The sequence below is a fragment of the Biomphalaria glabrata genome, chromosome 3 (genome assembly GCF_947242115.1).
Source record: "Biomphalaria glabrata chromosome 3, xgBioGlab47.1, whole genome shotgun sequence".
NCBI classification, from domain to species: Eukaryota; Metazoa; Mollusca; class Gastropoda; family Planorbidae; genus Biomphalaria; species Biomphalaria glabrata.
In genome coordinates this window covers 6408192-6512045 of record NC_074713.1, presented here as the reverse complement: position 1 = coordinate 6512045, position 103854 = coordinate 6408192, and the positions used below count along the sequence as shown (strand labels likewise).

Genomic DNA, 103854 nt, shown 5'->3' with positions numbered 1-103854 from the left:
ATATGTCAATAGGATGACCTCATATAAGAGATGGCCAAGATAGAGGAAAGTTGACTTAAACCTTGGTTTTTTGCAAGATGGTGCTTAAAAACTACTACAAAACTATTAGGCTATAGCATTTTCCCAAAGCAAAAACGTTTTAAAAAAATGCACTGGGATGCCTGTAGTTCTAAACTTGTGTTTAAAGATAAAAGAGTTGCAATGTCATTCATAAAGTGGTCTTGAGATAGTCTCTATTCAGGATACTGCTACAGCAGTGGTGTTAAGATGGTGGGTCCCCTCCTCAACTTTTGAGTATAAAAAAAATATAGTCATCTTGTATGCATCAGTACCGGTAAATTAAAATGTCTTTCCTAGCGAAGAGTTGGCGGCCGCTCTGTTACGTTGACCATTATTTCAGCTCACAAAAAAAGAAAAAAAAAAGACAGCCTTTGGCCTACGTTTGTTCCCCAAACGGGATACGTGCTCTGCCCAGGATAACAGTCGGACAGTGGCGTAGCTACCAATGTGCGGGTGGTGCGGACCGCACGGGGCACCAAAATTCCCCCAGTGTGTATTAATTTCCTATTTCCCTGAGCGTTTCAGTAAAAACGACTAATTGCATGGACACGAACAAACATAAACTATATTTTAAACATGAACTAACGATTTATCAACTAGTCATGTCGCTATATTGTTTCATCTCCTCCACTATTTCTTCAATACAATGTAAGCTATAGAACAGTTTGAATCTAATTTACTAGATTTATTTCGGACACACGGTACATGTTGTTACTACACTGATCGATGCTTTGTAATATAAAGAAGAAGAAGAAGATAGGCCAACCTTTTTTTACTTCATTGTTTAGTCCACTGGTTTAATCTAGATATAGAGTTTGCAAATATATTTCTAAACTCTAGCTCTAAACAATTGTCTTAGTTTATTCATTTCTTTATGATTCTTAATAGTTTAATTTTGGAAATAATTCTATTGTAATGTCAATTTTTAAAATAAGCCAACCTTTGTTTTCTACGAGTTTTTTTTTAACTAACTAGTTAATTGTAATATTGTAACGTAAACAAAATGATGAACAGCGCTCAAGACTGACTAGTCTGGCTGACACCTCAAAACCCTTTTAAGCTCTGACGGAGAAATTGGCATTTCTGGTTCTGTCCGGTCTGTGTGGTCTATAAGGCCCCATACCCAGATCTATCGGGGTCCCTCATTACCGACCCATCGGTATAGCAGAAAATGGCATCTGATGGGTAGGACTTTAGTGTAGCTGATGCCAAGTTTTGGAGTATGGCAGGTGTTAATCGCCTCTTGGTGGCTCCCTCTTGCCCTATAAGGGACATGTTTATTTGTGGGGCCGGCAATCTCCTCCACGGACGGCAAGTATTAATTCTTCTAATAGGAATTCTATCAGTGGAGAGCCCAGCTGATTTTGACAAATTGGCCACAATGTGGAGGAACGATCGCATTTTTATGCGGTTCCTCTCTCTCCACTGTTGCACTAAGATTGTGGTGGGTAGCCTAGAGTCGCCCCTTTTGTAGCGCTCGTAGGCCGTCTCCCTCCTTAAATGTAAAGGGGCCACGTTTGTTAAGATTTCATCATCTTCATTTAAATCCAAAGATGGATTCAATGAGTGGTGGAGGTTATCCCCGAAAATAGAAAAACATGAGACCAGCAGAGCTCACATTCAGTCATTGCTTGCTTGGAGGGAACTTGAAGTTCGCCTGAGAGTAGGAAACAATATGGACAACAAGGCCCAAGATTTGATTATACAAGAGACGAAAACCTGGAGAGTTAGTAAAATTACTATCAACGTACGATCCACTCTTGAGGGAGCATGTGCTTCGAACTAAGCTTTGTTCCAGACCGAATACATACATGTCTCCATAAATACAAAATGAATTTATTACAAGATTGGAGGATCACGCTAAAAAAACAAATCATACTGCAAGTAAAACAAGCCAAATATTTCTCTATTATTTTTGACAGTACACCTGACATCTTAAAGCTGGATCAAACTTCCCAAATTTTACGGTACGTTGTCATGGATAATGACGGGGTGCAGGTTCGTGAGTCTTTTATTGACTTCATCGACACAAAGGACAAGCATGCTGCTGGAATCGCTGAGATGATTCTAGAGAAACTGCGTTCGGATGGCTTAGACATAATGGACTGCAGGGGTCAAGGCTATGATAATGCTGCGGTCATGAAAGGTCAAAACTACGGTGTCCAAAAACGTATTCTAGAAGTCACTATTCATTGCGTGATCAAACTCTGGAGTCATTAACTAGCAGAGATGAAAATTCATCGACTAGATGAATTGATAGCAGGTTGATTATTGGTTGCTGTTCAGTCTTTTAATTTTCTCACCTATCTTGGATTTTGGGCTCCTGTATTAATGATGCGCAATTCTACCTTCAAAAACAAGGATTGTCTATTCGAGACTGCTCACTCAAACTAAAAACATTAGAGACATTTTTAAGTAGTAATCGAGAGGACATCCCTGAAGCCAGAAATTACCTTTGCCGAAAGCGTGTGTTCAGATCTGAGAATCAGTACAGAACCTCAAAAACGTATTGGCCATAAGAAAAAGATGCCTGGTGAGAAAAGTGACTACTCTGTACTTACAAAGAAGAGCTACGAAGGGAAATTTATTCTACCTTGGACAGGATTGTTCAAGAAATAATAACCCGATTCGAGCAACTTCATGATGTAGCAGATAGATATGAATTTTTGTCGCCTACCCAGCTATTAAATCCTCAGGTCGAAATCAATCTCGATAGTACTCCTAGCGACATTGATAAAAACAATTTCTGCTGGAGCGAAAGAGGCTTCAACAGTTTGTCACAGTTTCATCAGAAGCCTCCGAATTTCCAAAACAAAGACCTGTTGAGCTCTTGAATTTTATAAATAAATATCAGCTAGATGATTCAGTCCCGAATATCGTCCTAGCTATTAAATCCTCAGGTCAAAATCAATCTCGATAGTACTCCTAGCGACATTGATAAAAACAAATTTCTGCTGGAGCGAAAGAGGCTTAATGGCTTAACGGTTTGTCACAGTTTTATCAGAAGCCTCCGAATTTCCAAAACAAAGACCTGTTGAGCTTTTGAATTTTATAAAAAAAATACCATGATTCGCCTATTTTTGACTATTGCGGTAAGCATCGCTACATGCAAAGTTTTTGCAAACTTAAACTGATCAAGAATTATTTGCGATCAACGATGACTCACTAATTTGGCCATTTTGTACATTGAACAAGAGCTGGTGGAAAAAAATGGATTGCGATAAAATTATTGATACTTTTGCCAGCAAGAAAGCGCGTAAAATTCATTTGTAGTATGCTTATGTAAAAGTGATTTTTTTTTAATTAACAACATTTGATTTATGAATAAATATAATTTTGAACAGGTTTTGCAATGTTATTATTTAGTTAGTTTTTTTTTTTTTTGGGGGGGGGGGGGGGAGGGCATCAAGATGAGGTACCGCACCAGGCATCATATACTCTAGCTACGCCACTGCAGTCGGATCATAAGAAGTCCCTCTCTATAGGCCTACTGTCTATACCGGCGTTTGCAAGAACATCGCTGTTTGTAGTGCGTCTTGCCACCGTATGTCTATGATGGTGAAAGCGTCCGAGAAGTCTTAGTTGCTTTCTGTGTAGTAGGCCTACACATGGTCCATGTCTCAGATCCATATAGAAGGTTTTTGAATACAATAAATTTAGGTTTACATGATTATATATAGTTATTTTTTTATTTCGACTTTTAAAAGTAACAGACTTTATTTACAAAATTGAAATAAATTTCAATCTTTTTAATATGATTATTTTTCTCTCTTATGACATTGACCTGTATATATATATATAGAATCTAGTCATCTAGCAGCGCAGCTCCTACTTTTTTTTTTTTTTTAAATGAGGAGGCCCGGCCTAGAGTCTACTGGATCTAGTGATTTCAATCTATATCAGTGAGTATATCCTTTTGCAGGCCTTGTCAAATATAAACAGAGCCAATTTTTTAAAAAGTGAAATAATAGGAAACAACAGCGGGCATGGTTCAAGGCCTATTTATTAATAACTTATTAATTGTTGAAAAAAAAAATCGACCTAGATTGCCTAGATCTATTTTGTTTTGCTTGATTTATCTAATTTTTTGTTTTGGGAAACCCTGCGTTTGTGGGAAAATCCAAAAAAGATAACTGACAAACAAAACGAAACGGTTTAAAGTCCTTATAAATGTAACTACCCCGTGTTGTCGTTTCATTAACCATTGTAATCTTTGGGAATAACATTAGATTTCACTTGGTAGGCCCTACATTTCACTTTTTCAGCCTTTTAAAATAAGACACTCTAGATCTAGACATATTAAAAAAAGATCTATATGTATAACTTGTGAAAACATATAATATAGATTTCTGTCTTTTAGTGAATTTTAGTCAACCCAAACTACCTTCTATAGGCCTACTCACTAAACATTTTTCGTAAACATTGGGATGTGTTAAAAAAAAATATACATAGCCTATATATTTTCTAGAGCAAGACTATAAGTAGCTTCTTATATAAGGCACAGCTCATCGAATTCTCATTTAAGAAACGCGTCGCTTTTTTTGTTTATAATTCATTTGTTTTTATGTTTGGAGCTAAAAACGACGTTTTGGGACAGCGCATGTCCAATTTTAGATAAGTTCCTGTATTTTTGTTCCGCTTTTCCAAAGCAGATGGCAGTTTTATAGATTCTCGGTAACCAAGTATGTAAAGCTATTGTTTTACCCCCCCCCCCCGGGCAATTCATACCCATATAAGGGATGAAGGCTATATTATTAGCCTGTTTGATCGTAGGCTGATGGATATATCAAAATAAGCTTCCAAACATCTTTAGAAAGACATTCCAATCACATTCATAGTACTGTTAACTGTTAAATAAAATTAAAAAAGGAGGTGTTTCAACGAATAATAATGAATTTAACACGGTCATTCTCCTATAGTGCACAAGGCAAAATCGTAATAAGAAATATTATTGGGATTAATAAATATATGATTTTTTCAATGAATAAACGTGACCTAGATCGAGATATCTAGAATATATAATTTATGAATGAAAGAAAAAATGCGGGCTGCTAATTTGTAGCCAGAGACCATGCACTGCAGCGATCACGCCAGGCGAGCGCTGGCGGTGAGGAGAGCTAGGTATACACTAACGGTGTAGTGTCACAACCTAACAAACAGGCTGTGGAGGGAAGGGGGAGAGCGTCATGAAAAGAATTATAAGCATCTATGGAAGGGAGGGGAAGTAAAGGTGTAACAAAACGAACATCCAAATTATGAAAAGAAGAAGAGGGTCATTGGATGGGAATTAAAAGAAAGATCTCGAGAGAGAGAGAATACATGTAGGCCTAGCCTAGTTGAAAATATCATGTTTATTAAATTATAATAATTAATTTATAGATCTATAATTTATATAGATTTATTTCGGTCTGTTTCTACACATAGATTATATAGGTATAGGCATATAGGCCTATAAATAAATAAACGATATATATATATATAGAGAGAGAGAGAGAGAGAGAGACAGAGAGAGAGGCAATATACTATAAATACATATTGCAGAAGTGAATCTACTTCTTTTAATACAATCTAACTAATTTTTAATTAACATAGATATAATGTATTAGCAATAACATAATGGTGTTTCTTAACGGTGCTCAATGTGCGCTAAAGGAGAAAGCACAAAAACTGCGTTTAGTATAGGAGCATGAAGTGGCCTAATTTATTTTAAAATAAAATCTTGACTATGAGTGGTAATTCGGACCGATATTGGCACAATAAGGGTTATCCCTAATTAAACCCCAATGAAAATCTCAGTTACTAAACCATTGGGGCTAGTATGGGCTTGATTAGGGCGCGATTCTGGAAATCCCCAATGAATCCGGAAGTGGGTTTACCCATTCTGGGCCGATATTGGCACGATTAGGGTAGCCCGTATTGGTCCCTTATGGGAACCTAATGACGCCAATGTGCAAACGGTATGCGCGCCCATTAGGGCGCGATTTGGGCTATTTAGGGCTGCAAAGGGGGATAACCCTAATTAAAACTGATACTGGGCCGTAATGGGCATGTTTATAGGTATATGTGCCTTATATAAGAATCTACATATATATATATATATATATATATTATATATATATGTAGATAGCTACATATAGATCTATAGATTCTAGATCTATTAAAAAGAATATCTATCAGCTTTTTTAAATGTTCATATATACAAGCAGAGAAAAATGTGAAATAAAGTAGATCTAGATATTTAAGTAATTTGGCAGTGGTCCTACGTGTAAGCTACGTGTAGCCATATAGGCCTACACAGTGGCGTAGCTATAGGATTTGGGGGCACGGGAGGCTAAAATTAAATTGACCTCTTTAGGGGCCCCTGTGTTTTGACATGAAATATAATTTAGAAGCCCCTCTCAAGTGGGGCATCGGGGGGGGGGATTTTCAAATTTGGATCCCCCCTCCTCCCACCCTGGCTACGCCTCTGCGTGTAGGCCTACACAATCAATGCGTACATTGGAACATTCTTTTGTAATAATCTTATTAGATCCAGACATATATATAACTGTTTGTTTTGTAGATTCCTTTTAAATCTTGACTTTAAACTTTCTTTAAACTCCAACTTTAGCGGCCCCCGAAAGGGGGATATATATAGCCGCTTGAAGTTTTGTGTGGTGTTTGTCCGTCCGTTTAGATATTTAAAAAAAACTCGAAAGGATAATTGTAAATCTGATATTAAGATATTTTAGATCTTTTAAAGTTATTTAGGCAACCGTTACTTTTTTTCTTTTGTTTTGAAAATTAACTATGCAAGCAGTTTTTTTTTTCATATAAATACAATTATTCACTATTAATAGTAAAATACAGTAGATTATTTAATAAGGGGATGCTGAATGGTATATTTCTAATTTCTAACTCTTTTAAGTAACGTTGTAAATGTTTTTTTTTCTAAAATAGTGTTTTTTTTTTGTTTTTTAAATGTGTATTTTATATGATACAGAAATTACTTAAAAAAAAAAAAAAAAAAAAAAAAAAAAAAAAAAAAAAAAAAGAAGATGATTACGTCCTACGCGTCATGCATTTAGTCATGCATACATATTAACCAATGACCTAAATTCTGCCAAGTCACAGGTTTTCCTGACTAGCTCAGGCAACCCATTCCATTAAATACTAAGTAAAGTATTTTCTGTCATACAAGCTACCTCAATTTCAAATAAAATGTTAACCTATATGCTTGTTCTGTTGTCACAGATTAATAATAAATTACTGTAGACGTTTCTAATTAATAATGATAATAACGAGACTGTCTTTATCATGGTAGACATATATAACTAACTTTTATTTCCGTCCGCATAAAACATAAACAACAAACAATGACGTAATATCTTCTAATATTAGCACAATGCTCAAAAGAAAGAATGCACTTAGTATGTACATAAGTCGAATGTAATTTAAAACAACAATTAATAGACAATATCTCATAGTATGTAAATATAGGCCTTTATATTTGTAGCCTGTAATACTAACAATGGTGGCGTCACGGGGGGGGGGGGGCTACGGGCCGAAACGGGTGACACCCATCAGGGAGTGACAGGTTAAGAAAAAATACACCTTTGCAAATTCTGACAATGTTTTGAAAAAAAAAAAAGTGATTGTAGCTAGAAACCTAAACATGCTTATGTGTGAGATACGTCCTAGTTAATGCACTTCCTGTGACGTCTGCTTCCTTACGTCATAACGGACACGTTTCTTCATATAAGCGGACCTTCGGCCCATTACAGGACGTCTATCTAAACACGAAAATGGACTTAACAAAGATCAAGCCCACTGTCAGGGAGAGGTATGGCGAGAATGAATGTTACTTTGATATTTTGGTATGATTGTTATATCCCCTTGTTGTGAATGTGAACAGTCTTGCACGTGTGGTGAACTGAGTGATTAAGTCTTCGTTGAATGTGCGAGAGAATGTGTTAGTCAGTAAGGTCTTGCTCCCGGTCCAGGAAGTGGCAGGAAGGTTGGACGTTTACTTCCTGGACTGGTATTTATGCATTTATATATTTATAAGTTGATGGACTGGTGTTTTGTGTATTTCATAAGAGTGATATAATTAAGTGCTTTATTAAGTATTAAAGTATTATCGATATTCGTGAATATAAGGAGTTAGAGTTGATGTATATTAAGTGTTCGTATTTGAGTTAAGCAAGTATTGAATTATAATTGAGTAACCAAGAAAGTACCAAGCAAGTATTATTTAATATTCAAGAAACCCCTAGTGAGCCAAGTTAAGAAACACAACAAGACAAGAGACAAGCATAGCATAGCAGCAGAAGCATATATATATATATATATATATATATATATATATATATATATATATATATATATATATATATATATATATATATATATATATATATATATATAATTTAGAACCCATGACACCCACTAGAAGCTTTGTCTCCGCTGCATCAAATGCCTCTCACACTTTAATATCGAACCATCTCACGACATTTTAATGTAATTTAATTTGGCCTGCGATCTTCTTACTTGGAGAAATAGATCAAAGCAGACCCATAAGAATGACTTTCTTACGTTTTGAAATGCAGAGAGAAACTTTGGGACCCGGGGATACGCCCCTAAACCCATCTCACAAAGCTCCATCAGATTTCATTATGAATAAGAGAGCAGGAGATCTAGGTGGGCGTCACTCGTAAACTGTAAAGCCGTTTTTTTGTAAAGTCTAACAGTCTTTAAAGGCTAAAAAAAAAAAAAAAAAAGAAACCATGTTTCGATGAAGTGACGTCTAATTCTAATAAAAATGATTCAGAGAAAAAGATACAAAGAAATGTTAAAATAGAATCAACATCCATTTTAAAGGTGTGTGATTCGTAATTATCTCACTGTAATATGTTAAAAAGAAACTTTCGATACCTTTTTTTTTAATGTTTTTTAACGGGATATAGTTCAAGTCGGGGGAGGGGGGTGACTACCTGAGCTAACAGATCCTAGTGACGCCACTGATTAAAGGTACACTTACAACAAAAAGGAAAAAAAAAGTTTCTCAATTGAGACCTTGAAAGATTGGCCCTTTACAAAACAATTAGCTAAATTAGATAATCATTCATTATCATCAGTTAGGCCAGGTTTACATTGAACTATATTTTCATAACTATCGGTTCATTGAATAGCCTACATATAATTAAATGAATACGTAACAATGAAATAAGAAAAATAGTAATAAATCTCAGTCGGACTAACAAAACAATAGTAGATGGCTGCCTGGTCGTGTGGTTTGCGAGCTGGACTGTCGTTCAGATTTATCGATGGTTCCGGGTTCAAACCCTGCCCGGTCCCATCCCCCGTCGTCCTGGGAAGTAAACTATCTTCAACTCTGAAGGAACATCCGAAACATGTAAAACATTTTTACACTGGCAACACATTCGAAACTTTCTTTATTAATGGCGGAGATAAAGTGTTGTTACCTGTCGTTGACCTGTAGCACCAAACTGCTGGTAGAGAACTAAACCGTTGTAGGCGTAGTAGATCTTAACTTGTAAAACTTCAAATAACTTCATTGTGAACAATACTTAATACAACTTTGTTTATAGTACAGACAAAAAAGAAGTAAATGTAGGCTAGTAGTCTGTAGTAGGCGAATAATACATTTTGTTTTTAAATTTAATTCACTACAATAACGCAGCCAGCTTTCAGTCTCACGTTCTGGAGTTGTCTCCCCCTAACTAAGACCAAGTGACGACAATGCCACCAATGTTGCACCATTCACAGCCAATCGCTAACCTCTTCCCATCGTCACCACACAAACATACACACACACTCCATAACCTAGGGTTGTGGTCGTTGATAATTTGTAGCTCATGTTTTTTGTTTTTTTTTTTATTTCAAGCTGAAAATATTGAGGCCTATCTTTTTACTTGTTAGAGTGGTCCACTTCGGGGGGCAGATTTTGTATTTGTGTTTCTACACAAACTGTCTTTGCAGCGTTGTTTGTTTTATACTTGTTACTTGCAAGACAAGTGTGATACTAGACCAAGAAGTAAACAACACTATGTTCACCGCCAAAGTCTGTACGTTTGTGTGTAGTGGGGGGGGGGGGGGTAAATGTTTTTATAGCGATGGCCTCTCGCAACAATGTCTAAATATAACATCATGCCGTTTTGGTTGGAGCAGTCGCAAAATGCTAGGACTGTAACGTAGATGTGCTCAACATGTTGACACGTTTCAGATGCTAAGGATTTAGTCACGTGACCATCCACTTAAGAATGTCTTGATTGAGAGTGAATGTCTGATTTTAGATCAATTTGACGTGTGCTGTATGTCACTCTATTTTCAAATGTGAGTCTACAAGATTAATTACATGTTTTAAAAAAAAAGGGGGGGGGGAGGGTGAACCAATCAATAAACCAATCAATAAATCTTCAAACCCAATTCAAAATAAAGATTTGGATTTGAAGCCTATATATTTAATTTAGCTGGAACTGTTAAGGGCAAAAGCTCCAGAAATAAAGCAACATCATAAATAACTCCAAGTGTCTCTATACCCTATCTTTCCAATTTCTATTGGTTTAATTATAAACATGATGAAACTAGTCTAGATGTGAGATTAAAAATGTGTCATCTTGAATATGACCGCACCAATTTAAGACCTAGTGATTTACAGCGTTTTATAGGCCAAAGTAGGCTATCTTTTGGGGCAACAGTGCCTATATACAGAGCACACAATCACGCCAACTCCAGTTTCTGTTAAGCATCTACAGATAATTCAAACAGTTCTAAGCTATCATATTCAACCAATTGAGCTAGTAAAACATGTCACCTCTGGGCTACCAAAATTACACTACGCACTAAAATCTTATTTCCATACGTAATAAAAAAAAATACATTGACAAGAATTTTAATTCCAGGCGACATGTTGTGGAGCGTCAGTAGTATACTTTTGTATGATCCATCCAGGCATTCATATAATTTTTTATGGGATGATCCGTTGTCGTTTCGCGTCAGAAGGAGTAGGCTTATCTAGATAGGCCCTATATATATAACAATCACACTAGTATTAAACATTTTATTAGCTAGAAGCGATCTCCAAGTTCAATGAATTGTTTTAGAGGATTAATTATAATGCGTCTAATATCAAATGATCCTTATTATCCGTTTCTTTGACTCTTTAGAATTCTCAGGAGGTCGGAGAAGGATCTACCTATAAATCAAAATGGTGTTTAATCATCTTACACAACTAATATCAGTCTACTTGATATAGGCCTATATAGATCTATGTATATCAGTCAATCGTGTGCCAATAGACCCAGATCTATATGTTTCTCCTAGGTTTTTTTACTAGTTCAAATCTAAGTTTCTTAATTCGTGGAGTGCCGAAATATTGGGCAAGACACACACACACTTAATAAACAAAAAAAGGGGGGGGGTAAGAGGAGGCAAACAAATTTTTTTTTCTCCAAAGGACAAAAATCTATTTTATTTGCAGTAGACCCCGAATGCGATGGATAGATGATGTGGAAGCAGATCTGAAGCAGCTTGGGGTTAGGGCGTGGAGACGAGAAAGGCCCAGGAGAGATCTGAATGGAAGGATGTGTTAAAGCAGGCCAGAGCCCTCCATGGGCTGTATAGAGCGCCACTGGGATGGATGGATGGATGATTGTATTTGAACACAGACAAAGTAAGGGCATGTCTAACAAACTAATTAAACTTTTAGACATGTTTTCATCTTCGAATTATGCTATAACCTTTCAAATCGTTCTCACGAAAAGGTCCTTCAACCAAACCGACTGAAAACGTATTAGAATTCCCTTGCAGACGACACCTGTTAAGTCGGTGCACGTAATAGGCTCGTAGTAGGTCAAGTTTTCACAGCAATTTTTCTTTTAAAGTGCAACTGAAGTGGGCTAATTTTAATGTAAATGTTAACACACTGTTTCGTCTCAATCGTCGGTTAAGGTTATAGGCTACATATGAAGATAACAACAGCTACTGACCTTAATGACCTTATATATCGTACCTTCCAAGAGTGCGTAAGTAGACCCTATATGCAGATGTGTGATATTAAATTCAACCGGCTTTAGGTATTAAAATAATGAAATAACGGGAAGGGGAATGAAATGGCGTAATCAGAAAACTCTACGGTACAAAGAGAAGGAGGGAGGAGGGGGGAGTCAAGTGCTCAGACACTTAGTATATTTGTGTGTGTGTATCGTGACACGACAGTTAAAAGGATGGTGTTATGAGCAGGCTATTTTATCTACATTTATCATACTAAAAGTAGGCTATGTGTTTCAATAAGAACCTATAGGCCTTTGGATCAATTAGGCCTAATTATCCATTTATAAACCTACTCTTCATTGGGAACGTATTTTTTCGCGGAAAATTATACTAAGGCACTATTTCCATATAAATAGATACATATTGTAAGTAGATTTTTTTTATATTAGAGACAATAAAACTGACTATTATAAAGCTATAAGTTAAGTAGCATGTTTTATAATAGCCCTTGGACTTAAAAACTATTTATAGCGTCTCATAATCAAACAAGATCCCGTGAAGATGACATAGGCCTAATTGGCATAATGTGTTTTGCGGTAAAGGGCCTTATGTGTTGAATGAAAAATAATAGAGCATTTAATCAGGATCTAGAATCGAGTTTTAATTAATTATTGATTTACATTCATCACCCTTGACCCTTATATATATATATATATATATATATATATATATATATATATATATATATATATATATATATATATATATATATATATATATATATATAGGCCTACTTATGAAGTCCGTAGGCCTATATCTTGCGGTAATTTCCCCGGCTGCGGTTTTCCATTTCCTCGTTCAATATTTAATGGACCTCATTCACCAGTGGTAAACAAACAACATTGTGCCATGTGATTATCTATCTATTCTATACAAATTACGATATAATTTTTATCAACAATGGTTATCTCAACAGTTTTTTTTATCAATATTGTCACGTGACTGTTCGTTTTGGTGAATGAGGTCCATTACGTACGTACTGTGTTGCCATTCAATTGCTTGTGGTTGATTTAAAAACAAATAGGGATTGGTGATTCGGGTTGGTCGTTATACATTTATAAAAATCTTTTTTTTTATAAGTTTCATGTTTGTTGATATCTTTAATAGTAGATCTACTAAATCACCAGGACTACAAACAACATATATATATAAACATAGACATAGATATTCAGTGAAATATTCAATCAGTGATTACATAGATTTGTGCCTATCCGATAAATACTTGTGTAGAATAGGGCAGAGCCGCAAGCGCATATCTAAGCCTATATATAGGGCCTATAGAGAGAGAGCGCGATTTATAAATCTATGTTATGCTAATTGTTACTTAGGCCTAATAAGTAATCATTTTTTGTCCTAATCAGATGTGACTAGATCTACAAATAATGATTTCCGATAAAAAATGGTGACTAAAAACTTCACTGATCTGCTTTGCAGCGGGGAATTACTTTGGGTAAGGAGAGCTCTTTTGCAAGTAAATATAGATTAGGCCTGTATTTATAGTGTTAAGAAATAGAATAATGGTCAGCTACCTATAGAAGCTTTATCTTTGTTGGAAATTGATGTATCTTACCTTAGCTTATAAATTACAGATGGTCTTTTAAAGAAAAAAGATACTTAGGCCTAGGTCTAAATAATATCCATGTGTGAATATGGTTTTGCAACTCTTCTGTCACTGGTTTTCCTGGCTGTTCCAAGCAACCCATTCTATTCTATAATGGCATTAGGGAAGCAAGAGCACTTACAAGAATTCATATTCATAATAGAAATGCAGAAATCTGTGACTCCCATATAATGTTTCTTCTCTTTGTTAACTCTGTCAAACTTTCTTTACCTACACATGGGTGAGTCCTGTTTTACATAAAATTCAACCAGTGAAAACACCCGTGGTTATAAGATAGTACAAAAAATAGCTGGATTGGATGACTTAACAGAAAGTTAAATTCTCCCCATCTGTGTGTAACAAGCTATGGTAGCAAGTTAAAGTTGTGTTGACAATTTTATTATAAATCTGGAGAACAGATCAGCAGTTAAAAATTTTCATCGACTGCATGAAAAAACAAAAAAAAGAAATCATTCATTAAGTTGACTTATTTACCCATCTTGTGAAATACCCACAAACCATTTTTTTTTTAATGGAATTTCAAGATAGACCCACCTAGGGCCTACATAACATACTTTCAATTTTTCTAATAAATATATATATAGGTCTAGACAAAACATTTAAATCTAGAATTATTTAAACTTATATCCCACAGGATGAATCTTTAACATGGACAAACAACTCATGGCCACAGTTTACAGATTGCTTTCAAAAGACAGTCATAGCATGGATACCCTGTGGCTGGGTTTGGTTATCTGCCCCTTTCTATGCTTACCATTTGTTGTCTGATAAAAGAAAAGTTCAACCAATCAGGTTCCTGTTTTGTCTCAAAATAGTGAGTTTGCTATCTACAATTAGACTTTATTACATGCAATAATTTTAATAAATAAATCCTTTTTTGAAAAAAAAAAAGTGCTGCTTATAACCTAGGTAAATGTCTTTGAAAATGATATGTAGCTGTAAATTGCATTCATTCACTGTTAGAAGTTAAACCATACATTTCTAAACTTTTTTTTTTAGGGCTACATACCTGATTATGGCCTATTTAAATGTTTATTTTAAGCTATCAAACTGAAAAAGAGTAATTTTTTTATGATATACATCTAGCCATTCAAGATATTCAGAATCAGCTATAAGTTATACAACTTTTACCTGTTGTTATTACTGTTTATTATGCTAGTTCTTGAATTGTTTCAGACTATTATAATCCTATGGTATATTGTAAATTATAAAATGAATATTTTGATTTCAGTTTTTCATTTTAGCTTCAATTGGTGTACATATTGTTCATGCCTTTGAGTCATTCAGAGACAGGAAATCAATTGCTTCAATAACATCTCCTCTTATATGGATTGCTACAATGGTGAGGACATCTCCATAATGAGTAAAATGAATTGTGGGAAAACATTTTATTTAATTACCTCCGGGAGAAGGGTGTATCTGGGAAAAGGTTCCAGTGGTGGGCAGTCCTCAAACACTACTCACCTCAAGGTGGCATTTTAAATCAAATTCCTGGTTTGTAAAACTTTTTTTTTGTAAAATGTTTTACATGTTTGGGATTTTCCTTCAGAGCTGAAGATAATCTACTTCTTAGTTCAAACATCCCACACCACAATGTGGTATTTCAGCAAAAAAGGTATGAACCCAGGACCATTGAGACGGCTGATCGACAATCCAGGATACATGCCGCTTGCCATCCTTTGATAGGCAACCAAGTGATTTATTCCACACAGCCAATCAAAACGGATGTGAATACTGCAATCTGTTTTCTATGCATATTAAAGTATAATTCTATGATGGCCTTACATACATCACTGACATTTACTGACTTGCTATGGGAGTAAGAACAGAGTGTAATCTATGGCTCATTAAAAGTACTTATATATAATGATGAAAGTCACTTGAATGATATTGATCATGCTACAAAGAGTCCTGTGTTCTATGTTCTTATCTCTGTTGAATGTTCTCCATCCTGTCTATGTTCTCATCTCTGTTGAATGTTCTCCATCTTGTCTATGTTCTCATCTCTATTGATTGTTCTCCCCATCTTGTCTATGTTCTCATCTCTGTTAAATGTTCTCCATCTTGTCTATGTTCTCATCTCTGTTGAATGTTCCCCATCTTGTCTATGTTCTCATCTCTGTTGAATGTTCTCCATCTTGTCTATGTTCTCATCTCTGTTGAATGTTCTCCATCTTGTCTATGTTCTCATCTCTGTTGAATGTTCCCCATCTTGTCTATGTTCTCATCTCTGTTAAATGTTCTCCATCTTGTCTATGTTCTCATCTCTGTTGAATGTTCCCCATCTTGTCTATGTTCTCATCTCTGTAGAATGTTCTCCATCTTGTCTATGTTCTCATCTCTGTTGAATGTTCTCCATCTTGTCTATGTTCTCATCTCTGTTGAATGTTCCCCATCTTGTCTATGTTCTCATCTCTGTTGAATGTTCCCTATCTTGTCTGTGTTCTCATCTCTGTTGAATGTTCCCCATCTTGTCTATGTTCTCATCTCTGTTGAATGTTCCCCATCTTGTCTATGTTCTCATCTCTGTTGAATGTTCCCCATCTTGTCTATGTATCTTCTCTGTTGAATGTTCCTATGTTCTTATCTCTGTTGAATGTTCCCCATCTTGTCTATGTTCTCATCTCTGTTGAATGTTCCCCATCTTGTCTATGTTCTCATCTCTGTTGAATGTTCCCCATCTTGTCTATGTTTTCATCTCTGTTGAATGTTCCCCATCTTGTCTATGTTCTCATCTCTGTTGAATGTTCCCCATCTTGTCTATGTTCTCATCTCTGTTGAATGTTCCCCATCTTGTCTATGTTCTCTTCTCTGTTGAATGTTCCTATGTTCTCATCTCTGTTGAATGTTCCCCATCTTGTCTATGTTCTCATCTCTGTTGAATGTTCCCCATCTTGTCTATGTTCTCATCTCTGTTGAATGTTCCCCATCTTGTCTATGTTTTCATCTCTGTTGAATGTTCCCCATCTTGTCTATGTTCTCATCTCTGTTGAATGTTCCTCATCTTGTCTATGTTCTCATCTCTGTTGAAAGTTCCCCATCTTGTCTATTCTCATCTCTGTTGAATGTTCCCCATCTTGTCTATGTTCTCATCTCTGTTGAATGTTCCCCATCTTGTCTATGTTCTCATCTCTGTTGAATGTTCCCCATCTTGTCTATGTTCTCTTCTCTGTTGAATGTTCCCCATCTTGTCTATGTTCTCATCTCTGTTGAATGTTCCCCATCTTGTCTATGTTCTCATCTCTGTTGAATGTTCCCCATCTTGTCTATGTTTTCATCTCTGTTGAATGTTCCCCATCTTGTCTATGTTCTCATCTCTATTGAATGTTCCTCATCTTGTCTATGTTCTCATCTCTGTTAAATGTTCTCTATCTTGTCTATGTTCTCATCTCTGTTGAATGTTCCTCATCTTGTCTATGTTCTCATCTCTGTTAAATGTTCTCTATCTTGTCTATGTTCTCATCTCTGTTGAATGTTCCTCATCTTGTCTAAGAATCTGACCTGAATTCTTTTTTCTGTAAGTGGCTCCAAGGTATAAAAATTGTTCCCTATTAGGTTCACCACATGTGGCTTTACTACATGATCATTGAAGCTTACTTTTACACATTTACCTACCTCTTGTAGTGTAGGATTTTCTATTTTATACCTTTTTTTTATACTTTTCATATCATTATTAACGATAATATATTTTATGCATATAATTAATGTATTTGCATTATCTCTGTTTTTGTCTGTAAGTTTTTTTTTCCATTATTTTTTGGTTAGCTGTAAATTAAACTTTTATTGTATATAGTTAAAAAAATGTTTTCTTTGTTTCAGTTTCTACATTCCTATTTAGTTTATCTCGAGAGAACCAGGAAAAAAGTCAGATCACCGATTTCCTTTATATTTTGGATCCTGGTTACTATAGCTTCATCTATTTCCTTGCATACAACTTTAAACCTACAGGTAATGATGAATTAAAAATGTTCAACTATTAAAATCCTTTTCACTTGCTGATGGATTCTATCTTTACTGTACATAATCAATACTTAAAAAAAAAGAATTATTACTGCAGAAAAAAACAAGTGAATAGAGAAGTGTAGATATAACATTTATAAATTGTATCAACGACATAATGTACAACAATATATAGTCACAGTACATCTGGAAGGAAGGGCCAGTAAGTACTATTGTCTAACCTCCTATTCAAACAGTTTACATTGGTCCTATGGATAAAAAAAAATGAAATAGATGAACAAAAGAACTAATTTTTAGTAAATAGGCAACACATGCAAATATTACAGACATTTTACTAAAGGAAAAAGGAATATTAATAGATAATATACATTTTCTGATGTTTAAGCTATTTTCTATTTTGGTTATGAATAATTTTGCAAAGATAATGACAGCTGGAACTGATAAAATACCATCAGAACTTTTAAAACACTGCGGCTCACATATACCTTAATATTTTTTTACAATCTGCCAAATAATATGGGATGAAAAAACATGGCCAAAAGAATGGACCCAATCATTAATCATTCCACTGCCCAAGAAAAGAAACTTGAGACAATGCCAAAACTACAGAATGTTTAGTCTGCTCAGCCACCTGAACAAGATTATCATTAGAATAGTTCTCAACAGACTCAAGAAAAAAGCTGAGGAGGTCCATTCCGAAGAACAGGCAGGCTTCAGAGACTGGTAAATGAAAAAAAAGTCTTCAACACTAAAACAAATTGTTTCACAACTTAATAGACTTCAAAAAAAGCTTTTGACTGGGTTTGGCATGATGACATGTGACAAGTGATGAGGGAGTTCAACATTTTGATTTTATCAAATGCGAATAGCTCAGTACTTCTGAAAAATCCAAATAGAAAATCAGCTTCCCAGTAAAATTATAACTGTATTGTTTGCAAGTAGTCTCTGTATTTCTATATGGTTGTGAAAGTTGGACACTGAAAGATAAGGCTGAAAGAAGAATTTAAATTTTTTAGAGTAAATACTAGAGAAAAATTCTGGGCATCAGTTACCAGGAAAAGAAGATAAATGAGTTTGTACTTTTACATGTCAACACTCTTTCTGGCAAACAAAATTCTGAAAACTGTAAAGAGACAAAAGCTGAGCTGGTTTGGTCATACTGTAAGACATGACGACTATCAGAAGTCCTTCAAGGTACAGTAGAGAGAGCACGAAGAAAGGGTCATCTTAAGAAAATCTGGCTGGATAACATAAAGGAATGGACTGGTCTCTCTCTTGATATTCTGCTAAGAACAGCCGCTGACCAGGAAAAATGGAGAGACTTGGTTACACGAACTGTCACAGCACTGCTATTAGGAAAGTCAAGGAATAGATGAGAGAATGGACAGCTAATACTTAAGTGATGGGGCATTGTGGCTGATTGGTAAAACACTTAACACATGAACCAAAGTAGTCATAAATTGCAATGAATTCCTTTAAAAAAAATAAAAAATTAAACAGAGTTTAAATCCAGGTGAAGACTGGAATTTTCTAGCTTTCGGAATGTTTAATGTGACCCTGAGTCTACTGGACTCTATATTTTTACCTGATATACATTTAGGAAGTAAAAGCAGTTAGTCCATTTGTTTATCACATTACATCTTTGTTATGGGTACCTGTTAACCTTAGAAACAGATGAGCTTTACATCATCTGCTGCCATAGATCACAAGGCCTGAATGGTGTACCTTTACATGTTTTTTTTTCTTCAGACTATATTAAAGCAATTAAAAAAACTTTATTTCTATGGCAATCATTTTTACAAATTTATCTTAACAAAGAAAATGTAATGAAAATGCAGCATGTGTCCATATTTATTCTAAAATTTTATACAAGCTTAATAATTTAACCCATTAATTCCCATGTACAGAATTTAAAGTTGAATTAATTTGTAGATCAGTGCTAGCAAATGAGCAATTATTAATTTATAGATCAGTGCTAGCAAATGAGCAATTATTAATTTGTAGATCAGTGCTAGCAAATGAGCAATTATTAATTTTCTTTATGCCTGACAGTTATATCTTGCAGATGAGGCTACTCTACCTTTGGTCTGTATCAAGTTTGCAGTTTCAGTGCTGTCTGTCTTAGTACACTGTCTTCCAGACTATGTCAAGCAAAAAGACAAAGAGGCATAGTTCTTGTTTACCATTTTAATAATTAGTAGAAAATCTCAATGTTTTCATATCATTCTTTTGAAAGACTTAAAAAACAACACCAACAAACATTGTTAAAAGTTATCCATTGCAAAGGTTATTTCCTAAACATATGTAGCCTACATACCAAATCCTTTATGTTCATTAGAGATTATTATTATTTTTAATATCTTATATTTTCATCACTTCAAATAATACTCTTTATAACACACCATTCTTTTATAAATCCACAGTTCATTAGAGATTAAATTTTATTGGATTCAGGACATACAATTAAACAAAAAAAACAACTACATATTAGTTTATGTATAAGAGTGAAATATTATAATTCAAGTGATAATTAGACTGAATAAATTTTGATTACTAATAAAGTAAATGAAGATTTGAGTTCTAGTTTGATTAGATGCTCTCCCTTTAGTTCCATATGATTTTTCCTGGAAATATTACATTAAAAAAAAATTAAAGTAAACAACTTTTAGTTTATAAACATTCATTTCTGTTTTTCTTATAGGGGAAAAATCCAGAGTTATTTTCTTCTTTGATCACCTGGATTTTTCTTTTCTGGTTTGAATGGTGAGTATAAACAAAGAAGCGGTCAGTTTAATCTTATTAGGATGTGTGGATTGATATTGAACAAGTTGAACAATTGTCAACAGAGAGTTTTTTTAGTTTGCGTTTTCTTGATTATTTTTAATCACAAGAAACAATTTATTTGACAGTCTACCGTAACATGAACAAAAGTTCCTTATTGGATTTCTTTTTATAATAATTCTAGTTGATTGTGATAATTACCAAATTTGCCAAGGAAGTAATTATTTTTAAACAAGAATAATTCTTTTGTTACTTTTAAATGTATTTATGGTCCATATAGTGAATTTTCTTTTAGGTCTCTTCATTTTTATTTCAAAGGAGAGTAGGTCTTTATTTGTTTTTAATGTGTCTTAATTTTTAAAGCTTATAGTAAACCAAAAGCCAACCTTAAAAAAAAAAACAACTAATACTCACATTTTTTTTTAAAAATGTTTTTTAACAGGCTTGTTATAAAAGGATTTAAATCCAAATTAAGTGATGAAGATATTTTCAAGCTTCATCCTCAAGACAGAACCAAGAGAACAGTAAAGAAGTTTTTATACTACTGGGATAAAGAAGTAAATAAGAAAGTCAGGTGAGTTGGTTTGAAAAAAATGGTTTCAATGATTTAAAATAAGGTTCTTAAGATATATTGGAGGCATGGTGGCCAAGTGGTAAAGCGCTGGCTTCTGAATCGGAGGATCCCTTGTTCTAATCCTGGCATAGACTAGGATTTTTAATTTCAGGATCTTTAGGGCCTCTCTTGAGTCCACCCAGCTCTAATGGGTACCTGACATTAGTTGGGGAAAGGTAAAGGTGGTTGGTAGTTGTGCTGGCCACATGACACCTTTGTTAACCATGGACCACAGAAACAGATGACCTTTACATCATCTGCCCTATAGATTGCAAGGTTTGAAACGGGAGGTTTAAGATATATATGTATATGTAATGTAGTGCAATACTTAATGTGTAGAGAAATATTTTGAAATATACAATGTTTGCTTGACAGGAAGAAAGCAAAACAGAAATATACACTTGATGAAAACTGGGAGGCAGAGATTCCACTTTTGCCTTTGTCTTCCTCACACCCGCCTGCGCATGTGCAGCCATTGAATGGCGAGTTTAACAAAACTGTAAATGACCCTGGAGAGGCTGGACTTGACGAAGTGGAATCTAAGATGTCACATATTGATGCTAGAAAACATCACAGTAATGAGGAAGTATTACCACAAGTATCGCTGAATAAGATAATGGTGAAATGCTATTGGCGAGAAGCTATCTCAGCCCAATCTGGAATGATAATGCACATAGCATTCAACATTTGCAGCCCTCTTGTGTTAGGGTAAGAAACAATCTTTTACTACAGAAATTATTTGCTGTAGAATAAAATCTTTACTAAGGCATATGTTAACACAATCCTGCCTGGTTTAGAGTCAGTTTTCCTTATTTTTCTCTATCTTGTTGTAATTTTTTAATATAACAAAGTATTATTTTTTCTTTGGAACAGTTGGCTGATCAATTTTACAAGGAACACAGAAGAGCCTTCCTGGCATGGCTACATATATGCCGCTGCTTTCATTCTCCTAAGATTTCTCTATAATATATTTGTCAATATGTCTAAATGGTGTAATAATAGATTTGCTTCCAGAGTCCAGTGTACTGGTATGGCAACTATTTTTAGAAAGGTCAGATACTTGAATTACTACAAAGTTCTAAATATTATAAAAATTAATTCATTGATAATATTTCCTTTGTCATAATGGTAAAAATGTTTGTAATATGTTTGACTTGTTTTGAATGTTGCTTCAGATTTTGAAAATTACACCCCAAACCTCCTGTAGTCCCCAGCTGGCAATGTTTGAACCTGGAACAGTTTATAGCACATACTAGATGACTAGGCAGCCTTCTCAATTTTTAATCTTGGTTGAATTTTTAATTTAACTTATTTTGAAGGCCCTGATATAACTTACTTTGAAGTCTCTGATTTAACTTAGTTCGAGGGCCCTGATTGTTTTTTTTTTTTTTTTTTTTTTTTTTATCAATCAAAATCTTCCTAGTCTTTGATGTCACTTGAAAATTGTAGATACTTTACCAGAGTATTAAATTTTACACCTAATTGCTTGTTTCCTTTCAGTCACTGACAATGAGCAGTGAAGCACGGACATTATCCACAACTGGTGAAATCATTAATTTAATGTCTGTGGATGTTGGTCATATTGAGGCAATGTTGATTGGATCTTTTTGGTCTTGGGTGTCTGCTATTCTGCTTGTAGTGGGTGTTTATCTTCTATACACAATTATGGGCCTTGCACTGCTTTCAGGTTAGTTCATAGTTTATATCCGTTTTTTTATACATATATAGTGATAAAGTAGAATATATAAGCATATTACAGTGCACTTGGCAATATTTTAGTTGTCATTGGTTAGAATTAATTGAAAAAATCTGTGAAATGATTTAAAAGTGTATTAAAGTGTAAACTTATTGATATGTTTTCAATGTAAAACTTTGGCTGCATTTCTATCAATTTTTAAATGCATTGAAATCAAATTACATATGACAAGATTCAAAATATAGATGTTTTTCTTTTGTTGAAACCTAATTAAATCAAGTTCCATGTAAAGGACATAAATGTATTGAATTGTTTGGAATAAAAAGTGATTCTTTTCTTTCTAGATAGAAAGACTTAAATGTATATTCTACTTAGTGTATTCTACTTACATGTGTATTATACTTAAATGTATATTCCACTTAAATGTGTACTCTACTAAAATGTGTATTCTACATTATTTCTAGGCTTAGGCTTCATGTTCTTATTATTTACTATGAACATTTTGTCCTCACGGAAGATGAGTTCCTATCAGGAAATCATTATGACTATCAAAGATGAAAGATTAAAAGTCATGAATGAAATTCTAAATGGAATGAAGGTAGAATTATATGTAGTCTATATTAACTCTTTCTCTCCGAAGTGACGATACCAGCGTTGATTCCATCAGAATGTGGTAAATAATTATGGAGAGAAAGAGTTAAATGTACAATTTTACAGATATAGTTATTTTTTTTTTTTAAAGATAAATTATTACATTAATTAAAAAATTATAAAGATTATCAAAATCTGATACGTAACCTGCCAGGCATTCAAATCTATTCTATAAAAAATGATAATGCTTAAGAAAATATTTAAAAATATAACTTATAAAGAAATGAAACAAAAACTTTTACCATCTTTCATACCTCCCCAACCCATGCCTTGCATTTCTTTCACCCGTCTGCTCAAAATTAAAATGACATATTTAAAAAAAAACTCAAATTTTCTAGTAATTGAAAGCAAAAGACTTAAAGTTGAGCTCTGGTACATTTCTATCTTCACTTTTGAATTAGTATCTAGATTCATTGAGAATGCCATATTATATATTTAACTATGTTTAAGGTCATCAAGTTGCATGGCTGGGAGCCACTGTTTATAAAAATGGTCAAAGACATTCGTGAGAAAGAGTTGAAAATCTATTTCAAGTATTGTTTATTGGCAGGCTTTGAAACATTCACTTGGCATGTGGCCAATGTGTGGGTATGTTCACTTTCACAATATGTCTTACAATATGTCTAGTCTATGGTTACTCTGGATAAATCTTATTAGAGGGCTCTCTCCTAACAAAGTGAATTAAGCCATAGTATTTATTCAGTGGTCACATTCTCAATACATCTACTTAATGTCATACATCTACTTAATGTCATACATCTACTTAATGTCAATCTTAGTGAATGTATAAGCGCAATACTAGGTTAAATCCCCTTGCTTTTGTATCATTTGATACAGTACTAGGTTAAATCCCCTTGCTTTTGTATCATTTGATACAGTACTAGGTTAAATCCCCTTGCTTTCCTAGTGTTTGAGACAATACTAGGTTAAATCCCTTAAATGTAGTGTTTGAGACAATACTAGGTTAAATCCCCTTGCTTTTGTATCATTTGATACAGTACTAGGTTAAATCCCCTTGCTTTCCTAGTGTTTGAGACAATACTAGGTTAAATCCCTTAAATGTAGTGTTTGAGACAATACTAGGTTAAATCCCCTTGCTTTTGTAGTGTCTGTAAGCAAGACATGAGAACCACAGATATCAATGAAAGTATGTGAGAAAAAATAGCCCAAGACCGGACAGCATGGAGACATACTGTACATGCTGGTACAATCCTCACCAAGAGCAACAAAAAATGAAGCACTTTAGTCAAGAGAAAGAAAAAGAAAGCTGCACTATCAGCTAGCACTGAAAAAGATGCATACACAAACTGTTTTGCAAACTGTGACAAAATCTGCTGCTCTAGAATTGGCTTAATTAGCCACACCATATTCTGCCATGTTTCAAGACAAAACCAGTGACTCATCCGGGCACATCCATTGTCTTATGAGACAGAAGTAGCCATATGTAGTGTTTGAGACAATATTAGATTAAATCCCCTTGCATCTGTAGTGTTTGAGACAATACTAGGTTAAATCCCCTTGCCTCTGTAGTGTTTAAGATGATACTAAGTTAAATCCCCTTGCCTCTGTAGTGTTTAACTGTTTTTATTAATTTTTCTTTCAGACCTTATATTTCATGCTTGTGACCTTTGTCATGATCTCAGAACAGCACTATGTAGGGGCAGCAACCATCTTCCTTACAATCAACTATGCAAATCTGGTCAAAGTAGCCATGAATATGCTACCATTTTTTATAGGTGACCTAGTCAAAGTATGTAGAGTTTATATGTGTATTAGTCAAAGTTTGTTTAGGCCATAGTTGACTTATTCAAAGAAAGTTGAGTCTATAGGTGTTTTAATTGAAGAATGTATAAATCATAATTAAAGTATGTAGATTTATTTTTGATGTGGTAAAAGTATCAACAGTTTTGTGAAGTTGTTTTGTAATTACATAAATTGTTTAAGAATAATACCATTGAGAATACTTAAAATACTCAAAGTTTAATTTTTTAATTTTGAAGAGAGGGGACAAAGAGCTGTTTGATCATCAGATTCCTCCTTTAAAAACGTGTATAAAACAATAAAGTGTCAGTTGGTTTGTTAGACTAATTTTTTTTTTCTTGTATTCTTTATCAGATCTTAGAATGCTAAAAATGCTATACAGTTCTATTATCAAAAATGTGAATACGTGATTCCCTTTGATAAGACTGTTTTGTTATAATTTCTTAAACAACAAGAAATTAATTTTCTTCTTAAGATCTCACTCCCTTTCTTTTCTCTCATTTAGTGTTGCGCCAGAGACTCTAATAACATATTAGAAAATAAATTGCTGCCTAAATTAATTGAAGTACATTTTAACATACTTGCAAGTACAAGGCAAGTAAATATTTGCAAAAGCTCCATTAGCATATGTCAAATCCAAATATTGCTTCTGGAAAAGGATGGGCTTTAGGGGGAGAGAGGGAGGTCTATTCCTCACTTTAATCAATTTTTTCTGTGCAAGTCACTTAGTCATCCCCCAAAATGCCAATTAAGGGGAGGGAAGCACTCACAAGGTGGACTAAGAAAATGCTTCATGAAAGCTTCTCTGAAAGCCTTCAGCATTGACTCAGCCACCTGGTAGATGGAAGCACATGACAGAAACACATGACAGAGCATCATGACGTCAAACTGTGAAAACTGGAACACAAATTGCTGAGGACAAGAACACAAGCAAGGCCAATGACACGAGCTCCAGCTGGAATAACCTGCCCAGTGTGCAGCCGAACATTCTGGGCTCACATAGGTCCCACCAGCCATATGAGGAGGCATAAAACCCCAGTGCAAAGCTCTCAGGCCCCAGATGACCAAAGTGGTCATCATCAAACCACGATGGATGAACTATTCTAAGATAGACATCTCATTATAAACTTTAGGTCTCCCCTTACTTTAGGAAATATAAAATTTGTTTATGTTTTAATTTTTTATTTTTTAGACTTTAAACTCAACGTCAAGGCTGAACAAATTTTTGAACTCTGAAAATATAAATACTGTTCATTTAATTAGGAATACATCTGACCGTAAGTTAAATAGGTAGATTTTGATTTTTGAAAAGTGGAAGTTTAGGCCTATATAAATTGTAACTGTAAAAATAAATTAAAATTAAAGAATAGTGTAATACCTTTATTTTTATACCTTCTAACAGCTTTAGCAATAAGAGTTATTGATGCAGATTTTTCATGGATCAAGTCTGGACCCTGTATTTTGAAAAGGTATATTAAGATTTTTTAAAGAGAATTATGTAATGCTAGTCATGTAATGTCATGCCTATAAATTATTTAAATCTTTTTATTTAACAACTGAAATTCTTCTAGCATTTTATCTGTTTTTAGCAAGAGAAAAAGTTCAAGCTCTTTTATTTTCATCAATATGTTGGGCAGAAGAAAATAAAATCTTGACTGATAAAATCTTGGCTGAAAGAGCTCCAAACTGGCAACAATTTTCTTGATTATGTTCATATACAAAGATTATGTGTTTGAGTGACATAATGATTTCACAAATAAAATAAGTTTATGACAATACCAATAGAGTCAGAGAATTGCTGTTAAAACCCATAAAGATTTTGTCCCTAGAACATTGTTGTTTTTTGTTTTTTTGTTTTACCAAAATGGACTAAACATATTTTGCTAGTAAATTACCACTTTTGCCCTATAAATTATTCTCCAGCATTAATCTTGAAGTTACTCCTGGTGAATTGATAGCTGTTGTAGGATCTGTAGGCTGTGGAAAATCATCATTGTTAGCAGCAATGTTAGGAGAGATGCATACATTAAAGGGATATATCAATTTGAATGTAAGAATTATATATACATTTTTGTTTTGATGATTGCTGTAAAGCAGTATATAAACATGACATAACATAATAATATCAGCACTAAGAGACCAAGGTTATTGAGAGAAGAAGGGGAAGAAATATAGATAAGCCTAGAGGAGAACTCTAACCTCAGAACCCGAACCAGTCCCGATATTTCTTCAACTTCTCTCATTCCTTTGTTCCATATGCTAGGACAAATTAGTACAAATACTACTTCTTCCCTAGTGCTATTAGAGCAAGGAATGGGTTGCCTGAGCTAGCCAGGTAAACTAATGACTTTGCAGAATTTAAGTCATTGTTTAACAAGCATGACTAGATACATGATGCGTAGGACGTAATCATCTTCTTTTTTTAAGAAACGTCATTATTTTATAAGATAATATAAGATAATATCCTTTTTTCTCTGAGCACTGCTGTGTTACATGTCATATTTATTCATAATTTGTTTCAGAATTAAAGCTTCAAACTCCATTATATATATATATATATATGTATAATAAAAGAAATAATAACTTATGGATGATGCCGATTTTTTCATAATGACATGTATTTGAATTAATACATCTTTATTTTACTTCAGTCTTCAGTGGCTTATGTCCCACAGCAAGCCTGGATACAAAATAATACTCTCAAAGAAAATATTTTATTTGGAAAGCAGTTGGATAGAGAGTATTTCCAGGAAGTTGTCACAGCATGTGATCTAACACCTGACCTGAACTTAATGCCTGCTGGTGCTGACACTGAAATAGGAGAAAAGGTCAGTTCAAACTAAACAAAGTGAAGTTTCCTAATTAGATTTAAAAACTAATATTTGCATTAGTATTCACAGCCTGTAATGGGAATGCTATGATAACATGGTTTAAAGTTTAGCTGATATATCAAGCAAGAATCAAAATGAAGGCTGGGTCATTTAAATTCACCCTACTGTGATTATAGGACTTAGCATTAGTCACTGGGGCAGTCAATGGCTATTGAAATATCTGAAGTTCTATTCAAACCTCTTTGATGAGGTATAGATAACACTAACCACAATAAAAAAATGAATTTTATTTGACAAGACAGGCGACCTTCCTAAATGTAACACCCACAGTGACCACCGAATACCTTCAAAAATCTGTTCACCCTATACACTTTCCTATCTCCCTTATTATAGTCTTTTGGATTGTTGGGGCATCACAGATGATCTGTTGACCATTTGTCTCCATTCCTCTCTGTCTTTTGCTTTAAATAGAATCTCTTTCAATGGTAGGCTGATCCATTCTTTGATGTTGTCTTCCCATCCCTTTCTTTGTCTGCCTCTCTTTCTTTTTCCTGGTACTGTTCCCTGCAGGAAGGTCCTTATGACGCCTTAGACCTTGTGATATTGCCATACAGTTTATTAGGCTTTAATTGTATATTTAACAGTAAATAATACTTTGATATAATTGTCAACTTATTAACAAATGCCATTTTAAATGTAGGGCATCAACTTGTCTGGTGGTCAGAAGCAGCGTGTCTCCCTGGCAAGAGCTGTCTACAGTAAGGCGGATATTTACTTGTTGGATGACCCACTGAGTGCTGTAGACAGCCATGTTGGGAAGCATATCTTTGATCATGTTATTAGCAAACAGGGATTGCTCAATGATAAGGTATAGATTTGCTTATCAATCATTAAGTAATAGTGTTAATTTTTATTGTTATCACCTTTCTCTTTTAACACTGAGAATTTTGGTGAAAAAGAAAAAGAAAAAAATTTAAGTCCACTCAATGCTTTAGCTCATACTACAATATATACAGTCTTGAGCTTAAGTGCCACTTGGAAGACTGCAGTTAAAAACAAATATTTCTAAGGACTATATGAACCTAGTGGCATAAAAGGCAGTGAGAATTAGCAACACACTTTATCAGAAAACAAATTAAAAAACAGTTATTGAAACTTACTCTTGCCCAGTGTTTTCTGCCTGTATAGGTTTCATAAGCAACTTGTGCTGCCCAGCATATGTCCTCATTATGTTATTTGTTTAAACATTTTTTGGTGTTTTAGAATGCAAATGATTATGTCCAGGCTCAAATCTCCTTCAGGATGGCAAAGTGATGATGGTGAACAGGCTTTGAATGTAACACCAATAAGAAAAAAGTCTAGAGTGCACACCAAACTGTCACTAATGTATTTTTGTAAATACAATCCCAACATGCAAAGAACAAATGGTGGATGTCTGACCCTTATAATATAGCTCTATCCTTGTTTTCACTTATCTGTTGACTCTCTGTTATGAATTTGTTTGTAATTCTGTTTCCCCAGACAAGAATATTAGTAACTCATGGCATTCATTGGCTACCATTTGTTGATCGAATAATAGTAATTTCTGATGGACAAATCTCAGAGTCTGGTTCTTATGAGGTTTTATTGGATCACAACGGTCCATTTGCTCAGTATATGCTTCAGTTTTTGACACAAAACGTTAACAATGTGGATAGTCCAGAGGAAGATACAATTGGTGAGGTTTTTATTAGGATTAAGATTCTTTTGCTATTGAATTTTATCTTGTTTTGTTTGAATAAAAGTTAAAATGGCAAATGAAGCAGAATTTATCCCCTTAGCTGCCCGGTGGTTTAACTTAATTGTGTGATCATTACAATGACAATCTATTTTTCTAATACTGCTAGGCCAAGACATATCTGGCATACCTGCATTGGCAACTCTTTTATATTCACATTAATATTTATAATTTATAACAATTTACATATAAATATATATATATAATCTTTTAGCTATAATTTATCAGGTGATGAAGTAAAACAAGATATTTTAAGACGTCTTGCTTCTGTCACAAGTGAAAGTGATTGTTCTGTTGCATCAGAGCGAAAATCAAAAACACCTGGTGCCCTAGATATAAACATCAGTACCTCAACATTATTTTGCAGCAACAAAGAAATAAATCTGAGATCAAGGTAACGCACGCCTCTTATCATGATTTATTTACTGTAAGAAGAAAAATCAAGAAGTTTGTTTTTTAGTTCAAAAAAATGTAAAGTTTTAAAATGTTCTTTGCATATAATTTGTACTTGTTTTTTTTTAATTACAGTGGAAGAGGGATCGACAGATCAAAAGAAAATTTGCATGACACCATCAGTCAGAAGAATGCTGTAGTAGTTTCTGAAACACACAGACTTACAACAGATGAAAAGATAGTAGAAGGAAAAGTAGGTAGAAATAGTGTTTTATGTTAAAATGTTTTACATGTTTCAGATGTTCCTTCAGAGTTGAAGATAGTTTACTTCCTAGTCCAAACCTCCCGCAGGACGACGGGGGATGGGAGCGGGCAGGGTTTGAACCCTCGACCGTCGATAAATCCAAACGACAGTCCAGCGCGCAAACCGCACGACCAGGCAGCCATGCTCTTAGTGTCATGTCTTGTTTGTGTGTAATCTACACTAATCTACACTAGCACTTGATAACATCTGACCTAATCTACAAATCAAGGCTTAAAACCATGTTGATATAACATCCTCTTATAGGCTAATACCATATTACTATTTCCTTTCTTTTTGTACTCATCCTTTATCTTCAGAATTGAAGAGGTCTGCCATTACATAATAATGATAATAGATGACTGAATGGTATATCATTTGGGAGGGGGAGGGGTCTCAAGCATGACATAGTCCATACAGCTCAAATTATTATTTGGCATTTTCTCTAGGGATTCAAAATGGTTGTTGTGTTGCCCATGTGACACCATTGTGACACTCTTTGTCACAGAACATGTGAACTTGTCCTTGCCTGCTTTGGTAGAATACTAGATCTTAAAGTGAACTCCACTTTACTTAGATTTAATATTAGTACCTGGAGTAAATTTATTTGATAGTAACATCTGGAGTTAGAGTTAGGATTAACCAGGTACAATTATTACCATCATTACATTGAGATATTAAAGATTGTTCTTCTTTCTCTAATTAGACTAATAGGATGGTTATGATAAAAGGTCATTCTTGCAGTTATTTAAGTTTTTTTCAAAGTATGCTATTCATTAAAAAAAAAGTATATTTACAATGTGTCCTGTTATTATTCAGGTGAAGTGGTCGCTCTACTTCAAGCTGATGCAGAGTTTAGGACCTCACCATGCAGTTTTAATATTGTTCTTATTTATAAGCTACCAAGTGGTGTTCAACTTTTCCTATTTTTGGCTTGCTGATTGGAGTGATGATGTCAGATTGAACAATTTCACAGACCTTCCAGCAAACAGTGAAGAGAGAAGAAACCGGAATGTTTATTATATTGGAGTTTTTACTGGGCTCACAGTTTTAATGAGTAAGTCGGATTTTATTGTTATTAACGACATTCTTAGTCTGAAAAGACTTTGATGGTTTTCTCCGGCAAATATTTTTTTTTTTACTTTACTTTAACAGTAAAAACCTTTTGTTACTCTTTTGACTTTTAAAGAGTGGGACAACCAGATCTAGGCTGAAAGGATGAGATGGCTGAAAGGATGAGATGACTGAAAGAATGAGATGACTGAAAGGATGAGATGGCTGAAAGGATGAGATGACTGAAAGAATGAGATGACTGAAAGGATGAGATGGCTGAAAGAATGAGATAACTGAAAGAATGAGATGACTGAAAGGATGAGATGGCTGAAAGAATGAGATAACTGAAAGGATGAGATGGCTGAAAGGATGAGATGGCTGAAAGAATGAGATGACTTAAAGGATGAGATGACTGAAAGGATGAGATGGCTGAAAGGATGAGATGACTGAAAGGATGAGATGGCTGAAAGGATGAGATAACTGAAAGGATAAGATGGCTGAAAGAATGAGATAACTGAAAGGATGAGATGGCTGAAAGGATGAGATGGCTGAAAGAATGAGATGGCTGAAAGGATGAGATGGCTGAAAGGATGAGATGACTGAAAGGATGAGATGACTGAAAGGATGAGATGACTGAAAGGATGAGATGGCTGAAAGGATGAGATGGCTGAAAGAATGAGATGACTTAAAGGATGAGATGACTGAAAGGATGAGATGGCTGAAAGGATGAGATGGCTGAAGGCTGAAAGGATGAGATGGCTGAAAGGATGAAATGGCTGAAAGGATGAAATGACTGAAAGAATGAGATGACTGAAAGGATGAGATGGCTGAAAGGATGAGATGGCCGAAAGGATGAGATGGCTGAAAGGATGAGATGGCTGAAGGCTGAAAGGATGAGATGGCTGAAAGGATGAGATGGCTGAAAGGATGAGATGGCTGAAAGGATGAAATGACTGAAAGAATGAGATGACTGAAAGGATGAGATGGCTGAAAGGATGAGATGGCCGAAAGGATGAGATGGCCGAAAGGATGAGATGGCTGAAAGGATGAAATGGCTGAAAGGATGAAGAGATGGCTGAAAGGATGAGATGGTTGAACAAATGAGATGGCTGAAAGGATGAGATGGCTAAAAGGATGAAATGGCTGAAAGGATGATTCGAGATGGCTGAAAGAATGAGATGAATGAAAGGATGAGATGGCTGAAAGGATGAGATAATGATTCAAACATTCTCTGTTCTCTAAATTTGGTAAATGTAAATGTTTCTTAAACTATTTTAAGTAACCTTATTGACATTATTATATAATCCACAGCCATTTACAACTATTTATCTTATAACCTGCCAATTGTTTCTCTAAACATAAGCTTGTGTAAACATATTCAGTGGCTTGATAGGAATACAAGAATAAGAAAAAAACAACTTGTTAATGATCAAGACACACATATTTTTATTTATTTTTGTTTCGGAAATATTACAATAATTACAGAGCAACATTAGGACATGGTGGTTCAAGAATGCTAAGTTAAGTTCTTTGATCTTTTTTACTCATGATTTGAGGACTTTATTGAGTCCAGTCAGCTTTTTTAGTTACCTGACATCTGTTGGCTAAAATTTAATTAGTTGGTCAATGTGCTTTATTTAGGCTTTTACATTTTTACCTGGTCAGCACTATTTCCCTTCAGGTCTCTCAAACAAACTTGCAACAAAAAATTTCTAAACACTGCTTGAAGTTCACCTTAAAATCAAAACTATATACTTAAAAATATACAGTAATACATCCGAAAGCCAGTCTGTCCACATCCATTTGATGATGAGGTCATTATTTGAGATAACTCCGTGAAGGAGCTCTTAAATTGATACATATCATAGATAGACTTAGAAAAGCTCTGAACATTATTTGAAACAATTATATCTAAATTATTTTAAAACAAATGCAACTCTTCATGAGACTAAATTGTGGTACTTGTTAATGAGAAAAAAAAGTCAAAATTTGACATCATCTCATTTAAATAATGGTATCGGTATGTCTAGTACAATCTAAAGTGAAACTTTCTATTTTAACTCTTATTGTTATATGTGCTATATGGTTAACAAAACATTTATCAAATATTCCAAAAATGATCATATCTTGTACATTTTTCTCATAAAAATATATTCCTAAATGCATTAAATATCATAATAAAGTTACTAAAAACTTGGAAATATATTTTGTTTATATTAGCTCTCTTTGATGTGACATATGCTGTGATATTTCAAATGGGACACATGAGGGCAGCCAGAACATTTCATGACAACCTCCTGTCTGGTGTTATGCATGCCCCAATGAGCTTCTTTGATACTACACCCATTGGCCGTATACTGAATCGCTTCAGTCAAGACATTTACAGTGTGGACAGCCACATTTTTATAGAGATAGAGACCTGCTTGGACAACCTGTTGAAATGTTTTAGCACACTGATAGTGATCAGCTATACCATGCCAGTCTTTCTCTCAGTGGTGGCTCCCATTATTGTGATTCTATATTTTGTTCTGGTAAGTGTTCTGTTCATACTCAAATATACAAGTAAGTAGTCTTCAAGACCTTGGTGGAGATCTAAATTATACTTGGTTCTAGGTCATTACTTAATGAGGATGTCTTCTAGCCAGTAAAAACATTATATAACTGTTACGTTTTCATATTGGATGAGACTCTTTAGACATGTAAACGACAAATCACAGTTTATAAATACTTTAATCTTTATTAACACTGAAAACACTTTCTTGTTCATATTCCTCCATTTTGGTTCTTCCTTTCTTTCAACACGCAATCGCACCATTTCACATTCACACTAAGATGCGCACGTAACACCCCCCTTGTTTAACAAGTTCGATGCACATCGAACGTCCAAAATACAAATCACTGAATATATTATCAGACTATTCCAAGTTAAAAAAAATCGGTAACATATAAAACCATAATGTAATAACTAAACAAAATCAAACACAATGTCATGTTAATACCAATACAATTCCAACATGGAATAACAATTATATTCATCACAATAATAACTGTTATTATGAGCAATTGAAACCACTTCTGTTAACATATATCTACAAGTAATCATATTTCTATTAATACAACTCCCCACTCATAATTGTATGCCTGTACAAAACACCATCATTCCAGTCGCAATCAAATAGTTAACAAACAAAGTCTATCTTGCTCCATGCATATTGTAACAACAATATTCAATTCATTACACATATATTTATTCATTGTAGAATAGAACAATAATTAGTGTCCATCATTCCTACTTTTTCTAATCATATCTATATAATTCTAACATTATTGACATGCCATCCTTTCCGCTTCCCTCCTTTGCAATGATGTCCCATTGTGATCCTACTACCTAATGATCTAGCTGTACTGTTTTCTAGGCTGCTAATATCCCTCTCTTTTCTCGTATACGCCTCTTCACTATTGTACCTTGAATCCTTAATTCTAATTAACTGTTGACACTGTCTTCTAATATGCCCCCTTCTCCCACAATTAAAGCATAAGATGTATGGACTTGTACGTCTATATGTGGGTTTAAAGTCTATATGTGGGTTTAAATCGCTTTCCCTGTACCACTGATTGCCTTACTTTACTTTGATTTGGACCCATTCCTATTGCATTGCTTTCTACCTTATCTGTTAATTCTTTCTTCTTGTGCTCTCTGCTACCCATGTCATCTGATGTATGAGATCTTATGTCTTCTTCCACATCCCCATTTCTACCTCGCATAGACTTTATCCCATAATATTTCTTCCAATTCTCAATCTCCCTTACTGAACATATTTTCACCCCATGAATATTCCCAATAATTAAATCTATCTCACCCTGATCTACAACACAAGCTTCCACTGTCCCCTTAAAATATGGTGTGTCTATACTAACTTTAGCAATGGGTAATTGTACAATATTCCCATTAAACATAACACACTTCCTAGATTCGCCTGTATATTCATGGTCTTCCACTAAATTCTTATTCACTCCAATAATAGTGCTCCCAGTATCCCTGATGGTCTTGGCTGCCTTGTTCCCTACGAATGTCTGAAAAATCTCCAATGTTCCAGTATCAGATGACAATGATAAACCTTGCTCTATTCTACCTTTCTCCCAGTCCTTTCTTTCCTGTCTGTTTCCTTGATATCTTCCGTTGCGGCTATCATTTTGTCTTTCATATGTACCACTTCTATACTGTCTATCATGTGTCTCCATTCTGTGAGAGTTATTCTGTGTCTCACATGTTCTGTTAAAGGCAACTATTTCTTCTATATCACTGCCTCTAGATAATTTCTTCTCGGCATGTGCCACTTTATAAGCCCTTATCAGTCTTACTATGTCTTCTATGGATTTCGGTTTCCTCTCCAACAGAAATATTTTTAATTCCTCCTGACACTCGTACATCACTTTGTCCAGCATGAGAAATGTCTTAAGACTGTCAAAGGTTTTTTCTACCTCAGCGGTTTCTATCCAGTTATCGAAATGGCTGCTCATTTTGTCCAAGAAGGTCTGCGGGTCATCCTCTGGTTCTATCTCACAATTAACAAACTGTTGGCGATAGAAAGCTTCTGTTTTCCCGAAAGTTCGAAGTAGTTGTTCTTTCACAATGCTGTAGTTACCCTGGTTCATACATATTTTTGAAGGCACCTCCGCTGTAAATGATCTCGACAATAAGAATGTCCATTTGTCTTCAGGGTACTCCAGTTCTCTCATTTCTATTTCGAACTTCTTCAAAAAAATGTCTATGTCCATTTTGTCTTAATTGAATATCAAACCTTTATATTTTGCCAGTTTATTCCCTGTAGAGTCACTCTTTCTTTTATCATTCTCTTTTCCTTGGTCTGTTTTTAACTTTTTCTCTGCTGTCTCCTTTTCAAACGCTAATCTTTCTCTTTCAATGGCGACTAATTCATTTTTCTTTTCCCTTTCAATTGCTACTATCTCCTTATCCTTTTCTCTTTCTCTTTTGTCCTCCTTATCTAATCTCTCCTTTTCTTTTTCTCTTTCTCTTTTGTCCTCCTTATCTAATCTCTCCTTTTCTTTGTCTCTTTCCATCGCTAATCTCTCCTTTTCTTTTTCTCTTTCCATCGCTAATCTCTCCTTTTCTTTTTCTCTTTCCATCGCTAATCTCTCCTTTTCTTTTTCTCTTTCCATCGCTAATCTCTCCCTCTCCATCAACCTTTCTTGTACGTATTTTCTTAGTTCTGCCCCTTCAAGCTCCAACAACCTTCCCTCTTCCTTCAACGCTGCTACCTCGGCCCTGTCCGCCATAGTCTATTACTAATAATATCGAATCGAATGTTCTCCTGTCTCTAGATCTAGACTTTACTATCTCTACTGTCTGCTGACAGGAGATCCCCTGTGAATAGAGGGATACGTGGATTTTACCTTTGCGTTGGGCGCCACTTGTTACGTTTTCATATTGGATGAGACTCTTTAGACTTGTAAACGACAAATCACAGTTTATAAATACTTTAATCTTTATTAACACTGAAAACACTTTCTTGTTCATATTCCTCCATTTCGGTTCTTCCTTTCTTTCAACACGCAATCGCACCATTTCACATTCACACTAAGATGCGCACGTAACAATAACGTGTCAGCTTCTCATCAAAGCTGAATGATATCATTCAGTTCTGTATTTAAAAACTCTGGCCTCAGGATGTTTTGTACTCAAGATTTTCAGTTCAGTTGCCAAGCATTTTACAATTCAACTTTTAGCCACCATGATGTTAATTTTAAAGTATTATTTATGAGAAGTGCAATCAGACTCAAGAGAATGTTATACTCTAAGCCAAACAGCAGGAGGCATGGTGGCTGAGCATAAAGCGCTTGGCTTCCGGGTCCCAGTTTCGAATCCTGGTGAAGTCTGGGATTTTTAATTTCGGGATCTTTGGGCACCTCTGACCTCTAATGGGTACCTGACATTAGTTGGGGAAAAGTGACACATGACATCCTCATTAAACGTATGCCACAGAAACAGATGACCTTTACATCATCTGCCCTATAGACCACAAGGTCTGAAAGGGGAACTAAGCCAAACAGTGCACTCTTGAGAATATGACATCATTCCGAATGTCTAGTTCATTTCATTCTGGTAAATATGTGTCTATGAAATCAACTTATAAATATAAAATTTTTGATATCAATATTTTAATGAAATAATATTCAACTGTACCATAACATAAGATGGTAATATTGAGTTTAAAATGGATGACATTACTGAATGGCTGCTGTTAAAGAATGAATTCACAAACTTTTTTTTTTGAAGTAATGTCTGTAATATATAATATAAGATAAAAATAAGGAACCAAATAATATTTAGTTTATGACTCGTATGAAAACGTTTTAATTCCTTTTTTTTTAATGTTAAAAAATCTACATGTTACAGAAAATGATAAAAGATTCATGCAAAATAGAAACATTTCCTCTTAAACATCAGTTACATCAAATTTGGTTATTTTGATTATTCCACATTTTTTTGAATGGACAGGTTCTGTTGGGGAATAGTATAAACCAACAATATTACCCAAGGAATCACTTATCATTACCAATATTTGATATCTTCAATAAAGAACCTGTTAATTAGAATAAAACTTTGCAGATACATTCACTGATACTATGAACATTTTAATACAGTATTCATAAACTGACTTTTCACAGCAACTTTACATCAGATCATCTTGCCAGATTCGGCGCATCAATTCAAATAACAGATCACCTATTTATTCACACTTTAGTGAAACACTTTCTGGAGTTAGTGTGATCAGAGCCTATCAGGCACAAGATCAGTTTATTGCTGACTCTTTGAAAAAAGTGGACACTTTCCAGCAATCCTACCTAGCATATAAAGGTTTAAACAGGTAAAAAGTTTAATTAGTTTTTATTAGCATTCCCAAAAAAAAAAATATATATATATTAAAATTTAACTCACATTATAATTAAGAAGATTTTGTTAATGTTTAAATATTTAAAAATTTTTCTTATACTTGAAAGCATGATTGGTGTATACATTTAGCTAAGATTAGTTCACAATATTTCTGATCTGTGATGTTATACAGGTGGCTAGAAGCACGCCTAGGCCTAGTTAGCTGTGTCATATCAACAGCAGCTACCATATTTGCTGTTGTATATAGAAATGATCTGTCACCTGGCCTGGTTGGGCTGGCTATCACATATGCTCTAAGGGTAAGATGTTAAAAGTAAAAGCATTTATGTTTTTATCTTCTTAAAAAGTTTTTAATGATTTTTATTTGGATGGCAAAAAGTAGCCCTTAACTCTTTCTCTTCTTAATTATTTTCCTCGTTTTGATAGTATTATTCATTTTGCTCATTTGTATTTCACTATCCTGTTATGATTAAACTTCAATAATTTTTTTTTTTGTTATCAGAAAATGTTATATTTGGTATTGAATTATAGGAGAATGCATGCTCTTTTTTACACAACACAAATTCGAGTTTATAAATCCAAAATCAATTTAGTTTAATGTGGGTTAAATCAACGTTGGCCTCATTAAATTGGGAGTGAAAGAGTTAATATACTATAAATTTTGGTAGATATATGCCAACAACATAATTTAACAAAAGTAAGATTACAGCCATTGGTGCTCAGCAGTTTAACCTTTTGAGCTTTAGAATCAAAATATTGGTCTGAAACATCTCACCTTGGTTGGTACATAAAAAATATAATAATGTTTAATATTGGCTTACAATCATTGTGTTACCTATACATGTTTTCAAACAGAAAATTAAAACATAAATTATTAAATGAATTGAATTTCTCAGAGGGAATTAAGAAAATAATTATTTCTCAGTAGTAGGCAAAGATATTACAATAGTCTTCACCTTATGGCTAAACTACATAGATGATGACAAGTATTTGAAATAGTCTTTAAGCTCTGTTTGACATGATAACAAAATTTTGTCATTTGAACTTTCAGGTGAGTAATGACATGAATGTGCTGACCATAACTTTTGGAAATCTTGAAAACCACATCATCTCACTGGAACGTATCATGGAATACACCAAGCTTCAAAGTGAGGTGCACACTCTTGTGTTTGTATACTTCGCTTTCATACTCCATTTATTCATATCTAAAATATCTAATGCACATATCCCATTTAGAAATTCATTAGTACATTAACATCCTCTGTTTCTATATGTATTGAATGGGTTCAAAATAAAAATGACATATTTTTGTACATAAAATTTCAGGCTGCATGGGAAGTTGGTAGTGTTGATGATCTGTGGCCAATTGTTGGTACTATAGAATTTATCAATTATGGTACCAGATATAGAAGTGGACTTAGTCTAGTACTGAAAAATTTGAGTTGTGTTATACATGGAGGTGAAAAGGTTAGTACAACATGGAAGTGGCTCATTCTAACACTATAAGGCCATGACATTCTTTTTCATAAGTAGACTCAATATAAAGCCATGACATTCTTCTTCATAAGTAGACTCATTATAAAGCCATGACATTCTTCTTCATAAGTAGACTCAATTTTGGAGGCTTTCTGTATAAATTACAACTTTGAGTAGAAACATTTTTTAGAACAATTTTTAGTTGTTGTCTTGTCGCTTTGATGTAATAAAGATTGGTCACGACTCAGAATTATTAATACTATTCCACCAGTTTTATACATTTTTTATTATTTTTTCTTTAAGGTAGGAATTGTGGGAAGAACAGGGGCAGGTAAGTCCTCCATGATGTTATCTTTGTTTCGCCTCATCGAAGCAGCAGAAGGAAAAATCTTGATTGATGGAGTAGATATATCTTCCCTTGGTCTGCACACTCTTAGAAAGAAGTTAACTATTCTGCCTCAGGTTCTAATTTTTTAAATAAAAATTTGTAGTAGGTTGTGAAAGAACCATGTAGAATTTTACTAAGATTTTATTAAGCTGTTATACACATACTACATTAGGAAAAGATACTTACATTAGGAAAAGATATTTACAATAGGAAAAGATATTGACATTAGGAAAAGATATTGACATTAGGAAAAGATATTTTCATTAGGAAAAGATATTTACATTAGGAAAAGATATTTTCATTAGGAAAAGATATTTTCATTAGGAAAAGATATTTACATTAGGAAAAGATATTTTCATTAGGAAAAGATATTTACATTAGGAAAAGATATTGACATTAGGAAAAGATATTTTCATTAGGAAAAGATATTTTCATTAGGAAAAGATATTTACAATAGGAAAAGATATTGACTAATCACAATTACTGGAATAATATAGTTATAAAAAAGCTTTGTATAATTCCTTTTTTTTCTGTACAAACACGAGGAGTACTGAATCTCTTTTGTCACTAAAATTATTGGTTGGGGTGTGGTATTTGGAAGAAAGTTTATGTGCTGTCCTAGGTGCTTAGCAAAAAAATATTTCATTTCATTGTTGTTTTTTTACAGGATCCGGTTCTATTTGATGGCAGTATTCGCATGAACCTTGACCCCTTTAGTGAAAAGTCAGACTTAGAACTATGGAAAGTCTTGGAAAATGCTCGTTTGAAAAACTTTATTGAAGGTCTTCCTAATACTTTAGATTATAAAGTTGGGGAAGGTGGTCACAATCTTAGGTAAGATTCATTGCTTCCTGACATGGTGTAACATTAATTGGTTCTGTAAGGTTGTTATTGCCACGACCTATAAAATGCTTCCATTAGCATGCGGCTCAAATAGACTCTGACAACCAGTCCAACTTCTGGCCTTCACGTGTGGCTCAGATATTGAGTTCATCACAACTGTCAACGCTGACATGAAAAGGGGTCTAGGCAAATATCTGGCACCTAAACCAGTATGAGGGTCTCATTACTCTAGCTTAGCTATCAACCTAGGTGAAGGAAAAAATTTGAATCCAAAACTTGCTGCCTTGCAGCTATACAAGGGTAAGGCTTCCTCAACCCTGAGGAAAAATCTGGGAGAACCTGCAATGCTGCTAATACCAAACTGTATCAGCTGTTTGCTATTCAGCTATTACTTTGGACCCAACAGCTGTGGAACTACTTAATGGGTGACAATGTTCCAACCATAGCCAATGCCCAGGATCTCATCCATCCACAATATGGGCAATAGTTTTCCAATGACTGAAACTGGCCTATCTTATTTATAAATAATCTAGAAATTGGTGAATACTTATTGGTTTTAATTGATATTGTAATATTTTAAAAAAGACAAATAAGTGGTAAATTGTCTCTTGAATATTGCAAACATTTATGTTTCCTAATGTTATAGGCTGTAGACAAATATCTTTCAAAGTAAGTGCCTTGTTTGTGTTCTATTGCTTTCTTTTCACTATAGCAAACCAAGTAAACAGCATCTATCAGTTCTAGTTCACCTCAACTGTGTTTTACATTTTTAATAAATTTTTTAATGTATTTTGTGTTATTTCAAACTTTTCATTACCTGTTTGGTTTTTTGTTGTTTTGTTATATAGAAGTAGTTGAAAAGAATTTAATTTACACGTATAAAATAACGGAGCAAAAAGTACATTTAAAAACCTAAAATGAAATTGAAAAAAAGACTAAAAAAAAAAACACATATGAATAATGTTTGCATTTCTGTTTTCCTATCTCTCTTTAAAAGTTTTTATTTAAGTAAATGATAAAATTTAAAGAAAATAGAATTTGAAATAAAGTTGTATGTATAGCAGCCAAAAATTTTAGTTAACATTTTCAAACCATTCCATAATCAGCATGCTTGAACAACAGACAGCACACAAACCATTCCATATTCAGCATGCTTGAACAACAGACAGCACACAAACCATTCCATAATCAGCATGCTAGAACAACAGACAGCACACAAACCATCCATAATATTCAAATAATTATAATAGGACCTTTATGTTTAGCTTTGGAGACTCATCAAGTTTCATCTATTATTAAATATTCCAACACAGTGTGGGCCAACGCCAGTTGATTTGTTTGGCAAGGACTCTGCTGAGGAAATCTAAAATATTTATTCTGGATGAGGCCACTGCAGCTGTTGACATGGAGACAGATGAATTCATTCAGACATGTATAAGAGAGGAATTTGTTGGCTGTACTGTCCTGACCATAGCACACAGACTCAAAACAGTGTTGGACTATGACAGGTAACGGCTTCTATGTAAATGAATGTACCTCGTGACATTAAGCTCAATATACAAGTCAGATTAGAGTTATGAGGGGTTCTGCCTTGACACATAAGAATTGGTTCTTTGGCACTTCTGCTTTATTTTATAGTTAGAATATGCCTCATCTGATTCTCTGGATTTAGTAGAAACCTTCTCTTAGCGCACTGTGATACGAGGCATCACCCATGATCCTTAGTGAATGCTGCAACATTTTGATTGTGACTTTTAGATGTTTTTCTATCCGCAATTGCAACACTTTTATGAATTAATCAGGTCTTTTAATTGCTGTTTGGCAGATATTTTGAACACATGCCCAACCATCTAGTGTCCAGCTTACTTAGTGCTTGCTGATAGACTAGAGAATCCTCTGGATGGTATTTATACCTAATTTCTCTCTCAATATGCACAGCTCTTATCTTGTCTTTTAATTTATAGTTTATACAAAAATCTAGATATATTTTGTACAAAAAATTCTGAGCATGACAGATCTCATGACTTCAAGTAGCGTGGTGTGAAACTGCAATTCAGGCATATCTATACAACTAAAGTAATCCCTAATTGTTATTTGGCTGCCTGGTCATGTGATATGCACTCTGGACTGTCATTCTATGGTCAAGTTGGTCTTGAAATTTGAAGGAACATCCAAAACGTTGTAATTCGTAGACCGTTTATGATATTTTATTTTATTAAATTTAGTGTTACAGTACAGGTCCTTACTCTTTAAAATAAAAAGTCTAGTAAAACTTCTGTACATGAAGACATCCATAAATTATCATCAGGACTTAACAATTTCTAATATTAACATGCATGATAATTAATCAGAGTGCTTAAATTCAATTATTTATTTCCTCAGGATCATGGTGTTAGATGATGGTCAAGTGGTTGAGTTTGATTCTCCCAAAAATCTTCTTTCTAGGGTGGACTCAGTATTTTACTCCATGGCATCACAGGCTGGACTAGTTTAGAGAACAAAGTACACACTTACAAATACTCTAAGACTAATGATTAGTTCGGTCACCAAGGTGCCATACAATGTTGAAATGCAATTAACGTTGTCTAAAGTGAATCAAACTTTTATGTTTCTAGTCAGTGCCATTCCAAAAATTTGTCTATAAAGAGTGAAATATTTTATTATTGTAATCGTCTCTTACATGTAGCCTTGACATTGTGTGACTTTATGCCATGAAATGTGATTGTTGAATAATAACATACACAACTTTTGTTTTTATAAAAAAAAAAAAAAAAATAAAAGATATATTTATTTTTTTAAAAGTTACATTGTCATTGATTTCTGTAGTTTTAGAACTAAGCTAATAATAAAAATCAAAGTCAAATTTTGTTCATAATTTTAATATATTAAAATATAATTACAAATTCAAATTTGTATTGGTTCTATAAAATCAACTTATACAGTCCCTTACAAAAAATGTAATCACTTCATTTCTAAGTTACACACATTTGAAAGCAGTAATTGAAAGCAGTATGCAAAAAAATCTTACCACTAAAAAAAATATTACCAAACCATAACTCATTAAAATGTTGATATTGAAACAAAAATAACTGAAAATATATCCAGGAAGACATTACTAACCTAATACACCAAAATTCTTAAACATGAAGATGGTGGCAAAATAATTTATTTAGATATTTATATCACAAAAATTGGATAGTTTATATTTGAATAGACTATTAGAAATGGTATTAGAAAACATAGAGAAACTATGAAAAGAAAATATATATGCAATATATGAAAAAAAAAAGTGATATAGTGATTAAGAAAAGTTTTTCGTACAACAAATATTTCCTATATATATATATATATATAAATATATATAAATAGCCTGCTGATAAAAAAACATAAAAAATTTACTGCAATAAAAATGTGAACAAATTTAAATCTTTTCGATTTCTAGTAAATGCTTGATTTAAACTTTGGAATATTTCTTTTTTTTTTTTTTTTAAATTGATGTTTGGAATCTTTTCATTCTAAGCTGCTATGTGTTAAAAACAAACCAAATACATATTGAAACATCTCTCAATTATTTGCACTGGGTAAATAATTTGCAAGTCTGGCAGTTTGTAAGTTACAGTTGAGAACAAAGAAATGCAGGAATGTAGAGGTGACCATGGCAACAGTTTGGGTGATGAGCTCACAGCCCAGCTTCCAAGATCCTCACAAACTCTGTGAAGCAATGAGTGAGACAAATAAGTACACCATCAATCATTAGTTGTGATTCAATTTTAGTTCAAGATTTTCATTGTACTTGAAAAACATATATGCAATAATTTTAATAGGTACTTTCTAGACATGGTTAAAGGTGCATTAAAAATGATATTAAGATATGTCATTATAAACCTTCTAAGGCCCTTTAATTCCTATCCTTTCATAGCCTATGCTCATTGGATACCTAATTAGTGTGGACGGACTGCCAACAACACCAGTAGTATTCTCACCTTCAAAGTTAATCTGTCCGTCCCCTGTAAGATCTGCCTCTCTGATCATTTCATCCACTTCTTCATCAGTCAATTTTTCTCCCAAGTTGCAAAGAATGTGGCGAATCTCACTCGCACTGATTAAGCCATTCCCATCTTTATCAAATATTCTGTAAAAAAAAAAAAAAGGTTGATGCTCAATATTTAGTCCAAATTTCAGATTATAAAATTAAAATATTAAGACATGAAACACTTGCCAAAGTATTTGAACAAAGAGACTTCTGAAAGTTTAAATAACCTACCTGAAAGCATCTCGTAAGGCATCTGGTGTTTCTGGAGCAAATTCATACTTGGTAATTATAGCTTCTACTTGCTGGAAGTTCAAGGCTCTGACTCCTGGGGGAAACAATTCAAAAGCTAACAATATTTAAAATTTGTTTAAAGCATTTTTGGTACTAATAAAAAAATATTTTTTTTTGTATTGCTAGACACTGTCTTGAATTAATAAACTGACAGATTTGCAATCTTAACTAATGATGGCTGCCTGGTTGTGCGATTTGTGCGCAGGACTGTCGTTCAGACTTAACGATGGTCGTGGGTTCAACAATGCCCACTCCCATACCCTGTCAGCCAGCAGGAGGTTTTGACAAGGAAGTAAATAATCTTTAATTCTGAAGGAACAAACAAACTAATAGAATCTTAAGAATCTTAAAACAAATATAAATATAAATATTTGGTTCAAACACAATTTATAAAGAGATTGCATCATGCAGAATGTCAAACAGCAATGACATACATCATGAATTGTTGTTAAGCACACTTCTGCTGACAAGTTGTACCATCCCAACACTCCATTTACACAAAAAACTATGAATGAGTTTATTGATCTGTTTATTAATGTAAAAATTACTAAGCTATTAAATACAGACACCTGAAATAGAATATCTTTAAAAAAATTTTTTTTATAAGAATTACCATGATGACAAAGGTGATTGATTACCTTTACTTTCAAATTCCCGGCAAAGAGTTTGTAACTGAGCTTCTGTTGGGGCACGCCCTATTGATCTAATGACAACACCTAGCTTGCTGGGGGGAATGGTGTTTTCAGCAGAACAGTTCATAGTGAAAGCCTCTTGCAGCTCTGTTAGAAACAAAATAGAGACTTAGATTGTATAGAAAATCTTAAATTGTACAAATAAATCTACATTACAATTACAACTTTATAATTAAATTGGATAGAAAGTTACTTCTGTGTGAACATACTGTTTCATTGTAGACAACTAATATTACAAATATAGGGCAGAAATATATTATTATCATCTGTCGTGTAACATTTTTTTTTTTAAAAGTATAGATTTGATTAAATCTTGAATAGTTAACAAAACCAAATGATGGAGTGGGAAATAGTTTGGTAGCCAAATAATTTCAAATTCATCAAACTTACTGCTCTTTAGTTAATGCATCTTTGTTAACTAAAAAACTCAAAATATATTAGACCTTGCAATCTATAGAGCAGAAGATGTAAAGGTCATCTGTTTCTGTGGCCCACGGTTAACAAGGGTGTTAAGTGGCCAGCACAACAACCAACCCCCTTTACTTTACCCATTAGAGCCGGATGGACTCAAGAGGCGCCTTAAAGATCCCGAAATTAAACATTCCAGTCTTCACCAGAATTCGAACCTGAGACCCCGGTTCAGCAGCCAAGTGCTTTACTGATATGTCACTGCACCTCCAAAATATTTGGTTCAAACAGGGTATTGAACCAGTGATTTTGACACCATCAGCTGCGTGAATGTATGATGTTACCATTTTGGCTAGAGGTATATGTGGGGTAGATAAGACTTAATACATAATAATTTAATGCATATATATAGTACTATGAGAACATAAAAGAAATAAGAATGAGAATGAAGATGATAAAGTAATGATATCTAAATAAATGTTGAACTTATATAATGGGAAAGTGACTAGAAAGCTTATAAAGTTCAACTGAAAATTTCTTACCTTCTCTTTTAAATGGATGTTTAGACTGAAATAGTAGAAATGTAAAAGATATCAGTGGTAATAGAAGTCTGGCATTGTACAGAATAGAACAGGGCTACACATACACTATAGGAGTACTTGCAGGCCATTCAAAAACTGTTATAGCACCACTACTAAGAGCTTTTATACCTTCTTTATTCAGTTTTGAATTAGAATTATAAATAACAACTACTCTCCCAATCTTCCGTTACAGATAAACAATTAATGTTAAGGTATGAGGGAAAAATGAATTTAATAGATCTAATAGATGATATGTGGGGGAAAAAACTTAAAAGGTTTCAAACAATACACTTGTTCTATTGGTCAATCAGATAAAAATGACTTTAAAAGTCATATAGGCCTAGCCTATATATATCACAAGGGTAGATTTATTGACTTTTGTGATGCTAAACAAATTTCAAGACTTCCATGCTATTGGAATAAAAAAGGCACATTCCTCATTCCAGATGCTAGGACAAATTAAATACAAATGCTCCTCCTTCTTCCCTAGTGAAGTGCTATTAGTAGTATTAGAGCATGGAATGGGTTGTCTGAGCCAGGCAGGAAAACCAGTGACTAGGCAGAATTTAAGTCATTGGTTAACATACATGACTAGATGCATGACCCGTAGGACATTTTCATCTTCTTTTTTGAAGTAATGTCTGTATTATATAAGATTAGAACATTCAAAACATAGATATTAGTAGACTATTAAACTTAGACTAGATTACTAGAGATCTAGAATTAATCTAAATTCTAGATCTAGATAATCTAGACTAGAAAAGTAGAATCTAGTATCTTATCTTATATAATACAGACGTTACTTCAAAAAAGAAGATGATTACGTCCTACGCGTCATGCATTTAGTCATGCATATTAACCAATGACTTAAATTCAGCCTAGTCACTGGTTTTCCTGGCTAGCTCAGGCAACAAATTCCATGCTCTAATAGCACTAGGGAAGAAGGAGTATTTGTACAAATTTGTCCTAGCATATGGGACAAGGAATGTGCCTTTATCTTTGTGTCTTTCAGAGTATTTTATTAAATTTTGTTTTTGTATTTGAAGATTATGATTCAGTGTTTTATGTATGATTGCTACTTTACTTTTGAGCCTTCTGTCCTGAAGGCTTTCTAAATTTAGTGATTTTACTAAAGGTGTTACTCTAGTCAAATGTGAATATTCGTTTGTTATGAATCTCACTGCTCTATTTTGTGTCTGTTCCAGTTTTTTAATGTTTTCTTGAGTTGAGGGGTCCCAAACGGAGGATGCATATTCTATTATTGGCCTAACCAAGGTTAAATAACATTTTAGTTTTATGTTCTTAATTGATAAGAAATTTCTTTTAATAAATCCTAATGCTTTGTTTGATTTTTTTGTAGTTTCATCAATATGTGGATTCCATGACAATTTTTCATTTATTATAACACCTAGGTATTTTTGCGTTTTTAGTCTGTGTTACTGGTTTGCCATTGAATAAGATAAGTGGAATTAATTTGTTTGAGTTTTTTTGTTACTCTTAACAACTGACATTTTTCTGGGTGGAAAGACATGCTCCAATTTGATTCCCATTTCTGTAATTCATCTAATTCTCTTTATAAAATATCTGTGTCTTGTGTTGTTTTTATTGTTCTATATATTATGCAATTGTCTGCAAATAATCTGACTTTTGTTCCTGAACTAATGCAATATTTGGTAAATCATTTATGTAAATTAAAAATAGTAGTGGACCCAAGACTGTTCCTTGAGGTACACCTGAGTTTACAGTTATCGGTGTTGATTTAGAGCCATTTATTATTACAGTTTGTTCTCTCCCTATCAGAAAATCTTTAATCCACTGATGCAGTGGACCATTAATGCCGAAATATTTTAATTTTTTAAGCAAACTATGGTGGTGAACTTTGTCAAAAGCCTTAGAAAAATCAAGTAAGATAGCATCTATTTGTTCACTATTATCTAAACCTTTTGAAAAATCATCAATTAGTCCTATTAGTTGTGTTTCACATGATCTATATTTTCTAAAGCCATGTTGGTATGGTGTGAGGACATTATGTTGTAGTTATGTAGTAATTCTTCTACTCTCTAGACTCTAGTTAGTAGCTTAGTAGTACAGTAGTAGAGTCTAGTAGTAGTAATTAGTCTCAAAGTAGATTTTTAGTAGATTATTAGAATCATGATCTATATGATAGTAATAATGTGTTAATGTCTATATTAGTATAATTAGAAGATTATTATTATATTTTATATTTTTATAATATATTTTATTATATATAGATTATATACATTATGATTATCATCTGAAGATCTCGATCTAGCTAGACTGGTAGTAGTGCTGGTAACTTGTATTGTGAATTGTGGTAGTGGTAGAGACCTAGATCTAGGCATAGAGAGTCTAGCTAGCTGCTAGAGTTAGTAGACTCAGACTCAGTAGTACTTAGCGACTTAGACTAATAGATTATTCTAGATTAGACTATATCATTATACAGATGAGATCCTATTTAAACAGGCTATTGTCATTGATTTACTAGCCAAATGTAGAGTCTAGATCCAATAAAAATATTACCATTTTATGAGCTAAAATTCCGATAAAGTCTGAAGACCCGAAGAAAAGTAAGCTTATCTAAGGCTGGGTCACGAAATAGGTGTGTACCAAAACCAGAGCACATAACACCTGTATGACGTCACATTGAGGAAGTGTGGAACCAGTTTCGCAAACAATATTTTTTTCTTCTTCATGTTTTGATCGAATATTGAGTTCTCTAGAGACTAAAACATTTTTTAAAATTATATGTTAATAATAATATAGATTATTGATCTAGAGTCTAGAGTTCTAGAACTAAATCTGCATAGATTCCATGCTAGTATAAACATATACTCATTTTATTACATGTAGACTTTAATAATGTACATCTAGATCTATATTCTTTTCTGTAATAGAATAGAGCTGAAATCTAAAATAGATTTAAATACGCGATATTTTTTATTTTCCGGAAGTGATACATGCAAATAATAATAAAGATCTGATTTCCGAAATATATTATTATATGGAGATAGAAAATTTAATAACACATACAGGTTGAACTAGTCTACGACTCTAGATCTATCTATAGAGTCTAGATCTAGATCATTTTTTCTACACAAAAATGCCACATTTTGAAGGCCTTCTAGGGGATGAACCCAGGATAATTATTCTTGATATTGGAAGTGCTTATACAAAGTAAGTTTATATAAAGTTCTAAAATTCTAAATCTAGATGTCTAGATAAGATTAAATAGATTAATAGTTAAATAGACTCTATAAAAATTATAATAATAATAATTAATAGATATAATTAGATTAAATAGATCTATCTAAACTCTAGTAATAATGATTAAATAATGTCTCTATTTTTAATTAAAATTAGAGTTTTAGTTTAGACTAGTCACTAGAGACACTCACTAGTCACTAGAGTTGACTAGAGTAGTTTTTAGATCTATTTAATCCGGACATTACATGAATTCGGACACTCACTGTTTGTGTGGTCATTAAATCTTTATTTTGATATTTAGTCGTTAGATATAATATGAAACTAGCGTGCTGTATAAATAATGTGCTTGTCCATTTTCCAATGATTCTGACCCAATTTCCTTCCATTTAGTCTTAGGCAATTTAGATCTATATAGATCTAGTTGTCTTTTTATGTAAGAAAAAAGAATTTCAAATGTCTAAGTTTAAGTCAGTTTGTTGTTTTTTTCTATGTTACCAGGATGACTTTACTTTTTACCTCTTCCTAGGGTTAAGACTATATTTTTTGGTTGGCTAAGTCCATATGCTATAATATAGATCTAGATCTAGGTGTTCAATGTAATAATATATTAACTTATTTATCGCCTCCCATTTATTATAAATAAACCTTATGATAAGGCTTATTTATGGGAAGCCACTCAACATATAGATCTACAGTCGTTTATTCAAGGGACTTCACAAACACAATAACAATGTCTACCTTGAGTCTTGAGTATATATTAAATATATATATATATAGCTTCTTCATGGGCTCTTGACTTGGGCGGAACTACGTTAACTCTTTAATGTCAACATGCCTACTCAGTCTTGTCTCTAAAAGTGCGCAGAATGCACTACTTGGATGGGGGTGTGCATAGTCGCATGGAAGGGCAATAACACTGCCACTTTCTTAGCGCGTTTTGTAAAAATGCCCCAAAAGAAACATATTCACCACAAAACAGTAGAGGTTTCTTATCTTATAAAATACAGACGTTACCTCAAAAAGATGATTCAGGTAGTAACTTGCTTCAAGTTTGGATTCTTCCTTAGAGATTTACTCAAATAGGAGTCGTTTACTTGTATGGGTACTTGGATTGCGGTGTGCATGGCAGGGTCACAAAATTAATAAAATATTAGATAATTAGAGTAGACATATCTAGATGTAGTTATTACTAATAAAATATAGGTCTAGATATTGACTAAAAAGATTTTTATGTAACTCATGTTGAATAATTTGTGAAGTAAACATCATTTTTTTTTTGTGTTAGTTACTTTAGCATTTTGTGATTCAGGTGTGGCTTGGCTGGGGACACTGGACCTCGTTGTATTATACCAAGTGAGACCAAAAATCCAAGGAACCAACAGGTGCTAACTTAATGCAAAAGAAAATAAAAAATAAATAAAACCATTTACAACTTTTAAAAGTTTTAATTACATAAAAACATTAGTTATAATTGTATTTATGATATTACTGTTTTAATTGGTACCTGGCATAATGTATGTTGGGAACTGTAAATGGGATTAGTACGATTATTAATGATCTAGGAACAAAAGGTAATAATATATAAGAATATATTTATATATTATATATATATACATTGACTGTCCTGCTCCTACTTTCACGTGTGAGGTACCAGTACTGTGCAGAGAATGTCGCAGGGGGAAATGCTCTACAAGAAGAGCCGTGACTAAAAGTATCTCTGCGTATTGAATGTAACTTAATTTTTGTTAATGTTAAAAATATTCTTGCAAACAAACAAACATATTTTATTATAATCCTCCCCATGTATCTTGTACCAATAGTACTCTCATATATAACAGTTTTAAGATTTGAATGTTCTGCTTACAAGACAATGTCTGGAAAGAGTAAAAAAAACTTTTATAAATTCTCTTTTCTGCTGTGATTATGTGTGCATCTTATCTTATTCTGTTCTTGCTTTCACAGACCTCCAAAATCTGGGATTACAGCAGTACAGATGAACTGTACGAGCACTTGAAAGAGCTTCTGTACACTTTAATCAGTAGGCAAGTGCTAACTTATTTACATATTTACAACGCTTGAACAAGAATTTTTATCTAGATGATATTTTTTCATCTCCTATTTAATGGCGAAACAAACATTGAGATACCTGCTTTTATGGATCTCCTCAACATTAAAGAACAAATTCATCACCCTCATACAATACCACCTCCTCCTACTTTCACATGTGATGTATCGGTACTATGCAAAGAATGCCACAGGGGGAAAAGCTCAACAAGAGGAGCCATGGTCTTTGACTCGACTAAAAGCATCTCAAATGCAATTAATTTATTTTCCGGGTATTCCAACTTAGCAATCTGATAATCATTTGTATTGTCGCAACTTAATAAAATGCTATTAACTTTAATACATATATAGATGAAATTTCAGGTTTAGTAACAGTTTATTTAATTTTTAATTATTTTTTTTTACCTATGAGAATTTTCTTAAAACTGCTGGAAGAGGCGGAAAGCTTCACCTATCTCGGCAGTATCCTAGACCACCATGGAGGACCAGATGCTGATGTCAGAACCCGCATTGGTAAAGCTCGAGCAGCCTTCCATCAGCTTAAGAACACCTGGGGATCTAGGGAAATAAGCACCACCACCAAGCTCAGGCTCTTTAACAAAATTGTTAAGCCAATACTACTTTATGGAGCAGAGACATGGAGAACCACCATCACCACCATGAAAAAAATCCAGGTATTCATCAATACCTGCCTTAGGAAGATTCTTGTGATACGCTGGCCAGACAAGATCTCAAATGAGGAACTGTGGCAAAGAACATAGCAGCAGCCCATTGAAGTAAATATCTTTCAGAGACTCTGGAGATGGAAAGGTCACACCTTTCGCAAGCCTGCATTCAACATAACAAGGCAAGCCCTAACCTGGAACCCCCAAAGAAAGTGGAAGAGGGGACAGCTCAGGAATACATGGCGCCGCGATTTGGAAGCGGACAGTTGTAGAGACTCTCCCAGAACTGGGATGCCTGGAGGAAGCTAGTTGGTAGCCTATACCCCAGAAGGGACCACAGGCAGAGATGAGATGATAAGATAATTTTACAACAAAAAAAAAAGATGATTTTGTTATGATTTAAAAGTAAAATTTAGTATCAGTCTGTATATTTCAAGTAGTTCATATATTGCTTGTATTGTCCAGATATCTACTTGTGACCCCTAAAGATAGAAGAGTCGTTGTCATTGAATCACTTCTTTGTCCCACAGACTTCAGGGACACATTAGCTCGGGTTCTGTTTAAACATTTTGAGGTACACCATTCATGCTTTTTTTTTTTTAAATGAAACTGTAATCTTATTTTCTACTAGTGTAATGTTAGTGAATTTAGTTAACGTTTCCTTGTCTGTCATTGAAGTAAACTTTGATTATATCTTCATTAGAGATTAGATTTTTGATTTTTTTTTCACACCAATTTCAGGTGGCATCCATTTTATTTGCCCCTAGCCACCTATTGTCTCTCATGACTCTTGGAACAAAGACTGGCCTCGTACTGGATGTTGGCTATCAGGAGAGTTTTGTGGTTCCTGTATCCTTTTTTTTTCCCTGATGTTAGATAAAAATTTTGGGGAAAATTTTAATTACCATATACTAAAGGAAAATTTTCCTTAACAATTTAAGGTCTATGAAGGGATTCCTATTTTGAAAGGTTGGAGAACCATTCCATTAGCAAGTAAAGCTATACATAGGTAAATCTTTTAAAGAAATGTCTAAAGATGAAGTAATATGATTTAATCTTAAAAGCCAATTATGTTTATTTAAAAACAAAAATTACCCTGTGATAGGTAATATATAAAATATTGATAACTGTTATTTTCAGTCGCATCAAATCTCAGTTGTTAGAACATGGCACAGTGAGCACCCCTGAACAAAAACATCAGCCTGTTGCCAGTATGCCAGGTAGCAGACAATTTTCATCTGAAATATTCTAATCAATCATCACACTTTTAGTTGGTGACTCGAGAGAATAGCGCTGACAAAGTAGCCCGAAATTTCGTGATAAAATAGCACTGACAAAATAGAGAGAAAATTTCCCAACAAAATAGCGCGGACTATATGATGTGTAATAAAGAACCGGATTATTAGTAATTTAATGTCTTGGGCATCATTTTTGTTGATGTCTTTATTTTTTTCAATTTTAATAGATCTGAAAGTATGCCATATTTGCAGAGAACGAGAGTACTTTACATTTTATATCATTCCCCCTTTTTCACCAATGTTTAAAATGCATAACTTGCTAAAAATAGGATTTTGAAAAGTGGTGACCCCGTTCAAGCCGTGATTGAATTTCTACATGACATTTCCTACAATTTAACTTTGTTAAAGTTTGTGTGTGTATATAAATCTGACAAGTATATTTGCCTGTTTTCAAAGTAAACTTTTGACATGTAAATAAATGAAATATTTTGAAATTATTCAATATAGCTTATTATAATTTTTTCTTACTGTTTGCATATTTATGTTTCAAGATATCTAATGTGTTTCCTAAAAAATGACAGAAAAATAATGTTAAGAATAAAACAAAAAATATTGTCTATTCATATTTTACGATATCTAAAGTATTGCTTGCAAAATGACTAAAATATATTTTGTTTGCGCTATTTTGTCGGGGTACCCTTTTAGTTTGTTTGCCATAGGATAATGTAAAAATTAATATGAATAATTTATATAAATTGACCTTTCTTTCTCTCCCTCCAAAAAAGATATTTTAACAGATGAACTACTTGAGGATATTAAAGGTAGGGCAGACCATTCAGAGATTTGTTTATTAAAGTGTTGCTTTGGGGAGAGACTGATGAATTATTATATATGTTATGATATTGTTATAACCCTAGTGGTGGACTAAAAGGGTTAATGTGTGTGCGGCCTACTGACACACATGATTCAGGCCAATCACACAGGTCAAGGGCTGTTGAACAAGGGACATTACTGCTAATGCACGCAATATGACCAATGTTATGGTCATGTGACCAAAAAGCCTCTACAGACAAGAGACAAAGTGTTTAAAAAGGACAGTTGAGTCCAGAACAGCAAGGCATAAGGACTGTGGTTCCTTGTGATCCTCGAAAATGTAGCTGTACGAGCTAGAGAGACTTGTAGCGATTAGTTAGGCAGTTCTGTTGTGTTTAATGTAGCCAATTGTGTTTATTGGCTGTTGTTGATGTAATTGTAAATAAACCGCCACCTTGTTTATTGAAGCTCTTGTTGTCTTGTTTTAGATGTGTTGTGTTGTTGGGCAGTGTTTACAGAAGGCCTGATAGAGAAGAATGTAGCAATATATGAAAAATATGATAAGACTCAATTATAAAATGCCATTTCTTTTTAAATACTGCCAGTATGCTGCTGTTTTGTGACTGAATACTCACGAGGGCAGCAAATTCAGGAAGTCACCATGCGAGGGGGACATGCTAACAAGGTAGTTTTTTTTTTTTTAAAGTTTTGTTTTCTTTTTTTTTTTTTTTTTAAAGTTTTATTTTATTTGTTTATTTTTTTTTAAGTTTTCTTTTTTTTTTTTTTTGTAACATCATTGTTGATTTTGTATTTCATAAGTGTATGTCTGTGATTTCTCTTTCAGTTGCCACCACCTCCTCCTGACACAGACTATCAGATAGATGGCGGTAGTGTGCTCAATATTAGTGGAAGAATAAGGTAACTGTAGATAGCTGATCTGTAAACCTCCGTGCACTAACGCCTTTTGCTAAGAATGCTCTCTTGTAGCACGCTCAAGGTATCTGGCAGTGTTCTGTATGGTTTGCTTGTCTTCATACAGGGCAAGATCTCCACATTAACCAGTTTTATTGTTTAAAAGACCAGTTGTACCTTTGAATTTGTTCTGAGCACCCTGCACTCCTTCAGGATGTGTTCTGTTGTTTGATTTCCATGTAGTAGTATCATCTGGGAATTGTGATTCTCTTAAATCGTAGAAGCTCCTATTGGGTAGTGTCCGGTGCAAAAACATGCCAAAAAAATTTTGATTCTTTTTGTCTAGCTGCCACCACTTGTCTTTTATGTTTAGGCATTTTAGAAACTTCCAGACTTCCTGTCCTGTGTTAGAATGGTCCCAGCTATCATACCATTCAGACTTGTTCCATTCACAAATCCTTGCTCTCTCATAAGTTTGTGTTCCTAGCTTTGCCAAACTGTCAGTTCTTTTGTTGCCTCAGATACCACAATGGGATAAAATCCACAGCATCACCACACATACCTTATGTTTTCCTTCTGGGTTTTCTATGCATGCCATTGCCTTCTCCAGTGGGGTAGTTTTCTTCTCTGGGCTTGTAGGCAGGAAAGTCCTCCATTCATTTCTCGTATTTTAGAGGGCTTAAGACTCCTTCCAGTTTAGCAACTTTGTTGCTTCCGTCTGCTCTTGGTCCAACCAATCTGCTGTTTCCGGTTGCATTGGGGAATAGCCAGGCCTTGATAAATGATAGAAAAAAATTAAGATTTCCTTTTTTTTTTTATCAAACTTGATAATAGCAAGTTATTTTAAGAAGATTTTATTTACCAGTATGTATACTTTTTCCTGACCTAAATGTATGTTATCTTTTTATTTTATATTATGCTTACTTTGTATTCACATGCTGATGGTTACATTGTCTGACTTCTATTTTCTAGAGTTTCCCTTTCAGAAAGTGTGGTCCAAAATGCAGATGATATTAAGGTCATCCGTTTCTGTGGCCTATGGTTAACGAGGGTGTCATGTGGCCATCACAACGACCTCTCTATTCTTTCGCTAGTTAAATTTTGTCAGTAAACATATGCAATCGTGCAACCACTAGATCAGAATTACTTAGTAAACTATGTCTACTCACCCCCCTCCCCTTTTTTTTTTGTTTCCACTTTTTATAATGTATTTGAATAAGTTATATACACATAGTAATAAATATAAATGCTATAAATCTACTAACATCACTGTAACGAGAAACCTGAATATTTGTTCTGTTTATTTGTTGAATAAAATGTTTTGTCTTTACTCAGGGAACATACTTGTGAGGTTTTGTTTGAACAAGACAATGATGAGACATCCATCGCTACACTTCTCATGGATGCTATTGTTGCAGTAAGGACAAATGTGTTGGGTCATTTATTGGGTCTCAGACTATTTCATTTTTGTTTTTTGTTTGTTTTTTTACAGTTTTTTTTCTTTTTTAGGAACTTTTTTTTTCAAGCTTATTTTATTTTCATTCATCCTTTACTTGCCCTGAAACTTTTCAATCATTTCAGTACCACAAGTGATATTCTGGCTTAGTTTTCTCTACTTTTTTATTTCCTTGATGTTATCTTCTCATTGTTTCATGTGCTTCTCTTCCTTTTGTTATTGTGTACCAGTATGCTTTCATTGCTTAAGTTGTGTACCAGTATGCTTTCATTGCTTAAGTTGTGTACCAGTATGCTTTCATTGCTTAAGTTGTGTACCAGTATGCTTTCATTGCTTAAGTTGTGTACCAGTATGCTTTCATTGCTTAAGTCTGATGAGCTTGGGATAAAAAGCTGAACCACATGTTTGCATTTATTGGCATTACTCAGAAGATTTTATTGTCATGTCTATTTACATTTTTTTTGGTCTGGAGATATCAGTCCAGATCCTGTCCTATATCTGTAATTGTTGCAGACAGTTATGTTCCATCTCTACTGCATACCTGTCTGAGCCTCAAACTGTGTTTACCTTCTTGTCAACATAATTATTGTTACCATATTCCATGATCTACTTAATTCATACTGTTGTACCTTAAACAGACTAACCTAACCTTCAACTAAAATTGCCTATAATAATTACTACCAGTCTCCATAGAAAAAAGCCAGTTTTTTTTTTTTGTTGTCTATCAAATTTAGATTTAAAAAAAATCATTTTGATAGCGCTAGTGAAAATCCTATTTCCCTTTTCCTTCATCCTGCTCTAAACAGGTCTGTCTACTTTTTTCTGAGAGCATTCTACTATGTTTTTTGAAATCTATTTTGTTGCATATTATCTGCACATACAAATAAACTAATATTCCACAAGTTTTGTCTTGCATGCCTTTCAGCCCATGCCATTGACTGCAATAACAATTTTTTCTTTCATGTTTGTAGTGTCCCATTGATACAAGAAAAGACTTGGCCAGCAATATTTTAGTCACTGGTGGTACCTCTATGATGCCTGGTTTTTACCATCGGCTACAGCTGGAGTTAAGCCACTTGTTGAAGAAACCATGTTACGCTCAGCAATTGGGAATTAAAAGGTTTTTGTTTCACAAGGCACCTGCCAAAGAAAATTACACTGCTTGGTTAGGAGGTGAGTAGTGTTCACACAATCAATGTATTAAAAGTCTAGGATGGCTAGCTGGCTGTAAAATAATATTTTTTAATTTAAGTAAAAAAATTTTTTTAGGCATTTTAAACTAAAATCTTAATGGTTCATGATAATGTTATTTCAAAATTCATCTTTTGGTCCTATTCAATTGTGGAGGTTAAAGCTACTGATAGAGGATACAACACTGGCCTATGTTGGAGCAACTCCATAATATAAATGCAGCTTGGCTTGATAGACATTTTAAAATATTGAAGAAAAAAAATATTTTTTTTTTTTTAGAAATGTTCTTCATTCTTCAGAAGTACCTGGTATAAGATTGAATACATTTGTCTTTCAGGAGCTCTGCTGGGTGCCCTGGAAACATTGCCTTCCAAATCCCTCTCTAGAGATGTCTACCTACAGAAAGGAAAACTACCTGACTGGTGTTGCATAGACTCTGATTTCCTTCTGGAAGACAAAAATAGTAAATCTTAGGTGTAACTATTCACAGGTATACTGGTCATTAATTATAGCATTGACTTGGGCATAAGTTATAATTAGTTAAGCTCAGACTGAAGTTGTAACAATGTTCCATATAATTTCTCCTCATGAGGTTTTCTTTCTTGCTATTGTATGTTTTAGTAATTGTGCAGAAAACATGTGTATTTCTTCATACTATTTATTTCTATTTTTTTTTATTGATCATTATTATGTTAAGAAGGCTGTAATGAAAGGCCTATTGTTTATCAGTAACACATTCTTAGAATGTTTGTCTCTAGGCCTTCACAAATTTTGACCTGAACAATGAATGGTAGCTCTTGTTAAACCAATATTGTATGATGAATATGTTTCGTATCATGATTGCACATGTCTACATATCTTATCAGTGGATTCAAGACTTTCTGAAGAATGGAACAGTACAAGATGTATGATTTGACCCATTTGGAGATGTGTAACTTTCACTGCCTTTTGCTAGCAACAAAACTTTTGGAAGATTCAAATTGTGGATTGGGTCTGAGTTGACTTTCCTCACCCTTTTGTTCTTGATATCAAGAGTAAAACTGCTTTCAAGACTTATTTTAAAGTTCAGGCAAATAAAGTCAACCATGGACAGATGTGTCCTCACTTTTAATTTTATCGCTTTTGAAAGTTTGGATCATTGCACAATTATTGCAATATTTGTTTGTTTCTTTAGACTGTTTTTGAAATTTTGTTGCAGTAATAATAAAGCTTCTTTCTTCTGTATGAAATACCCCTATATACTTGGCAAGGTGCAATAAACCAACAAATTAGCCTGAAATGATCTTAATTTGTATTTCTTATAATCATTTTACTAACAAAATCTAAACATTGAGTTTGAATAAAAACAAAGAATAGTAAATAGGAAAGAAATGTGGATATAGAAATGTGAAAGTAATAGAAGGAAAGAAAATGTGTAAATGTTTATGTACAGTATTTTACATCACTGAAAGTATTCTCAAACAAATAAACCAATCTTGTCTGATAACGAATAGAAAGACACAAACTAGTCTTATAAACTGTAACTGTGGTTAGATGGGATAATCATGATATGTTTCCTGATCACTTAAAAGATTGATTTTAATTCAGTGCACATAATTTACAAATGCCTTACAATAAATTGATAGAGAGTTAAGGTAGGAAACCACTCAGGGAGCCTGATTTTCTGAATTTTGCATTAGGAATATTTTTTTCTACATAATTAAAGTGACCTTACAATTAGGTTGACCAAAGTATAAAAAAAATAAGCCATAATGGAAATTAGGGTCCAAAATGGCAACACTGATTATCCAGTTTCTAATTGACTGTTAGCTTTCATATTTTACAGTGTAGCTTCAAATAGAATGCACAGAAGCCTTAGTTACCATAAATAATCAATGGTTGTTAAGAAAAATTGACGAGGGGATAAGTACTCCAAAATGCTTCCAGTGAGCAATTTCTAACATATCTGAGTCAAAAAAAAAAAAAAAGGTAAAATCTATAGATTAAGGTGTCTAGTTATTAATTATGTTATCTAAAAATATGTGCTACAATATTTCATAACATTTTGAGGGGTTTGCTACCATTATTACACTTCTTGATTTAAAAAAATGTTCCAATGAAATGGAAGGCCTACTATGCTGGTCCTCAAAATGATTAGCAAGATACATTGCAAATGCACTTAACAAAGTGAAAAGATGCTTAGAAGGTGAGGTTATCACACAATGTACTGTTTTTAACAAGGGACATGCCATTATGAAGTATCAATCGCTGTTATCAGTTATTTTCAAACATTATTTTGGTTAACAACAAACCATCTGATTTATATGATCTTTTTCTTTAACTCTTTCAGTGCAAACTATTTTGATAAAAAAAAATTGAGTCTTCCCAGGGTAAAAACTTTTAAATTTTATCATATAATTTAAACTTATTTTATTTTGAAATTGGCTACAAAAGTAAAAAAATTTTTCAAGAAAATAGGAAAAGGAACTTTATTTAAAAATTCATTAAAAAAATCATCGTTATACCCTGGTAGTTGAAGATTTAACCTTTTAATTATAAATCCATTATTTAAATTTTATGATTTCACAAAAGATTTTTAAAAAACACTAAGAAATAGTGCTGTTTAAATTTGTTTGGTACTGTGAAATAAACTAAAAAAGAGAAACCACTAACACAATGTTGTCTTTTTAAAAAAAAATGTTGGTCCTGCATCCGATTTACTACCAAAACAAAGAACAATCACTCTGTCACATCCAGAAAAAAAAAAGAGAGTCTTGTAATTTAAAGTTGAGCATTAAAAGAGAGTGAAATAATTATTATATACCAAGTCAAGTTACTAGCTGAGAGTATGCGGCATTCACAAGCGCTAGCGATTTACTCCCTGAGAGTAACGCCACACTGAAAGAGTCAAGTTCTGTATAATGATTGGCTATTTATAATTAGAGACCTCAAAGTAACAACATTTGACAGTCTTTAATAGTAGTAGTGTTAAAGTACAAGTTACTTGCATAGAATATAAACAATTGAAACAAATAATGCAGTATATCTTTAGAAACACAAAAATTACTTTAGATATAATGATCACTTTCTGCTCACAAATATGATATATTCACTGTTGAAAAGATTTATCAACACAATATCAACACAAGTATGTATTCTTTATAAATGTGGAGGTTTTCTTTACAGCTGAATAGACCCTTCCAGTAAATGACAAACAAAAAAATCTTTTAAAATCACAAGTCAAAGTAGCCCAAAGGCAGGGCCGAATAACATTCTGACATTCTAAATATTTAAGATAATTATAGTATAAGCTAAATGAACATAAACAATGACTTACAATCTTAAAGATACATAAACATTGGATAATACCAAAAACAATCTTAACAAATGTTGAACACAATCAACACCTTCACAATTTGTTTGACCATAAATCAATCATAGAGGTAGGCTTAGGCGGTTCATTTAAAACAAAAATAGAAACTGTTGTTAGCATGAACTTGTTTTTATAACTTTGGCAGAGATGATCTCATTTTTCTTAAAGCTTCTATTTCCATTTCTTTCTTTTTCAGCAGTTCTTTAAGCTTCTCTATTTTACTGTTCTGGTAGACTGGCTTCTGACTTGCACTGGGTGTAGATTTATTGAGATTGCTAACATAACCTCTTTCTCTGCTGGACACACTGGTCAGGTTGCTGACAGCGGTCACTGGTTGGTCTGATTCAGCTGTGTGGTCATCAGCAGTGGTTGAAGTCACTGGCAACATAGGCTGTAGCAATGGGGGAGTTTCATATCTCACTTCACTGTCCTCAGGTATGCCAACATTTTCAGGAGACACTGGTGCTACAGACAAGAGAGTCGGTGGCTCATCAGTCTCATCAGCTTTCTGTCGGTCGACAGGTTGACCGGCCCTTTGTGCACTTTCTTGCCGTGTTTCATTGACCAGTTGGTCAACCATATCACTGTCACATTCCATAGGAGTTTCACCTTGTCCACTTTCGGCTGAATCAGAATTTGAAACTGCCTGAAATTCAGAAGTAACAGTCCAGTTATCATCAACAGCATAAACAGTTTGGTCATCAGGTTCAGATTTTATAATGACGCCAGGGGGCAGAGGGTATTTGGCTTCTAATTTAGCTCTTTTAGCTTTCTTTTCTTCAGCTGTTAAATTGGTGTGCCTCTTTCTCCTCTGTGGTAGAAGTGAAGTGTTTGGAGGAAGATGGGACAGGTCTACTTTAGTAGCACTGTCACTGTTAGAAGCTGTTGTTACTAAAGGTTTAGAAGCTTCAGCTGTTTTGTCCCCTGAATTGTTCTCATTCACCCGAGTCCTTAGTGCCATTAGTGTGGCACTACGCTGAGATTGTGGCAGTATAGTTCTAAATGTAGGTGATTTCTGTGATTCAAGATTCTGGTCATTGGCTGGCTTAGGTTGTATGTGAATATGTTTGGAGGTTGATGCTTGTGGTGGTACAGGGTCTGAGCTGACAGTACATGGGAAGTCCTGAGGGATCTTGACAAGGACATGTTGGCTGTCAATTTTTAACAAAAAATATTTATTATTGTCTACAGTTAATTTCGTCCCAGTAGCTTTAAGATATTTACTCAGAGACTCTATAGCGTTTTTTATTTTTTCTGGCGATATAAATACTTTTGTCTGTTCTGAGGTTACATTTTTTGTTAAGTGACCTCCTGATGTGCCAGGTTGTGGTTTGGGTGTTTTGGGGGAATTACTTTCCTGGTTCAACGTGACACTCACTGGTCGAGTTACAGGTTCAGAATTTGATGTGCTTTGTGAAGTGTGTGATTTCATGGTGGTAAAAGGAAGGGCTACTTTCATTTGAGAGTCTTTGATGTGTCCACTACTTTTAACACTAGCTTTGACAACTCCTTTGTTGCATCTTGAAATTCTTGTTTTCTTCAGTTGATGTAGTTTTTTCATTTCTTTCCTCTTTCTTTCAACTTGACCATTGAGCTCTTTCAATAGTTTCTGAAATTCTTTTGAATCGAAACATTTTTGAGAGGTGGATCCATCAGGAGAAGACAACACCTCCACTGGTGTTTTGTCGACAGTCTTTGGAGTCAACAGACTGGGGCTAAGCAAACTTATTAAAGTCTTTCTTGGTGGACTTGTTGTCACATTGTCATTTTGTACAACAGGTTTCTTTACAGGTTTTTCTTTCAGTGGTAGAGATGGCAGTGGGGCACTGATCAATTCCTTGCCATGTTCTGGACGCACAAGGATATTTAACTGCTTATTTAGCTGCAGGATTGAGTCGCTAACATCAGTTTTGTCAGTAGAATTTGGAATAAGGTTTATCAAAGGTTTTAACACCGAAGCTGCATTGCAATCACCAGTTAGACTAGCTAACTTAGAGTTACTGTCAGATTTAGTGGCATTATCTGCTCTGATTTCTGCAGAGATTTCTAAATCAAAACTGTGATTTTCTGTCATTTTTTCAAGTTGACAATTTTTGTTTTCGTCTAACTGGATCTGGTCAGTTAAAGCTTGAGGAGGCTCTTTGTTTAAACTACTATCTACATTAGATTCAACACTGACTGAGGCTTGATTGTTTTGAGGATTTTCTTTTGCATTGTCCACATTCTTACAACTCAATAATCTCAAGTTGCACAAATAGTCTAGAGTTCTTTTCCTGCAGTGTGTACTGCACTGGGACTGTGTCCTGGTTACTTCTTTTGGATGACTTAAAGACAATGATAGCCTTTCAAGGACAACAAAACATGGTGTGATGGCATCTTTCCAAGAAGAAACATTTTCTAGTTTAAATGTTGAGCATTTGGTTTCTTCTTCATCATTGAGCCGCTCTACCTTGCGGGAGTCAGGGTTAAAATAAAATACTGATGATATTTTTAGATTCATTTCATTCTCATCCGAACTGTCTGCCTCTTTGGTGCTTTCATTTATATCCTGCAATGTAGCCACCAGTGGGTCTTCAAGAGTAGCTCTCTGGGTGTGTTCCCCTTCAAAGCTAAAACCCACATCTGAGTCGACACTCTTTATTGGAGTAACATTTTCTGTAGTTTTTAAAAATGTATTTTCATCTATTTTATGAGATCGCAGGATATTAGCCACAACTTTCTCCAGCTTGGCAGACTTTTTAATGCGTTTTTCATGTTCCTCCCCCTGCTGCTCTTTTGTAGTTGGTGAATTTAAACTAGTCATCTCTTGGCTTATTGGCCCCAGAGTCTCAGAACTATTCATTGTGATGTCATCAGCCAAAGGCGAATCATTTACTGCATTCGCAAAGGACGAAGGCATCTGGTTGTCTTCATCGTTTTCTACATCAATATGAGGGTGTATGACTTTGACAGCTACCTGGCCATTGCCTGTTCTCAGTGTCGTGAAATAAACATCTTTTGGGGGGATGCTTTGGGGGTCGTTTTTATTTACCTTGAAATTGTTGTTAGCCACCAAAGAGTTCTCATTGCTCTCGTTTGTAGTCAGACTTCGGCTTTCCTTGTCATGGATGAATGACTCCAAGAGGTTCTTTGTACTTGGTGTTACTGAATGCGCAATATATTTTCCACCTCTCCTGCGTCTAAAAGTCTTTAACCTCACGTTGGTGGAAGGTGGAAATGTATTGGGGACAATACGTATTGGTATCTGTTGTTTCTGTCCAGATGTATCACAAGCTGACACAGTTTGACTGAATGACTTCTTCTGTAATAATGATTTTAAGTAAACAGCGGTCTGTGCGGAAGAACTCACAGTTGACGTGCTTGTTTTTGTGACAGCCAACTGATCAATGGGGAGAGGAAGAATGGTTTGTGGTAATGAAACAAGTGGAGTGCTCTCCATAGTCTGAAGCATTATAGGAGCTTTTGGTAATCCAAAGGTCCCAGTCGGTTGAACAAATAATGGTATCAAGTTGCTGGCTTGGTGAGAACTTTCAGGACTCAGTTCTGAAGGGTGCTTTTCGCAGACCTGTGAATTGGAAACCCCTTTATTTTTCCGCTTATATTGCAAAAGACAGCAGACCTTCATTTTTTTGTTTAAGACATTACTCTGTAATGACGATTGGGAAAGTGTATTACTTAATGCAAACTTTGAACTACTGGTGTTGACAATACCATCTTTGCCAACTGTGACAATTTTAACATTCTGAGGTAAAACAGCATTGATATTTGTCTCAGTATTGGATAGAACATTGTGAATTTCATTTCCTGCTATCACGCATGGCTCAAGACCATTTGGTTGTTGCCCTGTTGTTTGGAGTTTGTTATTCAAACTTCTAGAAGTATCTGTCAATTTGTTTCCGGCTAAGAGACTGATATTTTTAAAATGAGAAAATGCTTTGTTCACAGACACATTTTGGGAGGAGGATTTGTTTGCGTTTTTCCCTGTGATTACTTTAATGTTATTAAGTTGTGATATTTGTTTTCCCTTTCGAATAAAATATAATTCTTTGGTGTTTTTTTTGGTCTCCTGGGATGTCGACGATTTCTGTTGGAGAGTTTTTGTTGTGACTGGATGGTTAAGCTGGAGGCATGTAGATGAATCAGGCTGCTGCTGTTTATAGGGCAACACCAGTACTATAGACTCTGAGCTTGGTTTATTATTTGCACATTGGGATCTTTCTGGGGCACTTGTAGGAGCAGCTGCTGCTGGGACTGGCAGACATGTTGACCTCCCTTGGCCCTTCTGTTCTGTGGTTGCTGGCTGCATGCCAGCAGGTGGAATGCTTTCTTTAGACTTGAGCAGTAATGGTATTAAGTTGCTTGATATCTGTTGGCCTTTGCTTTGTCCAGGTGCCTAGACCAAAGAAAAACACAGAGAAACATTAAACATTGCCTAGAGGAACATTAAAAACTGCCTACAGGAACATAAAACACTGCCTAGAGGAACATTAAACATTGCCTAGAGGAACATTAAAAACTGCCTAGAGGAACATAAAACACTGCCTATAGAAACATTAAAAACTGTCTAGAGGAACATTAAAAACTGCTTAGAGGAACATAAAACACTGTCTAGAGGAACATAAAACACTGCCTAAAGAAACATTAAAAACTGTTTAGAGGAACATTAAAAGCTGCCTAGAGGAACATAAAACACTGCCTAGAGAAACATTAAAAACTGTCTAGAGGAACATTAAACACTTCCTAGAGGAACATAAAACACTGCCTAGAGGAACATTAAACACTGCTTTAGATTTGTGAATGCTTAGTTACTTTAACCCAACCAGCAGAATTAAGGCTCTAAAGTATTTTCTCTTACAATCTACAGATTTTTTTCATTCAATTAAAAAAAAAGATGATTAAAGCTTTTCCTAGAAAATGTATTCATCTACCACTGGTATTAAGAGTCTCAATATGAAGTTTCAATTGTGAACAATCTGGGACTGCAAGATGATGTTAATTTTTTTAAAAAATGTCTTTTACTTAGTAACATTTCTAGTGCTTTGTGTTTGTCCTAGTGCCATAAGAAACACATTTTCTTATCAGTTGTGCTGGGTATCTGATTTTGTTGTTCTGTATTTGTAAAGTAGAGTTTGATGCATTCTTTAAAAGTAACCCCCACTCAATCTTTGTATTATTGCAGATTAAATGAATGATGGACATTAATCAATTAAATGTAGAAATGTTAGATACAAGCTGACCTGTTTTATTTAAAGTGAATCTTGGAAAGCCAACATTTATTTTTTAAAAGCACAGTGCATTAAATCTTTACAAACAACAGTATATTGAATGTGTACAGATGTCAGAAAAACTTTAAAAAAAACTTACTTGGTAGATATAATCTTTAAAAACACATTAAATCTTTTCAAAGCAAAAAAATATATAAATTTACAAATCTCAATGCATTAAAGTTGTAAAAAAAAAATGAAATCATTGAATGTGAAAAAATGCTGCCACTGCTATTAAAAATATGAATTTTATTGAAGTGGTTGACAATAGTTTTAATAGTGAATCTATTAAAATATTTTATTGTAACTGAGGGGTATTTCAGAATATCTAGTAGATTATCAAATGATTTTAGATGGTCAGAAGAGTTAACTCTAATGGATACCTGACATTAGATGGGGAAAGTAATGGTCGTTGGTCATTGTGCTGGTCACATGACACCCTTGTCAACATATGGCTTCAGAAACAGATGACCTTTACATTATCTGCCCTATAGGCCACATAAATTTTCTTTTAGTAGAGATATGTATAAAGACAACAAGGGGAGAGAAATTCAACAGAAAGTTGTTAGAAGACTTAACAGAGAAGTGTATGCAGTGTAGACTATGCAGGACTACCCCTCACCTTGAGCTGAGTAACAGGAACAAGGCTATTTCTGCTAAGACTTTGGAAAGGATCTGCGGCTATCACAGGGACAGTAGGTTGGGCTATGAATCTATTGGCTGTCAAAATAACAGGAGTTCTAGTCTGGGTACCGATTGTTTGTCCTGGCAAGATTAACCGCACAGTAGGCTGATGGCATGGTTTGGAAGGCAGCCTGACAGCCTGAGCATGGACAAGCTGGAAGGGTAAGAGAGAGATGGGGCGGCCAACTCCTTTGCCAGTGGCCGGTGTTGAACTCACAGGCGCCGAGCCCACAACAAAACTCTCTTTTGGTGTGTCATTGCAAGCGTGACTCGCCAACGCCTTTAGTGTTGACGATGCCGACGTCACGGGATCGAGGGTATCGTCGTTGATGACGATGACGTCATTGTCCCCCTCTCCTTTCTCCACGGTGAAGGTTGCAGGAACAGGAAGCTCCGCCCCGGCCTCCATTAGTGGGACAAAGGATTGCTTTCTTTTGGCTTGGTCAGCAGATTACTGTTCATCTGTTTGCTCTTGACAAGACTGGAGTTGTCTCACCTGAAATAAGATGTTTACAAAAGTATAATTTAAAAAAAGAAATCGATAATGGATCCTCACACAACATCATCTTTTTATTGATCCAGTGCCGGGTAACGCCATTCGAACACTCTAGAAGTATTTTAATTTTACAACTAAAATAAGTCAGTAGATCTATTTCCTAAATTCAAAGTCCTTATTTAAAAAAAATTTAAGACATAAATGGATGACGTCATTCAATCACGTTGACGCGCCTTTAAAAGTACTCCTTTGTCTAAGCCACGGCAATAACCCTCGATCATCAGTTTCACAAAGTATCGATACATTAATATGCATTAAACTCAAAGTACCAGTAACTAAATAATGCATCTATAGCTTTCTGTATTAGCTTTAACAGAAAGAGTCATCAGGTATACCCCCCCCCCAGGTCAAACTCACGACGTTATGACAGAGTGACACGAGCATAGCGCGAACAGGTGTGAACGAAATGCCTTCAATCCTAAGAGCACTTTTAGTTAATCTGAGCGCATCAAACTTGTTCTGTAGACGTTTACATCTAGCCTACTTCAAGAAAAACACGATTCTGAGAAAATGGATAGAATGTCTCCGTACCTCAATACGGGTTCAAGTTTACTATTTGGGACAACAACTAAATAGAACATTAAAATCAATTACAATCTTGTGTTAGCTACAACCAAAATTGAGCCGTGAGCACGACACGGGTAGGTCTTTGTAGCATAATTGTCTTTAGAGTTGAGTCAAAGACTATTGGAACTCAATGGCCCCAAGAAATCTCGCTACCATCGGCCTGTCTGAATTAACTTTTCTGTATGGAAAAGATCCAAGCAGATGTGAACTAGTAACATCCTATTATAGATGGCTCGTATACCAAGACGTTAAGGTTAGAGGCGAGGCCGAAGGCCGAGCACAGCGGGGAAACTCTCCAATATTCCCTCTCAGTACCACAACAACCACACAAGTATCCATAATAAAAAAAAACGTCTCTCTTGAGGTACTGTGTGTGGATAGTGATAAGTTGGTTGAGGCTCTATTCCATCTCTACCAGTGCAATGGGCTCGGTGGTTCTGTTTCGCTTTTCTATTGGCTCCAAAAACGACCCATTTCAACCCGCGTACCACGCTAACCTGGGCGATTAGGTCTTGCCTACTCAATAGATCTCTCGCTAATTAGTAGGCCTATCTTAAGTGTATGCATATCTATATTTATAATCTTATAAATTACAGACGTTACTTCAAAAAAGATGATTACGCCCTACGCGTTTCCCTAAGTCATTTAGTCATGCATGTTAATCAATGACTTAAACTCTGCCCAGTCATTGTTTTTTTTTTTCAGGCTGACTCAGGCAACCCATTCCATGCTCTGATAGTACTTTGCCCTAGCATATGGAACAAGGAATGCGCCCTTTCTAAAGAATGATATTTAAAAAATATAACTGAATACATTCAAACTTTTAAATGATCATGCAAATTGACATATATTAAAAGTCACTCGGTCTACTCGAATAAATTTCTATCCAACATTCTTTGCCTTGCACAACGCGAGACTATCAGCGTGATGCGCATTCTAAGATATCCTGGAATTCCCGAAGACACGATGGAGACTTCATTTTAAATGGTGGAAACTGCACTGTTTATCAAAATATCATTTTGTATGGAATGTCTTCATACTGTAATTACCGCTATTGCTGATTATGTTTAAAAAATGGAAATCTCAAACCATTTAAGAAAAAAAAATGCATGAAGGCTACATTATAAAATATAACAAAAAATGCACCAGTAACTAATAGCCTCTATATTCTATATATATGTGTTGGACCATGAATTTAGGCCTACTAGATCTAGATCTAAATCTGAAATTCTAGTCTAGACAGACTTGATCTAACCTGGTCTAGACCTAGATTGACTAGATGATATGGTACATCTAGATTAGATCTAGACTATACAGCAGATATATTCGGAGTTCTAGTTAACTATAGTTCTAATTAGACCTTCACGTTTTCCAGAACCATTAGATCTAAGTAAGCCTTTTAGCCTTTAGCCGAAGCTTTGTAACAGCATCCATTAGTAGCGAAATACTGTAAAATACGATAACATTCAATGTGTTCAATCGATTGTTTATATTAGTTCATGATCTCGTGAGGTACTAGACTAGACTTGAATACATCATAATAATAAGTTTGAATAAGGTCTTATTTCCAAAGACTGCTATCACCAATCTATTTCAATTAGTCACCTAATCACGTGGGCTGATTTCTCGAGCTTAATTTTCAAATGTGTAGTGACTATTTCTAGTCGTTATCCGAAAGCTTAGATTGTCAATATTTAGCGCAGACTACATAACCCCCCCCCCCCCTTTTTTTTTTAGGCCTATATATTTATATATGGTCATTTAGATCATAATGTACCTTATATCACTAATGTTACTTTCGAGTTTTTATTTTCCTTTCGCCAGGAAAATAAAAGTAAATTGCGAAGATTGGTTTCCCCGTTAAGCCGATACCTTCATATTAGATACAATGTGCTATTGAAACGGGTTATCCCCGATTTGTTAAACGTTTCTTTTTTAGCTATTAAAACGGGTTTACCCTGTTTGTTGAAAAAAGTTTAATATTTTAATAGAAATACAATTAGGTGCTTTTTGTCTGTGTTTAGGGCCCTGCGGTTGTGGTAGAGACATAAAACATACAATACGGTCTCCGCCATGACCTAAGGGACATTTACGCCAAGTGTTATCAAGACTGGTCAAACGGTTTTGATTATTATTCGGGACATACCTACACACGCCTTACTTTCTACTTTATGTTTCAGTTTATTCAAAACGTCGTATATCGTACGTAACTAAAACATGAGTGGCTGGTCTATGAACTATATCTAATTCTGTATCTGTCATGAACTGTACTCTGATGGCGTGACCTTAGTACATTTTTCAATAGTCATTTCTCGAGAATAAATGCGGGAAAAAAAAAGAAAGAGGGGCCGGGGGGGGGGGAGAACTAAATGTTAATTAAATTTGACGCTGATTTCGCTATGTATGCTAACCATTACATTCCCAACAATGTCTTCCACTTCCGATGCCTAAGGCGGATCTTTAAAATAAGGTGGCAAGATAAGATAACCAATGAGGAAGTGCTACAAAGAGCAGGGTGACAGGACATCCGCTCTGTTATCAGCAGCAGACGCCTTGGCTGGCTTGGCCACGTTCGTAGAATGCCAGTAGGTCGACTTCCACAGGACATCCTGTATGGCGATCTAATAGAAGGCAGGAGAGCCGCTGGTCGCCCACTTTTACGTTATACGGATGTATGCAAACGCGACATGAAGCTCTTCAAAATCGACACTGGCAACTGGGAAGAGGTGGCACTGGACAGATCCACATGGAGAGAGAGCATAAAGGAAGGGTCACAGATTGAAGATGTCATACACAACAGAAGCAGAAAGAAGGGTGAAAATGCAACGGCGCTTGGTGATTACATATGCCCAACCTGTGACCGCAGCTGTGTATCAAGGATTGGCCTCTTTAGTCACACAAGAAGTTGCAAAGGGAAAAGATCGTCTCTGGAGACGTAAAAATGCCACAGAACATTCCCAACACCAAATTGCATTATTCTTTTTTTTTTTAATCGTTTTTCTTCGATGTACAATTCAATGTATTATCAAATAAAAGAAACGCGGATTTAGTTTACATTTTGTTACGTTATAAAAAATAAACATGTGCGTAAAATGAATTCATGATCTCTAAGTGCACATATCAATACATTGGTTGGTCGCGTTCCGTCAAAGAAACTAAGGTTCATCACATAATTGGCTTATAGAGCATTTTGAAATTAATATTTTGGGCTATAGAGCAATACTCCAGAGAAACATCGCTCACGTGCATCACAGTGGCGCATGCCCAGGTTTCTTGTTCGTCCCGCCACCTTTTTGTTGCGGAGCTCTCTGAAAAAGTAGCGTGGTGTCTGGTTAGCTGTTCCGCACAGCCTTAAAGTGCAATTATGTTTGGTTGTTGTGGTTTGTCTGAGGTGCGTTTCCGACATTAAAAGATTGACAGTTTCTTATTCCCGGGGTTAGAGTAACCAGACTTTTTCCGAATTACAGTTTTTTTTGTCTGTTAGTTAAAGGTTCAGATCATCGATAATTCTCTCTTTAAAAAAAAACTCTGGATCCGCACTTTGCTGCGTAGAGGACCCCAGCTAAATCAGTAAATCAAAGTGGCTGCTGATCCCTTGTACTGTCTTCAAGGACGTAATTGGTAGGCTCTACTTGGACGAGACATTCCACACGTGAAAGAAGCTGGTTCCAGTTTCTTAAGCCAACACGTGTTGAGTCAAAACTGCTTTCGTTCTCTGAGTTCCTGTCTGTAACATTGGACTTTGGGCCATTCGTTGTTGAATATGCCAATTCCCAACAGTATTGTTGTACTTTTTTTGTTTGTTCTAGATGAACCCAACATTTGAATCTACAACATTCAGCGAAGTTGTAATGACATTTTACATCTCCAAAGAAAATCATTTCCCATTGCAACACCTCAACTGGCGATTGATCCGTGAAGCCCATGCATGCTCACAAGTGGGCACTTAACATGACTAGAAACGACGCTGTTTTCGGCTTCTTTCCTACTGGTCCACCTTTCTGGGATCCAGAATACTCTTTAAGCGGACATTTCTTGTGGCTTTACAGCGTTGAAACATTCTATGTCCCGTTTACATACATCAATATATAATACATTCAGCTAATTTGCAAGTTAAAAAATAAAAGACGCATCCTTCGCATTTCACAGAATTCTTTAGCATAGACTCTCTGGATATCTCGATATTGTATCTAGTATCTTTCCCAAAAGGTTTAGATATAAGAAGAGTGAGAGCTGGTCATAGACGTTCCGCGAATCTCTTGTGTTTATGCTTAATAGTCTCACTTTTCACACAGCGTGTTATGACCAATGGATTGCGCGATACTCGTCTTGGAATCGGCCGGAACAGTTCACATTGAAAACAGAATACAGTATTGTCCTAGCAAACGATATCGCCGAGCTAGTTCAAACCATTCACATTCAGGCACCAAATACATGGACAAGAGACTTTGATTCCTACAAATGACATTTGACTTTTCCAAATGATAGGGCTACGTATACAAATCAGTCAAAGGGGTGAAAATGCGTCAGGAAAAAAAAATGTCGCTAGACACGTGACCTAACCAAACAAACAAAACATGTTGACAACAAAGCACGCACAGACGCTCATGTCCATTTGTATTAAATCCGATCTAATAAGAAAGGGAGAGCAATTGTTTCGGGCATCATGAGAAAGTATTCATTCATTCATCAAGCTCTAGGCCCCCTTTTACGATTTAGATAGTATCTTAGTTATAGATTAGAATCTAGAATATGGTGTTATAGGTCTAGTGCTAAAGTAGATATATATTATCGGGTATGAAAAAGGAAAGAATACAATGAAATTGGCACAAAATGATAGACTAGATATTTTCTAGGTCTAGAATATTCTAGAATCTAGATTAGATCATAGTAATAGTAGATGGTAGATCAAATAAATGTAAATAAAAAAATATAATTATAAATCTATCTACATATTCTAGATATCTATATAAATGTAGACTGTTTCAAACACTTAAAATAATTCTTGTTTATATCAATGTGACATCTTACTTACGCCAGTAATCTATATCTACGTCATTAATTCAAACACGAGGTATACTTTTTTTTTTACCATAACACTAACACGGAAGTTACGAAGGAACTAAAATGGCGGATTTTGTCAACCCACATCTCCCACAAACCATTGCGGCTCAGCGGAAACGCATATCCGAGCGCCACATAGTGGTCTTCGCCTTTGTCCAATGGCGCTCAGCTACGTTTGTTTTTACGAAATTGTATTTTCCAGTATTGCCAAAATAAGTTTTAGAGTTAAAAGAATGCAGTCTGCAATATTGTAAAGGAAACTAAAATTTCGACACCCATCACTGAAATTCTTACTCAATGCTGATTTTTACATTAGAAATCCATATCTATATATTTTAGTTCCTGATGTCTTTTTATATTGTATTCATACGCAAAAAAGTCATTTTACCACAGAAATCAACAACTCCAGCGAAGCGGTTTTCTTAACTAGGTCACGCAGCGGAAAAAGAGAAAACCATGCGTCGTTTATTCACTGGCGTCTTTGCTTCCTCCCCTCTCTCGCTGCGCGTAGCAGTCTATTTTTAGACCTCGATTCACTTCCTGTTGTTGATACGAGAAAGATCCCATTTTGCTTCGCAACATAGATCTGGATCTAAATCAAGCAATCAGGGCCATTTTAGCGACGTATTATAGATCTACCAGATAAACACACAAAAATAATTATACTTAAAAAATATAGATTTATCTGAAATACTTGATACTAGATGTAGATATGTCGCTCTTTTCTGTTTTGTTTTCGGCAATTCTTTTTACGACAATCGTCACGATAGTTCCGAATTAGATGTGGTCTACTTCTGGTGTTTACAAGATAGCGTTCGAAGTGTTAAGGATTAGAACTAGAGTGAAATATGATATATCTATACACAGTATTTAAAAGATATAAGTGAAATCGAATTTATATCTAGTTTAGGCTCTAAATCTAAAACAACAACAACAATAACACTATGAATGTAAATAAATTAAAAAGTAGGCTTACATTCGTTGTTACAAAAAGAAAGACCTACCTTCTGTTAATATTTAGGGTCTATAATGTTGAATTGTCAATATATCCTATTATTACTTTCATAATATGATATAACAACATAAAGACCTTTAAGGTATTAGGGCCTAGTGGTTAGGGCTAGGGCGTGTTGTGGGAGAAAGGGGGCAGTGGTTTTACGCGTCATTGGCGACGCGCGCTCTGAACGTTCGCGTAACACTTAACATAGACCTATACAAAAGGGCAAGTGTCTGACAACTGTAATGGTGATGCCCAAATCTACTATATCTTTGCTAGTTACCACTGACTTATTGATAAAACGATCCCTTAAACTGACGTACGGAATCATTTGCAGCCTGACCACCGCTATTTGCGGAAATACTGCAAGCTTTTTTATAAACCTTTGTATTTTATTTTCGGTATTTCCCCAAAAGGCCGCAATCTATATATAAAGCATAAGTAATATCACACAAATTGCGTATTTTCAAAGCATTTTTTTTTCTATGTCTACATATTTTTAATATAAGCTACTTCATTTCCGCTCCCCTTAAGACGCAGTTTAAATAAAAACAAAACTAATCCCAATAGGAGGCGCAGTGGCCGAGCGGTAAAGAGATTGGCTTCTGAACCGGGGTCCCGGTTTCAGGATGTTTGGGCATAAAAGTCTAATTTATAAAGAGCTAGTTATGAGTGTGTATGAGTTTTCATGTGTGAATGTTGTTCGTATTTGCATCTATATTGTTTATTGTACAGTAGTTACGCTGAGGTTGTCAATTGTAGTCGAACTGAATTTCCATTTGAATGGATCAATAAAAAATTATCTTATCTTATCAATCAGAAAATCTCTTTAGACACTTGCTAAACAAGAAAATGAAATTAATCCTTATAGCATAAAAAAAAATCTAGATCTATTTTCATTTCGATACATTCAAAAGGATCAAATACACGATTACAATAAATAAAACCTAATTGAAATTTCTTTTTTATTTAGGGAAAAAAAATAAAATTAGAAAAGGGACGGCAATGTGGCATTCAATTTTGGCCTTCGAAAAAAAGCATTTTTTGTTTTTTACTCTAGACCTGAAACTGATGGTATGAAGAAATGTATGCGGGCCCCACACACAAAAAATAAATAAATAAATAAATAAGTGCGTGTAAATATCGGGGGCGCATTATGAAGCGGGTCTTTCCAAATCAATTCTAAAGTCTATGTCGGAAAAATGACTAAGAGCAGGTTTTCAAAAAATTGGGGGCGCAGAGAAAGAGAGAGAGAAAGAGAGAGAAAGAGAGAGAGATGGCAAAGAGAGAGCGGGCCATGAAATTCCATTGCAACAGATACACTAATTCAAAGTATGTTAGGTTGATCGTTAAAATGTGGCCCGCTGATTACAATTTAAAAAAAAAAGAAAAGAAGGGGGGGGGGTGTGTTCCGACAAAAATAAACAATATAAAGTCTGGGAACAAATCAATAGGCGGAGTTGGTGTGCACTGCTCGTAATACTATATGTTACAAACATTTGTTTACAAACATGTTGTCGTGAATGTCATATTGATTACAGTTCTCTAGGAAATTAGGATTTTTAATTTTTTTTATTTATTTTACAGCCAGGGGTCATTAGTTTACAGGGGGTCATTAGTTTACAGGGGGTCATTAGTTTACAGTGGGTCATTAGTTTACAGTGGGTCATTAGTTTACAAAGGGTCAGTAGTTTACAGTAGGAAGTTATTTTACGATAAACAATGTCAAGGACGCTCAATTGAATCTCACTATTGTCAAGTGAATAAGAAAAACACACCAAGTGTAATCGTATCAATCAGTTTGGATCAGTCATGTCATTCCATTTGCAATAGACCAACACCAATAAGTCTGTGCAATGAAAAATAGTTTCACCGATAGTTTTTGTTTAGTGCTATTTCATGCTTTAGTTTTCTTCATACGCCACGATCCTATGACTTATCTGGTCCAGTTGGGAAATTTGAGCGATTGGGGGGGGGGAGGAAGAAAGGGACATAGAGGTTTAATTTTACCGTAATCGGCTTTAATAAGCATGTACATAAACACAAAAAGGGAACGACCTAGATCTAGATTCGAACTCAAGGCTCACGCCTCCCCAAGCCGACATACTAAAGAACTCTGATAATGAGATGCTTATGACTATAGAAGACTGTGCTGTTATGTTCTGTTTGTATCAAAATTACTTTAAAACGGCGACCTGTAAGGGGACTAATTCAACTTATACCACCACTTCCGTCAAGTATAATATCTTTCCTTGCTCGAGATTACCAATAGTTAATTAACAAATTGTTGTTTGTTGTTTTTTTTTTATAGTGATTCTTGTGTTGTTAGGTAAAAGAAATAATTGTGCCAAATTTCAGCTTGATCGGAGATTTGGTGTGGGACAAATAACGTGTACACAAACTTTAGACAGACAGAGTGAGTTGTAATAAAACATAATTTGGCTATAATTTTAACACTATCTCAATGCATGGTGGTTGATTATCGTATCTAATATCTTGTATTACCACCAGTTAGTTGCCTATTAGTTTTTATTTCTATAAATCACACAGTGAGAGTAACGCTTTCTTCCACATTCAAAGTATTTTGTGCTACAAACGGAAGAGCTTGACCAGAGGCGGCCCTAGCAGTGCGCGGGGCCCTGGGCGAATGTCATATGCGGGGCCCTGAGCTCTAAGGGTAGACCATATATATATCGTACCAGGTCACGCTAACGGGATCGTCCGCCTCTAACGCTGTAGGCCTTACTTTTGTTACAAAACATACACAAGCTCTAAACCTTAACGTCTGGATCTGATGTGTTCCCAAGACGTTCTTGAATGGTTGGGTCGAATTCGTCAAGCATCTCAACCTAGTCTAAAAACTGACCGTTCTTCTGTGCATAAGGTTTGTTTGTTCTCCCACGAAAGCGCTGTTTTTATTTAAGGTACTAAACAATCGATACAATTCTTTCTAAGACTACCCGCGAATGCAGTTTTTCTTTTGTAATTTGTTCTAGCACCAAGTTATCCCTTGCAATACCATTTGGCGCGGTGGCTGAGTGGTTAATTAAGCACTTGTTTTCCGACCCTGGGTTCCTGGGTTCGAATCTTGTTGAAGACTGAGATTTTGAATTTCGAGATTTTTAGGGCGCCCCTGAGTTCACCCAGCTCTACATCTTAAAATCATCTGTCCTTTAGATCGCAAGGTCTGAAAGTTGGACATTGGAGTTTAATCCAATCACACTGACACATAATTATAAGTATGGATAGCTGCCTGGCCGTGCGGTATGCGCTCTGGACTGTAGTTCGATCGTCTCAATGGTCCAGGGTTCATATCCTGCCCGATGCTATCCCCCGTCGTCCTGCGGGAGGTTTGGACTCGGAATTAAATTATCTCTCGTGCCAAACAACTTACTAAGAAAAGAAAATAGTGCCTTTAGTCTTTGGTATAAGAACAAAGTGTACTGTGGTCCATTGACTTTCGCAGGTCCCACTTTCCAATGAACAAAAGAATTATTCGCGTTTGTTTTGTACACTGAAGTCTGAAACACGGGTTTTCACACGGCCACCATTTATAAATGTATAGTAGCCTACTGGGGAAAAATGAATACTTCATCGTCAAACTTTCTGGATGCTAATTGGCCGAAAAAGCTGTATATGTAATCCCGGAGGATTTCCAGCTACCCGTCGCCTCAGCGTGGCCCTCCGGTGGAAACATCCAGAGGTGGATCTGGACAGGCTAAGAACGAGTAGCGAACCAGGCCTTCTAGCAGGTCTCCCTGGGTGAGCTTTTGTTTTTTTTTTATCTCACTCGGGGTGGGGATGGAACAAGTAACCTGCAACCCAGTCCAAAAAGTCCGCCACGCCGTTCCACAAAGGGGGTCGTCATCAGTTCCGGATTGCTGGATTGGCGGCCCTTGCACGGAACAGTGGCGGTTACAGTATAGGAATATGAGACAAGCTCCCCGCAGTTAGCGCTGTCCCTGACACTTATAGCGGGTGACTTAAGACTCGGGGACGGTGCGCTGTGTACGCGGCACGGCCCGGTCTGGCCCAGTCAATCGATATGGCCGTCTACCGCTGGGTTCCCTCAGACAGGACAGGGGTGAAGAGCCCCATGTCCAGGCCTGGTGGTTGGATAAAAGCCTTTCTAACCATCAACAGGATAATGGCGCCTCCGGCGCCGATTCCCTACTGGACTTCATCGAAGGTATATGTAATCAAGTAAAAAAAAAAAATACGAGGAAAGTCACAGTACAAAAAAAAAAAAAAAAAAAAGAAAATCTCACAAACCCTCGTCCCTTTTTTGTCTACGGCGAATAAAGTAACAGTTTGTTTACTGTATACGTACCAATTGTTTTTATACTGCAATACTATATAACAATACCTCATGACTCTTTATTTAAAAAAAATAGACAATTCTGACTGGTTGCTTTGGGCTACGTGTTTTATTTTATACCAACGTGAACTGTTAAACAGTGCTAGCCGCTTAGAATGTACAGATCATAAGATGCTGTCTTTACCGAAACTGAACGGTATTTCGAAACCAAAAATGTCATGCCTAGAGCTTACATCGTAATTAGTATCAGATGCAGGAAAAGACTTTCAAAATATTGAGCAACAAGTTCTAGATTATGAAAACTGGTCTGGTTTTCGAACCTGATGGTGACAAGGGAATCTCCTATCGCGGGGCCCCACTTCAGGCCCGGGGCCTGAGGCGGTCTCCCCACTTGCCACCCCCTAAGACCGCTACTGGCTTAGACAATGTGCTTCTGTAGTGCATTCAATTTATCATATGACCTGTTAAAATATAAACCCTATCAACACTTTTTTTGTGTGCACCGAATAAACCAAAAAGCTAGTTATTTATTTTTTTCCCGCCATGCATGCGAATCTCCAAGGCATGTAAAAATAAGACGACACAATGCTCATTTGTTTCAAGTTTCAGACCTTCCATTTAGAGATCAAAGATGATTACGTCCTGGCCCAGACAGCTTAGTGCTCATCCTAGTTGGGAGAAAAGTAATACAGTGCAAGTCAAATGAAGTCAAATAGTGAACTTATCAAGAGAATGTTTGAGTTAATCCTTTTAGTAGTAGTATATGGGAGATAAACGACGTTTTACATTTTTATTCTATAATTTTTGTAACCATGCGTCACACTACGATAAAGTCATGGAAAGATAACTATTTTATTTCAGCAAGTCGGACTAGAGTTATCCCCACGCAACTTTTACCTCGACAGAGAGCGCGGCTCAGAAAAAAAGAAAAAAAAAGGGGGGGGGGGGACAACAAGTAATCTTTCTCTTTATACATTCTATATTTGACTACATTTATGTGTGCATTTTTTACACACGTCAATATCTGGTGTCATTAAAATAGTTGCTTATTTTTTCTGCAGCTTTGTTTTGATTTTGCCCCTTTGTATTGCCCTTCGTTTCCTAACCACGGCCATCACTTCACATATATTTCGTGGAGTCAACAGGTCTTTCAATGTAGTCGAAATTCCAGCATTAGATAACTGTTTATTTCTATCTGTCGCACATTTCTGGAAAAATGTCATCGACGAAACTGTTGCTCTCGAACTTTGCAAGATGGCTGTAAGCTTTGTTTGCGAACATTGGGATAACTATGGCGACGCCCTCTCCGTTGTTCTTACTCACGGAAGCACAGTCATACACTCTGCTCTACAATACGCTGCCTACATGAATACTTCCGGCGTTTATGGTGGCGAGGCTGAAATTGTGGCGATGTCTCAACTACTTCCCGCTACTATCACTATTCACTTCCGAGAACGTCCCCATGACTCTCCTCGAGTTTACATATCCGGGTTAACGTCTCTCCATATCCCTGCTATTTAGCGGTTACATTCAATGTTAAACTATCGCAGCTGCTACCTCACAAACTGTCCTTATACCCGGATATCCCTGACTCCACCAGATTTAAATTTGCCTTTTACCTTTACGCGCAGACAATTCCCTGTGAGATTAACCTTTGGCATGACAATTAATAAAGCACAAGGCCAAACGTTCAAAAAGATATGCCTGTGTCTTCCAAAACCTGTTTTCAGTCATGGACAATTGTATGTTCTTTTCATTCACTCACAGTCGTTTGCCCAAACCCACCCATTTGGACAACTGTGTCTTTCAGGAAGTGTTCACTTGTCACTAAATAGCGGCGTATGCTACGCCGTGGGTCGACTAGTCAAGAACTATCATACATAATTTGATAATTGTGCACATATTGTGTAGTTTCTCCATCCAAATACCGTCCTCCCTTTTTCCCCACCCAGATCCACTAGTGTTACTATTACCATACTTTTTGTTCAAGAGATGGGGAAAGGGGGGGGTGGAATCAGTCAATCTAGGGTCTACTCATAAATAGCTTCGGCTTTCAGCTCGTCCTCCAGATTTTCCTACTGACTGGTTTGCGCGGGGGGGGGGGGGGATAACTTTTGAAATGTACACAATACTTCAAATCTATCTACGAACATTATTTCCGAAACAAAACTCTGATCTTTAACTTAAACATTCATAACGATAAATTTGGATTCCTAACATAGTGTAATGATATTGTTACGAATCTCCCTATCCAGGCTCTCTGCAGACTGCACCATACACCACCAACTTAAAGAACTTGACAACTCAGGGCTCCAAAGTAACGTAACAGTTTAATGTCCAATAAATTACAGCCAATACTGAATAATTGGCAACACGTAACACAGGCTGTACAAATATCTCTCCGTATCAACCGTACCGCCGTATCAACTCTTGCACTGGCCTCTCCGTCTCGTTCCGGGCTTGCACTGGGTTCAGCAGTTCAGGACTGACTTCACACACTGGGCTCGTTGTGTCGGACTCGATCACAGACCAAGATCAAGACGCCGTTCGTCTCAACTGTACTTGATAGTCCTCCGCACTGAACCGTCGTAATGCTCCGTGCAGAAGCACATCGCTGAACCACACTGAACTGTGCTGTAGTCGACCGGACTGTAGTGAACCGAGATCTGAACCGTCTTGACTGCGACATCTCCGCTCTTTATATAGGGTCCTTGCTGGCCTTCTAGAACCGGACGGAACATCACTCGACGTTTCTAGTTTCGTCACATGACTACATCCCTCGTGACGCTCATGAGCTCTGTTCACGACGCCGATCCTTCCCTTCATGTTGACACTCGTCTCGGCTGACCGTCGTAATTCGTCACGGTTGACCGCTCGTCTAGCGCTGGCCTGGGGCGATTTGCGTCGGCTGACTACACACACACCACAACCCTCATCTATGTCACCACCAGGTTTATAATAATATGATCAAAGAAAAACCGTCAAACTTTTATTATAATTAGGTTTCTTTTCTTTTTATTACATTTTTTAAATCTTTCGGATTCCACTGGATGAACAACAGCGCTCACCTAAGACCCTAGCCAGCTCATGGGAAAGCGCGAATGAATATTTTGTTCGTTCACGGGGCCTCACAGTGAAATATTTGAGAAACAATAACCTAAGTCTATCAGGTCTTTGTACAAAAAGTCAAGGTTAACAGTTTCGTGGGGTCGCTAGCGTCACGAGCCAAATATGGACTGCGGACTTCAAAGGTTGGATATCACTGTATTTGTAGATATTATGGTTACCCAGATGCGCTAAGTTTACTGTTAAATGGTCAGGGGAATTTTCATTAAGTTCTGGGCTAATGATAAACCCTTTTGAATAACTAGATGCGCGTTAGAGAGTAAACCACCTAATTGATTCAAAGGACTTCATGTCTTGATATTTTATAAACATCTAATTGATTCAAAGGACTTCATGTCTTGATATTTTATAAACATCTAATTGATTCAAAGGACTTCATGTCTTGATATTTTATAAACATCTAATTGATTCAAAGGACTTCATGTCTTGATATTTTATAAACATCTAATTGATTCAAAGGACTTCATGTCTTGATATTTTATAAGCATCTAATTGATTCAAAGTACTTCATGTCTTGATATTCAATAATTATCTAATTGATACAAAGTACTTCCTATCTTGATATTCTATAAGCATGTAATTGATACAAAGTACTTCCTATCTTGATATTCTATAAGCATCTAATTGATTCAAAGGACTTCATGTCTTGATATTCAATAATTATCTAATTGATACAAAGTACTTCCTATCTTGATATTCTATAAGCATCTAATTGATTCAAAGGACTTCATGTCTTGATATTCAATAATTATCTAATTGATTCAAAGGACTTCCTGTCTTGATATTCAATAACTATCTAATTGATACAAAGTACTTCATATCTTGATATTCAATAATTATCTAATTGATTCAAAGTACTTCCTGTCTTGATATTCTATAAGCATCTAATTGATTCAAAGGACTTCATGTCTTGATATTCAATAATGATCTAATTGATACAAAGTACTTCCTGTCTTGATATTTTATAAGCATCTAATTGATTCAAAGTACTTCATGTCTTGATATTCAATAATTATCTAATTGATACAAAGTACTTCCTATCTTGATATTCTATAAGCATCTAATTGATTCAAAGTACTTCCTATCTTGATATTCTATAAGCATCTAATTGATTCAAATTACTTCCTGTCTTGATATTCTATAAGCATCTAATTGATTCAAAGTACTTCATGTCTTGATATTCTATAAGCATCTAATTGATTCAAAGTACTTCCTATCTTGATATTCTATAAGCATCTAATTGATTCAAAATACTTCCTGTCTTGATATTCTATAAGCATCTAATTGATTCAAAGTACTTCCTGTCTTGATATTCTATAAGCATCTAATTGATTCAAAGTACTTCCTGTCTTGATATTCTATAAGCATCTAATTGATTCAAAGGACTTCATGTCTTGATATTGTTGTACCTTGAATTGACAGCTCGAGATACCAAACAAAATAATTAATTACCAAAAGTTAATTAACTTATTGGTTATTCTTTTCACGATTCTTGTGCTGTCAGGTAAAAGAAATAATTGTGCAAAATTTTAGCTAGATCCGAGATTCGGTGTCGGATAAATAATGTGTACAAACTTTTTATCAGACAGACAGAGTGAGCTGATATAAGCGTTTTAACAATTTGTTCAGCAAAAGTATTTCAGACTCTGAAGAGAATGGAAATTATAGGTGGAGAAATCTCTGGGGGGGATAACATTTTTAAGATTGTCTTATGATATTTCATATAGAGTTTTCATTCATTTGTATTTCACGTAGGCTCTGGTCCTGTGTGCCTAGCGGATATATTCCGCTTGTGTAAGCGATGCTTAGACACAAGCAGACATAAATTATGAGCAATATATGTCATATAAGGATATCATGGGCGTAGCCAGGATTTTTTTTCGGGGAGGGTTTTGGGGGGGGGGAATTCACCGACCCCCCCCCCTCCCCGCTAAAAAAAATTATATTTATATATATATATATATATATGTGTGTGTGTGTGTGTACAATATTAATCTTTATTACATTCTGACCCTTACGGAAGACGTTTATTGTTCATTGTAGACTCCCCGCCCTTGCTAGCAAGGGGGTCTGGGGGAGTTCGCAGCGCTCCCCCAGCGCGGGGCGAAGCCCCGCCGCCGAGCACTATTTCTGGTATTGAAAGCCAACAAAATGCATATTCTGAGGTATCTACAGTGCATTATCTTGCTATTAAAAAGTTTTATTTCAAAAACCTAATGTCCTATTCTTACTGACTTAAACCCTCTCGCGCCGTTCGGCGCATTTTCCGGCAAGCTGTTTCCGCAACTCTTATTTTGCGTAATTCATTTTGTGTGAGAACATGTCCCGCAAAACCTCTGTCACAACCTTACTAAGGATTCGACTCCCAGTTCGGCATATGATTTCTTTGATTTAGACCCGATCTCTATGACTGACTCCTAAAATCTGTCTTAGCCATCTTTGTTGAGACACATTTAATGATTTCAATTTCGGCAGAAGACTATTCACACTTTATTAATGGAGCCCAAGCCACTGGTAGAAATTTGTAACCTTTCTTGACTACGCTCTTGGAATTACATGCCTGTATTTCGCTTATATCGAAAAGGAAAGTTTTTTCGTCAAATCATCTGTTGAGGGCTTTAAACTAAGAAATCTCTGGCGTTTTTTTTGTTTTGTTTCAAAACCCCATTTAGCTACGATCATAGAATTTGGTGACTGTAGTTTGCTTTAAAATAATATTGAAGAGAGAGGTTTTCAATTCTAAACGCTCTGTAGGGGAATTTTAAACTCAAAACCATCTCGAGGGGTTTTAAACGCTCATAGATTTTATAGTGTGTAATGTGGGTTTTTTTTTATATTGAAGAGGTACTTTTTAGCTTCAAACCCCAAATGGAGAGGGGGGGGGGGGTTAAACTCAAAACCCCTTTGGCTACGCTCATAGAATTTTGAGTGTGTAATTTGCTTTTTTATATTGAAGATGGGGTTTATCGTAAATTTTGGAGGGGGTTTTTAAATCAAAATCTTCCTTAACTGTGCTGTTGGAATTTGGTGATTGTTGTTTGCATTTTGTTTTTTTTTTGTTTTATAGAAGAGGGGGATTTAACTGCAAAAACCTCTGGTAGGGGGTTTAAAATTCAAAACCCCCTGTAGGGGGTTTTAAACTCAATGCCCCCTGGTAGAGGGATTTGTATCTCAAAACCCCCTGATAGGGGTTTTTTAAATCTCAAAACCCCCTGGTAGGGGGATTTAAACTCAAAACCCCCTGGTAGAGGGTTTTTAACTCAAAACTGCCTCGGCTGTGCTGTGGTAAGTGATGATTTAGTATTAAAATCTCACCTAAAATAAACAAAATGAAAGCAAAAATCAGTCACTTAATTCCGTTCCCCCCCCGGGGGGGGGGGGAGTTCATTTCGGGGGGGGTTTGAACCCCAAGAACCCCCCCCTGGCTACGCCCATGAAGGATATAAACAGTGAACATTTTCCCACTAGGTCGAAAAAGTAAAGTCTGAACGTTGGAAATCAAATAGTTAGCCAAGGCTTTAAAATTTTAAGATTTTAAGCGTAAATACGATGTATCAAAAAAAAATTCTGTCAGCATTTTTAGACAAGTTTTTAATTGAATAATGTAATAATTATGATTATGGTTGTAATTTTTACCTCATAAGGCACTTTGTTATATGAGATATGAAGTCCTTCATAATAGCGCTTTTGAAACAGTGTTATGCGTACTACTGTCGGTATATCAAGCCATGCCAAGTGGTACTCGTTTGATTCCATACTTTCCACAAATCGATATCCCAATCGTTCGATTTTTGCTCTTTGTAATTTGTGATACCGACTTATGTGATTTGACAGACTGACCAGAAAACGGATAACCACATTTCGCTGTTTACACCCAAATTCTTCGACCATAAGGTTATAACTGCCAGGCGAGATGGAGGCCATGGACTACAGAGCATGTACAAATTGTGCAAGACACACGTTTTAAAAATAAGATAAACTCCACGCCGCTAGAAATAAACGAGTTAATTTCCTTAGCAAATACGACTCACTCTGACCTCTGAACCTCAACACTTCTGATGTAGAATTTGGTTTAGATGACGTAGATATATTAAACATAAATGAATAACAGCACCAGGGACCAAGTTTTTAAGAGATAAAGTAGTGAATTAAAATGCTACGAAAATAAGGGCATGCGCCGACCGAGGCTCGAACCTGTGACTCCGGATTCGACACCACCGCCTAGCGATAACGCACCAAGCGAAATTAACCTCTAGATCATCGGAATGTCAAAAAAAACAACATTCTTCTGATCCAGAGTCATTTCGCCCGTATGCAAATTACCACCCCAGTGGTCCCTGGTGTTGTTATTCATTTATGTATGTATCACATTTGTTTCAGCACCTAGCTTCAACTCTATGTTTAGATGACGTAGAGCAGTGATGCCCAACCTAATTCAACCTGCGGGCCAATTTAATTTCCGACACTCGTGTTGCGGGCCACGTGACAGAAAAGGTAAAAAAAAACAACACGAAAAGATGTTGACCTAAAATAATTTTAATAGAAACCTGTGGATCTAGTATTGACATCTTTTTTTTTAACGCGTCAGAAAATGGCTTCATTTCACTTCTTAAAATGTGAGAAAAATTATAGCTATCTAACCCACAACTCATTTTCTTGTCTCTTTTTGGTAAATATTCCCCTCCTCCAATTTCTTGGTGGAGTTTAAAAATATTTTTTTGCTGCTCAAAGCAAGAATGCCGTAATATTTGTTTTATAATGCCGTTTATATGTTGTTTAAAAAAAAAAACAGCCACTTTCTTTACAAATCCAATAAGTTGGCTTATCATCATGTTAAAATAAAATATAAAATAAAGATCTATTCATTTTTCCTGGTAGATTCTAAATTACACTTTTAATTTTTTCAACTCTCCCATTTCATAAACGTACAAAGGTTAAAGGTCATGGTACCAATCCATCAGGGTGCCCTAATGTAGGTAAGATACATTTTTCAACATTTTTATTTTGAAGGGGGGTGGGATATATTTTTTTTCTCTATGTGCCGACGTTTCGGCGGACCGGATGGAACCACGTCGCGGGCCGGATCTGGCCCGCGGGCCGTATTTTGGGCATCACTGACGTAGAGCATGAGATTTGCAAATGGAAAGAAAAAAAAATACTGCAGGGAAAGTTTCTAACTTCGTTACATGGTGACAAGAAAGTCTGCTTCTGCTTCCATAGCTTACCTAATCTGGATCACTTTACCCCAAAATAGAAGTCGTTGTCACTGCAATATGGAGCCGAGTTACTAGGTCTATAAAAAGATGAAAGACACATCTTGAAACTCGATATTATTGACCAATTCCAAAAATGCGGAGACATTGGTGAACCAATCAAACACACAATAGTAGAATAGTCCAGCATCGCCACAGTCTGCCCAACGAGATCACCATGACCATGCTGTGAAACTAATCCATCAGCACCTGGCTTTGACATGATCTGATTCAGAGAAATACACCTTCTTACTAAAAAAAATACTCACCATAGGAGGTTCTCTAGTCATCCGATCACCTACTATACTGGTATAGACCTGTATTGATTCTCACCGAGTGGGTACTTCAGTTTACTGATTCTCACCGAGTGGGTACTTAGTTTACGGATTCTCACCGAGTGGGTACTTCAGTTTACTGATTCTCACCGAGTGGGTACTTTACTGATTCTCCATGTACCACATTGCTGTACCACTGTCTCACAAACAATAGATGAAAAAAAAAAGAACAAAATATGAAAAGTTTTGCTTTGAGAATATCTTATCTTATATAATACAGACGTTACTTCAAAAAAGAAGATGATTACATCCTACGCATCACGCATTAAGTCATGCATATTAACCAATGACCTACATTTTGCCAGGTCACTGGTTTTCCTGGCTAGCTCAGGCAACCCGTTCCATGCTCTAATAGCACTAGGGAAGAAGGAGCATTTTTACAAATTGGTCCTAGGATATGGAACGAGGAATGTGCCTTTATCTTTGTGTCTTTCTGAGTATTGTATTAAATTTTGTTTTTGTATTTGTTTTATATATAATTACTGCTTTACTTTTGAGTCTTCTATCCTGAAGGCTTTCTAAATTTTGTTATTTTACTAAAGGTGTTACTCTAGTCAAATGTGAATATTCGTTTGTTATGAATCTCACTGCTCTATTTTGTGTCTGTTCCAGTTTCTTAATGTTTTCTTGAGTTGAGGGGTCCCAGACAGAGAATGCATATTCTATTATTAGCCTAACCAAGGTTAAATAACATTTTAGTTTTATGTTATTTTTTGATTTATCGAAATTTCTTTTTACAAGCCCTAATGCTTTGTTTGATTTTTTGATAGTTTCTTCAATATGTGGATTCCATGACAGTTTTTCATTTATAACACTTAGGTATTTTGCGTTTTTATATAAGTGTAATTAACTTGTTTTAGTTTTTGTTACTCTTAATAACTGACATTTTTCTGGGTGGAAAGACATGCTCCAATTTGATTCCCATTTCTGTAATTGAACTAATTCTCTTTTTAAAATTTCTGTGTCTTGTGTTGTTTTTATTGTTCTATATATTATGCAATCGTCTGCAAATAATCTGACTTTTGTTCCTGAACTAATGCAATTTGGTAAATCATTTATGTAAATTAAAAATAGTAGTGGACCTAAGACTGTTCCTTGAGGTACACCTGAGTTTAATGTTATTGGTGTTGATTTAGAGCCATTTATTATTACAGTTTGTTCTCTTCCTATCAGAAAATCCTTAATCCACTGATGCAACGGACTATCAATGCCAAAATATTTTAATTTCTTAAGCAAACTATGGTGGTGAACTTTGTCAATGGTTTTGGAAAAATATAGTAAGATAGCATCTATTTGCTCACTATCATCTAAACCTTTTGAAAAATCATCAATTAGTCCTATTAGTTGTGTTTCATATGATCTATAGTATATTTCCTAAAGCCATGTTGGTATGGGGTGGGGACATTATGTTTGTCTAAGTGGTTTATGATGTTACTACATATTATGTGTTCTAGGATTTTACATGTGATGCTGGTAAGTGATACTGGTCTGTAGTTTTCTGGGTCAGATTTTTCTCCTTTTTAAAATTACCTTTTTTTACAGTCCCTTGGTACTCTGCCCTGGTTAAGAGATGTCTGAAAAAGTATTTTGAACACTGGTGCTAGCTCATTGCTTAGTTCTTTGAGTATTCTAGCTGGAATACCATCAGGTCCAGGTGACTACTTAAGTTAACTAAAATAGCCATATACTCTGTTGTTATATCTTGTTACCTGTAAGAGAGCAGTACTGTTGTAGACCTTCAACTGCACCAGAAAATTTCTCAGTAGACACTGTTAGGGGGACTACATTGAGAAAACTTCATTAAAAAAAAAACAATTAAAAACTTCAATACTAATATAGCTTCTGTGAATTTGAATTGTCCATAAATCCTTTTATCGAAATCTGTCCGAACTATTCCGAACTAGTCCGAACTATTCTCTCTGCAGCATAATACTCACTGCTCCAACTTGTATGCTGAATATCTGTACTACCGCCAGTCTCATCCATAAACATTTTGCTTTTTTTAAGGCAGGGGAGGCAATTTAAAACAATGTTGGTGTTAATAAAGTTATAATTGTTACTTCCCTTTCCCCCTTAGGCTCACACTTTTCCTATGAGATAAACATTGCTTTACACATTTTTATATATTAAAATAATAAAAAATAGATCTGGATTTAGCATAATAAAATGAAATATATTTTATTTCGGTTACTCGTTGCGTATTGTATTGCCATTCTCACTTGGGGCTGCAGGTTGTACTACAGCACTGTGTTTTTCTGGGTTGCTGGGGCCTTATTTTGTTTCCCATGTTGGGTAAGCTAGTTGTATATTTGTTCTATTTCTATAATAATGATAAGGCTAGTCTCCGAGTCCGAAGATTAGTGAGGAATGCAGTATTTCCCGTGGCTGCGCAGCCTCAGCTGTGACCTACATATTTTGCCACACTCAAGGCAAGCATAACCATTGTCCGCCAGTGGTCGATTTAGATTTTCGTGTTTATGTTTGTTATGTTCCCACAGCGCCCTACATTATGTTTGTTAACAGCGCTTTAATAATTACATTATTATTATTATTATTATTATTAGGGTTCCTGTATGACTCTTGTGTTGGAGCGTGTACCATGTTAGGCTGTAGTTGTAGGTTAACCGCGGTGACCATGTTGCTACACTATAATTGACAGTTTATTTTTGAATAGGCTATTATCATTATTGATATTATCATTATTGATATTTCTTACACGGTTTACGGATGCATGCAAACGCGACATGAAGCTCTTCAAAATCGACACTAGCTGCTGGGAAAATGTGGCACTGGATGGATCCTCATGGAGAGAGAGCATAATGGAAGGCTCTCGGATTGCAGATGCCATACACAACAGAAGCAGAAAGAAGGGTGAAAATGCAACAGCGCCTGGTGATTATATAAGCCTAACCTGTGACCGCAGCTGTATATCAAAGATTGGCCTCTTTAGTAACACAAGAAGTTGCAAAGGGAAACAGATGTCTCTCGAGACGTAAAATGCCACAGATTTCTCACATGATTAATGACAGTTTAATATTTTGTATACCAGTTAGAATTCCACGATATAAGATTGCACGATCATTTCATTTTATTGTAAAAATCATCTTATATCTACTTACATTGCGCGCATCATTAGTCCTTCATTAAGTATTTGGCATTTTTAGTTCTTCTAACTCTGCTATGCTATAATGTGTCCTGGAGCTGGAGGCGAGCCATGCTGCCTCACAAAACTCAACTTAGAAACTTGATGTCGGTTGCTAGATAGATTAATCTTGAGAATGATTAAACTAAGAGGTCATTTTAAGTTCAATAGCGGATAATGAAAATCGATAATTTAAGTATTGGCTACGTCATTGTAGCACATTGCCTACTGTAGCCCGATTACTGAAATTGACAATTTTATTGAAAAATAACATTTTCTTTTTATAGCACAGCTACTGGAAGGCAATGCAGGCCTACACATGGATTGTTGATTCTGAACTTTCTTATAAAAGGTTTAATGTCATGCAGTAGTGCACTCAGTGGCGTACCTAAGCTATTTGATACTCCAAATGCGGTAGCTCCGTTTGACTTACTTTGACTCAATCCCTTTGACTTCCAGTGGAGCAGGGGCCTCAACAGTACTTCACCATCAAACTCTTTTTAGGGCAATACCCCTCAGCTGGGTCCATGACCATCCTGCCGTCTTTGCCTCTTGGTCTACTGTTTGCTCTATTCTTCCGGCCTTTCTCTTCCCCTCTGGGTTCCATGGAATATACTTTTTTTGTGTGATGTCCACATAGTGTCGAATTTTTCAATTACAGACAGTCTATGAGACCAATAAATTGGGCTGTCGGGACATGGTCTTTTTACATGCAGACCAATAAATTGGACTGTCGGGACATGGTCTTTTTACATGCAGACCGATAACTTGGGCTGTCGGGACATGGTCTTTTTACATGCAGACCGATAAATTGGGCTATCAGGAAATTGTCTTTTTACATGCATACCGATATCTGTACATGGTCTTTTTACATGTAGAGTCTTGTGCTCAATAGGCTTATACATAATATAGGAAGGATTTAATGCTCCACATCACTTGATGCCCCACATCACTTGATGCCCCACGCGTCCCGCATTCCTCTGAGTGCACCACACACATACACACACCATGAACACACCACACAGACTACATAAAAAAAATGTACACTAATAATGTTTTAAGTTCGGAATGAAATTTTTGAAAATAATACGGACAAAACACCTTTTTTTTTTTTAAAGTTCAACTTTAAGGTACAAACAATGTTTACAAAAGCAGAAAAAGAAAAGAGCACTTGAACTGTAGCCTTACACTCTCGAGGCTGATTAAAAAGATTCTCTCCTGACCATTGAAGTCTTTTACCATTCGGTACACCTCAAAGCGAGCGAAAATCTCATAAATTAGCCTCGTAAGAAGATGACATTGTAGAGATGGCTTCTTGAACTTCTTCCTACATGACAGGTAATGGAGCGAAGGTGAGCTGAAAACAGGCGTACACAACAGTGTCGGCATGTCAGTTTTGTGTATGTGGGGGTGTGTGAAAGTGATGTAAGAACCTGCTTCACCCCCCCCCCCCTCTTCCCCGAATGCCACTTCGTTTGGCAACTTAGAAATAACAAACCTTCTATTCAAAAAACTATTCTCTCTCCAGCATACATTTGACATTGATTCCTTTGAACCTGGGCGTCACTTCAGGTGTTGAACAGGGCGCGGGAAACCAACGGGGGAGTAAAATTAGTAATAGTCTGGGCAGTGGGGGAAATTCTTCTCTTTTGGACCGAGAGGGGCTACAGTTGATTATTAAGCCCTAAGGCTGTCCATTGTTTAACTCTTTCTCTCCGTAATTATTTACCACATTCTGGTGGAATCAACGTTGGTATCGTCAGTTAGGAGAGAAAGAGTTAATGCAATCTGTCATGTCAACTCGTTCTTAGTTTTCCAGCCTTATTTCCGGCCATCTGTTCTAACGTTACCTTGAAAGATGGAAGAAGATGTTTTGTGTTTTTGTCCTTGTGTAAGAAATTAGAAAAGAGTTTTTATTTGTGTGTCATTCTAGCATTTTATTAAGTTATGATTTTGTGTTTTAGTGTTTATTGTATTAACGTTAAGTTATATTTCATTCTTCTTTTCTGGGGTATCTCTAAATGTAGTGATGTTTAAAAACTTTTAAAACAAAATTCCCGCCCCCCCCCCAACGTTGTTACATTTGTGTATTTACCTAAACGTGTGTGGGTGTTAGTTGGTGGTGAGGGGGTAACAATGCAGGGTACAAGTAAGTTAGTCATGAGTAGCGCGTTTGATATGTGGCAGAGTTGCCTAAACCACTTGGCTACCTAAGTAAGGTCGAATCCCGGTGTCTGAGACACAAAGACGGTCGACAAATCTTGCGTGGCGCTCCAACAACCCAACAGACTACCAACAGGCGCGTTTGGGAGGGGGGGGGGGCGTTACAAGGCGGGCAGTACGAAAATGAGGCAGTTTGTTTTAGTACTTCATTGAAAGGGCCAGAGAAGTAAGTGAGTCGAGTCTAAATTAGTGGGTCGTAAGCCCTAAGATTTAAATGAGACAAGAGGAGAGACATTTAAAGTTTAAGGGCCAGAAAAGTGAGTAGTTATGATTGGAGGGGGGGGGGGGAAAGGGGGTGCATTTCAATGCAGATCTACCATTGAAGGAGGGAAAAATATCCCGGTCAAAATAAACAAATGCCAACTATTTTCAACCGTATCGTTCACGGGTATCCGCTTTCTTATTTATATTCGTAAAATACCACTCATAACAAAATGCCATTCATTTATGTATCAAAGGATCTCATCAACTGCCGGAAGGATTAGCATGAAATTCTGTAAAGTGGTTACGTTTTCCTCTTAGTTGTTTGTTAAGAAACAGTTTTGACTGATTTGTAGCCTGGACACCGCGATTCGTTAAAAAACGCAAGCTTTCTATTAAACCTTTGTATTTTATTTTTGGAATCTTACCTATGGCATCATTCTAATTATATCAAACATAAATACAAATGTTTTATGAAACAAAATAGACTTCGTAGGTTGTTGTTTTTTTTTTCATATCTTTAAGCATAATTTGTTTCTTTTTTCTCTAAAATAGAAGATGCATGTGCACAAGGTTTATCAAACAAAATGAAATCCATAATTCTTTGGTCTCTAATTCGCTATTGTGGACACTTTAAAAACTTAACTAATAAAACGAAATTAATACTTTTTTTTTCACTCATAAAGCAGACAATTTTTGAGGAACTATCAAAGTGTAAGAGTGTGGCTTTGCAGTGTTCGAAAAAAAAAAATGTGGAGAGTTTAGACAGAGACAGAAGGAGAGTGAGAATAAGAGAAAGAGAGAGACAGAGAAAGAGAAGAAAATGAAAGAGAGAGAGAGAGAGAAAGAGAGATAGCGGGCTTTTCAATTTAACGCAGCAGATACTAGAAATAAAAAGCTAAAATGTATGTTAAAGGAATCATTATAATGCGGGCAATTTCATGAGCATTAAAAAAAAAATAATAAAGTGGTGTGTGCTCCTTCCAAAATAAACAATATATACACATTGAACAAACCAACGGGCGTAGCTGATGTGTAATGCTCATTTATTTATAGATGTACAGATATTATCAAGTAACTTATTAACGCTAGTCTTTACACTTTTCTTCTGTCACTACAAGGTTGTGTTCTTTTTCAGAAGTTTGAACTTTGAAAACAACAAATAGATTTAAAAAAAAGAATACCAAGTTTCAACAGCGTTCTTCAGATTTTAAATAGTTCAACTAATTATTTTACATTTTTGACAATTAAACTAACTACCTTGAAGCAAGGAGCTTTGTACCCGTGAGCCAAGGAATCTTGGCGTTTTGAAAATAAAAAAAGGTTTATCTTGTTTTCTCAACTGCTTCCTGTGAGTTAATGCCCTTGCGCTGCTGAAGGGGGTCTTTAAAATATTTCGAATACTTTTAATTTCATGAAATCAGCGTAATTTTTCTCCTTCAAGTCGCTGGGTGCTAAATATTTTATATCGATACCTGGTTAGAGACGGGCTGGTAAGTATTTGTCTAGGAAAGGTGAAGAGGATTTTCGATTAGCTCCCTTCTTCTTGCATGCTAATTAGACAAGAGTTAAAAGTAGAAATAAAAATGAATATTTAAAGCAAGTGAACTGTTGAAAAAATATACATATGAAAAAAATTGTACGATGGTTAATTACTGTGGGCACGTGCCAGCCACGTGATTATTATTAGTCAATGATCATACTTTGAACATTACTGGTTCTATGTAATATTATATGTTCATATCCCCTCACCTGTTTGATATGTGGCTGAGTGGCCTATACCACTTGGCTACCTAACTAAGTTCGAATCCAAGCCCAGTGTGCGAGACTCAAGCAGAGTATCACTTTCTGCGCCACCAAGAGGGAGAACGAAAGTCACCTCTCCCCTCTCCCATGTTTTCAAAAAAGGGATTGGACAAAAGCTAACTAGAGGAGTATGGAAGAGTAGTGTTTCGGGATTTTTTGAACGTCTGTCTGTCTGACTGTCTCTCTGTCTGTCTATCTTTCTATCTATATCTGTCTGTCTGTCTGCCTGCCTGCCTACCTGCCTGCCTGCCTGCCTGTCTGTCGGTCTGTCTGTCTGTCTGTCTGTCTATCTATCTATCTATCTATCTATCTATCTATCTATCTATCTATCTATCTATCTATCTATCTATCTATCTATCTATCTATCTATCTATCTACCTACCTACCTACCTACCTACCTACCTATCTATCTATCTATCTATCTATCTATCTATCTATCTATCTATCTATCTATCTATCTACCTACCTACCTACCTACCTATCTATCTATCTATCTATCTATCTATCTATCTATCTATCTATCTATCTATCTATCTATCTATCTATCTATCTAACTATCTATCTATCTATCTATCTACCTACCTACCTACCTACCTACCTATCTAGGTATCTATCTATCTATCTATCTATCTATCTATCTATCTATCTATCTATCTATCTATCTATCTATCTATCTATCTATCTATCTATCTATCTATCTCTGTCTGTCTGTCTGTCTGTCTGACCAGAACTAAGGATTAGATCAACCGGCATAAGGGCGTCATTCAAACGTAACAAAAGTAATGATTGTTGATTGTTGATTGTGGGTTGATTTCCAAGAATTTCCTTTCACCCTTTTCTAAAGTTTTTATCTCCAGAAATCTTCCAATGAAAACTATATAGTAGAATACAACTAAAAACAAAGAGATAAATTGATGTTAAAAACAATGCCAACTCTTTTTGTCTTCTGCTTATTTGAATAATTACGAGCTAAAAATAGCCAGTCTACTCACGAATCTCTCCCCTTTTCTTTTAGTTTACTGCCCGCTCCCACGAACTTAGATGACTTGTTCAATTAACAGGTAACTGAATGCACATGCGCACTGACGCCGTCTATCAGTCCCGCCCAGAGTTCAGTCGCGGAACGACACGGTGCATTGTTTGGTGAGAGACCATCGGGAGCGCAAATTGCGCACTTCTTTTGTCTCAGACATGCCAGGATGTATTGTCTGGTTACTCTGGTACCATTCTGTAAGTCACTGGCTGTACAGACTAGGGAGTCGATGCACTGACTGTAACACTCAGACACAAGCATAAGTACAAGCATACATAAATATTGACGTGTTCCACACCTACAAAAAAACACACATGTGAATGGGGCCTATTCATTACCCTAGTACACACATATGTAAGCAAATAAATACATAAATAAAGAAATATATATAAATATATAAGAATACAAGACTCACAGTACCACATACATACACTTGCTACATATACTAGGGCACATATATAAAGCACCAAAGCGCTTGCATAACATACATTCCAAGATATCCATAATGCACACGCATAACAGTACAACAAATAGGTTCTAATTATAATCACCTTTCATTACCCATTCTCTCTCCCCCCCCACCCCCATCTTATTGTTTAACATAAGTTCTCAGTTAGAGGACAAGCTTATGGAAAACTTAGTGTGTTCCATTTAAGTAACATGGGTGACTACTTTTAGATAGTGGATCTACTTTAGTGCGCAGCGGCTACATTGACAAACATCCGCCTTAATAATTAGTACCAGAAAAATTTAATTAGTATTTAATTTTTTTTTTATTATTTTATTATTATGTTCTAAGATATATCTCTTTAGTGTCAGTGTCATATCTAAACACTCTACTAGAATATAGTAAGTGTGCCTAATGACAGACTCTGTGGTCACTCCACCCTGAAGCAAGGGAAGGTACACTTCCATTTTTGTATCAATTAAACAATTGATCTGATAAATATCTCGATCTGATTATCTGATATGGTGCAGAGTTCTGATCCGCAGAGAATTGATACGAATTAAAACTTTGATACTAATCTCTACGCTGGTCAGACATGTTTGTCTTCAACTGTTTTACTTTTTAAGAGTATAAGTAACTAGATGCAGCATACAAACACACACACACACCAAATGCACGGGACATAAAAACACGCTGACTCTGTAGTTCTAAGCAAAGAACACACTCACTCACACATATTAACTATATTCACACACTCACACACCGATACGCACCTTTCTCTCTCTCTCTCTCTCTCTCTCTCTCACACACACACAAACACATTTACACAGATGACTCTTATCCATCTCATAGTATCATCAGCAGAAGTCTGTAGCGTGGAGCTGTTTCACATAAAGTTACATCGCTCTCTCTTATCATGTGAATTATGGTTGCACACCCTCCTCCCCCTTTTCCCAACCCCCCCTTTCCGAACCCCCCACCCCACCACAGGTAAGTGCTGGGAAGTGAGGGGGGGGGGGCACGCCAGCTTATGATCGTTTTAAGACAAGCCCTTGTCATTGATATCTCTGCCCACGGAACCCATAGTCTATACCCCCCTCCCCTCCCTTTAACCTAGCCATAATTATACAACTCTGTAACCAGGGGCGTCACTGGCTTTTTTTTTTTAAAGATTGGAAGTATTTAAGTCATTGGTTAACATGCATGACTAGTAACGAAGTAACGTCTGTATTTTATAAGATAAGATAAGAGTCTTTAGTTCGAATCCCGATCTGGATGAGGAATTTTAAATTCGGACTTGACTCCGCCGTTGTATTTGCTGGGCGCCCAAAAGCTGAAAAGAAATCTTTCCCCAGATCTCCCCTACCCCTCATATCACCAAAAGTAATTAGCCCAGAGCGCACTGATCTAAAAAAACAAAACACAAGTGAAATATAAAATAAAAATAAAAAACACACTTAATAAAACAACAAAGCTTATGTTAAGCGTACTTATATTAATTACTTGTAGCAGTCATTGAATTAATAGATCTAGACTAGCAATAAAAACGCATTTGTAAAAAGAACGAACGACTTTAATTCGAGCAATATGGCTCAAACCTTCTCAGGCTTCTCAAGCCTACACGATAACCACTCTGCTAGTGGAGAGCTTATGAACACGGATGATTGTAGAGTTATCTAGTTCTATAGCCTCGTCCTATTTTTCAGGTGTTCACTGTTCACAAAGACTCAGACGACGACGTATAAAGGGGACTAATTCAGTTTATTCCACCACTTCATTCAATTACAACTTCTTTCCTTTGTTCGAGATACCAAACAAAATAATTAATTACCAATAGTTAATTAACTAATAGTTGTTGTTTTTTTATTAAGTCTTGTGCTGTCAGGTAGAAGAAATGATTGTGTAAAATTTCAGCTTGATCCGAGATTGGGTGTGCAGGAAATCACGTGTACAAATTTTTTACTAGACAGACAAAAAGACAGAGTTGATATAAGCTTTGTAAAAATACTTTAAAAAAACAACTCGCTTATATTGAGTTAAAATGCATCACCTATTTTGAATCAGTCAAAACTCTTCTAAATAACTCTACATAATCTATTTCGTCTTTACGCCGTAGCCTTAGTCTTTTGCACGTTTGCAATCGTGCATGTTGACAATAGTTCCATTCACGAGTTTGGGGGAGAGGCGGAGAGCACCATTCAATCACTGCTATATCTCTCTCTCTCATCAGGCAAGCCTTATCTCCCGTTAGTTTAGTACATCTTTCATATAAAGCGAGATTAATTCATTAATTAACGGTCGAGAGGCTAAGTGCGCTTGAACTTAAATGGCTTGGCTACCTAGAAGGGGGCTCGAGGTTAGACACCCGACTCGGGCAGAGTTGTGTTTACTGAGCGCCTAAAGGCAGCACGGAAAACTAACTCCTAGGACCTAGATACCCCCTCCCCCCCCCACCGGTCCACAAATGAGATTGGACCAAAAGCTCTCTGAGCATGCTATAAGCATGAAAGTAGCGCTATATAAAAGCTATAATAATAATAATTGATTAAATATCTTTTTTTTATTGATCAATAATTATAAAGGTTCAAATTGATCCAAGAATTGATACAAGCGAGATACATAGAATGACATTCAAGTCAAACTGGAGTTCAATTTTAGTACTTCATATCGTTTTTAACCCATTTCTATAATTGGACACAGGCGACGCCCCTGTTGATGACCCAACAGTAGAAATACATTTGAAGAGCGGGAGAAAACAAGAATGAAATAGATAGTTTCTTTTTATTTCTTTTCTTTTTTTTTTTTTTAGAAGAAGAAGAAAAATAAAATACAGAAAGAAAAAGGGAAAGAAAATATATTTTTAAAATGTTGCCCTCCCCTCTTTCTAGATTGTGACGTGGCAGGAGTTGAAGGGGGGGGGGGGATAGGTTGAAAAAAAAAGGCTGAAAACAAAATGTATCTGGTAGAGTGACGTCATTTTATGCTAAAAAGTTTTCACGAGGTCTGGGGGATAATGAGCAGGTCTGTAGAAAGTAGACCAGGTGAAACAGGCTGAGAATTGAGAGGAGTCAATGGGGTGGTTGCAGAGTAAAGTGGAAAGGGGGGGGGGCAGTTTTTTTTAAATATTTTTTCTATAGACTTTTCTTCTCCCCATTTCACAAGTGTAGCACAGAAAAAAAAAGGGAAAAATCACACAGAAAAAAATGTTTTAAAGAACTCTGTTGGGTCATAACAAAAACATAGTTCTGGATATAACAACAATTGGTGTCAGAAATGAGCCGAAACTCGAAACTATTTTACCGAGTCTTGATACCCTAAATAATGTCAACCGCCACCCCAATATATGAGTGTTTGTGTGTATCTGTGCTTTGAAAAAGAAAAAAAAAAGTAAATACTTATTTAAGACCTTTTACTGTCCATTGGCCAGATGATGCTGTGTCTATCTATTCTTAAAGTCCTGACCCAAAATATTTTTTTTACAAATAAAGTGATCTTTTTAAAGTTTCTTAGCTTATACGGACATTCGACTAGTGTCAAAACTTTTGGAAATAGAAATCAATGGATGTAATCCAGTTTGCTAGGCAGAACTCGCATGCAATTTATGGGGAGAGGGAAGCATGCCTTTACCTTGATCTCAGGTTGGAATCTGACTAATTATATTTTCATGAAGTAATCAGAACTTCATCAAAAATACAATTCAGTGGATGGGGGTAGAATTCATACTATACATACAATAATAAAGATACATGAAATAGTGTTTCTTCCATTCTAGTCAGAATATTTCGCGCCAAAACGCTCCCTGCAGCAAAACGTAATACGTAAAGAAAATATTGTTACATATTAAAATTACACAATGAGACTTACTTGTAATGGTGTGTTTGAAAACCTTAACCTCTAATTAGTTTTGATAGAATTGATAGAAATTAGATCTATAATTCTTCCATCGTGGCTGGATGATGACCACTTTTGTCATCCAGGGGGCTGAGGGCTTTGCACTGGGGTTTTGTGCCTCCTCATGGTGAGACCTATGTGAGCCCGGAATGTTCGGCTGCACACTTGGCAGGTTATTCCAGCTGGAGCTAGTGTCAAGGGCTGGATCAAATCTCAAACATAGCAGAACTCTGTGGCTCTATGCCTACTAACCTAGCAGGAAGCCTCTACTATGATTCAAAGTTTATTCGCGTTTTTTTTATGTTGCTTTTTTTTTGTTAGTAATGTTAGACTACATATGTCAGACGTTTCTTCCTTTTGGTGAAATGTTAAAACTTTATTTCTTGTCTGGAGATCATGAATCGTCCATAAAGCACATTAAAGTTATCGGCGGTATATGAATTTTTAAACGTATTTGTTGATTAAGATATAGATACAGGACGGTTTATAATTCAATGCGTATTTTTAATTTTTTTTTGTTTTTCTATTTCACCCTAATCACTTCGCCTAGGTCTTTCCTATTCGCTACGCCTAGGGCCTCCACTTACCTAAAGCCGGCCCTGCTGCATGTTTATATATATATATATATATTTAGCGCTACATTTCAAGAGTGTGTTGCCCTATTTATTGGTCTGCTCCGTCAACTCGCTCACTCTTTTCAAACCCCCACCCCTTCCCTTTCACACCCATTCCCTTTCCCGTTAGTTTCCACCAATAAATCTACCTGGTTACGTCTTTCTCTCTCAAAAAAAAATATCATGTTGTTATCTTTCCCTTTTCAGTGCGTACTGCCTTATCGGTGAAGTAGCAGCGATAGCCTGGCCAATCTATGTCGTTAATGAAGATACAGCAGTAACCACTGCCAGAAGCAGACGACCACATTCTTAACTCGAGCGTCGGCAGACGAGAAGAGTCTCCGTTCAGAATAAGTCCAGGCAGCAAGGGGAGAAAGTCTTCACTGAAGAAAATTGTGGATTATCTAACTTTGCTGCTGTCCTATTTCATATTTAAGTTTAGTCTTATTTATTCAATGCGCTGGGTGCCTCACATATTAAAGAAATTTTAAAATAAAAAAAAAGTGTGTTTCTTTAAAAAAAAATATAATTTAAATAAGTGTGAGATTAAATTCTTAGTCTGTAAGAATTCTTACAGATTGTGGATTATCTTTTATGTTTATCTTGGCTGACTACTTTATTGTACAGACATCACTGCTAGTAATTGTTTTCATTTCATTGTGAGGTTTACCATATGGTCGAGTCTCAATAAAACCTACTTGGATGTATACAACAATGGTAAGTAATTTTTATTTTACGAATGCTAAAAAGTTCCCCTTTTAGACCTTGCGATCTATGGGGCAGATGATGTTAAGGTCATCTGTTTCTTTAGCCAACGGTAAACGAGCAGGGTGCCATGTGGCCAGCACGACCAGCCTCTTTTACTTTCCCCAACTAAATTTAGAGTTGGGTGGACTCAGGGGCGCATTAAAAGTTCCTAAATTCAAAATCCCAGACTTCTCCGAGATTCGAACCCAAGACCAGGTTCGGAAGCCACTCAGCCACCGCGCCCTACGTAAGCTATAAGTGGTGCATCTTGTCTTATAAATTACAGAAGTTTCTTAAAAAAGAAGATAATTTCGCCCAGCGCTCCAGGCTTATCCAGGCAACCCATTCCATGCTCTAATGGGCTTAGTGAAGAACAAACAATTGTACGAATTTGTCCTAGTATTAAAAAAAAAAAAAAGAAATGTGCTTTTCTCTTTGTGTCATTCTGAGTATTTTATTAGATAGTTTTTTATGTTTTAAATTTGTAAGTTCTAGTTCAAAGCTTTATGTATTAATGAACGCATCCAATGCTAAATGCCAAGTGTCTACTGTGAAACGAATCTTCTTTGTAAGGTGTTTATGTTTCGACAATGTATTATTCAAGGTCTCATTGTGTAGCCGATGTAAAAATGTGTACTACAGATTGAATGGAAAATAACCTACATTAGATATAAGGAACGAATTTATGTAAAAATGCAAAAACACAAATTTGAAGGTTAATTTTATTAAATAATGAAATGAATAGACTATATTTTGTATTTTCGTGTGTCAAAGTAAAAAAAACTATCTGTGCAATGTGCAGTTCTTTAAATTAAATCTAGATTTAGATCCTTTCGATCTTCTCTCATGTAAACATGACCTAGATCCATGAAATAGCAATACTTTCATAGAGTTGGGCAGCTTTTTTTTTGATGGTCTTTTGATGGTTTATTTTAGGGCTACTATACATACGTCACGGTTCCAGTTAGTACCCAAGGAACAATTATGCCAGGTTTTATCAAGACAGGTCAAACGTTTTTATTTCTATGCGTAACATACATACATACATACATACGCCTTACTTTCTGCTTTTGGTTTTTGGAGTGATTAGAGTTTGGTAATAATTAGAGGCCATATTGTATATAGGTACGGCAGTGCTGAACAACTGAAGAAAACAGCACACTTTTTTTTTCCTTGGCAGTCTGCAAAAGAGCTCACAGCTCAGCAGCAATAAAGCTGACTAGAAGAAGAAGAAGAATATATAGGTTCTAATTCTTAGGTCTTCTTCTTATATAATACAGGATGGAACCACAACACCCCCGCACTCCATAAGCAAACCGATTTTTTTTTAGTTGTAATCATGTTATGTATTACCGCCAGACGTGGAGTTATTTGTTTCCATCGCGACTAATTTACCCAGATACTTATAGTTGGAAATACTGCCAGTCTGCACTTCGCTGACATACTTAGATTATCATCATTATTATTGAATAACATTTTTTTTTGGATTA

General features: G+C 35.4%; 5 protein-coding genes across 12 annotated transcripts in view; 3 read left to right on the top strand and 2 right to left on the bottom strand.

The window, feature by feature from the left end:
* Positions 1-4182: 4182 nt before the first annotated feature.
* LOC106055334 (multidrug resistance-associated protein 1-like) lies at positions 4183-44264 on the top strand. Of its 7 annotated transcripts, none has more exons than XM_056023052.1 (32): positions 4185-4299; positions 13476-13564; positions 14370-14549; positions 14967-15077; positions 17555-17683; positions 19748-19861; positions 20397-20458; positions 20919-21050; positions 21465-21797; positions 21963-22140; positions 22590-22776; positions 23250-23383; positions 23887-24024; positions 25040-25186; positions 26390-26474; positions 26600-26666; positions 27121-27247; positions 27849-28025; positions 28729-28896; positions 29550-29745; positions 30034-30199; positions 30334-30451; positions 31319-31556; positions 33773-34083; positions 38243-38442; positions 38641-38767; positions 39520-39621; positions 39795-39935; positions 40248-40406; positions 41000-41166; positions 42489-42683; positions 43558-44264. In XM_056023052.1, exons 2-32 carry the CDS (start codon positions 13514-13516, stop codon positions 43667-43669), a joined length of 4752 nt encoding a protein of 1583 aa, XP_055879027.1. In that variant the 5' UTR covers positions 4185-4299; positions 13476-13513; the 3' UTR covers positions 43670-44264. The 7 variants fall into 7 exon arrangements, 6 of the variants coding, with proteins under 6 accessions (XP_055879027.1, XP_055879030.1, XP_055879032.1 ...); XM_056023055.1 differs by lacking the exon at positions 4185-4299 and adding an exon at positions 7722-7882; XM_056023057.1 differs by lacking the exon at positions 4185-4299 and adding an exon at positions 12068-12086.
* LOC106055349 (uncharacterized) lies at positions 43941-49867 on the bottom strand. Its single transcript, XM_056023068.1, has 6 exons — positions 49722-49867; positions 47142-47166; positions 46138-46278; positions 45440-45533; positions 45159-45307; positions 43941-44886 (listed from the first exon to the last, which is right to left on the bottom strand). Exons 1-6 carry the CDS (start codon positions 49722-49724, stop codon positions 44855-44857), a joined length of 444 nt encoding a protein of 147 aa, XP_055879043.1. The 5' UTR covers positions 49725-49867; the 3' UTR covers positions 43941-44854.
* A 286-nt stretch (positions 49868-50153) lies between these two features.
* On the top strand, positions 50154-60023 carry LOC106055348 (actin-related protein 10-like). 2 transcript variants are annotated; one of them, XM_013211566.2, is made up of 14 exons: positions 50154-50375; positions 51715-51787; positions 52368-52447; positions 53600-53708; positions 53876-53983; positions 54076-54143; positions 54275-54354; positions 55158-55193; positions 55791-55870; positions 56030-56103; positions 57433-57514; positions 58525-58726; positions 59082-59234; positions 59611-60023. In XM_013211566.2, exons 1-13 carry the CDS (start codon positions 50302-50304, stop codon positions 59216-59218), a joined length of 1203 nt encoding a protein of 400 aa, XP_013067020.2. In that variant the 5' UTR covers positions 50154-50301; the 3' UTR covers positions 59219-59234; positions 59611-60023. The 2 variants fall into 2 exon arrangements, with proteins under 2 accessions (XP_013067020.2, XP_013067019.2); XM_013211565.2 differs by having other exon boundaries at positions 50155-50375; positions 59082-60023.
* An 81-nt stretch (positions 60024-60104) lies between these two features.
* LOC106055347 (uncharacterized) lies at positions 60105-74345 on the bottom strand. The gene is made up of 3 exons (XM_013211564.2): positions 74203-74345; positions 67983-68540; positions 60105-66489 (listed from the first exon to the last, which is right to left on the bottom strand). Exons 2-3 carry the CDS (start codon positions 68451-68453, stop codon positions 62227-62229), a joined length of 4734 nt encoding a protein of 1577 aa, XP_013067018.2. The 5' UTR covers positions 68454-68540; positions 74203-74345; the 3' UTR covers positions 60105-62226.
* Positions 74346-101832: 27487 nt separating this feature from the next.
* LOC106055362 (calmodulin-A-like) overlaps positions 101833-103854 on the top strand; it is a 49005-nt gene continuing 46983 nt past the window's right edge. The window contains exon 1 of the mRNA XM_056023065.1: positions 101833-102334. Within this exon, the coding sequence (XP_055879040.1) occupies positions 102320-102334 (15 nt within the window). The 5' untranslated portion in view covers positions 101833-102319. The remainder of the gene's footprint in view (positions 102335-103854) is intronic.

Excerpts from the sequence above, each read along its gene's own strand:
- LOC106055334 (XM_056023052.1), top strand. The coding sequence starts at position 13,514 with ATGGTGACTAAAAACTTCACTGATCTGCTTTGCAGCGGGGAATTACTT. Across the intron at positions 23,384-23,886 it reads AAATTCTAAATGGAATGAAG|GTCATCAAGTTGCATGGCTG; the intron begins GTAGAATTATAT and ends ACTATGTTTAAG. Across the intron at positions 28,897-29,549 it reads AGGGATTGCTCAATGATAAG|ACAAGAATATTAGTAACTCA; the intron begins GTATAGATTTGC and ends CTGTTTCCCCAG.
- LOC106055347 (XM_013211564.2), bottom strand. The coding sequence starts at position 68,453 with ATGGAGGCCGGGGCGGAGCTTCCTGTTCCTGCAACCTTCACCGTGGAG. Across the intron at positions 66,490-67,982 it reads TTCCTGTTACTCAGCTCAAG|GCACCTGGACAAAGCAAAGG; the intron begins GTGAGGGGTAGT and ends TCTTTGGTCTAG.
- LOC106055348 (XM_013211566.2), top strand. The coding sequence starts at position 50,302 with ATGCCACATTTTGAAGGCCTTCTAGGGGATGAACCCAGGATAATTATT. Across the intron at positions 54,144-54,274 it reads GCAAGTAAAGCTATACATAG|TCGCATCAAATCTCAGTTGT; the intron begins GTAAATCTTTTA and ends TGTTATTTTCAG. Across the intron at positions 57,515-58,524 it reads TCATGGATGCTATTGTTGCA|TGTCCCATTGATACAAGAAA; the intron begins GTAAGGACAAAT and ends TCATGTTTGTAG.
- LOC106055349 (XM_056023068.1), bottom strand. Across the intron at positions 45,534-46,137 it reads CCGGGAATTTGAAAGTAAAG|GAGTCAGAGCCTTGAACTTC; the intron begins GTAATCAATCAC and ends TGTTTCCCCCAG. Across the intron at positions 44,887-45,158 it reads CGGACAGATTAACTTTGAAG|AGTTTGTGAGGATCTTGGAA; the intron begins GTGAGAATACTA and ends ATTGCTTCACAG.